At 39.9% G+C, this 103,537-nt stretch overlaps 1 protein-coding gene across 5 annotated transcripts; it reads right to left on the reverse strand.

The window, feature by feature from the left end:
* Window positions 1–27,349: 27,349 nt before the first annotated feature.
* On the reverse strand, window positions 27,350–82,082 carry gabrg2 (gamma-aminobutyric acid type A receptor subunit gamma2). 5 transcript variants are annotated; one of them, XM_071520564.1, is made up of 10 exons: window positions 81,967–82,082; window positions 72,641–72,780; window positions 66,394–66,461; window positions 62,317–62,537; window positions 60,539–60,621; window positions 57,424–57,561; window positions 35,776–35,928; window positions 32,301–32,506; window positions 30,326–30,349; window positions 27,350–27,628 (listed from the first exon to the last, which is right to left on the reverse strand). In XM_071520564.1, exons 1-10 carry the CDS (start codon window positions 82,080–82,082, stop codon window positions 27,350–27,352), a joined length of 1,428 nt encoding a protein of 475 aa, XP_071376665.1. The 5 variants fall into 5 exon arrangements, with proteins under 5 accessions (XP_071376665.1, XP_071376664.1, XP_071376666.1 ...); XM_071520563.1 differs by having other exon boundaries at window positions 27,350–27,631; XM_071520565.1 differs by lacking the exons at window positions 30,326–30,349; window positions 81,967–82,082 and adding an exon at window positions 28,180–28,202 and having other exon boundaries at window positions 27,350–27,631; window positions 32,348–32,598; window positions 35,745–35,928; window positions 72,641–72,773.
* Between the last annotated feature and the right edge of the window lie 21,455 nt (window positions 82,083–103,537).

Here is a 103,537-nt window from a genome sequence, read left to right on the forward strand (position 1 = left end):
AGCCAATTATAGAAAAGCATGCTAAATTGAGTGAAATGTTTTCTTATGACTGTCTAAATGTGCATGTATGCTTGGTAACCAAGGTAGCATGCTTTATAATTGTTTGCTCAACTCATATTGTGTGTCTAGCTACCCACATAGGATGTTCAACCAAAAGTGTCCAGATAGAAAAGTAGATTATGATATTATACATCACCAATGAAAAATGTGGGATGAGGGGGTAAAGGCCTGGCCAGATATACGGGTTAGCTCTGCTGCACAAGAGCTAAGGAGCGGCCTGTGAACAGTTTGTGTGCACAGCAAAACAATCTACACAATAGTGACCTATGCAAAAACTAGTGAAATTACAGTGGATTCAATAGGTGTGGATTCATTACCTGTACACGATTTCCATCTTCCAGAAACCAGTGGACAGACAGAGAGGGATTCCCCTCCCGTGACTCTGGCCTGGAACCAACAAGGGGCGAGCTAAAGAAAAACATAGGGATCCATAAAATACAATATACAATGTTCTTGCAATAACTTGGTTACAATTGACTGGAGTGCCAAACAGCGGCAGGCGGCCACAGCCACAGCGTTGATGTCCTGCAACACAACGGATTATACAATGAAATTACACATTTACCTCGAGCCATGTTTTACAATTCACACTAACAATAAGGCCTATACCTCGGGCTACAACACCTTAGGGACAGTACCACTCCACAATTACCTCTGACAGTGTAATATTTACCGTGAACTCGCCACTTGGTACACTATACATGGTGCACCGCAGGCACAATGGCCTGCACATCTAGGCTGACCTGCCCCAACATATGCTGCTGCAACCTGACCACCTGATAACAACAAACATGTTATTATCATGGAACAAGACAATGCAATTTGAAAGTAGGTGTTTTGATGACAACATACTGCAAGTTTAGCAACAGATTTCAATACCAGATGCTGTTCAGAGTAAAAAAAAAAGTACAAAAAGTAATGTATTGAAGTTTCTAACCTTTAAAAAAAAGTATATTAAAAGGCAATGGATTATTGTATTTTCTCAGATTACATTTGTGATAGCACCACATGGCCTTCTGTTTCACCAGGACAACTGTTGACTTCGGCTAATTATCATGCCTCTCCCAAATGCCTTTGCCTCTGGCAACAATACAGGCAGTAATATGATTCACCCAGCTACCTAGCAGCAGCTGTAGCAAAGGTGCTTTAAGAGCCAGTGCAGCAACAACAATCTAAGAGGTGTATTGGTATTCAGATACGAGTCATCGCCTGCCTTCTGGATGCACCGACTGCTGATCCCAAAGGGGTGGCTGTGAACGCTGGAGGCAAATGCACCTTCACATATCCAGCCTTAGCTGCCGCCAAAGGCATGAAACCATGATATGACAGGCTTGGTGCCTTTCTAGGGGATTCTGAGAAAAGCTATATTGAGAGCGTAGGGGCTGCAATATTGCTGTTTGTGATTACTTGCGTCTTGCGGAAACCCACAGAGAGTTGGATGAAATTGAACCCGACAAGAAGACAGTATGTGACAAGAAAATGAATAAGATTTAAGAGGTTGGCAGTCATGTATGATACCTATTCTACAGTCTTGTTTCAGCAGTGAGCTTTCAGGTTACTTTAAATTATACATCACTTTCCATTGGCTAGGCACCAAGCATTTAGGGAACGCTGGGGATGAAATAACCTGCAATTAGTCATGGTCAATCGATGAGAGATGAGAAAGACATTTCACTGCTTTACCGTAAATATGAAGCCGACATTTTTGAAATACGGCTTGATAGAAGGCACTTGTTTATTTCTGAGACTTCATTGCTGGCATAGGGGTTAAGCACCTACTGCTTTGGTTCCATAGCAGCAACAAAACACTGTCCAATCAATTACAGACAGCCATATTAATATTCAGTGCAGGGAGAGACACATTCACTTATAAACAAACTAATGGCGCCACTGATGTTGTTTGTTTTTCCACAGAAGAGAGAAAAACATTTTTCAGTAACCTCCCTTCATCACAGTGTTAAGTGAATGCATATATGGAAAAAGTTTGCAGAGTGTAACAGAGAGAGAAAGAGTGAGAGAGAGAGAGAGAGAGAGAGAGCTACTGTAGGGATAAAAGGATGCAGTAGTCTTTAATCACCTCCTGACTTTTCTTAACATCAATCACACTCCCTCCATTGGGAGTATCAGCTGAGATTTGTCTTAAGAAATAAAATAGTCCCCCTCCCTCTTTACTGTCCTCCTCCTCAACTTCAGGGATGAATCGGCCAAATAGAGAGGAGTAAAGTGGAGCTTGACAGCCATCTGGACATCGATCAATGATGGAACAACACGCTAGGATAGAAAGGCGCTTAGTGGAATTATATGGCAGCATCTCAAAACCAAATGATTCTTTATTCCAATTCGCAAATGTGGCACTGCTTTGCTGCAACATGTCTCCTGCAGTGTTGTTTATTTGCTGTGGTAACAACATCTCTCATCTCATCTCATCTCATCTCATGTCATCTCATGTTTAAACAGGGTTTGGACTTATAGGTCTTGGTGGCCAACTGAGTATCACCTATTGTTTTTTGAGTTAAGAGCTATCAAAAACCAAACAAACAAACAAACAAAAATGATTAATCATAGTGCATGTATATAAAACCAATAGTAGCCTAGTTATACGTGGAATAATTAAAGTATCTTGAACAATAGAACCAGTGAAGAAGACCCTGGTTCTATATGGTTCTTCCAATAGCAGTTCAAGAGACTCACGATTCTACTGATTCTGTCCCTTTAAATTCATTATTATTTTCTGTATTCCTATTAAGTACAATTTGCCACCCACAGCTGGACCCTTGAAGGAACCATGTTGTTTAGAGTGTGTTGCTTTTTTAAAAAAAACAAAAAAAACAAAAACAAAAAAAAGCCCTGCAAAGAAGTGGTCAAGGACGAAAGAAATTCTGCATGTTCCTTGTAGATTTTTTCCGTATTTGTAAGAGATGCATGTTGTTATTTTTTTTTTATAGACTATATTGTTGAGTGACCCAGCTTTACACACCAAGTGCATAAAAGCTATCCAGCTACTGATACAAGGCTAAATGGTCAAACTCTCCCAAAAGTCACACGTAAAAGAGAGACAATATTCTTTTTTCTGGACAGAGGCCGTTTCAGTAGAGGGCCAAAGGACAGCTTTGTAAAGGCGACCTTGCAGACTGAATGAAACGTTAACACACTCTAAAAAAAATCTATCCCTCTCAGACTCCCCAAGAGAGGTTAAGTAGATGCGACAAAAGAGGAGCACAATGCAGGTAAGATTAAAATGTGCTCTGTGCTCCTGCTGTCTGTCAGCCTGCACCTGAGGGGCCAGAGCCCACCATTACCACAAAGGCTCACTGGGGAAAAGAGAGAGTGAGAGAGAGAGAGAGATAGAGAGAGAGGAAGAAGGGAGAGTAGTGCTGTAACATTTCAATGAGCTTTACATCATAGAGCAGAGAAGTCACATGGTTTCCCTTGCTCTGGGGTAACCAGTAAGCTTAGTTATCATCAATTTTTTTCTGGAACAACTGTATTGCATATGCGGTATAACTTTAATGTGAAATTGTTGAGGCTTTTATGACTGTGAAAGAAGCAGAGGTGGAAAGTAACTAAGCGCATTTACTCAAGTACTGTAGAGTTTTGAGGTTCTGGCACTTTACTTGAGTATTTCCATTTTGTGAGGCAGTTACTGCAAAGTAGTTATTTTGCAGAACATGCAAAACATATGATAAGCTCATAAAATATGATGCATTGTTAGAGTTTAAACTCCCAAACAGTATATAGAGAAGTTTGAGCTACAACATTAAAATACTTACAGGTTAATGCATCAATAATTAACATTCTGACCATTCTTCGGAATTAGTACTTTTACTTTTGATACTTAAGTGCATGTTACTGCTAATACTTCTATACTTTTACTAAAGTACAATTTTGAATGCAGGACTTTTACTTTTAATGGAGTATTTTTCCATTATGATATTGCAACTTTTACTTAAGTAAAGGATTTGAGTACTTTTTCCACCACTGGAAATAAGTAACTTAAAGTGTAGCAGTGACTGTGAAATGTGTGGAAAAAGCACAGAATTTTGACCTCTAATCAATGAAAAATGTGTAAAGTTTAGGGAAGTGTGCTTGTTGACTGGAAGGTCAGTGTTTTGAATCCCTGCCCTTGCTAGGGAAATTCTTGGCAGGGGAAATGAATGAGTAAGGCTCCACCATTCCTCAATTACTATAAAGGTGTCCTTGAGCAAGGCATTTAACACCCAGTGCCCCTGTGGAGCCGCTCATTGGCCAACAGTAAAGGATTGTGGTTGCAGCTCCCAGGAGTGAATGTGCAATAACTCTATGAATGTGAAGCAGGGTGTTGCTGAAAAAGAGAATGCGTGCTCAGCACTGAGCAAGCCTTCCTTGCATAAATAAAAGTTTAGCTCAAGAATTACACAGTGTTTGGCATCCTAGCCTGCACTTTTTTGTACTGTTAGATCAACAACATAGTACTGGGGCTTCAAAACATCACTTAGTATTGATCAGTAGTTATTCCATGTGTTTATAGATTCCATTCTTATTGTGAGCCTTGTAAGTAAGTGTGCTGACTTTAATGTAATATTTTCTTGTACTGAGTGAACAAGGCTGTCACTGGAAGCTGTAGCGAAGACTGTAGTGATTTGTCAAATACAAAACATATGAATCTTCCTTTGCTTCTTTTTTTTTTTTTTTAAATACAATCCAGGGCAAGTATTCATAAAGAAGCCCAATTCAGATGTTAAAAGGATGATGTACTAACCCACAGATGATTACAGCAGAGGACATCAGGCTATGCCATTACAAATATATAGGACCACCAGACAGGCAGCACCATTCATTGACCACGCAGACGGTGGGCAGGACAAGGGACTCCACTGGCCAATAAGAAGCATGTTCTCCCCTTCTTTCTACCCGTGGCGTGCTATTAAAAACAAAAATACCTCCATTTTGTTTCCGAGATCAATTTAATTTTCTGTTTTTCTGCAAATAATTAAACTGAGAAGTTCACAGCTCAACCTTCTGGCTTGAAACAGCCCGCCCAGCAGTTTCGAAACCGAACTGCACCCAAGTCAGTATATGCTTTCTCCTCGTCCACAGCAACTCGCCTGCTCCCACTGCTGCCTTGGACATAGCCTTTACTGCCTGCTTTAAGCTCCGCCCACAAATTCCTAACTCACTCAGTAGTGTTAACGCTGACTTTGCTACAAACCCTCGGCATCCAACCTCCATGCTCCCAATGTAGCATCCCAACCCCCGCTGCTACAATTCCGCTGCCAACTCGCAATACATAAATGTTTTCCTTCCATATGCCTCAAACTGCATCCTGCCATGGCACCATAAACTTAGTAATATACACAATCCTCTGTGCCTCTGACCACAAGGCCTTAAGGTAGTGCTCACTATTGCTCACTATGGGATTATCTCTGCCCACTCTTAGCTGGCCTATAATTTACCTACCCAAAAATGCTTCACTCCAAAGCAATACGAATATGTGGACCTGGAAGAATGTGAAGCAGGGCATTGCTGGAAAAAGAACAAGCATGCTCAATCGAATTTCTCTGGATAAATAAACGTTTTAAAAGAGATAGAAGGTAGAAAAGGTAGAAGTAAGAGGTATTGTTTTATACAAAAATATCTATCTGTACAAGCTATATTTACTTTCTTCGGTGAATTCAGCAGAGTTTTGTTAATTATATCTCCCATTTACTTTTGTTGTCAGTGAGTTGTGCTTTGTTTGTATTGCAGTCTCTCTTATATAATGCTGGCTGGAATATTCATTTCAGTTGTTTTAAGCAATGCAAATCTGAGTTGAAGTTTAAAGCTTGTTGCTTGTGCATGACAACACACGCTTTAACAGCTGGCTCATTCAATTTTCATCAAACTTTTTTTGGTTTAGTTGTCTCTTCTTTAAGTCTTGAATTTTCATTCTCGCTTTCAGAATATATTTCTTTTTAGCACTGACATTTTGTTATGTGTCTAGGGTGATTGTAGAGTGAAACTGTCAACAATTAAAAAAAATATGATGAACAGACATGGGGGAAAGGTTTGTATTGTAGAGAGCTTTTTGTCTGACCTGATCAACAAAGTTATAATAAAGTTAATTCAGCTGCATCATCAAACACAGAACATCTGTACCAGACTAGACCAGAGTATGCAGAGCAAACAGCTGTTCAGAAAAAAGTTCAAAGTTCAAAAACACACCCATTCCTCATGCTTCTGTGGGTTTTTCAGTCTGTGCACTCCATTTCACATCAGAAACAAACAGCATACGGACAAACTGCGGTGCACTAATGTAATTCAATTAAACTGAATCATGCTTGTGTCATAGCTGACTGTTTTTAGAAGCTGTTGTATAATGCTTTATGTGTTACGCTGTCTGAATATCCTGTAATTTGATTTAATGGTTGACATTTCCATCTGTCGGGGACATGACAGACTTAGGTTTAAAGCTTCCTCAGGTGCAAAGCGGCTCATGTCTTCCTGTGAATCGCACCATACGTGTAAATTCAGCCGTTTTAATCTGTCATCATCATTTCATCTTTCCATTTTTTTTTTCTCCCCAGGTCTTCAAAGCGTTCAAGAGAAGGTCATGGTCTTTGAGACTGTGGGCACTCAGGACAGAACCAGGGAAGAAATAAAAAAAAAATCAAGAAACAAATCAAAGCAAATCTGATTAAACTCACATTAACATCTAGAGGAATCTCATCAATCAATGCTGCCTTCCTGAACATATTCCTAAAGGCCATTCGACGCCCAAGGACTGTGTGGATTTATTTTTAGGTTGAGAGTAAATAATTAAATAAAAAACTCCCTAAACCCTTGACCTTTTGTCAATGCCAGTGATTTATCCTTTGACTTGACACAGACAGTAATGTGAATTTGAAATGACCGTGTTCATCCCAAGATCCTCCGTGACATTTATATTTATAAATGATTATAGCGGACAGTTGAAGGCATCTTTCACTCATCACTATGACAATGGCTTGAAGATAATGTTATCTGAGTGAGGGGGGAATCGTTGTTGACCTTGTTGTTGTTGTTGTCTCATCGCTCATATTTTTTCATATATTTCCTTTTCCCAAAAATGTGTAACAAAGTTCAGACAGGATGCAGCACACACAAAGAGGCACAAATGAGTGCATATAACTTGTTCAAACACACACACACACACACACACACACACACACACACACACACACACACACACACACAGACACTTACACAACAAAACAGGCCTAGTAGGGAACAGCCCATCCAACTGTTATGTAAGCAGCCCGTTTTCCAGATGCCTTCCCCCTCATCTGCCTTTGTCAGGCCAAATTGCAGGACAGAAAATTCCTGGAAGACGCTAGACTATATTTAAAACTCACATGCATGATACTTCTGGGCATGCATCACTGCTTTGTCTAGTGTGTGTGTGTGTGTGTGTGTGTGTGTGAGAGAGAGAGAGAGAGAGTGTGTGTATGTGTGAGCTTTATCCATGCTTTTGCTATCTTGTGTGAATCAAATCTCCTCACAAGAATAGACAAGCTGAGCATGTCACTCATGTGGGTTGCTCTCTGGACCTCATGGAAAAACATAAATGACTGTGTGTGCAGGTGTGTGTGTGTGTGTGTGAGTGTGTGTGTGTGTGTGTATCTGTGCATATGTTATCTATATTGTTTCTATCTAGCTGAACAAGCGGTATGAGGGCCATTCTCTGGACCTTGTTAGGAAAACGGTGAATGTTCATATGTGCACTTACGTGTGTGTGTGGGTTTGATCTTGTGTATATGCTTCTGTATGTATGCATCCATGTGTGTAGGCTATGCATGCCAGCAGTGTGCGTGCAGACAGCTCCTTGTCTATCCAGTCTCTCTTCTCCTCCCCAGGGAACGGCTGCGTCTGGTGAACCCTGCTGCACCCTGGGGACGCTGGATATGCTGCTTGCCTCGTGGCTCCCCGGGTCTCTTCTCATTCCAGGAAGGGCAGGGTGCAGACTGTGACATGCACTATGGGAGACCGCATCACGGTTTGGCTAGTAAGAACAGTGAGGAGATGAAGAAGCTGAGTTAAAGAGACGTGAAAACAGCAGAGGTGGAAAGTAACTAAGTACATTTACTCAAGTACTGTACTGTACTATTTCCATTTTGTAAGACTTTATACTTTTACTCCACTACATTTCAGAGGGAAGTATTGTACTTTTTACTCCACTACATTTATCTGATGGCTGTTGTTAGTTACTTTGCAGAATAAGGTTTTACATGCAAACAAGAAGATCATAAATATGTTGCATTGTTGGAGTTTAAACTACCCAATTTATCACCATGAAAGGGTGTAAGTACATTTTACTGCTAATACTTCAATACTTTTACTTAAGTACAATGTTTTTAATGCAGAACTTTTACTTTTAATTAGTAAGTATTTTTCCAGTAGGGTATTGCTACTTTTACTTAAGTAAAGGATTTGAGTACTTTTTCCACCACTGGAAAACAGACAAAAAATAGCACAGGAGAGAGAAAGGTGACATACCGGACATATAACCCTAAAAATAATCTTTTTCCTAGGTCCTGAAAATGGTGCTTCTAAGTGAACACCTGTCCAGGTTTTCTATTTTTGTGGGAACATTTGGATCCCATAAGACAGTAAAAACATTTATCACACACACACATCCAAGTCAGAACTGATACCCCAGGGAGGGTACACCTACTAAAATGTGCTGTTATGTCTTTTTGAGCCATTGCATGCCTAATTTAACAAATCAACTGAAATGTTTTATGGGGATGAGGTGAAGATGGGTTGAGGGCAGACACTTCACAACCTCTCTAACATGCCTCACCCTTTACTTTTTAATGCCTGAATAAGGCTTCAGTGTCCATATGTGTGGCTATGAATTTGAATGGTAAAAACATGTGTTCACGTTCTAAACAGCACAATATTTCAAAATGCAATCCATGAAATTAAACTTATAAAACATATAATATGAAAAATGAAACTTGACTGTGTTATGCTTTGGTTCAGTTTCAGTGCTTGATTGGCACATATAGCTGTAAATGGCTAATAACAGACACACACAACCTCTTCCACCCCCGCTCCCATCCCTCTTCCACACATCCCACCATCAACAATGCTGTCCATACTGTGAAAAAAAAATCTGACATACTTCAGAATATGCTAAGAGATATGTATCAAAATGTATAAAAAAATGCCCAAAAATGGATTTGACCAGATAGACATTTATTTCCACTAGAAATACATTCTGACTATGCGCTAAGTATATCCAAAATATATTTTGGCCGCTCAAAATACATTTTGATTGAATGTAAATGTACAGACACATTTTTGGCCAATTTTTGTGTATCTTGAAGTATATTTCTAAATATATTCCAAAGTGTATATATATATATATATGTGAAAATGCATTTTTTTGCAATATGATTGCGCCTGTGTCTCTTCTGTGTTCTCCTGTGGGAGTGACTCAGCTGTGAGCCGGGGTGAGTCACTGGGACCTGGGGGAGTGGACAGCCAGTGGAGGAGACATCCAAGCAAGGCACGCAACCATGGGCCCTCAGCCTGGGGGGGGGGGGGGGGGGGGGGGGGGGGGGGTGAGCTTCAGCTTTCTCTACTAGACGGTATGATGTTGGAGCGCTGACGCCCCAGGGAGTCGGGGCAGGGGGGCGGTCACGTGGCGGAGAGAGGTAGTGTCAAGGGCAACGTGGTCCAGAAGTGTGCTTCAGCTCCCGTCTAGAACACACAAATATAGACATGAATGCGCATACACACAAACACACATCCAAGCACACACATGCAGACACACACACTGCGCAGACTGCAGGGACAATGATTTGAACAATAGATTCATATGGTTCATATGAATATTCTGTATGTGTAAATTATATACATTACAACAGCACAAACAATTCCAATTCCATGTCACACCATGAAGATGGTTTCCAAATGTAGGGGACCTAATTTATGCGTCTTAGCTCTTGCTCTAAAGTGACAGGGATTGAAATTGTTGAAGAGGCTATGCCTGGCCAATGCCACTCCGTGAAGACCAAAGGCACTGATTGTCAATTAGTTCAACACAAGGACTAGCTTACGGCTACAGCTGTACTCATTGGTTTGTGTTTTGGGGTAGCAAACAATGCTAACAAGCAGTTTCCAAAATAACTTTTGTGTCAAAACTCTCTTTTCCCCCCAATCATGTGACAAATGCCTGATGAAGTGAAACCGTAAACAGACCCAAATTTGAAATGTCACGGCATAACTTCAAGGAAATACCTGACAGCCTCTTGTCTCTGTGCGACCATCGCCTGAACCGAGCCTCGACCTGACAGATCAACCCATCTACTCAGTTGATAGATTAGGAAAGGCAGCTGCCGAAGGTAAGAGAAGCGCTAGAGGTTGTGTGTGTGTGTGTGTGTGTGTGTGTGTGTGCGCGTGTGTTTGTGTGTTCATACTTGCAGTGTGTGTGGTGGGGCATAAACAGTTCTCTAAAGTCTCTCTGTCACACCATGTTTCATTCTCCCAAACACCTTCTATGCCAGTGTGCTATGTATGCTCATAGGTTGAGTTTGCATTTGTGTGTTTCTGTGTGCATCTGTTTATGTCTCTGAATTTGCATAGGGCGTGTGTGTGCATGTATGTGCTCTTGTGTTTGTGTGTGTGTGTGTGTGTGTGTGTGTGTGTCACTCTGACTCATTCTACACTAGGTCCCACAGACATGAGCCACCGGTGTTTAGGACAACAGTGGCTAAAAAAAACAAAGCTTACGTCAAGATGGCTAAAAAAGCCATTCGATGAAATGCAAGCTCTGAGGCTAGATTCTGTATCATGTCTCTGATTATTCTGCTCTCAATAAAAAAAAACACACACACACACACACACACACACACCACAAACTTACAAGTTACCAGCTACCACTGCTGTGATTTGAAAAGACAGATGAAAAATGTAAAGGTTTTGAGGAGCTGTCAAGTATTACCAGAACTTTCTAATGCGAATCTCCCCTACTTTATGTTCCTCTCAGCTATCCTACAATTGCAATAAAGCAAAACACCATACTAATGGGAGTTATCTGCCCAAATTTCCTTAAATTAAGCATTAACAACATTAAACATTAAACTATCATTTTAGGGATGTTCAAGTGTGCTCAAGGTGTTATTTTTTCACATTGAATTATGTTGGAGCAGGATGGTATCATCTGCATATATACAGTACGTGGGCTTGGTTGCCTTGCTCAATGGTGCTTCCGATATTGAACACTTTCATTATGAGGAATCAAACTGCAACCCTTCGCCTAAATGAGGCGTCTTTTGTCACTATGATAATAATAATAGCAATGATTACATTCCATTTAACCTCCAGAGTTTTGTGGATGAAAAATGTTTATGGATGCTTAACGATGTCTTCTCCCTCTCTTTACAGCACATATTAGAGACCATGCAGAAGGTAAATGGACACTTAGTTTTGACATTACTGCCTCATGATGTACATTTTTGATTTCCTGTATTGTTTTGATGGAAACAAGCACAGAAGAGCACAATTACAAAATGGATCTTAATGGGTTTACATTCAAAGCTCTGGACTGTACACAGTACGCTTATGTTTACTAACCCGGGCGGTCTGTGATTGCTTTTTACCAAAGAATGAGAGAAGCAAAAGATGTAATGTTGGTGAGTCCAGCTTTCTCTGGACAGAGCACTCGCTTATAGCTGTTTAGACAGTTTGGATTGTGAGCAAAGTTTCGATTCGTCACATCTTGTGGGCAGAAACATTTTTCCCACCAGTAACCATACCAGACACCAGAGTTTCATTTGGGAAAAAAGGGCAAATATAGCACAGTGTGTCAGTTAAGGGGATGGGACACTCTTCCCTGTTTCAGCCCCATTTTGTGATTTAGACTGATAAGACAGGTGTATTTTTATATAAAAATGTTGCCTGTGCCTAGTGTTCACAGCACCAGATTTATATAAACCCACTAATCTAGAGCCAATTTTGGAGGGCTAATATGAATAGGGTCACTATCTTCCTCATTATATCCCCCAGGCCGTGATCCCCTGACCTAAAACTTAAGAGGTCAAAGAACTCCTTTGTGTCTTATTCCATTTCCCTGCTTAACCGGCTCTTGAGGCGATAAAATGTTGCTCTTTTGCATTTTTGCATTGGACTGTTTTATGAATGATAAATTATCTTATTTTAGGGATTCTGATTCTTATATGTGGTTTTTTTTGTGTTTGGTTTTCATCCACAGTGGTTGTTCCATGTTGTTTTTACCTTTGTGTTTACCTGACTGCATAACCAATTCCCTTTGGGACAATAAAGATATTGAACTTGAACTTGAACTAACAATACTCTCTTATCACCACTCCTGTGTGTGTGTGTGTGTGTGTGTGTGTGTGTGTGTGTGTGGTAGGATATATAAACAGCTCTCTAATGTCTCTCTGTCACAGCATGTTTGATTCTCTTTCTGGCCCAGTACAAGGTGATGCGGCTGCGTTGTGGGGGGAAAATGTGTATAACATTGTGTCACTCCTGTCTGCACGCTCCATCAATCCTGTCAAAGCTCATTGCCACAGTTCATCTCGAAACCAAACTGTGAAACAGGCCTGGTAATGGTATTGGCTTGACTTATCAGGCTTTGATTATCTGTGATAGTCACTCTACGCTGAGCGAGAAATGATGTGCGGGGCCCGGGCCTCAGGCTTCTCTCAGTCTTATTTCATTACTCATAAATATCAATGAGACATGAATAGTAGTAAGACAACAAAACAGGATGCTGCGGCACGGGAAACCAAGTAAAAGTGTGGGTGCCACCTGCCACCTTATTAAGAGTGTAGATGAAATGAAATTACAGAACAGGATGCTGCCCCACTGGGAGGTAGGTGATAGTGTGAGAGCTACAAGGAAGGTGTACAGTAGATGAATTGATATCACAGAGAAGTTATGAAAGTCAAACTGTCTTTTCTCAAAGCTGTTTTTCTTTATAGGAATTTAAAGTGGTTTCTAAATAAGAACTGTCTCTAAACTTTTCTGGGCTGTTTTAATCAACATCAGGCAGACGATACTCTTATCTGTGGAGTAACCCAAAGCGATGGAGTGTTCTAATTTCATAGATTTAGTCACAGTGAAGAAGTCAGTCAGTCTGAGAGATTAGAGATTAAAACATCTTTACACCTGCAGCTTTCTCTCCCTGCGGGGCCAGCATACTAATAAGGAGCGGAGTAGATGCACGGGGGTCCATGAAGCTCTGAGGGGTAAGAAAGGGTTAGGAAATGGGGATTATTCACTGCAAAGCAAGTTGGATGACTTTCACAAAGTTTCAAAGTATGTTGCTAATAATCGGAAGTGGCAGAAGTGATTACTGGCAGGATATTTATTTCTCACAATATCACTCATGTCACTTTATCACTTATTTTACTCTATTACTCCTTTATTACTGCAGTAAAATTATCCTGAGCCTTTATGATGTATCTAATGATACATGATTCTAATGATAGACGTTAGTAATCAGGTTGAGTTTGTTTTGGTTGTTATGCAATCATTATAATCACCTGCAAGTAACATATCACTTTTCCAAAACAATATCTTTTTTTTATTATTTTAAAAACTTGAAGTGCTGATGAACTCAGCAGGTGGCGCCCTTCCACCCAGATCCCTCTCATGTCAAATTAAGTGCTAACTAAAATGCTAGCTCACTGTTGTGTGAATATGAGTTGATAGTCTGCTAACCGGCATCTGCCAGTCAGCTGTCGTTATCGCTATAATATATATACGCATGAACAAAACACTGTGAAATCCTGTTTAAAGTTGGTCACAGCCTGGCACCGGTCACCCATGATTTATATATTGTAATTAAAAATTGTGCATGTTTGGCATGCAAATGCAGAAAAAAGTGAGGTGAAAAGTCTCTTTCCCCTGCCTCTCGCTCCCCAGTGGCGACCTGAAGACAGCTACAGCTGAGGCTTTCTTGGCAGAGCCAAACCTTGACAGATCTTATTTTGTCTGTGAAATGGTATCTTAATGGTATCTTAAGTATCTTAACAACTTTGCCTCCATCACATATGGAGCACTATGTAATGCTCTAGCCCATTATATATATGTATATTATGCATGTATATATTTTGGTTAAGGTAAGATAAGATAAGATGGAACTTTAATGATCTCTGTGGGTAAACTGTCTTGCTGCTGCAGCAATAGGATACAGCAAAGAAAAATAGAATATAAACAGAAAAAATAGAATATAAACAAGAATGTAGCAAATGGATGTAACATGAACATATGCAACCAACAATTCCAACACTACAACATGTTGGGAAGAGAGTATGAATGAAAACTATGGGAAAAAGTATGAATCACATTATTATTAAGTTTACAGCATTATTAGAATGAATTAAGAAAATTAATTCAGAATATGTGTTATATGAAAATAGACCAAAAATATGAACTATATGCAGTATGAAATAGGTGAAAACATAATAAAAATGACAATGTATATGCAATATAAATTCACATATGTAATAGGTATATACAGGAATTTCCAGCAAATATACATGATGTGCAAAATGTTTGTCGTGTTCATATCAACAAGTTTGCAGAGGCCATATACTGTATATGCAGAGAACTTGTCTAGGGTGTTGACGTGTGTTGTATAAAGCTATACACCCTATCAATATTTTCACTTTACAGATGTAGATAATACATGTACACAATGTAATGATTTGGATATGTGCATTGCCTGCTGTCCCCTTATGAAAAACTTTGAATTGAGGTACCATATGTACAAGAAAATTACAATTTTCAAAGTGCGTGTGCATTATTGTCTGATCTCAATATCACCATGGAGGTAGCATATTGGAAAATGTGTCATATGTGTCGAAGAGGAAAAAGTAATCTTGGGTTGCTTGTATATACATTGCAGGCACCTTGCTCCAGCACCGTCCTATTGGGCGGTGGGAAACTAAAATCTTTCCTTGGATGTGCTGTGTTGCACCTTTGGTGGATGAGGTGGAGGCTGAAGGTACAAACTGTGGAGGGTGTGGGAGTTGTTGTTCAGGATGGAGTTCAGTTTAGTCCTCATCCTCCCCTCTGCTGCTGCCTCCAGGATGTCCCGGCTCCCCAGCACACCACTCCAAAGACACTCAACATGTTGGCAGAGCATGGCCTCCTCCTCCTGTTGGCAGCAGAAACAGATTCATGTGGTAAAATTCAGCATGGCTAAACAATAATAATAACATCGTAATAGTGTTAATGAAATAGATCTTTAGATACGGTTCACCCACTGGTTCGGACCTTGCCAGTGTGCCGCCATAGGCAATATAGAAAAATGCCGCCACTTACCTGTGATAATTGGGCTTATATTAATGATAAGATTGATAATATTGATGCTGACGTGATACCATTTTAAAACTGGTTGGTTTAACGAGATGGAATTAACACATGCACATTTTCATTTGCACATTTTATAGGAATTTAATATCCATAATAAAACAGACAACAGTAAATAAGCGGCTACTGTGTGTGTGTATGTGTGTGTGTGTGTGTGTGTGTGTCAGTTCTATTCTGCATTAAATCTACATAAAATTTGGTTGTTTAGCCTATGCACTGGTGTGTGTCCTGAGCGCTCCAGTCAGATCATTGTGAGTGATTGGGGGGCTGCCACTCCTGTCTTCAATGCTGATGAAAGGTCTGACAATATGTTTGATGTTCAAAGTGGAATAGTATGATTTTTGCTTGTAATAATGGACTGGGGCCTGAATAATCAACAGAATGCAGAACAATGAGGCTTACTTATCCAAGTAGTTTAACTCATCATTCAGGGCTGTTGTTAGCAAAACCGGCGCTGTGCAGTTGGCCACTGGAGTCCCTGGGTTCAAAGGGACAGCAGGTAACTGCCAACCTCTGCTGTAGCAATACCATAATGGAAAAATAGTTCATTAAAACTAAAGGTTATTCATTCAAAACTTTTTAAATTAAAGTATAGAAGTATTAGCAGTAAAATGTACTGAAGTATCAAAAGTAAAAGTACTGATTCTGAAGAACGGTCCCTTTCAGAGTGTTAAATTATTGATGCATTAACCTGTAAGAAGTTTTTTAATGTTGTCGGTCTAACTGCTCCATATACTGTTTGGGAGTTTAAACTCTAACAATGCAACATATTTTATGAGCTTATTGTATGTTTCGCATGTAAAACCTTATTCTACAGCCATCAGATAAATGTAGTGGAGTAAAAAGTATTTATTTCCCTCTGAAATGTAGTAGGGTTAGTAAAAGAGTAAAAGTATAAAGTCTCACAAAAGTACAGTACTTCAGTAAACTAACTCTGCCTAATGGCCGGCTGCAGTCACCCTAGATCTAAAAATGTGGGGTTGGATGGGAGTTTGAAAGCACTAGATGACTGTCTAGCCTGCTAACATGTTTTTTTTCCCCTGATTTGACCTGTTTGGCCCAGCCTCTCTGTGCATCTATTAAACAAGTCTAAAAAGCTTGCAATAAGCAGATGTAGGCACTCTGCTAAGCCTGTCAAATTGGCCAAGAGACAACTGGTTGCATTTGACAGGGCTAAGTGCTGGTGGAATAACGGCCCATATTTATCCTCTTGGCTCTAGGTGACCAACTGTAGATGACCTTGTATTTCAGCTGGTGGATGTTTTCAACAAGCACCTAAAGCGTAAACATTCAACTTCAAAATAAGACACATGCAGATGTCATTAGCATCAGAGAGAAAGTATGACTTGTCCTCCTATATCAACTTTGCTTGTTGAGAAAAAATAGAAAATACAAAATAAAATGCACAAAGAAAGTAAAGCCAAATTACTCTTATCTTTGCTTGCTGATGCTTATGGAGAGCCACAAAATCTGTGCTCTGTAATGGATGTGATTTAAAATGTAGCTAAGTACACTTCAGTTGCAATGTACTTCAGTAAAATTAAAATTACTGACTTTAAAAAATACTCAAACGAGTACAAATACAATACATAAATAAAGCTACTCAATTACAGTAATGGGAGTAAATGTAATCAGCTACTTCCACTCTTGACAAAACCATATTTTAAAGGTTTTGTCCATTTTAGTAATGGCTATCTTATGTTCTCCATTTGAAACATACCATTCTCTATATTGGTGTAAGAGGGCAGAGGTCAGCCTGCAATGTTTCGGTCCAATTTAAATCCTAAAAACAGACAAAAATCAACAAGTTAAATAATCAAATAAATAAACCATGCAGTATTACATGTGATACCAATATTTTTAGTAATTAATTAATCATCATTATTCTAATAAATCAAGTTGTTTTTAATAATACTGTTTCCTAATGGTACATAATATGTGTAATACATTATTGAAACAGTATTATTAAGTCAACAGGGAAATCAGACATGAATAAAAACCACCTTTCCCAAGCTTCAGCAAGGTCAGATGAAAAGCAAGTAGTAGCTTTACTGAAGGACAGCAGGGAGCACAGAGTTTACCGCTACAAGCGTCAAGGGTCATTGAACTTTTGTTGCCCATAGAGTGCAGCGCTTCCTGGTAAATGTACCTTGTCTAGAGACCAAGACATCATGCAAGGCTCTCATACTGCTTAGGCTCTTGCTATGGAAAAGAAGAGGATATGAAGAAGTTGTCATTGTGTGGGTCAGATTTGTGCAATACGAAAAAAAAACAAAAAAACAGACGCTTGAGGTAATTCTTACTCTCCAATGCACTAGGTGTGTTGTGCACTTTTGACAAAACAACTGTACTTTTGCAATAGAGTTGTAGCTCCTGTACATTTCAGGTAATTTCAGTGGCATTTCCAAAGGTGTAAGTGCATCCAATCTGCATCAAGTGATTTTGTTTTTCTTTAACCTGAGTCACCAGAGGATCAGTTAGCAGCTAAAAATAAAAGGCTTTTAAAACCTGAGGACACCACAGGGTTTCTCTTTGAACTGTGTGAACAGTGTTTTTTTGGGGGGTTTTTTTGCATATGAAAAATGTAAATGCAGAGGAAAAAAATGAAAGGGCTGAACATGTAAAAGAGAATCCTGTAATGATATCTAGCACATAGAAGGTATTTTACACTTCCAAAGATGCTGTATACAGATCAGAGAACACTCGTTTACTCTTATCATCCCAAGACAAGTCCCAGAGGAAGTCAGAGGAAATCTATCACCACTGAACACATGTAATAAACACAGCGATATACATCAATGCATGATACAATCTTTGGGATCTCTAATCATCATAAGAGTCCCATCCGAATATGAGCTGGATGGGGGAGACTGTGGGCCAGTGCAGCTACAAGAGTAAAGCTTGGTGGCAAATTAAAAAGCACGAATGTCAGTGATCTCTACAGGCATTAAAGTCTCTGCTAATTACTGAAGTTGAGAAATCAAATGTCTTCTCAATTGTCTTTCACCTCCCATCAAGCCCCCTATTTGTCCTCTTTGGCCTTTTTGAAGCTGGATATATTAAACTTCATTATGAGATATGGGACTTTACAGTGGGACAAGGATCTAACAGCTGGGTGTGTGTGTGTTCCTGTGTGTTCCTGTGTGTGTGTGTGTGTGTGTGTGTGTGTGTGTGTGTGTGTGTGTGTGTGTGCTTAATCTTCATCTATTCAATGAGAAGCTTTCACATATGGTAAACAAAAAAATGGTTTCATTAGTTTCAAAAATGACAGACATTGATGCCTGTGTGTGCTTTTGTGTGCGTGTGTATGTGTGTATGCGTGTGTGTAGACGTGCACACTCGGTAGTCCCAGTGCATTTTGGTCTCTGTTCATCATCTGCCTGTGGCGATTGTGGATCGCCGTATCTTGACAGTAAGCCTTGGTAATTAATCCCTGTTTATACAGAGTGACTTGGCTAAAGGAAGAGGTTATGCAACCATCCCTCTGTTGCCCTACTCACACTGTTACTGAGCCCAAGCAGATTACGTTTGAGCTGTTAATGAGGGGTGTGGGAAACCAAGCAGAAACACGCACGTAGAGACAAAAAACATGACACAGACACCGGCAGGAACACACACTGTCTATCAGAAACATTCACGTGCAGCTTGAAAATAGCTGCAAACACACAGACAGCATGGCGGTCACTCCTACAAGTCCTAAGACATAAGTGCCAGCGCGAGGGGCGGAGTCTAAATTAGTGTGAAAGGTCAGATTATTTTACTGCTGACATTTTAAAACGCGCATCATAGATTGAATAGTTCAAAAGTCGTTAAATGTCACCGCTAATGAAGGCTGCAGCATATTGATGTGACAAGGTGATATCTCCAGTATCATGATAGTTTTTCAAATTACCCACACATGGTTGGTTTTGAAAGAGGTCCCTTTCATGGGCATTATTCAAATGAAATGGTATATTAATTGATAAACAGGAAAGAATCAATGGACATGTCTGTTTGATGACTTTTTATGGATTTACGGTTTAATGGGGCTTACATTTATCCAAGATGAATGCAGAGCGCTTTCATCTACAGCAAGGCCATATCACAATGATAGACAGTTTGTGAACTGGCCATAGCATAAACTACATTTGTCCCTTTTCCTTGAACTCCCCTCTTCATTTTCAATATGTCTCTTCAATATTCCAATCATCCCTGTTTTGTTGTATGTCTGACATGCTTTTGCAATCTCTTTTACCACAGAGCCAATGCACTGTAGGTTAATGAAGCAGTACCCTTACTTGCCAAGCATGTTGTCATACATTACTTGCTAAGCTTTGCATTAGCTTTATAATAATACATAATCTGTGAGAAAAAAAAAAGTGTTCGAGAGTGATTCTTTAACTACATGTGAACTTTCACATAATCCAGTGGTGATGGTGCTCAGACGGATCACAGTGCAAAAGTTCAAAGTTTGTCCCTTTTCAACCTCCAACAAAGTCCAACCCAAGTTTTACTTTTGTAAAATAGGAAAATCCTCTGTGCAAGTTATTTATTTATGTGATAACTGTTTGAGAGTATGATCACACAATTGCTATCACCTGGAGTAGGAGGCACCATAGGGATCTCAAGATGGGATTTTATGTCCTATAGGGGCTTGAACCCTATATATTTATTTATAGAATGAAGCTGAGGAGCGCTGCTTTGCTTACCAAGTTTCAAAGAAGATGCTCGTTGGTGTCAAGGTTTAAATATAAGTAGACAGAGAAGGGAATGCAGCACATTAAGCTGCATTCCCTTCTCTGTCTACCTATATATTTATTACTGACTATGTATGCAATCATATAACCCTGATAATAATTTAAGTAATAATTTCAAAATAAACACTAATATCATAGTATAGTAAAACTGTTTTAAATGTACTAACAAAAGACAAACAAACAAAAATTCCATTCATTCCAAAATCCTATACATTATATCAATTTTGGAAAAAAAAAAGTCACCTCATGTTTGCGGCTCACATCTGACCATCTAGTAGATAACTAATTTGTAAGAAAATATCTTTGGCTTGCTGATACCATTATAAACAATCCATCACTAATATTAGTTTCATGTTAACAGTCATTTTGTAAGAATAAGTGTCGATTATGTTCACAGGTTGGATATCTAATTTTTGGAACGAATCTCTGTGGCTTCAGTCATAAATCACCTCACATGTTGAAGAACAGAGCGACGGGAGCGCAGGGGGTGAACTCCTCAAAAGTGAGCCATGTGCAGCCTGCATTATTCATGCAGGACTCCTTGTACTCCCAGCTCCGCACTCGCTGAAGAGCTTGCACCTCAGCTGATGAAAGGGCTAGCTATGACGGCACGCTGCTGTGGTACACTGCAGACGGTTGTGTAATGATCAGAGGGATTCACTGGCTGTCCTCAGCAGCTGCCACCCTGCCCATTGGAGGGAGAGGTGCCAGAGCCGGGGTCCGTCAGCCAAGCAAATACACTTTCCTGGAATGCAGAAAGCCAGAACACTAGACCGGACTAGACCAGACCGTGCTATTCCCGCTATTACTGACCCACCAAACAAAAATACTGTTCCGGCAAAGAGTTACATCATGTTTAAAACTAATGTCCTGAGCTGGAACTCCCAAAAGCATGTTAGCACTAAAACCATCTGTCCAGTTGCTTGTTCTAGAAGTCAGACACTGTTATTCTACAAGTAGGCCTCTTTTACTGCAAACAAATCTTCATTTTAACAAGTCATTTAGTCTATTATTGAGTCCTAAAATCATAATTTTCTTAAAATAAATTAAATAAATCTGCCAACGGGGTTAGATAATTTCACTTGTTTCCAATACAAATCAACTTGTTTCAAGAACTTTGTAGAATCCAATGCCATTTTTTTTTTTATAGTAGTGCAGTGATCTGCCTTATTCTGACTTATTCTGACAAGATATTGACACTCATTTCTAGAAAATTCCTGAAACAAGTGAAAATGCATTGGAAACAAGTGGAGTTATTTCACCTCACTGGCAGAATTTTTCTCTTGGTTTAAGAAAAATTAGATCTGAAGGCTGAATATGAGACTAAATTACTTGTTAAGATGGATTTGCAGGGTTGTCCAATCAGTATCATCATTAAAGCTGCAATATACAACTGTTTTCATATTAAAATATATTAATATTTTAATGAAAAAAGTTGTATATTGCAGCTTTAATGTGTCTGTGTCTGTCTGTGGCCCTGTGTGCACATGCTCAAAACCGTTTGCCTGAAATTAGCTTTTCAAAGATGTCGGGGCGTGTCCCATTTGCTGTGGGCGTGTGTCATTGGGCGTGGTCAGCGGGTGAGGCTACCAGCCACAGCACAAGGAAGCCACAGCTACAACAACAATGGTGGAGAACAGAAAGAAAAAAACGAACACCAAAGGTAAATGTGTGGCAGACAAGACAGGCTCAGCATCGGTGGTGGCTTTATAAACACCAGTTACCTCAGCCTCAGGTTACATGCTGTTTCAAGATAGACAGCTCATCAAGATGAGTGATGAGTGTTGGGGTGTGACTTTGACCAACTGAGGGGGAAGATGGCAGGACTAGCAAATACACTTTGCTTCCTCAAGAAGAAATGCATACTGTAGCTTTAAACCTCTCACCATAAAGCTTTTATGCAGCGTTTGCAGACTAAGCTATTAAAAAGTTACTGGGTTCTTGTATATCAATCGTAATTTGTAAGACGTGTGGCCTATGATAAAATTGATTATGACTCCATGGCAGTTCATCCAGTGACAATAAAACTGGATAAATATGTTTATCGTAGCCTGGCCAGCCCATCATTCATTGAAGTCACTTTCAATTTGATGAATGGGTGCTGCAAATGCTAAAAATGGATATCAATACATTTGACAAATCTAATGTCATTACAATTTGTATAACTGCTCTTTGGCTATGAATAAGTTGAAATATGTAGTTTGGTTGTAGTTTGTACAGTTAGTGTGGGTGTAGACATGTATAACTCTCTAGCTGTTGTGACTGTGAATCTTGTTATCTGTGTCAACACCTCTATTTGGAGCATATACATGAAATTAACAGCTAAGCTGAGCAAATTTATCATAGCAGCACTCTTTAATATAGCCGACCACAGTGTTGCTAATCAGGGATGTAGTGGAGGATAAACCCACCAAAACTCAGTTTACACAGTTTTTTTTTATTCACAGCATAATGTTTACCCACCTAAGCTGACGTAAATCTTTCTGACACAAATTCTTAGTATGCATCATACTAAATAATATCAAACTGTTGTAAGTTTAATGAACATAGGGCCTTTTAATGAAAAAAAACAACCAATGTTTATAAATGTTTTGTTTATATTGGTGGTTATTTGTCTTTTGTGGATCACGGACTGAAGGTCAGAGTTTTGTTTTTTTATTTACCACATCACTGCTGCTAATACAATGATTGGGCCTACAAAACTATAACGTCTATACTCTTGATGTTTGGATTTCTATCAGAGTGACAGTTACTGACAGTTACTAGTTGCTGCTCACAGCTGTATAAAGTCTGACTTATGCAGTTCATTCAATGGTGGTGACCATTATCATACCAAAACAGGCCCTTTGTTGGCCCTATGGGTTAGTTCTGGGGATTTCAAGGCTGAATCCTCCACATTTTCCACATCAGCTGGAACATTTGTCATGACATTTGGAGCCTGATGTTTCTCAGGTGGGTTTGCATAGCCTCAATGTTAAATTCTGCCAATCACAAAAATGTCCTATGAGGGTGGATCCATATGAAATGAAAACTGTTATCGATGGATGTCTCTGTTTTTATGATGCTTGCCGTCATACAGCGCTTCACCTTTGGCAGGATTTTTTCCCCCATTATCTCAGAAGTTTTAGGTTTACTGTGTGTGGTTTCTACTCAAATAAGCTGAACAAGATGTGACACTGGACATATTGGACCAAAACACCAAGGTAAAGTTGTACTAATCCTGCACCCCCGATTTCTTTTTGTCTCTTATAGTTCAAAGCTTTTTGTCCTTGTAAGTAATAATTGTATACATAATCATTCCATAACATGGCAGAAAAACATTGAAATACAAAAAATCAATACACACTGATAAATGCAACCATTTTATTGTAAAATTCCACAGCTGTGTGCAATTCCCTTATGAAAAGGACTTTTTTTCCAGTACATATATAGTATATTATGCAGACCCTAACAGAATTCATCAGTGCCCCCTTTATACAATACTCAAGAAATATACATAGATGGCAAACGACTAACATATCTATGGGAATCAGATGAAATTTCTTTTGTTTTTGGATACCAGTTACCCGGCTCTGCAATTACAGTGTGGTATATTATTTTGTTTTTCTGCAGTTTGACAAAATACATAACAATAGAAAATATCTACATGTGCTCTTCACATATAGGTCTCATTTATGGGTCCCAAAAATAAATAAAACCACTTTCTCGAAAATAAGTACAGTGCAATAAATGTCCATGTCAATGCAGGCAAATGACTGAGGCCGGATGAAATAATGCTTCAATTAGTCCCGACTCCTTGAAATATCCATCCATTGTGCACACATTAGTGATTATCAACACTGTTCGGTTTAACACCTTCCAGAATCAATATCTTTATGTTTGCAGTTACAGTAGACTGTTTGAAAAGATACAAAACGGTAATAATACAAGCTTTTATCATCATGGAAAAAAAAAAAAAATACCATAATGTAAGCTTGTTTTTTGCACCACTCTTAAAAGACAAGACATGCTAGACTCTCAGTACTATGGGTTTGTAAATAATGTCAGATACAGTCTGACTGCGCTCCAAACAATACAAAATCAGAAAAGTCTTCTAATTCACCCTGATGCATTTTATTTTTAGCGGTCTGGTCTATATTTGAAGAGACATAAGGACAGATTGTATATGCTTGAATAAACATAATACTTGTCCTCATGCTTTTGGTTCTATACTGTATGAAATTTGAATAAAAAAATAGCATGTCAAATGCACCCGCAAATTGGTATCTCAAAAGGAAACATCAGTGGCAAAAGTCTGCTGTACAGCATTTTCTCCAAGAAAAGAAATGTTCCTTTTTTTCCCCACAAAGTAGGCCTGCAGTGTAAGTGGAATCACAAATGATATTACTGTATATTTTGATATTCTTCATCGCATGTGTGGCAGAGTTTGGCACTTGATGACATTTTTTTTCACCTTCTATGCTTCTTTAAACTACTAAACACTGATGATGACCAATCTACATTTCTATTGACACACCTATTTCCTTCAAGATGTGAGAGATACAGTATGTGCACACTTAAGACGAGTTAAGATTACTAAGTGGCAGCTTCGCAACACAAGAGGACCACCATTAAATACAAAAGGGAAAGAAGAACTCCAGGACATATAAGCTACTCTGGTAAATGCAGATGTTGTTATTGTTATAACTGCTGCGTTTATTGATGATGGCAAATATCAAGATTAAACCCATGAAGATGAACTGTATGGCAGCGGAAAAAGTGGAAATAAAAATGTCATTGATACTTGCTGAGACAACCAAATGTTTTCTTTTTTTTTTTGGTGGCTTGGGCTTTTTTTTTTTTTCTGAAAGCATTTAAGTCTACAATTTAGGAGCTGCACGACAGGTAATGTTGCAACTTACTTATTCAACAGATATAGTTTGACAGGCCTTTGTGAGACTAGTGTACGTCGATCACAACATAGAAAACACAAGATAAATAAGCTCAAGCTCCATTACTACATCGAACAAAAATGTGTCTTTGATATAAATGACAGTATTCTGTGTTTCTTTTCAGGGGCGATATGAACATAAAATACAATTTCTGTCAGTAAAATGAATGAATAAATAAATAAATATCTTAAATGAATAAATAAATAAATACCCCCCCTCCCTCCCACGATATCCTACATAGTCAGTCCAGCATAATACAATAAATCTAATATATGATGATATACTGTGACAATGCTGAAATTACAAAATATATACCCATTTACAAAAATCCCAAGGGCTCGACAAGTGTTTCCTTCCCTTTATAATTTACATACATAAAACACTGTGATTTACACCTATTCATTTTGAGATTATAAATCATACTGAAGCACTGTCTCTGTTTGTTGCATACTGGTGTCTATCAAAATTGAGCTGTAAGGGTTATATTTCATGTGTATATCATACACAACATTCACAATTCTTATGCTCTAGCTGTGTTCTGCTCTCTTCATACAACGATACTGCATTAAAAGCAAACCTAAATTAAAAAATAAAAAAGAAATGAAAAGAAAAGAAAAACTAAAGTTAAATAATGAAAATAACTGAACTTCTGCCCAGCCCATTCAATCGATTTCCAAAGTCAGATCATTCACATTTTCACTGCGTTTTTCTTCAAAGAGACAGAAAGAGAGAGATACATCGATAGTAAGGCTTACGCATCTGTTCTGGCCACAAGCAGATGCTTTTTTTACTTGAGTGGCTCTCAAGTTTATTAATATTTCAGCAGTAAGTCGTTTTTTTTTTCTCACCTTAAAAAAAATGACACAGATAGAACGAGCCCCGCTCCACTGCAGGGATTTCAAAGTGTCTCACGTCTGTGTTGCCGTTTGCATTAGAAGCGTATAAGTTTGTATTCCTCTACTCGATGACAAATACCAACCTCTGGCAATGCAGCTGCGGTTATCACACTCTGCAGATGTATAATAAAGGGCAACCCAATTATTATTTTTTTATTTTTATGAGAAAATCAAACTTGTTTCCGTACTGTTTCTCCTGTAAAAGCTTGCAATACCAAGATGCAGCAGCAGTGTCTCATTATGTAAATGATTGCTTTTAACAGCAAATGGAGCAGGGATGAGAGGTCAGTGCAGTCTATACTGTAAGCTTATAGCTGATAGGAGAATGATAAAACAGCTGTCTGGCCTGAAAGTCTGGGCTGATCTTCCTACCTGTAGGGAAAGATGATTCTCAACTTAAAAAGATAAAAGCTGGGCACATTTTTATGATTTCATTTTCCAATTTTCCTAGAAAAAAAGTATAATTAAATCCTGAATGATAATCAACAGTGCTCTTTTTTTTAGTTTCCATAGCCAACAATAGAAGACCATAAAACATGTTGATTTTTGGCCTGAAAGGTGCATGCAATAAATGTAAACCACTATGTAATAGTAAAATATATACAGTGTCTGTACAGTCGACCATTGATCATAAATAGCATAATCTAGCTCTCTGACCACACATGAAAAATGCAATGTTTAGTTGTGCTAACCCTGTTAGCTGAATAAAACCTATCAAAGTGAATCTCAAAACCATACTCACTGTTTAACATAGCTCTATTAAAGTGCTTCAGATTTTGCTTATTTAGTAAGGTATGTTCGATGAATTTAAACAATATAACAATAAATAACACTGTATGAGATGAGGTCATTCAGAGTTTTTTGATAGGTGTCTGATTAGAATATCATTTTTAGCGTCCCTGCCTCCCCAGAAAGAGGAAAAAAAGCACATTATTTTTGGACCTTCGTTGGGTTAGATTGGTGTTAGGTCAGTGTACAAAGCAATCAGTGAAGATCCCATTGAGAAGAAATTAACAGGAAATTTCAAGGGAAAAAGCCTCATGTGAAAAGAGGGAATCTGCTAAAATCTACTCATGCAAATAACTGAAGTGAGATTCCTGCTAACCCCCTAGCACAATCAATGTTTTCACTACACGTCTTCAAACCCCTTCATGCCAGTTAGTTATGATGCTACAACTTTTGCAATGCCTGCATAAGAAGATAACTAATACTGGAAAGAGAGAAAATAAAGAAATAATCACCATTCGATAAAAGGGCTAATTGGAATGAAAACATTGGGCATTTCAGTGGGTCCCCCTCATTCAAAATGTCCCTTGCTGGAGCAGAGTATGTATAGAATGTAATGAACTGTATGATAAGGCTGGCTACACAACCGGACCTAGAGATAGAGATAGGATACCCAGTAGACCAGGTTGAAGAGACCGAACGCAGTGGGGAAGAAGATGCGTGCGTACGAGTCTATCTTGGCGATGCGGATGTGCAACCGGCCGTGCCGCCAGGCTCCGGAGCGGCAGTCTTCGAAACAACAGAAGAAGCTGGTGCAGTCCTTCCCGTCCAGACACTCGTAGCCGTACTCCTCATCCCTCTCCTGCATGTGCGTGGCGTTGTTCATCTGGATGGCCGTGGCTGAGCGCGGGCGGATGTCTACCGTGGGTGTCTGCTTTTAACAGGACAAAATGACACACACCGTTAGCCACCGCAGCCCCGAGGCGTTATCTATCTTCAAGAACCCACTGACATAACAGGGGACCTAATTTAAGCCGCAATTTTTCTCTCGCTCTGTTTTTCTGTTGTTAGTCTGCAAAATGTAATTTGCACCTTCAACGTGACAATGGACCCCTTTAAAGGGAAATGTCAAGGAAATACAAATAGGCCCATAACTAGCACCTGTGGTTGTAATTAGCGGGACTTATAGCTGACAATGGGTCAGTCCCCATGGAACTCATGATGCAAATTACACCTTTGGGTAAAGCCGGGGGTATAGCTGGCTTCTGAGGCAATGCTGAGATTTTTTTTTTTGTACAATAGTCTTTTTTAGCTTTATTTAGGAGACATATGATGCTAGTGCTGGGCAATTCCATTCCATTTTTAATTCTGATGCTACTGCTGCCGCTGCACAACATTTAAAAATGCTGTGAGAAAAAAAAAACGTGGGTCATTTGTTCTAAGCACAGTCTTTTTTTATGACCAGTGACTCAACAAAATGACATAATTTGGGTTCTGTATGGATGCTTGTAAGAGTTTTGCTGAAATAAATTCACGACATGTTGTAACTGGCTTATGATGCATCGGGGATCTAAGCTTAGAGATAAGGAGCATTCTGTTGGCAGACGTACAGCACACAGCTCAGTATTCCTCCAGCCCACTCTTCCTGTCACTAAACGGGTTAAAATAAACTTCCTTTTCAAGCTCCGCTCGCCGCTGGAGGGCACATGCCTTTCATTTGTGAAGGCTCCTAAAATAGGACAGTGACATCAGCAAGTCTTTGGCTCTGTCACTCTAAAGGGAGACAATTAGTATTCAAATAGGGCGTTTTCATCAGCTTTTATCTGAAAATGCCATGCCACCTTTGCACAAATTGGAATTCTAGCTCTTTGGCAGATTAAATGCTTCCCGCCTTTGGCAGAAGTGAAAGTTTCCCTGACCTTGCAGATAAACTAGGGTGTCAACCTCAACATTTAGAAATACACGGTGAGTCTAGCATACTTCAAAGGTCAACCTCTAAGAATTTTACATCACGGCTTTCATTTCGAAGAAGTGCCACAAGCCGTCACGTAAGAGGTTCTTGACGTCCTGTCTTTGTGCTATACGAGTGCCAAGAACTAACTTGGAAATTACTGTAATAACACTGTAAATGGGATTTACAAGGTGTATTTATGCTCGGCGTTGTAAGAATATGAGAACACACTTATTTCTATTCATCAGATGTATTTTTTTACTTCCCACAACCCTCTGACAACACTAGGCTGTAAACGGACTGTTCTTTCTGTGATTTCCATTTCTTTAATATATTTACATGGGCATGCTTGCTTAAAAAAATGAGGTCATTGCTGTTTTAGTTTGAACATAACATTATTTGTTGGAAGCATGCATCCTCAAACAAGCTTGAAACACTTAATTGAACAGTACAGCACTTCATCCCCTGCAGCTTAACATTTGCCCAGCACTAGTGCACAAGGGTGTTTGTCGTCCCTTTGAAAACGATACATAACCATGAACACAAAAAACATATGGGTTAGTTTCAACATTTTTTTTTGTTCTTATTAATTGACAGTCTGTTAAGTTAATGAGGGGATTAGCAAAGCAGGTTATGTGACTCGGTTCTCAAAGGGGATTGGTTGCACTGGAGGAAGCGCGGTGGAAGCTCAAGCAGAAGGAGCGTAAAGAGCATCCTGCCGCATGGCCTGGTCAAGCCGGGCCGTGCCGAGCCGGTGTTAGCAAAAAAAAACAACAACACAGTGGCATTGGTAACTTTAACTGGCTGAAAGTAGACAACCTCTCTGAGGAGACAACAGGCGGAAACACGCAGGATCCTTAGTGGATCCCTTAAATATCTGGATTGAGTTGAATGTTTTGTGGTGTTTCCGTTCAATAGTTTAGGCTCGTAATAACGTTATATCTCAAAATCTAGCACATCCAACCTCCATAATATTCATGTGGAACTGTATTTGAAAAGCAGATTATCTTGTCTTAACTTGTGTGTCAGGTTAAATTTAGCTCTTTGCTGGCTCCAGCCCACCCTGCATGCTTTCTGGGTGTTTAAAGATTACCGTGTGTTAATCTGCTGAGCGGACCCACGGACTCTAATTAGACTTAACACAGTGCAGGGGTTGTCTATTTCAGTCTGTTAAGGCTCTGCTGACTCTGTGGGAAGCGTCAGGTTTAGAAGCCCAACAAACACACAGGTATAGATTTACTGGCAGGAGAAGGGAGAAGAAGAAGAAGAGGAAGCTGTTGCAGCGGCTGCTAGTTCACTGTGGTTACGACAACAGCAGAGAGTGAGACAGGACAGAGGGAGCCAGAGAGAATCCATACTGGGCCTGGGCTAATACATTCTTCTGGACATGGGATGTGTGGGATGCTTATTTACAATTTAAAAAACTGCATAAGTACGTCTGGCTGGCTGCCTCCGCACTGTGCACTGCAGAGAGCCCCTTTTTAATGTTATTTCAGATTCCTACTTAGCAGCTGAGGAAGGGGGTACAGTAAGAATACAGGAAGATAGAGAGAGAATACAGAGAGGCGTATCTGCTCTATAACAGACGAAAAGCAGTGAGGTGCTGGGGGCTCAGAGAGCCAAAATGCAGCAGACACATGCAGTCAGTAGAGGGTAACTCAGACACAGGCAATATACCTTTGAGGAAAAGAGCCGGAGGAGCTTTTGTCCAGACATGAAACAAAGAATATGTGGAATTGAAAGAGAGTAACACAAAACATAGAATACATGTAAAAAAAAAAAAAAAGACAAAGAAAGAAAGAAACACACACGCAGAATGTCAAAAATAACAACAGGTAATATACTGTCTAACTCAAAATGGAAAGAGAAGAAATATACTGTAGAGAGACAAACATGTTACAAACAGACAGGGGGAGATGCATGGTAGGATATACTGTATCTCACATGCTGCTTAAACCAGAATCACCTTGGAAAATCTATTGCTCACAAAGTTACAAAGATTAGTTATGTCCTCAATACACATTTCAAATAGTCCCTGTGATTTTTTTAGAAAGTGGCTACTTTACATCAGTAGGAAATGGTGACATTCATTTTAGTTATGGCATGATTGTTGCTAAAAAACACATGATTTATCTCACTGAATCATCTGAAAAAGAGTTCATTATGTTTTTACATTAAGTGAAAGCAGTGATAAGTTAGCATTTGCCTTATGTAATACATGTCCTGGAAAGAAAAACACATTTTAAGAATCTCATTTATCAAGCATTACAACCTTATCAGCTCCAGCATGCATAAATTAACAGGCTGATTATATTATCATTTGTTGCGTTCATGCATGATACGGAACTCAAACAGCTTGTAGAAAATCAAAGGAACTTCTGAACTTTTTTTCATTTCCTCGATTTCCTATTATTTTCATATTTTTAACTATTCATGAAGATCAAAAGGATTTCAGTCAAAGGCCCCCTTTCCCTGCTTACTTCCCCCTTCCTGCGTCTTGGCAGGCCATGCAGAGAACCTAGAAAAGCCCCTCTGAGATGGCAAACTGGCATTACACCTTCCACTTCATTATTCATTCATTCATCCGAGACAGTTACTTTAGACCCTGCAGCAAAACCTTAGTTACAGAGGCTGAAACTAGAGCGCCCCACTTACCCCTAAGTTCCAGTTGAATAGTTCAGCTCCAAAATGCTATATATCTATATTTATAGAGAGATGTTTAACATTCAATATCTCTAAAGTATAGCAAATGTAGTCCATAAAAAGGTCATTATTTTGTCATCAAAGGATTTATGTTACACAATCCTTTAAAAAGTACCATAACATGTTTTTATTTAGCACTATATGTGTAAGACAATAAGTGACTTTTTTCGAATGGTATATTTTGACTAATTTTCAAACCAAACTCTTCAAATCTGGAACCACAGGCTGGCTCTAGCTAATTAGGATAAAAATGTTCCTGTTCTAGTCTTGCTGTGCAGGGTAAACTGTTCATGCATTTGGAGAGAGAGATCATGGAGCTTCAGCCTCGCTCTAACCATGATGGTGTGTGGGATTTGACGCTCCTATAAGACCAACTCTCCTGTCATGTGACACAGGTCTAAATTACAACTGTGACAGATGTGTGTCGGATTAAGGACAGGTTCGAGCCGACTGCCTCGCCCATTGAGTAATATGAGGTGGTGGCCTCTGGGAAGATGCTCCCTTAGGGATGCTGAGCACTGTAGTATAGCTTTCCCTAGGGCTTATCCCTATACTGTAATACAGTGTGTGTGTGTGTGTGTGTGTGTGTGTGGGGGGGGGGGGGGGGGGGGGGAGAGAGAGAGAGAGAGAGAGAGAGAGATGGGGGGAGGGGCAGTGTGGGGATAAATTCAAGTGTTTAAATCCGTGACCCTTCACCCAAATACGGTAAAGCATATTGCTCATTCTAATATAGGGCATTGAAGTTCATCAAGCAGTTTTCAGATGCATTATTTTAATATTCTACCCCATAACATTCTAACTGTCACAGAATTAAAGAAAAATTATCATGTTATTTGTTGCTACATTGTCAAAGTGAACACCCTCCCTTCGCCAAAAAACTGAAACCTTGAGTAATATAAAAAAACAAAACAAAACAGAACTTTTCAGTTAGTTTTAGTAGGACGCTCACCGGGTTTTTCTTCTTCTTGTCCTTTTTGGCACTCGGCTTCCTGTTGCTGACAAAGTAGTGCAGCGTGCCGTACTCTATCAGCGCAGCGAAGACAAAGATGAAGCAGACAGAGACAAACAGGTCCATGGCAGTCACATAGGAGACTTTTGGAAGAGATTTCCTGGCGATGGTACTCAGCGTGGTCATGGTCAGCACAGTGGTGATGCCTGGGAACAGGAGTAGAAACAACAGAAAGTTGTTTGTGTTATAGCAACAAAAAGGAAGGATGTTTATGTTTATGAAAATATAAGCCTTTGCACTATGTCTTAAAGATGAGCTTATGCAGCATGTGTCATTGCTTTCATTTTTATGTTCCACATTCTCTGGCATCTAAATGCTCTATTTTTGGTTATTTTAATGTTCAAGACACTATAATATCTACAGTATGTCACACTGTCTTCATGATCTGATGTTTCCTCTTCAAGGAAATTTTGAATACACAGACGCAGCAGAGGTCAAGTGCCTACTTAATGCGTGCTTAAATTCTGGAGAAAGTTGCAAATGATGATGCAGGTCATTTGCACAGCTTTATTCAGATAGTCTTCTGTTATAAACGATCATATGCTCCCAAAAATGAGTTCAGACTACTTTAGGAAGTTGAAAAAGGAGCAACTTGAAATTCATTCAAGTCCAGATGGACGTTTTCAATAATTTTCACAGATCATGCACCATTTTTCTTTCCTGTGCTAATACATTTTTCAACTTAGGAGCACATGTACTCCTGCTACTATATTTTTTCAACTTAGGAGCACATGCACCGCTTGGAATAAAATATCACTGGAGAGCCATGGATCTTTAAATCAAATAGAGGATGAAATCTGCATAAGTGAGGCCCCAGATGATGTAAAACGTGACAGATTCGTTTTTGGGGAAGTTGTTGGGGAGACTTTAACTTTGTATAATAATGTGATAATTTATTGATTCAAATAGAGATATATCAGATACAGAGGAGCGCCCCTGGAGCTGGTAGGGTTTCAGTGTCTTGCTCAAGGACACTTCAGCAGGGTGGATGCTTGCCATGAACCTGGCACCCCTGCTGCCCAAATAGAGCAGAAGCCATCAAAGCCTTGAATGCACATTCATGAATGCATCTCTCAGTTCTTTTCTTTTAAAGAGTTGTCTTTAAGAAAAACAAGGAACCCACAAGGTCTCTTTCGCATAAAAAATGTATTCCCTCACAAAACTGTCACAATGGAAACTTTAAAGATTGCTTAAAAATAAATAAAAATGATACACATGGATGGATTATTTTAAGCAACATTTATAAATAAGCTGCTTTTCCGATTATTTTCCAATCTCTTCAAACTACAGTTTAGTTTAGAAATATTAAGGTGTCAGGTTGCGGATATTAATGTTAGTTTACAAGTACACAGCTGATCTTTTATGCAGATTATCCATAAAAGGGCCAGACTCACAGAAACTAAGGGAAATCAAACGATTAAATAATAATGATGGCTGATCGCTACTCGAAGACGGACCAATGGAACGCTTCACGGATTAGCGAAGAGACGACAGGATTATGAAACGTGGAGAAACAGGCTGTTTAATTGCAAACTCTTAGTTGTTAGCTGTCTGGCATATTAGCGTTTTGACCATAAGGGAGGAGTGACCAACTGTTTTACTGTCCCCTTGATCCACATACTTTCCTGGTTTTTACGGTTTAGCCGCAATCGACTGACATACTACAATCTCCATATCCACCATCTGGTCATTTCTCCCTCCCTCTCTTTCTCTCTCTCTCTCTCTCTCTCTCTCTCTCTCTCTCTCTCTCTCTCTCACCCTCGTTTTCTCACTCCGTCTCACATGATGATGTGGATGGAGGCGGGGTGATGGCACATGACGAGGAAATGCGTTGATAAGCACACTGATACGACAGATTAGCACTACCATCAGCAGCATCACAACCCCCAAACACCAACAAACAGACCACTGCTCATCAAGCAAGCAACCAACCAGACAGCCATCCTTCCATCAAATAGAGCGCGAGGGGACTTATCTTGTTAGCCGATATATACGGGGCGATTTATGTCCAAGTTTAATGTGGAATGAGAGACATCATTGTGCTTCAAGATTAACGTTGCGGCATTGTGAGTGATTTTGATATTTTGCTGGATGGGTATTGAAGGATTAAGAATTATGTCATCAGCATTAATCCCCTCCCTAGCCAACTGGCTGCGTGTTCCTCCCCCGTTATCTTTCAAAGAGGAAATTAAGATATTTGACTCTCGGTACAAATTTAGCAGGCAATTAATAGCGTTATTATTTCGACTGAAAATCACGTCCGGAGCTGCAGGAACACAAGATGGTTTCACCTCCAAATGAAGAAAACAAAACAACTTATTTATAGAGGGATTAATAACTGACACAGCAATGATGGCGGTAAATGTTGAATAAGGCTTCCTGCCTGTAAACCTCCTTGGTTTACATTCAGTGATGCTCGCTAATGATCGCATCATGAGGACATCAGGTCAGGGTTTAAAGCCTTGAGGGCCGAGGGGAAGCTGACTCAGGAATATGTAACTGCATCACGAGTGAACGCTGCATCTTCTGAGGATGTCCTCGGGATGCCAAGGGCGAGTTCAAAAGCTGACAGATTTCCTCAAAATCCTCACATTTGCCCTCTTTTTTTAATTCCTTGTCCTTTTTTGCATTCAGTGAAGTGGCCACCTGCATTATTATTGCGCTGAGGCTGCATCTCTGCATCTTCCCTGCTGTATTGCATAATTAATGCCTCATTAAGGCATGCATAAAAACATATGTGCCAGGATAGGCTCTTCTAATCAAGATGGACTAGATTCCTTAGCAGCTGCCCTGTCTCTGAGGAGAAAAGAGGGGAGGGGAAAGGAAGGGAGAGGAGAGGAGAGGAAAGGATGAAAGGAGACGATGAAATTGAGTGTTTTTCAATATGAGGTGGTTTCTGACCACCACAGGTTTCCTGATGTGTTTCACAGTGGGGAGTAATTAAGGACCGGGCGGCTAATGAACCTCCCTGGTATGATTACAGCATGTGTGTTTGGGCTAGGTGGACCTACTATGAAAATGAGTGAAATGAATTAAAGCAAAGGGTTTCCCTTAATTTCTCTTAACAATAATAATAATAATAATAATAATTAACCATTTATTCTGTGTTTGTTTATTGTGGCATTTAACAGACCAAAATAGATTTTAATTACGTCACATTACGTCACATTTAGTAATTACATTTGGGGAAAAAAAAGAAATAATAATAATTATAATAATGATAATTCATGTCATGTCACTTTGACTTTTTACCATTTTGGATTGGATTTGAATTTGACTGCAACTGTATTACCTGATAATCGCTTGGAGTGACTGAATGTGAGAAACCACATAGAAGCCGGCCTTTACTACAACTGGTCAAAACTCTTCTAGCAGAAAGGAGGCCACGATGAAATCATGTATCTATTCTTTTTACCTAAGGATGTCCTGGCAGGTACAGCATCCTTGTTGATCCAGAAGGAGACCCAGGACAGGACAACAATCAGGGTGCAGGGGATGTAGGTCTGGATGGTGAAGTAGCCCATTCTCCTGCTCAGGTCAAAGAAGACGGTCAGCACCACATAGTCTCCTGGATAGAGATAAAGCAGAGGAGAACAGAGGGGAAGAGAAAGGGCATTATATAAAGTATGGTCTGGAGATGTAGGTTTATATGAGGGATCAAAATCACTTTAACAGACAAGTGCAATAAATGCTAAAGAATATATCTGGGTCACTTTGGTGCAGTGACAGTGTAGAGGTTCACTGTTCATACAATATCACACATCATACATATCACAATTTATTTAATATTATTCAGGTTAGAGAAGGCTGTCAGCATAAAAAAAGTTCAGTCTAGTCAAATGCGTCCTCATTCATAATGATACATTTCAGGAAAAATGGGAGGGAGGACATCTGTAAACCACGTGCACTGCAAAATCCAAAAGGTCTTGCGGTTAATGAGTGAATACAAATGGAAAACCAAAAGGAGCAGTTCACAGGGCTGGTTCCAGGCTTGATTGGACACACACACACACACACCAGCATCCAGCTGATGATGAGCTGTCCCTCGGCCGGCCCTCTGACCCCAGCAGATGTTAGGTGTTAGGAGGTTGAGGTTAGCCGAGCCCAGATAGACCTAACCCTGAGAATCTGGATCAGCTGGCCCGTCTGTTTAAAATGCAAGCCAAGCACACGCACACACACACACACACACACACCCGCACACATACACACCTTCAGCAAGGAGACTAAAATGTACAAACACACACACGCACAGCCAGATACAAACCTTACTGTACATACAACAGACAGACATAACAAACCCACACACACACTCACACACTCACACACACACACACACACACACACCGGTGGCCTGGCTGTCCCCTTGACAATGCTGTGATGTTTGCCAATAGTTCCTGTCTTCCCTAGCTGTCTACCTATTTGCCTCTGTCTGTTTCTCTGGGTTTAATGACAGTTCAGTACTGGCCTCCAGCTCAGTGTGGGTTGTCTACTAATTGATTCACATCAAACTGTTAGTGGTGTCGGAAACCTCTGCTGGCCTCTTGCTATGGCTTTGCGCTTGTAGCCTGCAGGGCACACAGCTACTCTCTCAGCCTTGTATCTGTGTGTGTGTGTGTTTGTGAGCACGTGCATTGAGGAGGCCTTTGCAGCTGGGAAAAGAACAGCTGGGTTTCGTTAATAAAGCACTAAGTAATTTGGCAACCTGGTAATTTACCTCACGAGAAAGGGCGCACAACACATGCTGCATGTAGTTGATTGAAAAACACCAAACATCTGTATATTTGTTTGTGGATGAGATGATGAGATGATGATGATGAGAGAGAGAGAGAGAGAGAGAGAGAGAGAGAGAGAGAGAGATATTGAGAAAGTATGTGTGTGTGTGTGTGTGTATTTTGTGTCTGCGACTCTGTGTGTGTGTGTGTGTGTGTGTGTGTGTGTATTTCGTGTCTGCGAACATGTGTTTGAGCGCATCCCTCGTAGTGTTCGGACAGAGACCAAGCCTTTGTGACTCATCCCAGCATGCACCTGTGTTCACCCAGCCATTGATAGCATCATTAAATAAACCAAGTGCAATAACCTCAGCGGCAACAACCATAACTGTTCATATCTCCACGTGTGTTTTCTGCTGACGCGGGCAGGTGCGCGGCATATTGCGGTGCGCTGCCTCAATTTGTAGGAGTACGAGAGACACATGAAGGCTGCACTCAGGGGTCCCGCAGCCCACTATTTTGTTTTTATTAACATTACATTAGCAGGGGCCTGAAAGTTCCCCAGCCAAAGACCCATGGCAGCTGAGAAACTGCCAGTTAATACACTTATTTCAGCTTGGTCAGCAGCATAAAAGCCTCAGCTTCCTCCTTCACATTTCCTCACACTCTTAATGATAATGGGTTTTCCACCACCGGGGGCCGGGTCATCGGCTGGTGTAAGACACTCCCGCCGTACGCCTCTGTTAGTTTGTTTGCCAGTTTCATTATAGGCTACAGCGCTTGCCAGGTAGACACTTTGAGGAGGTGTTATCGACCAGCGCTCTCCATTCTGCCAGACTGATGCATCTGTATCAGCTAGCTTGCCATTACGGCTCTGTAGCAATGCATCAGTTTGTAAATGACTTCCTGATTCCACTCAAAACAAAATGGTTTCCAGTTTCCTCACTTGCTTAAGTGTGTTTTGCCTGGGATTCCCTGGTATTGCTTTACAGGGAGGAAACAGTTTAGCACTCCACAAGTAAGCAATCCAAACACAATCAATGGGCTGGGTGAGCGTATTAGATTACACAGTTATGCTTTGTGTGCAGTGGATACTTAGAGCGGGTCGCACATTATTGATTTTAGTATGCATTTTAAATATTGATCTGTATTAAGTGGTGAAAATAGTGTTATGTGAAATTGATTCTTATTGCTGTAAACACACAAATTCAAATTTCAGTTAAACAATTTGAAATTTTGTGCAGTTTACACAACATAGTAAGGTATATAGTTATATGTATATCTGTGTGTTAGAATAATTAATGTATTGTATTCATGTAATGCTCTTTTCCAAATCTGTCCTCTTCTCTTAAATTAATTCCTGTCTCACTCTTCCATTGTTTTGTTTTTTTTGTTTTTTTTTATTAATTTAGTATTCTGCTGCTTGTATTCTGCTTTTATTTTCACTCTCAAAGCATTTTGTAAACTTTGTTTTTAAAGGTGCTATTATTATTGTTATGTATTTTATGTATGCATGTGTCTGTATGTATTCTTATGTATGGCTGCATCCATGTAGGTGTGTTCATGCCTGTTGTAACTGCCTTTGTTAATGCAGGTAGATGTGAAAAGATGTTGTGCACATGTGTATGCCCGCCTGCCTGTGTGTGTGGGAATGAAAGGTCCCTGTGTTATTTCTCACAAGACTGCAGCCGGGACATCAAAGGGTCCTGTGCCTCGGTGCCTCGGTGCCTCAGCGCCTGCCTCTCTCCTAATGAGAGCCAGACGCTGTCCTCACAGTAACCTGAACCAGCACCGTCCATCTGTCAGAGCCAACAGATGAGGGAGTGTTCACACTATTGTTCGCACTACACCTTCAGAAGGTCTGCGGGAAGCTCTGGGTTGTTTTTTCGGACTGTTCCCACTTTATCTTCTGTAGTTCAACTCAAGGATGTGAACAAATCGTCACACATGATCAGAGTGGGATGTGAAACTTTTGATCCACTTGCCACTGTGTCTGCTAGATTTCTAAAATCAACCAGCTGCTCATTTTGTTTACCAGACAGTTTCTATAATCAGCGTTAAAAGTATAAATATGATAATGAAATTGTGTCAAATTCTGGACACCTTACACGATTCCAAATACACACTCTCTAATGTAAAGATTTTGGATCTTTTGGTGACATTTTTTTGACGAGTTCCCTACCAAAAGGCAAGTGATGCAAATTCATATTTGAGAAGCTAAATATCAAATTTCATACATATCTATAGATATTTAGACATATAAAGACAATCAGCTATGAACTTGACACGAATAAGAAACGCAGACCCTTACATTACATTTTGGGCAACAATGTCTTCATGTAGAGGATCCATAGTTACCATGAATTAATGTGTATGTGAAGAATATTAAAAAAAAAATTCCAATGGGTAAATATCAAACTGGACAAGCCTTTTGCATCTCAAAACTATGTGCGCTATAATCATCTATTTACAGGGACAGGAAGAAAAAAATAATTACAAGGTAAAAGTGATATTCAACTTTAAAAAGACAAATAGAGCATGATTGATTTATGGGAAACTAAAATGAAAACAGTACAGGATGAATTATATTTGTTATTGATTGCAAACGTTTGGTTGTTCGCTGTCCGGAAGTGAATACAGTTATGTAACATGGTTCGAAAAAACCAGCCAGTCAGTCGTACTTTCGGCCTTGCTCATCATGTCACCACTTCTCATTGAAATATCTCTTTTCCTCTGCTCCTTTGCTTGCTGCAACACACCTCCTCTCTTATTATCTGTGTCTGCTGGCCTCTGAACTCCAACAATATGTGCCACATTCTGCTTCCAGTTTGACAGTCTTCTCTAGCCTCAGGGTGGACGAGATAAACTGACTTAGTGGGTGGTGAGGCTTCCCTGTTTAATGTGTTCCTTGGTAATGAGCTTTCATATCAAAACGATTTGTTTTGAAACTACATTGCTAAGGACGGTGCCCAGGAGTGGTCATGGGGAGAAAAAAAGGCATATTGGATGTATAGGTGTATAAGTGTATAAGTGTTACTGTGGGAGCTAAGGTTCTGCTAATGGGTGATTTTTCTTCCCCACAGTGCCTGGTTCACCAAACAAAATTACCCGCATTTGGCGTGTGGCGGGTGTTAATTTCCCACCCTACATATGATGTTGCAGCACTTCACACGTATCCAGCGCTTGGCTATCTTCCATAATCTCCAGCTCGACTCTACCTCTTTATCTTTGTGTGCTATTATTGGATTTGATTTAAAGATGCTTGTGTGTGTGCTTTATCCTTTGAAAAATCTTTAGTACTCATAATAAATCCAATGCCATATGGTCTTTGGAGTAGAGAAGGTGATGTCATGTTCTGAATCTGTGAATCTGTGTGTGTGTGTGTGTGTGTGTGTGTGTGTGTGTGTGTGTGTGAGTTTGTGTGTGTGTGTGTGTGTGTAGGTGGCGTGTGGGAGTGTTCACGTGTGAGGAATAGGTGATGCTGACATACAGTACCAGTCTAAACATAGATAAATTCAACATAATACAATGCAAAGCCTTTTGATTATTTTGGGTCTATGCAATCACCGACAGGTATTAAAGTCCAAATGACCATAAATGATAAACTTTCATGCTGAAAATGAGGTTAATCAGTCTTTCAGTCCACTCAAAAACTGAAATTAGTCAAATTGACCCATAACATAATAACATAATAAAACACAATGTTTTACCGTGCACTATTTCCTCATAATGAATCATTCTCATACATTCATTTGCCTCTCTGTTGTCTAGATTAAAAATGCCCGAATCCTATTATCTTATTGCTTTGATTTCATTGCATTCAGCTTAATTTGAGCCCCTCTATTTGTCACACAGGAATGAAAAACGCTGATGACAGCTGTGTGAAAAATCAACCAGACAAGACAACAGCTCAAAACTATGGTTTGTATTACTGTAAGATATTATTTGGAGTATTTTTATTAGGATCACACATTTTCCTTGTGAAAGCGATTTACTACAAGCACCTAGCTGATGTAATCTACGGAATGCAATAATAACTTGGCGGGGATGATCATTCATCAGGAAACAGTGTTGCTTTGTTGTTAAAAGCCACAGAGACAACACACTCAACAGAATTACACACACAGCAGAGAGGAAAAGCCTATCTTTCTTGCCGTATTAGCTTTCTACCCCACTGGCAGTAAGATTTTTTACTGTATTTTGTAAATAAATAATGGAGTGTTGAACTGTTATACTGAATATAGGAATTGCTATAATGTTCCATATTTGACAGGAGAATATTGACCTCACCAGGAATGTTGATGGTGGTGTGACCGCACATTATTGCAGAATAGCCATAGGGGAGTTCATGGGAATGAAACATGGTAATTCAGGATTGCTGACCAGAAGAAAAACTGTCACATGAGAATATCATTCTGCTGGCAGCCAGGCTGTAAATTGGTGTGGATGCGGACGGGCAGGGAGAGACCTGAGGCACATGTTGGCCATCCAGTGACGGGAGACAAGCCAGACACATCGCAGAGCCGCTGACAGGCTGTCTTACTGAGCTCCTCTCCTGTCGAGGGTCATCTATATCAGAGGTGACAGTAGAAGCTATTGTGTGCAATGTGTGTGTGTGCATAAGCATGTGTGTGTATAAGTGGGTTTGAGAAAGACAGGGGCTTTGCTAATGACCAGGGTTATGCCATGGCTAGTTTCCAGGGTCAACAATACTTACAAGAGCAGAGAATGTTAACTCACCATTTTCGGTGACATGACTAGGGGCTATGTGAGTAACTAGTTACCATGGCATAACATTTGCTTCCCCAGGCTACTGCAGCTATTCCTACCCCGACAGTGGGTGGCAATATGATGTCACGGCTAGAAACGCAGCGTTGTCATCGTGAGTAACTGCAGCGACACAGCAGCATGATTAAACACCAGACAGGAAGTCTGCAGAGTTTGATTGCTTTGTTGTAAACATTGTGTTTACTTTGAGCAGAGGCAGATGATTATCCCTCTCTCAGACACACTAATAGCCTTCAAATTACTGAGAGAAAGGCTGAATTGTATAGGATTTATGACACCCAGTAAGAAGAAGCCATAACTGTTTTCCTTAGGATCATTTGAAGAGTTTATTTCCAAAAGAATACATTAAAAATGAAGCTGTCTACAATGTAAAGAATCCAGTAAAAGTGCTATCCTTTTATCAAGCGCTGACACTAGTTGCCCACTATCCTCTAAAAAGTACCACAACTTGTTTTGATTTTGGTGCAATATGTATTTTGATTGATAAATCATTCCGACTGATTGCACAAACGTCTTTTTTGCCTTAACTATTGTTCCTTACTTGCTCCAAATCCTATTTTTTGACAAATCTCCTAGACAACCCAAACTGCATCCATGAATGTATTTCCATCACTTCAAACAACCAAAAAAAACAAGCCTCTACGTTCAGAAACATAAGCCTGCCTGCCTCTCTCTCTCTCTCTCTCTCTCTCTCTCACTCTCGGTTTTATACATGTTCCAGGTTACCTTGTCTAAAAATGGCTTCATTATTTCTTATTCACACACTGAGGAGAGATGCGATTCACACTCATTGCATAACCACCAAGTTCTAAAATTCAACCCTCACCCTCCCTTCTCCCCATGTTTAATACATCATCTTTTTTCGCTCCTATTTTCTGTCCTACCCATTTGAACTGGCTTTGGCAGGGGGGCGGGGTGGCAGACTTATCCTCACAGAACAATCGCAGCACTGATGAGTAAACTCACTAATCCCAGATGTGCTCCCGTAAAAAAGAAAAAGAAAAAGAAAAAGCTGCAATTCAAAAAGACAAGATCTAATTGGTGAAAAGTAAAGCAAAGAGAGCAGAAGACAGAATCTGGTGGTTTGGTAATGAAAGAAAACAACAGCTCCACACATATTCAAAAGGCTTTCCAGAGGCCTCTAAAACAGAAGGTAGTTATCTTCTATGTGCATATGTTAAAATAAATGCTGGAAAAGGATGGAAATACGGATAGATGGACAGATGAGTAGATATATTAATATTAATATATTCTGAAAGCAGTGAACATTAACTATTGAATATAGAGTTAAGTGGAACATTACAGAAGCTGTCCAAAGTGCTGAAATAATCCTGACCATATTTGCTGTTGTTTAAAGCAATAATCTGAAAAGTTTTCATATAAATAAATGTCAGTTTTGCTGCTCTCTATCACTGATTGATATAACACAGTAGTGATTCAATCCATTCTACTCAAACTTTTCCACAGAATATCCAAAGAAAAAGACATCGCAGTCCTGGACACACTGTTTGATTGACAGGTGATCAAGTGTCACTAAAATAAAAACAAAACAAAAACAAAAACAAAACAAACTTATTTTAGGTTGAGTCAGACAGATAGATAGAATAAAATATACCTAGAAGAACCAGTAAACACTGCATTCTAACTTATATATTGCCCAAGGAAAGTTTGGTATATTTTAATGAACATTCTCGCCTGCGGTTGTTCCACCCCCTAAAGTGTGGTGTCACAAAAATGAACAGCTCCCGAGAAAAGGAACCAGAAAAGATGGTGCCTATGACAGTCTTCAGGATGATTTTCTGGGTATAACGGCACAATTTATTCTAACGATAACACACCTGTAATATAAAGCTCACTTGGATGTAACAGCTCAGGCGAACATCGGATGAACCCACAAAATCAGTCTCCAATTCAGTCTCAATTGAGTAATTCCATGCTTTATGTTGGTATGACATTATAGATTAGAGTCTTAGTTCTCTGGATTTGAGCTTTAACATAAAATTGTTCATGTTCACAAATAATTGCTGAAGTACTACAACTATAACATTGATATAGGCCTATGAATCTTGAGTAATGCTTTCTTTTCAGTACCTTATTAATCAAGAAGCTTTGCCGTAAAAACGGCTGCACAAAAACATCAAATACACACTTATGGAAACTGGGCCCTGAGTGAATTTTTTTCAATGATGTATACTGTACATGTGCAAGTGCTCCGTGTGCTTAAGTTCATACATGATCCCAGGTATCCAGCATGAATATTAACAATGCGTCATCTCATAAAGATTCATGGAGAGTTTAATCTCGGGTAACACATTTTGTTTGGAGGCAAGCTACTGTAATCCTCTTAGTAAACAACGTCCAGGCTGAGATGACTTGGAATCTAATGTTTACTACAGCCTATATGTTACCTGTAATAGGCCCCAGATACAGGATAACATGTATTATCTGTGTGATGTATAATAATGTACAATATGCACAGATAATACATGTTGTGCTGCATTCAAGGGTTAAGGTAATATCATACTTATCAGATTATATTATACATAAATGTAAACCCTGCTAAATTCTACTACTGTAAACACTGAGAAACATGAAACATAAGCCACCCTCCTTAAAAAAAAAAAAAAAAATATATATATATATATATATCAAGTGGTTCTCTAAAATTCAAATAATCTCGAGTGAAATTGTGGTTCACGGAAAACCACAAACTGCTCATTCTATTTATTATACTTCCAGTTTTATCCCCTATCGCCGTGTACAAATCATCCAGACACAAAATGTACCACGACTGCTGTCTCCTTATTTTGAGTGCTATTAGCTTTGAGACCCTGGGTTGCGGATGGAATAGTAGGCCAATTAGCAGAGTGAAGAGAGTACCAAGGACTCTGGTGTGTAATTTTATACCAATTTATTGAGCAGCGAGGGCCGGGCCTGGGCAGTACTGCTCCACAGAGTAGCATTAACTTTGAACTGACTTCCGCCTCTACAACAAGTCAGTCTCAACACGGTAGCAAGAGGAGAGACAATTAGGTGTAGCTCAAATGTGTGTGTGTGTGTAGTGTGTGTAGCTGTAGTAATAGCTGTTTCACATCACATGTCTTCAAATCGCTCATTCTACACATCCCTGAAAAAACACAGGGAGACTTCAGCAACATCTTCTCCCCAAGAGAAACATAGTACTTTGCTAGGCAGACAGTACTCCTCGCTCCCTCATGCCACTTTACAATAAGAGTTCACTATTCAAACACATACTGTGTGCTTCCTAACAGGTATTATACTTACACACTGGCCATCCAGGTACTTGCACAGTGCAGCTACCTTACAAGCTTTCAGTACAAAGCTAAATATAACAGTCTACTGACACCTGAGGCAGCCAAATTTTCTAAAGGTCAACGTCTACCATCATGCAGGGCTGACAAAAAGCACAGAATATGTTTACAATTGGTACACCAATAATCTTAAAACATCTGGGTATCCCCCCAATAAGCAGGGGAAAAGAGAGTATCCCTGCATGTTTAGTTATTTTTTTTGTTTGTTTGCTTGTTTTTTGCCACTAAGCCCACTTCTCCTTGTATATCTACAGGGAAATACAGCCTTGGTAGCAAATTATATTGTGCAGCTGGGGAAAGGTTGTCTACTTCATAAAGTATACATTATCCCCTTTCTTATAAGACATGGGACATGCATCAGAAAAAATAAATAGCAGTAGTAGTAGTAGTAGTAGTAATAGTAGTAGTAGCAGTAGCAGCAGATGTAATAATAGTAGTAGTAGTGGTAATGACAATAGTAGTTTTAAATTTTATTGAACATTTATTTATCTAGGTTTGTCCTGTGAGTTCAAGGAAGCCTGACTGAGACAAACAGTGCATTTAATTGCCGAGCACAACATACAGTGCAAACATTTCATCATGAATTACAGTGCATGTACCATATGTGTGTGACTGCCTCCCCACTCGCACCTCCAGGCTTCTGTGGTCCCTAATTCTCCCCCAGACACAATCTAACCCCGACCCCGTCAACTGCAGCCTGACCTCCCCCTGTTAGATAATGTTATGGTGGAAGGACGCTGCAGTGTGACGGCTGCACCAGCAGCAGCCACGAGGGACACAAGCCTCCAAAAAGGCAGCTATGACAGCCTTGGCCTGTTTTTGCATTGGCCGAGCATCCTCTCCTCTCTTCTCTCATCCTCTTCTCTCCTCCGAACACGCCAACCCCCCCCCCCCCCTCCCCCGCCTGCCTCCCATCTTTGCCTACCAGCATCCCAACCCACAGCAGGCACTAGCAACCCTCACACTCAGAAATGTCCACTCGCTTTCTCTCTCTTTCTCACTCTCGCAAATGAGATGATTTTCATTTTGCGCTCAATGTATTCCAGTGTCCTAGTTTATGCCTCTGACGCTCGTTGCGTTGCAACTATGCCTGTCCTGCGGTGAAGGTTTGTAGTCACTGAAGGGGATGGGGGGGAAAAAAAAAATCACGAGGAGTGTCAGTTATATTAATGAAGGTAAAGGGGGGTAGGACTTTTAAGCTGCAGGAGTAGAGGAATGGGAAGCCTTGGACACTGCAAGGATTAGTCTATTCCCCGACCTTCAGTCATTGTACTCTATATTCCCATGTGCCTGATTGGTTGTCTTGTCCTTTTTCTCCAAAGAAGAACATCCATACAGAAACAGAGAGGACTGACAACTTAACAGAACAGCCCAAAAAACAGGGAAAAAACAAAAAAATAAATACATTCTATTTCCCCCCCTTAAACTCCCCTGTTTTTTTCTCTATTGTGCACCACAGGAGCTCTTTAATATGCAGGTGGTGGTTGATGAGGAGGAAAACAAGAGCCTTATTTTCCCAAAGCAATCTCTTTTCCTATGGCCTATCACCATTCCCAGTTTTCAGGTGTTAATTACTGGCTTATTAGACTGTCAACCGAGAGAGAAAGAGAGAGAGAAAGAGAGAGACAGAGAGAGGGAGGGAGGGAGTGTGACAAACTAGGACACAGGAATACACCGGGCACAAAATAAAAGAGTGAGGAGAGAGAGAGAGAGAGAGAGAGAGAGAGAGAGAGAACATTTATGAGCATGGGAGCATGAGAGCAATAAAGAGAGAGCGAGAGAAACAGAAAGCAGGAAGAGAGAGAGAGAGCCGACATTTGTGACGGTGAATATTGTGCATGGGGCGGGTTGGGATGCGTGTGGAGGGATGGCAGAGGGGATGGGGAGGGGAGGGGAGGGGAGGGGTGTAAATTGGTATTTAACTTCACAAAAGGAGGATTCTGGCTGAGTCAGAGCATTTTTCCTCCCACTCCTGCCCATCACAACTATCACCCAGCAGCAAGAGTGAGGGAGGGAGGGAGAGAGGGAGGGAGGGAGAGATTAGAGAGAGCTACTATTATAGCAGCAGAGTTGCACCACGGCTAATGGATTGTTTCACTGCTTCTTAACCTTTTTCTTCTTCAGCAAAGATGGAGTTATACATGCTGTGACGGATAAAAAAGCTGCAACATATTATTACTATGATTAAATTACTGTTTTCATTTGCAGCATAAAGTCATGGATAGTCTCCTGAACACACCAGTATTTTTGTTTGTTTGTGTTTGTACAGTTTGAAGGGAGACATTTGTGAAGACAATTTAGCAGCTTAATGCAGGTTAAGCTTATGTTTAGGGTTTTGTCCTTTTTGTGTCCTTTGTTTTCTTTAATTATTTCATTTGATTTCATTTATTTATTTTTTTGTTTTGTTATGTCCTGGTTTGTTTTCTTTTTTTTCTGTATACAGTATGTTGTCTCTCTTGATCGCTTTATAAGAGAAACAAAACACATTTTGGGAACAGGAAAGATGAAATGAAGAACTAATGTTACCACAAGCTATGTACTTATTCTTTAAAGATTCCAATAAAAGAACTGAACACCAAAAAAACCCAAAAAAAACCCCAACTTAAAGTAGACTATAGCTTCTTGTTCATACTATTACAGCCTGTATATGATTGGCTGCTGATGTGTAAAATTAAAGGAAATCAAAGGAATATAATTGTTGAAAAAGACAGTGTGTCTTTTTCAACAAATATTCTCTTTAATCAACTTACTGTTTTGAAACATTAAGATTGGTAGCAGTTTCACCTCAATGTGAATTTAGTGTGGGAATGATGCAAAGCCAGCCCTGCTGTATACTAAATATACAGTGTGCTAAAACATTAGCATGCACCATAGAGAAGTATAGAGATACTGGACACAAGGTGAAACAGACCCCAAACAACAATAAGTTGATGGTTGAGCTTTTTTAAAAAGGTCTGTGCATTCTGTCTATCCAGATCTCATGTATTTCAGTTTTGTATCACTGTGAATTGTTTTGAGAATCCAGAGAATCCTGTGGGACTAATCGAGACAAACTATAAACTGTAAAAAGCGAATAATTTCACACATGCTTGCGTATGCTTGCATTTTCACGGGTGTTTCATTTGATCAGGGATGTATTGCCTCAGTAACAATAAAAAACCTATTGACATTTTGGGTTTATTGCTTTTTGTCTCTCTCCAACTTTTCTTGATTAAAGCAGGCAGCCGGTGACAAGCCTCCTTGTCTCACCGGCATCATTTTCTCTAAGAATTCGATAACACTTTCCCCTTAATTTGCTTTGGATTTCTGCTATTGAACCCATGTGTGTCGTACCCATTACCGCAATGCCACTGGGGGATTTCACAAATCTCCCGACACAGAGACAATATTGCCACATGCCTGTCTTGTCTCTCTTCAAGTGGATTTCCTCAAAGGAATAGCTTTTCCATTTGGCATTACGACGATAACACAACACTGCCTTGATGGAACCCGAGTCCTGGATTCATCAAGCCCAACAAACATATATCAGAAAGAAAGAAAGAAAGAAAGAAAGAAAGAACCACTGTCTATTCACTGACTGATGATTGCGTTACAAAAATGTACATTCCAAGGGCAAAATCGTGTCAGTGCTCAGTGTCCTGATGTGCTGCTTCTTGATCTTGGGTTGGTTTGTTGCAGTTGTGGTTGAGTTTCTCTAGTTGTATGTGAGGGTCTGTGTGTGTGTGTGTGTGTGTGTGTGTATGTGTGTGGTGTGTGTGGTGTGTGTGTGTACATGAAAGTTAAAGGGATGGTCAAGCCAGTTAAAAATGTTAATTTTAATTTTCTTATTTAATATCATATCATATCAATAAACAAGACTAAACAAGACTAGTATCACTCTTGCATACTATGTTCATCATCCACCAAGATTTGAGTGTTCCTAACATTCAATCACTATAATGAAACGGGGCTTTGGAATTGGGTGTTGCATTTTCTATAGTGATACAACTCAAGAGAGCTGCCTGGGCGTTTCCTCTGCACTTTGGTCGAGCGAGCTTCACTCTAGACTGGAGAGAGAGAGCGGCGTGTTGAGGTCGTGTTCTGATTGGATTTCCCCACTCTTATGTGTGAAAGTAGTTTTTTTTTTTACACCCAGCAATGACTAAAAATAAAATTTTAATGAAAAATTTGGCTATCCCTTTAAATGACGGTCTAGGTCCCCATATGCAGCACTGAGATGCCATAGAGAAGAGAACAACGATGCACTCTACTATGCTATAAGGGGAATCCTCTAGTATGCAAGAGAGTGACTGCGTACGTGTGTGTGTGTTTGTATGTAGGTGCGCATGTGTGTGTATGTCGCCCCCTCGCTCTCTCCCTTGCCTGGCCACTTCCTTTCACCCACAATGCCTCCAGATTCGCCCCATCAAAGAATCATCTGCAAACTGTGGAGCTCCATAATCGGGAAAGGGCCACTGATGTGTCCCGAGGCTTTCTCGACTCAAACTGAATCACACAGGCCGGCGCACACAGACAACAGGGGCGCACGCCACAGCTTCTAGAAGGTCACTCCAAGAATAGCTTTCAATACAAAAAAACAGACAGAAGGGTGCACACTGAAATGTGCATGCGAGCAAATGGACGTATACAAACGTTCATGCATTCATGCATGCACACAGGCGGGCACTGAAGCACTCTTAGACACTTCTAAACACACACATGCATGCATGCACCATGCGTGCACACAGGCTCACAGCAGAGCACGCTTAAATAAATAAAGACACACACATGCACACGCTCGCACACACACACACACACACACACATGCTCAGCTGAAAGGATAGCAAATTAACCATCCGATGTTCTGCTTAAACCATTCCATGATTCACTGCAGAGAGAAGGGGGGAGAGTGGCAGATCAAGACAGAAAGACAGCAAATGGCATTGATTCCCTTTACGCTTGGGAGGAACGCCTCTTGCCCTTCTAAATGATGCTTTTTCAACTCATTTATTCAGTTAATGTGCTTGGAAGACTGGCAATGCCAGCAGAGATCCCTGGAATAGTATTTGACGGTTAATGTAAATACACTCCACTGGCTACATTTGCCAAGGTATAAATAGATGTGGACAAAAACAGTAATTACCCATTTCTTTATAAAACAAACCACCCATTGACCTTGCTTCTCCTGTCACACTATCTCTCCCTTTACCTCCTCTCTGTTTATCATATACTTGCATTTATAATGTATTTCTGCATCTTAAATTCTTTCATCTGTATCTCTTTTTGCTTGACCCATCTGTTAGTGTAGCTTCCCAGCAGAATAGGCAATAATTGTAATTTCCTGCATAACTCTATATTTTGTGCTGGACTTCTATTTGTATTTAAACCTGGCGATTAAATTTTGTTTGTTTACTGTCCGATTAGCAACTTGAGAGGCGAGAGTCGAACATTTCTCCACACAATACACAAACATTGATACTTTTTGTAGGTGTTTTAGGTCCAGACGACATTACGGCTAATCTCTATAAACAGATATCTGTATATGAGACGTCGCCTCTCAACTCCAACTCCATTCTCGTGTCTCAAGTTGTTAATCGGACTGTAAACAATGACCGGCGCACGGAAGAGGAAGTCTTGGCCTGGATGTCCGCTGGCTACACCGGAAACCCCAAAATATTGGCTGTTGCCCCCAGAGTCTAATTGTCGTCAGACCGATAGACGATGGGTTCTGAGATTGCTACTTCTATAACTCCTCCTACTTCATTCCCTTCCCATGTCGCTTTTCTGTCTACCATTTGTCTGCTGCTCCTCTTTCTCCCTCTCTCTTTTCTCTCTTCTTCTCTCTCTCTCTCTCTCTCTCTCTCTCTCTCTCTCTCTCTCTCTTCCTGTCTGCACTGTGATGTTTCTGATCCTTCCTGATCTGCAGGCTGGCAGATGGGTTTGAGCACAGCTCCCTGCACCCAGCTTAACCTGGTCACTGAAGGGTTAACTTTGCAATAAAGTTAGCCGAGTACCTAGTGCCTCAAATGCCATGTCTTACAGCCAAATCCTCTGTATCTCTTTCATCTTCTCTCTCTCCATCTCTCTCTCTCTCTCTATCTCTCTCCGGTCTGTCCACCAGTGTCCTTCCAAGGCTCCTTACTTGTCATAAGCAGCAGGGAGCCAGAGGGAGACGGGTGTGTGTGTGTGTGTGTGTGTGCAGGTGCGCCTGTCTTTTTGTGTGTTTGTGTGTGTCTGAGCCTTTGTGTGTTTTTCTGGGACCGTATATATTTGTTTTCCCAGGTCTGTGTGCTGTCCGAGTGTGTGCATGTGCGTGCAAATGTGTGTGTGTGTGTGTGTGTGTGTGTGTGTGTGTGTGTGTGCGTGTGTGTGTGCCTGTGTGTCTGAGTCTGTGTGTGCTTGTAAATGCAGGTATAGGCTCCCAGGCACTACGGGCGGCTCTGATGTGAACTGACATGTTGAGAGACCAAGCCTTTGGACACTGGCTGAGGCAGAGAGAAGGAAAACCAAATAAAAACAGACATAGCCTGCGTAAAAAACCTAAAATACAACTGCAGCAGAGCAGCAGATGGCACATCACCCCCCCGACCCCCTTTCATTTCAATATCTCTCAATCTTTCTTTTATCATGCATCACTATTCATCATCCCTTTTTATTAAAAAAGAAAAAAAAAAACTCTCAGAGAATACAAGTGCAGAATACATGAATGCATGAGAGTGGTGCCGTGACAAGTTGAGCCTGGGAGAGACTGGCTTGTCTCATGGAATGAGAGGGAATCTCTTCCTCTGGCTATTCACCACAGTCGTCACTGACTGCATCAGGCCAATGCACCTGCCTGCCTGTCTGCCTGCCTTACCGTTTCCATTTGTCCCTCTGTTTCCTTACCTGACCCACTCCAGCGCAGTTTAAAGTAATAGTCTGTGACATTTTCATATATATTATGTCCGTTTTGCTACTCTCTATTGTCGATTGATATAATACAACAGTGATTCAACCTATATCCGGTTCATGAAAGCTTTTACGTTTGTTGTTCTACACACCCGGTGTCTGGAGCGTCTTTCCAGGATTCCTTTCCACATTTCTGGTAGCAGCAACAGCAGTTTGTTGAGAATAAATAGAAGAACTAAGTAGTTAGCATGAGCAGAAACTTCAGAAACCCAAACTTCATCAACAGAATGTCCAATTAATAAAATTAAAAAAACCTCACAGTACTGGATGCACTGTTTGATTGCCCAGTGATCTCTGGGAATTATGCAGTGCAAAAACCCCATAGCAACAATCAAACCAAATCATGAAAACCAATCATGTCCCCATTATTAAAAAAAAAAATGAGGATCTCGCAGATTAGCACTTTAGAGAGTTAATTAAACATACTAATAAAAGAGTACTGGAGCTCCTTTATATTAACTTTTGACTGTAATGGCTGCTCTATTCTAAAATGAAAAGTCATGTATGCTGTACTCACTGAGCAAACACTGTGAACACATCCAACTAAAATAGAACTCGATAAGTAAATTTAAAAGATTGTAATTAATCTTTTGGCTTGCCCCCCCCCCCCTCAACAAGAAGGTCAAAGCTTAGGATCGGCTACAGAGCAGCGTCCCTGGAACTGGCAGCGAGTCAGTGTCTCGCTCAAGGACAATTCAGCAGGGCAGATGCTCGCCGACATGAGGGCTCGACCCCGGGTTTTCCGGTTGAAGGACGGTCTCCCTGTTCACTACCCCGGCCTGCTGGCCTGAGAGCACAGACAGTCCGCCACTAGCAGAAACCTTTCAGTCGAGATTACTAAAATTACTAACAAGTAGCAAGTTTGTGTGTATGACAGAGTGTAAATTATGGCCATAATTTATACTCTTTCATACACACAAACTTAATGGTGATGTAGATGGTGTGTGCATGCCTTCACACACCATAATTCACACACACACACACACACACACTCTCACACACTTTTCCACACACTCTCACAGACACGCATACACACCCACACTTTGTAGTTTAGTTAAGGTATAGTGTGGAATATCTATAAATATTTAACTATTGTTATTGTAACACTGTATGTTCTGTGTACTCTTTTTTCCTCTTTTTTGTTCTCCATCGAGGACCACAAGGAAGCAAGTGTTTAAGTACAGTTTCACGTGTTATCATCTGGGATGTACTATTGTCTGTGCTTTTATACCCAATAAAGTCAGTCAATCAATTTAGTGTTAGTTTCAAAAGTCAGTGGTCACAAAAGTGAAAATGACACATCCTAATCGCTAGGATGATTATTAGAATAATCTTTTTTTCCCCAAGAATTAAAATGCACAACAACCGCTGATTGACAATGACACAGCATATTAACAAAACACCTACATCCTCAGCTCACCTTTCCGGAGCATTACCTACCACCATTAGATATAGTTAACATGACTAGACGTTCATGAGGCTGCCCCCTCCCCCCTCCCCCCTTCCGTCTAATTATCATTGAGACAGATGTTGTGTTCATGAATCTTGAAGCAGGGCAGATAGCCAAACTGACGGTAAGATAACACAAGAGGTCTCCTAGCCGCAGTCAAGGTTCTCTAGTCTGACAAGAGAGCAGATGGTTGTTTATGTAAATAACAGACCAAAAAGACAAGAGAGGGTCTGAGAATGTTAGAAATCAGCTCATCCTCCCACACGCTTTGCCTTCCATGCTTTCACTTTAAAAGCTCATGTTTTGATCAAAACAGAAAAAATGAGGAGTGTGCAGTCTTTTTGTAAAGGCATGCTTTGGTCATACGACTGCCTTTCTCTCCCCTCTCTGTGTTTGTGTGTATGGGTATGGGTGTGTGTGTGTGTGTGTGTGTGTGTTTGTGTGTGTGTGTGTGTGTGTGTGTTAGCAAACAGCTGAGCATCACGCTGCCGTGACACTCTCTTGAACTGTGGTGAATTACAGTACCTCTGTTGTGCTTAGTGATTTCAGTTAGTATTACCATGGGGAGATGTGGCTAGCTCGTGTATGTGTGTGTGTATTTGTGTGTGCATGTGTGTTTCTGTGTGTATGTGTGTGTGTGTGTGTGTGAACATAAAGACTAAACAGCTGTCGAAGCAGCCGTGCATGGCGGAGAGATAGAGCTTTGGTTTTTTAGCTGCCATTGAAAACAAACCGAGCATTTTGCTCTGTCAGGAATCTGATTCAAGCAGGAAAAAAAAAAAACAACACTGACAAAATGGCTAATTGTGGCCCAACATGGAAAAAAACAAGCACTGTGAGAGATAGTCTCTTCACACAGAGCTTTAAATTCTATATCACATAATCCTAAAAATATTTTGTAATGGATAATTTCTTTTAATAAGTGACTTTGTTTGAATTACTAAAAGTACATTGACATCAAACTTTTGCAGATATAAAATGGGTCTCCTGTAAATGCCAACTGAGCCTGGGTTCATGGCATTTCAATGTTGTTTTCCACCATTGTACAGCAGTGGATTACCTAACAGAGATAATAGCTATATTACACTGTCAGCAAACACTCCAAATACAATAACACCTCCAGGTTAACTCTTTATTCTAACAGATCATTGTTCAGTACATATAGTTCCACCACCGCCAACTACTGACATAAAATATCCACCTCTAAAGTGGCTCTCACACACGCACACACTCACACACACACACACAAACATACAGACACCCACCCACTGGAGCTTGAGTGACACTCTGCAGTTGTTTAATTTTCTTGTTTTGGGGCCAATCAGATTCCATCCATCGCTTCTGTCCATCTAAGTCAACTTCAAGTAAAGAGATGGTTTCCAAAACACCATAAATCCATTTTTGAAAAACAGCAACAACAGCAACAAAACGTCTTATGTGAAGTATTTAAAATATAGAGGATCCAGTCTGCAAAAGTGTAATCAATTTGTCATGCAAGGACTTAAATTTCCTGGTATATTTAAAAAAGTACCAAGATCTGTTTACATTTTATGCAATCAATCAAGAAAGTGTAGGTGTTACTTGTCAAATGATGGATATCTCATTTCCTAGCCAAACTTGGTATTTTTCTTACAGATAGCATTGGTTTATGCTTTTGGCTTTTATGTTTGTATAGACAAAGTTGATGAAGCATACATTTCTATCAGAATTGTATCTATTTTGACAGAAAGAAAATACAAACTGGCTGATTTTTTTTTGGGACCAGACAGGTACATCACAGAATTGTCAAAGTCAATTTAGCCAATATAATTGAAGAAGCAATCTTCAAGTTTGTTTAGGGAAGAGGGAGATGGTGAGAACTTGGATTAGACTGTCATATAGTTGCCTTGTTGTATGATTTAACTTCAAAGAATAACAACAAAAAGCAGAAAGTGGAAAGCGTCATGTACAGTGTTTGGTTAGTTGTAGGTTCAGCAGATGAGTTGAGACTGTAAATGAGTTATGAATGTAAGGAGAGATGAGAGATTAGCTATAGACATCAACGTTTCTAATTCTAACAAGCCAAATAACAGCCACACTCCATGCACTTTCTGTCTGTTTTGTGATAGATGAACATGGCCAGTCGACCCTAAACCTGCATAAACTATAATGTGTTTAAATGTAAAAAAAAAAAGTAATACTAAAGACATAATAGCACAGTTCCTTCTCGCTCTTTTAGAGAGGATTACAGTCCAAAACAACAGTTGACAACAGGGTATATATTTTTTTTCATTCACTACTTATCTATTTAATAATATGTGTTTGCGCTGTTTCTCACAAGACATCCAAGGCTCTTATTGTGAAAGCGAAGAAGTCTACAGTTTACTAAATAACTAGACATACTGACCTGCAGATGATAGCAAGAATAATGACCCCACTACCACATGTCTGATACAATTACCTCTATATTGTATAGCCTCCCAGCCTATGTCCTAAATGGATGGAGTATAGCCAAGAAAGATCCATTCCCCTTGATCAATACTCACTTAAGGGAATAGCCTAAATAAATTGAATATCTCGTAAAAAAATAAAAAATAAACACAATTTACAATCACTGTCACTGGAAGCTAAAAAGGAGAAGATTGCACCATTTATGATGGTGATAATAGGCATACATATGATGGCCTTTTTCTTTTAATCATTTCTCATTCAGCAGCATGCCAGCACATGTTTCTGAGTGATTAAACAGTAGGATTTATGAGGAAGTCTTTGATTCTACAGACATTATTTTAGCTTTTCAGTCAATTCCTCAGGCAGATGCCGTTTATCTAATGAGATAGATTTAATTTTTGCCAAAGGTAACATTCTCCGGCAGGCTCTTTGATTCACACCACAGACAAGCCCCAGATTGCATAAAGACTCCATACATTTACATATGATTGTATTGCACAACAATACATACCAACCTCATATGAATATAAACATAAACAAACAAGCATATGCATGCAACACACACTTTTAGCCATTCTCTAAGACATGAACACTGTCTACAGAAAGCAGCTGTTCTCCCTCAAGCAAAGCCATATTCCTGCATTATTTTCTAATGGAATACAGCCAATACACAATACAAAATTCTGTATGAATAATGTTCATATTCCCTCTGCTCTCTCTGTTATTTAATGGGCACCACATCCTCTAAATTCATGCACTCTCGTTAGAGCACACCACAAAGGACAATTGTCTAGAGGATGGCAGATTAATGTAAAGTAGAGTTGGAAAAAAATGAAATGGTTTTGCAACCTGAAATGTATCAATATTTGTCAATATTTCAAAAACAGAAATGATTATTACCTGAACAACTATTTTGTAAGTAAAGATCTCACAGTGTCTCATAACGTGAATAGCTAAGCTATAATGTACTGTACTGTAACACCAGCAATCACTCTGTAAGAGTGGGTGTCTCTTTTTTTTCCAAACTGTGAATATCTGCAACTCTTCAAATAGAGTTGGGTAGAAAAAGCAGACATATACAATAGAATAGGATGGAAATGGAACAGAAAATGGAAATAGTTGCAAATCATTTTTACTGCATCATTTTAATCATTTTAATGCATTTTTACTAGTTAGAGTGGCCTTCAGATTGGCAGGGTTTACCATATTGATAGTATGTATATGCCATGTAATAAAAATATACTAAACTGACTTTCAAATATTTTATTGTCCTGTGATTTTTGGTGGAAAAGAGCGAGTGTGTCCAGTCGGCTTTCTTTATATAAATAGTAAAAAATCTGTAAACAAAAAATACAAATAAAAAAGCGCAACAATGACATTACAAAATATTTGCAAATACTATTTTGAGTGGATGGAGTTCTTACCTGAGACGGTCCTGACGATCTCAGAAGTGTTCCTCAGGCCGACGAAGGAGAACTGGTAGAGCCTCCAGGAGCGAATGTCCCCAACCTCCACTGAGCTCCTCTTCCACTTGTACACTATCTCCTCCCTGGGGTAGCCGTCTGGATGGATAGAGAGGGGAGTTAGCAAGACTTAGAGCTAAGTAGATACTAACAGTGGAGAAGAGGAGAGGAGAGGAGAGGAGAGGGGAGAAGAAGAGAAGAGGAGAGGAGAGGAGAGGAGAGGAGAGAAGAGAAGAGGAGAGGAGAAGAGAGGAGATGAGAGGAAGAGAGAAGAGAGGAAAAGAGAAGGGAAGAGGAGAGGAGAGGAGAGGAGAGGAGAGGAGAGAGGAGGTAGGATGTGATGTAAAGAATGACACAGTGTTCATTTTTCATATGCTCTTTAATTTGTATTGTCTGTCCTATTATCCCATTCAACACAGATGGGCAGTATTAACACTGCATGTTTCTGCATTATTTACTTGTATTTTGTGATCTGTATTCAACATTCATGAAACAATCTAATACGTAATGCATTTTGTATCAAGATACTCTTGAGATTTGTATTTGTAACACTGAAATACCTTCTGGCAAAGATGAAAATTTTAATGAAGAAAAATGTAATTACAAAGTCTATTTCTGCCATGTAAAGGTTACTTGAGTGGCTGAGTGCTGTGATATTACATTGATCAGAACAAGAGAAAATCAACTGACTGATCCCACTGGTACGTTTCAGTCTTCCAGAGGGACCGGTGCATGAAGATCAGGTTAGTTAACCAAAGACACTGGAAGGACAGATGGCACAGAGTGCTGTCTTCCAGGGAAACCTGCTCTGCAGCCAGTATCATCACATTCACTTTGGTGGAAGACCCATGTCCTATGTGAATAAAGACTATCTGCATGGCAATAATTAAGTTGGAATAAAACCATTCCTGAGATAAATTTATTCAAATGTCTTCTGCAGTCCAAAAATAAGATAAAAACTCCGGTTTTATTTGGTTTGATTCATCATTGCTGATAATATGCCCTTACCCTTAGATGTGCCTTCTGCTTTACGATATGACACAATAAGACATAATACAATTTGATGCAACACGATAGAATATGAAACAATACCGTTCAACTTTATTTGTCTCCTGTGACAATTCATTTCAGAGCAATCTAATGATGAACACTGCCGTGCTCACAAATGTCAAACAAAGCAGGTTCCACATCAAACTATAGTGTAGGTTGCAAGTTTCATTAAAGTATAATTATACTGCAGACTCCAGCAAGCCATGTTGACAACATATCTTGCCCATCTGTGGAGAAAAAGCTACTTTTCTGACACATTGATGATTTAAAAGCAAATGTAACAAAATTGCTCCATGACTGGCTGTAAGTTGGATTTGAATCATTTGATTACCTCATGAGTATTCCAGTAAAAACCGCAACGGGAATGTCTCTGTTCAGGTCTGCTTCACTGAGAGGGGCAAAGGTATTATCATAATCAAATCTGATTTTCTATTATTGAACTTCTCTTTGGTTGTCAGATTAAAAGAATAGATGGCAAAAACAAATGAGCAAACAAAAAATCACTGTGCATGAATTCCTGTGGTACACAATTAATCTTCTCTCCAACTCTCTGATAGCAAATGAAATGAATGCGCTGGATAAATTAAATCACAAAATTTTGACTATATGTTAATGATCTCCAGCTAAGTCTCTTTAGATTTCAGTCTAGTGGGCAGGACCCCAAAGGGATGAACTGTGTGCAGGATGGGCGGGAGGGGTCGAACATTCCTCAGTGCAAAATGGGCTTTATAATTAAAGTGCTCTCAGACGTCCAGTAATGCCGGACCTCAGAGGAACATGGGATGGAAGGCTCTGCCCATTTCCCACATTACAGCCAGCCAGCCAGCCAGCCAGCCAGTCTGCCCCTCCACTGGCAATGCATCCAGGGTATATTATTGATTCAGCGTCCTTTTGGGAAGTTAGAAGAACAATGATCTTGGAGATGAATATCAAACTTAGACTTTGCTGAACTAATTGTATCCAATTCTGAATTGCTGCTGCTGCAATCAAGAAATAAAAATGAGTATACATTTTTGCAGAACCTGACATGATATACCGTATTGTTTGGGAAATATATGGTCAAATATGGGCTATCGATGAAGAGAAGTCAACTATAAATTATTCTTTTCACTGCTGATTGAATGCACTGATCTAATTCTGGGGAGAGTTAAAACTGGAGAGAGTTAAAACCGCTGCATGAGAGGTTGCATTAGAAAATGTACCATGCTTCATGGCTGTAACAGGCACACTTTGTGGCACGTGCTGAGAAAATATGCCGCGTGATGAATCGCTGCTCACTGCTCTGCCTGCTGCTTCTCTGAGATGGAGCCCATGAACATCAACCGATTTTCGGAGTGCTGAAAACATCCACGGCTTTCATCAAATTTAAATGCATGCTTCTGTTCCGTTTTTAGGCCTACAACCCCCCCGTTCCTCTTTCTTGTTGCTCTGCAGCTATTTAGGAAGCATTCTCTCTGGAGAATATCCCATGGTGCATCTCTCTGTAGCTCCATAACAGACTCATTAGCATAACTTACCCCCATCCGCTCCTCACATGGAGGGTTGGCTCAGTCGGACTCGTGTCACCCATTGAAACGTCTTCAGAACAATATTGATAAAATGTCGGCAAATCAATCACTCCTTTGGTTATTGAACCATTTCAGTTACATAATCCTCAATATGTCTGCCGGGCAATGTTAGATCTAATATGGAGTCCACTTACAGAATGCCAGTATGTTCTATGAATAAATTAATGAACAAAATATATGTGCTGACGTTTATCATATTGTAATTATAACGTAATACATTTAGCTTTTTTGAAATCCAAAGAATTCCTTAACTTGGCCTAGAATACACAGTCATATTTTGCGCATAGTGCTTATAATGATGTCTTCATTGGGCTCATATGGTGCTTGTTCATAGCCACAGTGGGTGTCAGTGCCAAGGAAGGTGTGTGCGTGTTTGTGTGTGTGTGTATGTGATAGATGAGATAGAGCAAGAGAAGGAGGGGTGAGACAGCGGGGTTTCAGCATATGGCCAAACTTACAGCTTGAAAACTCCAGGGGACAGGAGTGCTCATCCATTGGGAAGTTGTTCAGTTTAAGCTGGCACTCCGCATCGATGGTCAACCTGCAGAGACACATTGTTTGCATCCACTGTATCAACTGCTATTATACAAAAAATATAAATCTATAATAAGCAAAACCTCAACAATAGAGAGTACATTTATTATACAATACAAAATATTATGTAACTCATGTCGCCTGAGATGCAGTTTTAGCATAAAATAAAGAGTTTACTTTTACTTTTCTATGAGTTTATGTTCTTTACATTCTTAGTTTACCAACTAAGAATACAACCCCTAACCTTATCAGTATTAACACCAGGCATTAATTAAAATTTCACACAACAGAATTTCTGTTTTCCGCAACAACACAGCAGTCTTCTCTTCACACTTCAGGGAGTTTTGAAGGCAAAGTCATTAAACTTCCCCCTAATGAGAGTATGACCTTAAATGACTTTACCCATCCATGCACTCACTATTGTCATGTATCATTTTCCTCCGAATCAGAGCGGCCGTGCTAATTAGCCACTGGTTAAATTCTGAGTTCCTTAACGAATTAATGAAGTAGAGGGGTACTGTTCTGGGCAGGAGAACATCCATCACGGCTTGATTGAGTCGAGCAGAGTTCACTTTCTCTCCCATTATCATTGATGATACATTGTGGTGTCAGTGTAACATCCTACTGTATTTATGATGGCATACTAAACATGATAAACAGCACAATTAATATTTTACTCCTGTCTACCCTACTGCATTACACACCTTCTCTCTGGGTGTTAAATTGGGGTGGGGTCTAATGGATAATCTAATGTTTTCCATGGGTTTTACACTCACAAAATCAGAATATGGTCAGTTTGTTAGGTGGAAAGCTGACTTAACTAACCAAACATCTTACTTCTGGGGCAGTGAATGCGGGTGGATCCTCTAGTACTACCAGCCAATCAGAGCAGTGGCTCTGTCTGGCTGCTATAAACGGCCCCAAAAACACCCCAGCTCTTGAGGAGGGAGAGGAGCACAACAGAGTATACTAATAAAAATATTTATACATTATTTTCTTTACTGTAAGACTTAATCTCCCTGTAAGAGTCAAACCAAGACAACCTGGAGACACCAAATTTGGATAATGTTGTTCTAGTGTTCAGTTGTCGGAAAATAGAGAACTGCCAGTCTGACTCTGTCACACAGACAAATCTCTGCCTGGTAATTAATGTCAAATTTAACAGGCTCAAATTTGAAATTGCCCACAGCCTGTTCAAAGTAATCAGTGAGATGAATCATTTATGTAGAGTAACTTGATGGGTATTTCAGATTATTCTACAGCAGATTAGCAGGCACCTCAATGGCACCTAATGGCAATCCCAATACATAAAATAATGTTGTTTTGGTCGTTTGAGAATACTGAAATTCATTTTGTATACTATAGATTTTGAATTAATCTTAGTCATTGTGATGGCTGTCATGCCAACATCTGAAAGATAGACCAAAATATCCCCAAATTTTGGTTTGGTTTGCTATAATTGTAACTATGGGCACTATCCTTTATCCTCAGGTTAAGGCATACTGGCATGAAGATAGGATGCAAAACAGCTGAGAACGGCTTGAACTTTTCAGTGTGATGAGATGGCACTGATAGATTTGCATAATCCTGCCACCCAATTAAACAATCACACTGTGGGCTGCAGAATATTATACCACAGATGGTGTAATATTCTTCAACAGAAACTGGCATTATCTTGTCTTAGGCCTTCCTGACGTTTCACCTGAGAGTGTAGAGTATTCGCCCGTCGTTCCAGATCCGGAGCATGCGATTGGGCGTGGTGATCCAGTGGGCGTCGGCTTTCTTGGAGTTTCGGAAAAAGGTGTCCGGGATCCAGATCTTCCCGACCATGTTGCTGTTGAGACGCAGGACCTTCATTGTGCTGTTGAACTTTAACCTTCTGTCGTACCAGGTCTGGGCGAAGAATATGTCGATGGTGTACTCCTGATGGCAGATAAAACATACAGTTTTGTGGGAATTGTTATGTAAAACTATACAGGTCCGAAGCACTTCTGGGTAAATGCTGAAGCTTATATAACGATGCTAGATAAAAGTGTCTGCTTATCAGAATATAAAAGCTGGCACACAGTATTATTTGTGCCCAGTGTTGTCAGCGATGTATAAATTGTTATTGTGAGATGCAAAGAGATCAAATCAAAACACAGGCTGCATGAGCTGAATTCAAATTCTGAATTGACCACTACACACTCTTCATAAGTGCTTTTTCTTTTCTGTTTAAAGTCCCCATGAAATGAACTCCCATTGCTTTTACTTCCTTGAAAACAGAGTATCTTTCATGGTGACCTCATGCTGCGCCAGCAGGCGTAAATATAAATTTCTAACCAATAAAACCATCAGATTTTTTAACAATAAAACTGCCTTTCTCTCCCTGACTCATATTCCATTGGTTTAGACTTTTGCATGATCCTTCACTGCATTATCTCTCATCATCCTGTAATCTTGGGGTCATGGGGTCTTCAAAGACATCAACCTGTGAATTAACCTAAACCAGTCTGTTAGTTTTTTGGTGAATTACAAGCGCCACAGTCCCTTAAAAACAAATAAACAACAATCTCCAAAAGCACTCATCTGGTTTTCCGAAGGCTACTTAACTACTACAATGGAACCGTAATGCCGGAACACATTTGCAGGTACTTTTCTCCTCAGACAAGATGGCCGTCTATTCAGGCCAGGAGATCCTTTTGTCCCTGCTAAAGAGCCCCGTTGAACAAGACCATCTTGACGCCCTCAACCTGAAAATTAAATGTTCAACGGGGCAATTAATAGTTCCTCTTGTTTGGCTGAAGTATTATCTAACCCCATAACCCGCTGCCTTGGCAGTGCTTTCTCCTGACAAAACCTTCTGTCTCCCATTCAGTCCCCATGAGAGCCGTGTAGGAAACTACGGACGAAGGATGGAAACAGTCACGGACAGAGAGAGGGAGAGCTGGGAGCAAGAGAGACATGTGGTCTAATGTGGGAGGGAAAGGAGAGGGAGAGGGTTGGTAGTGAGTGAGCGATAAAGCTAGAGAGAGAGAGAGAGGGAGAGAGAGAGCTATCAGTCTTTCTTATTTATTTTGTTATATTTATGGAATGGTTGAGCCCCGAGGTTCAAAGTGAAGTACAGGGAGGGAAAAAAATCTGGGGATTTGTGTGCGAGAGGGCATGGAGGCATTAACTTCCTGACAAAGCTTAGCCCAACAATAAAGCCCAAATCCATGCCAAATAGTCCTAAACGAGATTTGAAGAACAACATTTTCACCCAGTAACATTCCTGTCCTTTCAGCAGGCTTTTTTTTTTTTTTTTTTTTTTTACACTCTTTTTTTTCATTAAGGACAGTTAGACAGTTCAAATCCAATGATGACGAGGGATTCAAAGCCTTAGGATCTTCATCTGGGCCACGCTGAGTGGGATAACCATCTTTTTTTTTTCTTTAACTTTTATTTATCCAAGCTCTTTCCCAGCATCACCCTGCTTCAAATTCATACACTGACACCGATTTACAGCTAAGGGCTGCCCAGTACAACCATAGTCTTCTATTGTTGGCCACAAAGCAACAATTTATGATATATTATTCCTCTGTGAGTCTTTGCTTCTTGAAACCTCATGCCCTTGTCATCTCTCTCTCTCTCTCTCTCTCTCTCTCTCTCCCTCTCTCGCTCTCTCTCAGTCTGTTTGTCTCTGTCCATTCCCTTCCCCCTCACTAACGCTCACACAAGTTGTAACATTGCCATATTTGATAGATTCCTAATGCATAATTAAGAATTCAAAATCGTGTTCATGCTTAGATGCACACCCCCGCACCATCAGTCTATTCCAATATAATCCTCTCCTCCTCAGAAAATCTACCATCCTCGCCACATTTGTCATGTGATTTAGTGTGAACGCACTGGACCAACTACGCTGATTACATCTGAATGCGAACCAATCAATCACCCTTTCATGTGAGCGACACACACGACACACACACGCACTCACTAGTGCGCACACACACACACACACACACTTTCTAACTGGTCACAGCAGTGCTTCTTTCCTGACTCCACTACGGCCGTAGTTATTGAGAGAGTGGGTGTTTTTAGCTAAGACTAACTCAAATGGCACCCTGCCACCATGTAGAGCAAACTGTTCTGCTGAATTACAATGAAATTGGGCTCCCAGCAGGGTTGTGAGGTAGAAAACAACAGCACACAACACTACACTGATGTGGTGACGGCAAGGATTTTTTCTGTCTGTCTCTCTCTCCTTCTTTCTCGCTCGCTAAGCTCGATCCTTGCCGCCGCCACCCCGTATCCTGCCCTATTTTTACCATCGCTGCAGCTTAACTTCTATACTCTACTCTGTACTCTATTCTACAAATAGCATAGGGTTCATCTGTGTTTCTGTGCATTCACTACGCCTTTAAAACCACAGCACGCATGGGAGTCAAAGACACGTGGAACAGGGTTTACTTGTTTGCCCTTGAGATGGAGAAGGGGCTTAATCGGTGGTGGATGAGTTGAGACCCCCCCCCGCCCCCCCCCCATCATATGTGAAGTGCTTTGAGTACCTAGAAAAGCGCTATATAAATGTAATCAATTATTATTATTATTATTATTAACTATCTTTCAGATTTTACTTTTTCCAGTTTGATATTGGTAATACTTCATATTGTTCATCATGTGTTGTTATTACTGGTGTTTAATTACTTTACAGACAAAGACAACTTTTTTTTTTTTTTATGTCAAAAGTAAACAAAAACATTAACATTTATCACCACTAATGCTAACATCAGCTGGTTCTCCAGTAAGACATGATATATTATTTTGACATTTTGACAACTAACTACTGATTGTCTACTGTACTTAAAATTTGACAAATTCAAAGCTTCAGTCATTCACTCATTTAAAGAAAATAAATAAATAAATATAAAATGCCTCAACATAATGGAGCCACCAGTTTAAATGCAACAACTCTACAATGCTTACTTGTCAGTAGGAGTAAATACTACAAGGTTATTTTATCATTCTAACATGGCAACACTGGAATAATAAACAAACCGTGAATTCACATATTACATCAAAGGAAATTTTATAGAAAACAACAGTGTGTCAGTTGATGTGTGGTAATCAATTTAGTGGAACCAGCACACAATTCTTAATGTGTCACTCTAACTATAACACCAGAAGGAAAGGATCAAAAGCCTAAAAAAAAAATCCTCTCCTGATACCACATCCAGAGAAAATCATAGTTTGGTACGTTTATTTAAACAAACCACAAAGAGCTTTTTCAGGTGATGCCTCAGACTGTATCTGATTGCAGTCTTGGCAAGTAAAAAGCGAGAACATCTCAAGTCCTGCTAATGCATGCAGCCATTTGCAAATATATTGCTCCGAGGTCTGACCTAGCCAGTATATTGTGTAACGCAACTATTGCCCAGTAACTGTTAATCAGCATTACTAATGCAAGAGGGGGAGGGAGGTTGCTCTAAGCAGGGTATGACTCAGCGATCACATGCACTAAATGGACCACCTTTACCCACTGTGCTGCAAAGGCCAGCGCAGTTGTAAGCCGCTGATTGACACCTGTACTGCAATGCTACACTACAAGGGCAGTAGGGCAGCATAGTGATTAGGGAGACCGGCCAATCCGCCGTGACAGCAAGCATCCGCCTGCTGAGGTGTCCATGAGCAACACACTGAAATCCCACCAAGAGGCAAAAGGCAAGAAAATAGACAACTTTCTCCTTCAGTGATACATAGAGCAACATAACACAATAACATTAATAATACATGAACATCATATTGTAGTATTACTCACCATGTTGATAGCATTTACTGGACCAATACTGTTGACAAACATGTCTGTGTGGATCACTGTTGGTTTGACTGCAAAGAAGAACAGGGAAATCAATTTTAGAGATGAGCGATATGCATTTATACATTTTATTTTTTATAGTGGTGCCTATATCAAATATTAGTCACCATCATAAACATCACTATTAACAATGAAGAAGAGGAAGAAGAAGAGGAAGAAGAAGGAGAAGAAGAAGAAGAAGAAGAAGAAGAAGAAGAAGAAGAAGAAGAAGAAGAAGAAGAAGAAGAATTAGAAGAAGAATTAGAAGAAAAATTAGAAGAATTAGAAGAAGAAGAAGAAGAAGAAGAAAAAGAAAGACATGCATGATGTTTTTTAAGTATCATGTATAACAAAAGGCCCTTGAGCTGCCTAATGTCCCGCCATAATCACTGTGATATATTACACATAACGAATTATGCTAATGAGGTAATTATTTAAGCAAATTAATGCATTTATTAGCAAATAATTCTATGTCAGCATACGTGTCTCCATATAGAACATGGGCGGTATCAGTATGAACTCTGGATCTTAAAGCATTAAGGGGTTATAGAAGTTTCAATAAAATCTGTTTTTCCTCATTATTATGCAAAATAATGCAGCATGGTGGGTGCTCCAAAATCTAATCAGATCATCTAAGTTTCTATCATGTGTTGTTCTGAAGTTATTTTGCTCAAGAATGTGTCGACAAACAGACGCCACCATGACAACATAATGTCCCACATACTAGAAGAAGAAGAAGAAGAATCCTAACGAAAACAACAGGGTCCCAGCACCTGCAGTGCTTGGACCCCTAATAATAATAATCATAAAAACACTGTGACAGCAGCCTTGGTGATTAACTGGTTCAAGAAATCTTGTAGTGTGTGTCAACCCTAAGAGGAAAAATGACTGGGGAAGGGGTTGTGACTTTGCACTTTAAGTTAATGACATTCAACTCACTCCACTCAACCATATAATTTACCTTAATCAGATTATCCCACTTTACATTTACCGCACTGTATTGAATTTTCAGGGCTTCGTCTGGTCTAAGATACATCACACAGTGCCAGTGAAATAGAAAATCAGGTTCCATTTTCCCCTCGTCTGTGTGGAGAAGACATCAGAGCCTCGTCCTAAACAAGCTTCCTGCCAGTGTCAGAGAACCGCACACTTTCTCTGTATTTATGGCCAAACTCCAGACCCATTTGCCAGAATGCCTTTGTGCCCTCTGTAACATCCCATTCATCCCTTTCCCTTCCTTTCTTTCCCTGCTTAAGGTCTTTGAGCTCCTCTTGATAGTCTATCATTTACTCTCTTTTCCAGACTGCCCTGCTGTTGGCCCAGTGCTCACACACAGGCGCACGCACTTTGTTGCCAAAAGTGCCTCATAAATATATCGACTTGACTTAAGGAAAGATGAATTTTTTTTAGCCCAAATGGAGACAAGAGTAAAAGAGGGCAATAATAAATAAATGCCAAAAGACAAAAAGAGAATATAACATTTGAGCAGCAGACTCTTGGGAAAATAGTCTTAAATCTCAGTTTTTAATCTAGAAATGATTAAAATTTATTGAGTAAGTGACTCTTCAAGAACTCAAACTCGTTGAATATCAAAGTGCAGGCAAACTAGTGCACACAGTGTGGAGAAACAGTGAAGTCGTGTTGTTGTGTGTGTATCTATGTCAATGCAGTCAAAAGTTTAGATATGCACATTTTTCTTTATTTTTACTATTTTCCACATTTTAGAATAATAGTAAAGACATCAAAACTAAGCAATAACACAAATTGAATTATGCAGTGACCAAAAAAGTGTTAAACAAATCAAAGCTATCTTATATTTTAGATTATTTAAAGTAGCCGCCCTTTGCCTTGATGAAAGCTTTGAAAATAAATTCATACATAGGCATCAACTTCGCTATTTATATTTGTCTAAGAAGCAAATTTCAAGCATTTAAGCATAAGCATTTAGATCAAAATAGCTTTAAGGTAATGAAAAATATAGTCCATTCAGTCAAGTGTGTCCAAACTTTTGACTGGTAGTGTATATGCGTGTCTGTTTGCATGTGTGTCTTTGTATATGTGTGTGAGTGAGTCTCTGTATATTAATATCATCCATATCTGTGTGTGACAACTCGCTATGTCTACTCCATACACTGGTTTAGTGCTATGGAGCGAGATGGCAGGGTGGATGTCAGACAAAGTATGGCTGAGGAAAGTGGACAGCTTGGTGTCAAAGGGACATCCATGCTCTGTCACTTCCTCTGGGTCGGCCTGGATCAACTTCTACACGTCGCCATCTAATGTGTATGTTTATGGATGACTGGACAGTATGTCTGAGAGGAGGGAGGGGTTAAGACTCAACCAGCTTGATAGCTTGATGTGTGGGAGCTATGTGGATGCTGGGCCGAGGTATAGAGAGAATGAGATAGAGAGAGTGTGAGAGAGAGAGAGAGAGAGAGAGAGATGTGGGTGTCAGGGTATAGAGAGAGAAAATACAGTAAGAGAGAGAGGGGGAGAGACTGAAAAATAGAAAGAGACTGAAAGATACAGAGTGAGTGAGAGAGAGAGAGAGAGAGAGAGAGAGAGAGAGAGAGAGCGAGAGAAGGGGGTTTACATCAATTTTCCATGTCATTCGGGGACACACATGAATGCACATACAAATGTACATTGCCCACATACACACATGCACACACACATGCACCTATGACAGAAACACACAAACAAGAATGATACTCAAAATGGCTTACACTCGATACTCACACAATAAAGTTCTCACAATAAAAAGTGGGGCTTTTTTGCCAGATATCAGCGAGTGGCTATGAATACTTATGCACATTTACCGCATTGGCATCAGTAACTCCTGTAGGCTGGACTTCAAAATATGATACAGGAAATGCGTGACTGTGGACTGCATTATCAGCAAAATCACTTTTAGAGTCACTGGCATGGCATCACCAATAAAAATAATATATAAATAAAAACAGATTTTAGTTTTCATATTTCATATGGCCAACTGCAAAGTTGATGTCTTTAATAAATGCACTTAAAGGTGCCAAGTAAACATGGTGACAAGATGCCAGCGAACATGGTGTGACTGTGCTGAAATTTCCTATGGGGCTTATTACTTTTTAGGACACAATTATGCATGCCGCAACTCCCATTATGGGCATACTGGGATACTGAATCTGACCAAATGAATCACCATATATTACCTCATTGTGGAGCTGTTCATTCCAATTGACTATACAGTAATGTTATGTAGCTACATGTCCATTTCTGCCCATGTTTGTGAATGCTATGAAATAATTTCTTTACTGCAAGACAATGACCTTGAAGTATACTGTATGACATGTTTCTTATCATAAATCAAAAGAAGGATTATTCAAAATTTCTCTCTCTCACTCTCTCTCTCTCTCTCTCTCTCCATCCCTCTCTCCCTATCTCTCTCTCTCTCTCTCTCTCTCGTTTGCTCCATCTTTATACATAGACTGCAGGGGCATTAAAATTGAATGAGCCTCACAATGGACTTCAAAGGAGAAAACTGTGGCACAATCCGCAATGAATCCAAATCCCCAGTATTCCAGCGCTCCGAGGAGGAGGAGGAGAACAACTTCGCCTTTGCCTTGGCGTGGTTGTTTGGTTGGTTGGTTGGTTGGTTGGTTGGTTGGTAGCGCCGACGACAGTACAGCCAGCTAATTATAACCACTCTGTAGCTGTGTAACTTGGCAGCTGCTGGAAGACACTGAGAGAGCAAGATCATAGCACGTTTGAAGATGATGGTTAAGACGGTGGCAGTCGGCAGCCGAGCTATGCGGTGGCTCTCAGGGTTGAAGCTGCACTTCAAACCAGATCTGAGCTGCTGTTCATTTTATAGTACAAGCCCACTTCTAAAGTCTGAAGTATAAGATGCAGTCCTTTTACAGTCCTATATAGTGCATAATTTGCCACTGAAATTTGCCACGCTATACGCAGCATTGTATATGGAAATAAATGACGTTATATATATCCGTTACACTCAGCTGCTTTTATGTTGTGCTGTCATTTCAGTCAATTCATAAGTCATGCTTAAAGCTGCATTAGACAATTTTGCATGACGGTGGCTCCAAACGGCTGGAGGTAACTGTTTGAAAACGTATAACTTCAGAAATCATGTAACTTGATGTCAGTAAACTGCACACAGTACGCTCATGTGCAGCATGCTCATTCCTCTGTCATCACTTTATACCAACGGATACCAAAGGGAGGAGAGAGGCAAAGTATCCAAAGTTGGTGAGTCCAGCTGTCTCTGGATGGAGCGCTCGCTCTCTTGTTGCTGTTTAGGAGACCAGTTTGTATTTCGCTTTTAAGTTTTGATTCGTTACTTCCTGTGGGCGGAGAAGTGAACATACCCGACATCAGAATTTAATTTGGGCAAATCTGAATGATTAGTGAGGATGGGACGCTCTTCTCTGTTGCAGCCCCATTTTGTGATTTAGACTAAGACAGGTGCATTTTCACATAAAAATCTTGCCGAGTGCAGCGTTAATACAGTGCTAGCCTGTGTAGAAATCCCCCAACCCTGCATGTACATCCATCCTGCATGAGTACTACAGGACAGACAATTCCTCTTCGGGGGGGAACAACGACGCAGCACTAAATGCAGCAAGCATGTAAAGAGTGTCGACTGATGAGTACGTCTCTATCAATCCTGCAGTTTGTGTATGACAGATCTTGACGTAAACAGTTTTCCCAGGAACACTGACCCATGAATCAAGCATTCAAGGGTATCGAATTTCTCCCTTTTCTCCTCTTGTGCTTGACAAGCTTGAGGATATATGCACTTCTGCAGACATGGAGCCCTGGCCAGCTGCCTGTCAAAGTGAAGGGAGAAAGCTACTCCTCTACTCCTCATACTGACAAGGCTAAAAGGACCATGATGGACAACTAGCCTGACCACACTCCACACACACAGCACATGTGCATACACACATGCATACACACAAATATAAACATAGGTATACATATGCAGATGGGCGTGCCCGTCCATATACAAACAAACACAAACACACGATTACAGTATATGCATGGACACAGGCACTTGAAGCTGTGTACATAAAATCTTTACTGTGTTCAATTTCTACAACCTGAATGGATACACATGGGCCATCTGGCTACTTGTGGGCTACAGCTGACTTGCTCGTGTTGCTACCATTCTTATTTAATGCCATTATCAAGTTATTAGTTATTAACGGATGTTGGCCGCTTGGATAATCCTGCCATTAGCTCCAGCAAATTTTGGCCGGCTCCCTCTCCTTTCACTCTGTACTGTGTTTTACCTCTTCCAAAATCCCCCTGCAGTAACAACAACAACAACAACAACAACAACTATGAAGCTAACCATCAAGCTAGCAGCAGAATGCTAGCAAGTTTGGTTAAAAACTAGTGCTAATGTTATGCTAGTTCCACAACAATATTTCCCCCTGGGATTATTTTGGGTGTGGCACCCTCAGTGTGGCGAATGGTCTCGCTAAGCGAGACTACAAAGTTATTAATCCTTACCATTTTACAGTCTGTTGGCAGCAGTGACAGGCAAATATGGGTGACAAGACTAATATCATGACTAGCTAAAATAATGCTGTAGTAATGCTTTTCATTTTTTTCACCATAATTGAAGGATTACATGTTCCTCTATGGGTTGAGAACATTCTCCAACCTCTTGGATTCATTCAAACCCTTTCAAAACCTATTGGATAATATCAAAAATGCTTTGTCATCAGGCTGGAAACAAGGATGTTGTCCTCGGTTCCTTAAAACTGATATGAGGAGATATGAGGTTTTCATCTGACAGCGATTATGCTTAAAAAGCAGATATAAATTAATAAAAAGATAGATACAAATTGGTTCCCTCATGGTTCCCTCATGATCTAAAAAGCCTGGTCTGGTCTGGGTGGGAATCTGCACATGGGGGATGAGTGTCTTTTTTCTTTTTTTTTTGTGTTTTTTTGTGTGCTGTGTTAAAGTCTTAAAGACAGAATTTGTCCTGATGTCTGTGAAGTATTCCAACTAATCTGCTCAGTCTGATTCTGAGCTTTAAATTGTGATGTTGCTGATACTGCAATGACAACATGCTTGTGTGTGTGTGTGTGTGTGTGTGTGTGTATGTGTGTGTGTTTGTGAATTTGGGTAGATGTGTGGGCATAGTTCTTTATGATTCTGTGACTAAATGGATCATCTGCGAAAAATGAACGCCTACCTCCAATGTCGGGTCTGAGTTTGTTGTCGTAGCCATCTAGTAGGCTGTTTAGGATGTGCGTGACGTCACTCTCGTACACTTTAGGAGTCAGCACCCACGTCTTATTAGACACCTCATCATCGTCATCGGTCTGGAAGGAGCTGCGGGGAGGAGAGAGAGAAAAAGACACATGCTATCAATCTCTGTTAAAAGGAGAGCAAGCAGTTCCCTCCCCTTAGTGCTTTGCTTCCTTTATAGAGAAATATTAGGCAGCGAGGGAGACAGAATCTTAAACATTTTAACCACTACATCATTGCTGGACAGTGGACACAACAAAATAAACTTAATTTTCAACTATTTTTTTTTGTTTTTGTTGTCCACATAAATGACCAACTTAACATGGACGAATGCAAATGTGAATTACAGAGAAGAGTGAAATACAGTGATGTACTACACACTGAAAATGTATTAACTTGAGTAGATTAAAATGTGAATCAACTAAGCCACAAATCCACTGTAAGAGTACTAGCCATTCCATGCAGAACATGCATTTAGGCCAGCATTTATTTTTTTGTTGAACAAAACCCAATGGCCAGTCTAGTATTTACACACTATGCACTCTTTCAGTACATAAAACATTAAAGTCTAAGGTCTACTGTCTGTCGTACTGTACTGTATGTCCTGCAATGTCCCTTTCTACTGAGGTCCTGTTGTCTGTGGTCCATGTGGGCCAGTACATTCTTGTCACTATGTGAGTTGTCGATGTTTTGCTGCAGTAATGCTATAGTGATTTATTTGCAAAGTATGCTATACTTTGCAAATAAAGTGATTCTCATTTTGTTTCAGATTCAGATTCTTATTAACGATTCTAGACTTACATATTTAAGCCCATTTAGGCCCCAGTCTTCTGGTGAGAAACCCACTAGTTATTCAAGATGGATCACACTACACATTTCGACCCCATTCTTGACTGTTTTCTGCCTGTTGTTTGAAGTCAAAAGGAGATGAAAGGACTAAACTCAAATGCTTCTGATCTTTGTATTGCCTGCATACAGATGACATCTGGATTTTTTCATAATCCTGTGGTTCTCAGTCTTTCTGATGCCATATACTGTAGCACACTTACACGAAATGCTTGATTTACAAAGCACAATGGCCTGAAAATGGCACAAGCCCAGTATGCACATCCAAGCGGATATAAAATATATAGAGCTGCTGGCCACTGAGAAATTACATTAACTTTGAGGGGGAGTGTGGTCGGTTGTTGATTTCATTAGTTTTCAAGGACACAATCCAATATTGTAGTGTTGCATAGATTTTTTTTTTTGGCTGAGAAAAAAAATCATCTGAACTTACTCAGCTGTATACTAGTGTATGTTGCGAGTTGAGAGTCACTGTCATCATTCAACAATACACCAAAAAAAAAAAAAAAAGACACAAGGACAATGATAATGAAAATGAAGACAAAGTAATGCAGTCTGTTTAGTGCAGGAAATTGGAATGCGGACAAAATGAATAAGGGGGTAGTTTGTGTTTTCCATTCCTGCTTGATTGGTTTTGTTGTTGTTGTTATTGATAGTGTTTCATCACACCTGCACAAATTTGGCATTTTTTAATTTACAGTGTTTTATATCACTTCACTTCTCTGTTTCATCACTGTTAAAACTAAATAAATTAAACTGAACATCCAAACATCCATTAGTAGTTTGTGTGTAACGGAGGCAGAACGGAAAAGGAAAAGAAAAGAGAAAAAGGAAGATTGGATTGGATCTTTCATTAAACAATGTGATTATTCTTCCCCTAATTGTGGCTCTTGGTACATTGCTGTATCACAGAATCAAATACAAATGGGGAATGTCTAACAAGACCAAACCTGGGTCAAGTAGCATTTGAAAAATCTTTCCACGTTGTTTATTTTAACCTACTTAGAATCCCAGATGGGTTGGGTTTGCTGCATCAGCACAATACAGGGAGTGTCAGGTAAGCTGTTCACACTAAAGTGTACTAAATTGACTTTCAAATACTTTCCTCTGATTCTGCTAACTTTCTGGAATCCATTGTATCGTCGTGTGTGAGAAAACACCACCCACTCGGCACTCAAAAAAAAAAAGTTTAAACAAATGCTAAGAATGAAATCTACAAATACAGCCTGACCCGGGGTTTGAATGAGACAACAACCACCTTCACCTACAACAGCGATGACAACAGCAACAGCATGGAAAAAAACAACTACAGCTCTTTCAATTCTCAAGTCAGCGACTCTCATGAAAATAGTGAATAATTTCAAAGATGGTAAAGTTGAGGAACTCGACGGCTGAATTGTTTGTTGTTTTTTAAATAGGGTTTTTAGGGCCCTCGAGCATCTGTGAGTGCAGGAGTAGACAAGCCAATTTTCCTGAGCTGACTCCCTCACCTCAGTAAGTGTCTGAAACTGAAAGCATAATGACGTCTCAAGAGCCCACCAACACCACCGCCGCCACGCCATAGCAGTGAATGTTTTTTTCCTTTCGCTCCCACTTAGACAAGAATGATCTCGGTAAATTACATGCCTCTGAATGCAGTTGCTGTCTGTATTGTTTTTTTTTTTGTTACGATGGGACTTTGGGCTTTGGGAGCTGAGCAGAAGATGGAGGTATAGTACATTCTTCAGTGGTGGTGGTGCATTAGAGGCGATTGATATGCTGACGGCGACATGCTGCCATGAAGTGGGGGCTATGTGAGGAGAATGCTGCCCGCCATAAATGCTACGGGAAGGTTTTCTACTGCCAGTGGGCAGGGCTTAGATGTGTGTGAGCGTGTGAGAGAAAGAGAGAGAGAGAGAGAGAGAGAGAGAGAGAGAGAGAGAGAGGGACAGAAAAAAGGGATGATGATGAAGTGTGTGTGCATGTGAGTGAGAAAGAGACAGAGGGAGAAAGGGAAAGAGCAAAACCAGAGGGCTAGAGACAGAAAATGAAAGCTAGAGAGAGAGAGATGATGATGATGATGATGATGAAGATGATGATGATGGGGGCATGGGGTTTGAAGAATTTCCATTGTGTCTAAATCTCAAGCAATCACAGTTCTGGATCACTTGTGCAACTCCAGTAACCATGGAATCAGATCAGAGAGATGGGCAAGAGTACAAAAGAGCAACCTTGAACAAGTTGTGAGCTTTCAGCAGGGCTTTACAGCAGCGAGAGGAAAAAGAAGACTGCCAAGCTTCTGAATGAAATAAAAAAGAATCAGAAATGGAGTGGCAAAAAAAAAAAGAAAAGAGTGTTTCCATGGTGAAAACAAAAAGACAGAAGCCCTAATAGCTTTCTCATGCTCTTAGGCTGGGTGCAGGGCATCATGTTTGGACCAGCAGTCTTCCTTAGACTGCATTAAGTGCCATTAAGTGCTATATATCCCCTCCCTAACACTGGTGCCTAACACATTAAATCTTCATCATATTACTTAGGTGGACCATTTTAGATGTGATGCTGTGAAAAAATATCTTGAAAACACCTCTCTCTGAATTTCTGTTCTATTCAACAGGAAAGGTCAGAAAGAGGGAGAAGAGAGAGGCAAAGAGACAGAGAGATAGATAGATAGATAGATAGATAGATAGATAGATAGATAGATGGATAGATAGATACATACGTACATACATACTGATAATAGATAGACAGATAGACAGACATGTGGGTGGTTGGGTGGATGGATGAATAGATAGATAGATGAAAAGAGGACTGTAAGAACCCAAAAAACCTCTGGCATTTTTCAGGTGCTGCTGCAATTTTATGATCTATATTCATCTCTCGGAGTATCTCTCTGTATATGGAAATGCTCCAGAGATGAGCAGATCAAAGGAAGAGCCATGTGTTCTCCACTGCAGACAGATCTGAGGTTTCGCCTGCTAATTCGGTACCTGAAGGTCCACAGAGAGGCCTGCGCTATGTGTTTGTGCAAGTGCATGTGTGAGTGTGTGTGTGTACATGCCTCTGTGTATGTACGTGTGCGTGCATTTGGACGCGTGTGCATGTGATGGTGGAGAGCACTGGAGTAAAGTGTTGTGTTCACAGCTACCTCCATTGAGGTTTCATATACTGTACCCTTCACATTTAATGCCATCATCAAGAGAGCCTTTATCACTCTCATCTCCTCCATATGCAGCAGTCAAAAGGACATGAGTATCATAACCAATTCAGGGCGATAAAATGTGAAAACCAAGTCTGTATTATTTAAAACTCTCCAGTTAAAAACTCATTTCAGGTTTGATCACCCCGCTAAATCATAAGGTAGCTCTCTGTACACATTTGCAGAGAATTGCCCCATCCTCTGCAGTTTTATGCATTCACAAGGAAGTCTGAGGAGGGCAATGATAGCAATATCAGTTATGGAAACCACTATTTGCCTACCATCAGCATCCCCATCAAGTTCCCTTGAGCTATCATCTCCACATGTTTATAATTGTGGCTAATGAAGAAACACAATCTAATGAACCCTTCTGCTTATTACCCAATATGAAATAGGCCCTGTGCCTACATGGCAACCACACAACAACACACCTCTCTCAGCACTGTGCCAAGGAGTCGCTACAACCCATGTGAGCCCTCCTTTCACAAGCAATGTTCTTAATGAAAGCAAATAACACAATACAATGGCGCTCCTTGTACCAGCTCATCAGTTTTCACCAATAAGATTCACCAATTTGAGTTGCCTCCCTGTTCCTTGTTCATTTGTCATTGAGGGAAATAGAGTAGTTTGGCTGTCATTTTGTCTTCGGACATGCAGATCTATTAGTAACAAATCACCTGATCTACGGTGGCCTGTTAGGCTCTATTTAACCTCTGGTGGTAGAGACAGACAGGCTATTTACAGACTGCACTCAGTCCAAACAAGATCGCATAGATTGGAAACATTAGGCTAATCTGGACCGGCAAAACCATCTTGTTCCTGCCAATGGGTAAGTAAGATAAGATGAGAAATTAGGCCAATTTGAAAAGGTGACTGTATAAAGTGAAGTTTAAATTCTTTGGGGCTTCATATTGACGGGGATATGGCACTGAGCATATATCCAAGACAGGTGAATTATGAGAAGAGTCACAATCTAATTCAACACTAAACCTCCATGATTTGTAATAATCCCTTCCTTGCATGAGAAAGCAGGTACTTCATATTGCAGGTGAGGGGTAGAAACACATCGCTGGGGGACTAGTTTTGAATTCTAAAACTTACATCTTACCATCAATTCACTATGTACCTGTGCCCTTTAAAAAGAAATTCACACACTGTTTTGGATAAAGGATTGCCTCAAGACCTAAATTTATCCAGAAAGGATAAAGATAGGACTATTAACTGCAGGGCTGAGACAGCAGCAGTGGCCATAGTGAGAGACCTCACAGCTATACCATGGAAATGAAGGTGCAACTTTATGATGACATGTGCCAATCCACCTGACCCAGGATTACTGTAATACTCACTAGGAGGTGCGCTACTTACTGATAACCCAAACCCTCCCAACAGTATCCAAAAAATCTGGCTCTAACTCTAACCTTAATACCCTCTGGGCAATGAATATGACAGACTCTCAATCACAAGTGAGAGGTAGCTATGAGCTTTAACTGTCTCCCTCTGTCCTGCCCAACTGTCTTCTACAAGGCAAAAACAATACTGACATCTGCATGGCATTAATGCCATTTTAAGGATTCTGAGACACAGAAAAAAACAAATTAATCGGATACTCATTAAGGGATACATGACAGCTTGACAGATTGTCAAAGATATGCCAACAACGCAGGCCTAGTCCTTTCCAGATGGTGACAAGAGGCAGATATGACGACTTGGAAGAGTCACATTGAGCAATGTACTGTAGGTTTCCCGTTTGAGATTATGGAATAGTAAAGGAATTACACTCTCCAGTTATTTATAGACCAAATCAATTACAAACATTTTCTGTAGTTGACCTTTAAATGAGAATTAATGTAGATAACTGGAATGCAACAAGTGCTGGGGCGGGATGTGGATGGGAAGCACTGTGGCATAAAATCTGTTCCGTTGTGAAATTTGGCCCATCTTTGTGAAAGTCATATACCTATGCAGCTACAGCAGCTGACAACTTGGCTGCAAAAACTGTGCTGAATTGTTGGACCCTAATTGTAAGCACAAATATATTTATTCAGGCTTATTAGTGGTGGTTGTTAATGCAAAATGTGTGTTCTGTTTTGTGTATAATTTTGTACAAAACGATGTATGATGGCCATGGGTTATGACTGCTAGCATGTCTACTTTTAGCCACCTGATTATCTCTCTGGATAAAGTCTAACCCACCTGTCCCATGTGTGCCAGCTGCCAAAGAGAAGGGAAACTGTTGCCTGTAAATTTTAATTGAACTCAGTGTCTTGGAATTGTGTGAAATTGTGATAATTGCAGGTGATTTCTAGGCATATACATGTATGCTGTTACCATCTAGCAGACACCTGTATGTTTAGCAAGAGGAAAGTATTTGTCAGACTGTTGTGACACATTTCTCTTCAAAATGACACACACAGGTTGAGCATTACTGCTACATGTTTAACATCCAGTTGTATTAAATCATAGGTAAATGCTAGACAAGGTATAGAGTCCACACTCTGTACACAAAATCAACTTAGCAGATAAATGTGCTACCAGATTATCCCATATGGACCAGAGGAGACTCCTCTGGTGTTCATATTTTGTAAAAGAGCAAGATCAGATGATCTGCAAAATAAATCGCAGATATCAAAGAAATAATGGCTTGTTCAAAGTTGTGAAACCATGCAAAGTTTTCAGAAAATTTCCCTTATAGCTTTGAGAGGATTTTTTACAACTTTTCAATAGAGTTCTATGGTATCCATTCATTGAGAACAGCTGCTGAATATATTATCATTCTTATCATTACATGAAATGATAAGAATATGAGATTTCACAGGCAGCAGAGGGAAAATGTATTCTAAAATGAATGTTCAACATTTTTAAACAATAGTCACTTGACATTTAAACATAGGCATAAGAAGATCCCAAAATATGAGTTAATGTCTTTCACATAATCACATGGTTTGAAAATTTAGCACCGAGCCAATGGCAAACCTAGCTGTAGCTACCTTTCTAATAAAAACATATTTTTAGATGCTTAATGATCATGTTTGAACTTGCAATAAGGGCTAGCTGATAGTAAACATATTCAGGATTATTTTTCCAATGGAAAGTGAAATCTGTTCCAGGGCATTAAGTTCAGAAAATCTAAAATAAATCATTAAACTGCCATAAACAAGGTATGCCAACCTATACCTGGTTTGGTGTGTCACAAATTGCAGTTACAAAATACATGTACACCTGCCAGCCACAATAACTGTTCAGGTTAATGATGCATGTGAAAATGGTTGACAGCTTGTGTAGAGATACAGCAAACTTCACCTGGCAGACCTTGAGTCCTACCAGAGCTCCCTCACTGTGACATCACTTCCTGCTGCTGTGGTCTTCACATCATCCTTGGCTTACAAACTCTCCTTGTGGGTATTGGGCCTTGATCTGAAGCTTAAGTATTGACTGACGGAGACTTAATGCCAAAAAGTTGTTCATCTTCCACAAAAGCCCTGAGTTGCTAGGTTACGTCAGTCTGAGGGTGTCGAGCCAGAACTGGGTCCTCTAATACCTTTGATCTCAGTAACTAATTGTGTGCTGGAAGGCTGAAGCTAATGTGGTATCAAACATTACTAACAATAATAATAATAATTGTAAGTAATTGTAAATGACAAAGTTGCATAGATCACACTGAAAGCATACCAGTGGCCTTTATGAATATTGTCTTATGTAAGAGGTATGTTTACTGTGTAATAGCTGTCATTAAATTATTACACAACAAATAGGCCCACTCCACTATCTGTTTGAACAAAAGAAAATTATATGTCAGTCACTGGGCATAACTAGCTGTTATGTAAGCTTAGAGCCATGCTATTACCTTTACAGAGGTGTTTACATGAAGATCTCATGTGGCACACATCGCCATATTATGATTAATTAGGATGCACCCACATTTCACCTTGCCTTGATCAATCTGAGCTGCAATTTAGGTTCATTCATTAGGTTTAATTCACTCATGCACAAGTTATAAAGCACATAAACTGGCCATATGTCTGTATTCTGGATGTAATTCAATGAGACAAGGTGTGTGTGTGTGTGTGCAAGGGTTGTGTGAACACATGTGTGCATACAATTAGAAATGCAGAGGGTCTAGATTACAATCTAGGCTGAGCAGGGAGCCCTGAGGTTGCCTTCAGCACGACGGTGATTGAATGCAGACTGATTTATCAGCCTCCATTTTTCACCCTCCAGCAGCACAAGACGGAAGCGATGCGAGGAGCCCAACCATCCGCTTCCTCTTAACTATTCGTATTATCTTGGTGCAAGGGGAATCATGTCTTGACGAGCACAACTGAGCAGTTTCTTCCAACAAATTCAAATCTGCACTGAAGTAAAAAACTGAAACGACGGCCCTTTTGCCTGGAATGTGAAAGCACACAGGCTCAGAATCAGTCCATATGTGTCATCCTTGTCCTTATTGTGCCTTTACAGTTGTATTCTCTGTGTGATTGTCTGCCATTTTGAAATATGTTCTTTTTTTTTTATTTCAAATACATGGATGAGAATGCACTGTCAGTCACACGATGGTTGTTTATATTACAAACGGTTGCTTTGCATATTTCGTTACGCCAAATACAACACTTGTATTCAGAATGAGGCTTTGACTCTTAGAATAGACTTGATCCTTGAAGACAGCTTAGCACTCACTGCATGTAGCCTTAGCTTCTCTCATAGCCTACCGCTACAATGGATATGCTATTTCTAACGCCGCACAAATTGCGATAGATACTAGACAACTAGCTCGTCTCTTTACAGAAATGTTTATATGCAAAAAATAATGTGTGTAAGATCAAATCATCTGTAAAAATGTCCACAGCCCAATACGGTGGCCAGCCTGTAGCTGTTGGTCGCTTTTGCTTTCAGTAAAATAAATATATCACACAAAAGCCGCCTCATATGCAATTCATGTGGCAATGTGACTCACTAAATGAGTCAATATCACCCATTCAGCCGGTCGAACCACCGTTAAATGTGCGATATGCAAACTGCATGCCTTGATTCTCTACCTCAACTACAGACTCCCTTTCCCAGCCACCTTATCCGCCAGAATCCCACTAAAAGCAAGGCTGGGTATTAGATGAAGGAGGCTCAAATATCCTAAGACAATTCCACTAAATATCTACCCTTTAGTACTGATAGAATAAGAAATATGCACACTAGCACAGCCGACACAGTAGCATGGTTTCGAGGGTAAATATCACTCCTGAATATCTCCATCTTACCTTGTAGGAAGATTAACGAATATAAACACCCAGAGAAACAGCTTCAGAGGAAGGGAAGGCTTCGCCATTGCTGTCGAGCATTTGGAGGCTAAATTCGGTGAAGCCATCATCACCATCTTCGTTTCCTCTTTATTGCAGATGGACGTGTCCGTCTATTTACTGTGTTTCCTCCCTATGATACATTACGCACATAGCAGGAGCGGGTCTGAAAATCTAGACCCGAGGCGGACGTGCGGTGCAGCGAAAACAGCCAAAACAAAAATCGATGCAAGTCGAAAGCTAGATTTCTTATGACTCGTTTTTGTGTGTCTATTACCGAATCGACAGCCTGGTAGGCCCTAAAAAAAACTGTCACAGACACTGAAGCCCCGTAATAGGCTACTCTAATATCCAGCAGCTGAGAAAACCATTGGAGCCTCGGTCTGAATGCAGATTAACACTGGGGTCAGAGAGAGGAACTGATGCACGTTGCTGCAGCACGGATCAACACATGCGTGGTTTCATCAAGCGGAAGCATAGCTGGGGAGAATAGGGAAAAAGTCTTAGCTTGATGCTATACCAAAAAACAAGGAAAACACTAATTATGGTCTTATTTATTGATAGGCGCATAGTATAGGTGTATATTATGCGATGGAGTTAAATATAAAAAAATATATATAATAATTTGATATGATACCTAAGATAACACAGCACCTGAAAATACAGGTAATACTAGCTGGTGTGGCTGGTGTGAAAATGTCACCATCATAACCTATTGGCAATCCCAAAAAATAATAATGTCTTTATTTAAATATATATATATGTGTGTGAGATAGCGCTACCACTAAGGTAGGGGTTTCCAAAATGGGGTCCAGAGGACATCCAGGGGTCCTTCAGAGGATTCCATGTGGCCCCAAGCAAAATGAAGAACAGCTTTAATTTCACTATTATTTAATGAGAGACTGTATGAGAATGACTGTTTTGATCACAGGTTTCACTGCCTCCCTCCCCGCCCACAGTGCAGACAGTTATGCAACTATCTGCTAAAATCATAACTAATTACAAAACTATTCTCAGATGGGAGGTCCTTGGTCTGATGCGGATCTGTTTGGGAGTCCATATGCATGAGCTTCAGGCCCGAGTCCAGCTACACTTTCAGCACTACGGACAGCTCCATTACACTGAGCCGCATTAGAAAACACAATCAGCACCAAGGACAGCTCCTGTCAGTTTGCTGCTGCTTTAATCAGAGAAAACTCTCTCTCACGGCCAATTTGCTGTGACGGAAATAAGTGCTCTCATCCCCAAAATGGAACCCAGGAATCTGATTAGATTACCTCACTAACCCCTTTGTACATTAATTGATTGTTTGACTGAATGAGGTTAAATAGGAATGCAGCCTATGCCAGAGGATATATTTATATTTAGGCAGCATACACAAATCCGTCAGTATTGTATAGGGCTGTATAGATGATGTATGTGGCTTTGCAAGTCTTTCGACATGTTTTGAAACCAATCCAGGGAGAGCATCCTGAGCTACGCTTTGTCCTTTGTAAGGTGCTCTGGTACCCATTTCAGTATCCTTACATAAGTATGCTAATGCTCCTGCTTTGGTAGGCTGTAACTTTTTTTTTTCCCAAGGACTCCTTGAAGAAATATATGAGGGAAAAAAATACGTGTTCATAATCTAAAATATAAAATGATAGCCCGGCCTGCACTATCTCATAAATTCATCTGATAGTGTTGTCACACTGTGCAGTCTCACTCTCTCTCTCTCTCTCTCTCTCTCTCTCTCTCTCTCTCTCCCCCTCTCTCTCTCTCTCTCTCTCTAACACACACACAAGTCTCATTTAATGTTACCTTCGGGGGAGCAACAAAATAAAGTTAAATAAATAAATAAAACAGTGACGCATACGTTAAGGTTGTCTGTGTGATGCTAGTGGAGTTAGCAAAGCAGGTCATTTGTCTTTAGCAGCATCTTTCTGTACAGTTTGCGTTTTGACTGATGATGATGTCACATCTGAGTATGCTGAAGATATCTTTCATTTGAGTTGGATTTGTCTTATTGTTTTATCTTTGTTGGGAGGTCAAAGGGCAATTCAAACTTCCTATTTAGCTAAGCACAGTGGTCTATAAACTTGTTGTAAAGCAGAGAACTACACTACCAGTCAAACATTTTGGACACACCTGATTGTTTTTCATTATCTTAAAGCCATTTTGATCTAAAGGCTTATGCTTAAATGCTTGAAATTAGTTTTTTAGACAAATATAAAGCCTTTGCCTTTCCATCAAGGCAAAGGGCGGCTACTTTAAAGAATCTAAAATATAAGATAGTTTTGATTTGTTTAACACTTTTTTTGGTCATTGCATCATTCCATTTGTGTTATTTCACAGTTTTGATGTATTTACTATTATTCTAAAATGTGAAAAATGGTGAAAATAAATAAAAATGCGTGTGTCCAAACTTTTGACTGGTAGTGTATAGCAGGCATACTGTGGATAACATTTTCCCCCTAAAACACTCTCTTTTCTCCTCCCCAATGAGCATATTTTTTTAATATTTTGTACCCATCCAGTAAAAGCAAAGTTGCCCAGTAACACACCAACCAAAAAAAAAAAGCTGAATCAAAAAACAGCAAGCACCAAGCGGAATGACAGGTGCAGTCAAAACAAGCAGGTGCTTGCAAAGTCGCCATCTTGTCATGGTGCATTAGCCCAAATTCCCCTCTGAGCATTTATTCCACAGGCATACAGACAATAAACATGCTGCACTAGCCCTTTAAAGGTCCCATGAGGGTGCAGCCATGGTAAACTGTTGCAGTATTTGCTCTTATTTTTTGTGGCCTTATAAACTCATTCACTCAGAACGATAACTATCCATTTTCTTGTGCCCTTTTTTGCACATTAGCTATACCGAAGCTATTTACTTTTACTATTTTGTGTTTGTGGCAATCAAATTTGATTGCCACTGTTGCCGCTTAAGTGTGACATGCATGGAAGATGAGGTGTGCCTGATTTGAAACACCATCATGTTGTTATTTGTGGCAAGTGAGGCTCCAAGTGATTTAATCATCTTAAGAGAATTGAGAGATGCTTCATCAGCAATGCGGCACTCCTCAAAGCAGAGTAAACCCACAACATCCTCAGAGTGAAGTACAGAGAGGAAGCCTTGTTTAATATTTAATGTATACTTTTATAAACGGTTTGGGATGTAACTCCTCAGCCCGTGCCTGCCTCAAAACTTCTTTTAAATATCAGTTTCAAAAACAATGTAGAAAGAAATGTAGGTCATGTTTTGCCCCTCTTTTTATCTCTAATGATGAGGAATAAATTTAGACTGATCACAGCATCACGCTCACAACAAAACACAACTCTTCTCAATGTTTATATAACCGAGCAGCTTTAGCTTCATCACTGACCTGGATAATCAGTGGAAGTTGGTTTGGTTTAAGATCCAAAATGTGTCAGAGGCCAGCAGTATGTTTTGCATTACCATTCTTATAAGGACTGTCAACATTTAAATCATTGTTAGGGCCAACACAATCGGAAACCCAGGGATTTACATGTTTAACTATGAAAGTAAAAACAATATCATTGTTAGCTAAGTTGTACAGCAGTGTAATCCTCCACCTTTACATCACTAATATTCTATTAAAATATCTACAGCAATAGTAATGGGATTTTGGCCTTCACTCCTCATACGGACCATGTAAATCCCACATGGTCCATTGGTAAGGTCTCTGTCACACACACACACACACACACACAGTCCCCAGGGCCAGATGTATCTCTCTGCACCTATAGCCATGTCATTGTTGCTGACCAGGTCAGGACATAAAGGTCAGCGACAGAGATGCTGGTTAGTGGCACAAGGTATTGATCTGGTTTGGATGGATATTAGCTCTTACCTTGGTAATTTAATTAAATGCTGATATACCCACTGACCACTGAATTATCACGGTTAATTAACCAAACTGGACATACCACTGTGCCCTATATCAGTAATTACACTGGAACTCACTAGTCACCAGAAGATTGATAAACTGGTACATTTTTACTTACAATACCATTATTAGTAAAGATATTTACCACATTTTACCAAATATCCAGCAATGCCTATAGTCTAAGATGACAAACATGCATTCTTCTTAAAGTTCCCAGAAACAGATCAATCACTGTTTTTGGTGAAAAGGCATTTGATTATTTTGCACCCTGGTCCTGGAACAATCTCCAGTCAAAACTCTAGCTTGATCATTTTATTCTCCTAAATCAGTTCAAACAAGTTATCCACAGTCTTATGCAAGATGTTGTGATGTGCAATGTGTTTCTAATGTAAATTGTGATTTTTTTCATTGCACATATTTTACTATTTTTGTATTTTCTACTGAACTGTATGTTTTATTGTGTAACCACAGCTGATTTTGAATCTCAGTGATACTTCCTGGTGAAATAAAGGCTAAATATGGATAAATCTTGTGATATGGTATGTGATATGAGTCTTGTTTAGTTGTTAATGAGACGTGTGAATGAGGGGATCTAGCGATGGAAGAGTGGAATGGTGTGTTATCTGCTGTGCAAAAACGTCACAACATGTGACTGAATGTTTATTTCTTATCTACATAGAGGAATATGGCCTATAGTTGGGGGACACGAGGCAGCCAGTCAAATTAACATTAGGGAAGATCTCTCGCCCTCATTCATGCTTCTCTCTCCGTTTCTCTACCTTATTCTGTCTCTCTCTCTCTCTGTCTCTCGCTCTCTCTCTCTCTCTCTCTCACACACACACACACGCACAGAGAGAGAGAGGTGGAGAGAGAGAGAGATGTCAAGTTGGATGCAATTGGTTCAATAGTCACAGCAGGAGGTTGAGCCAAACTGGCGCATCTCCATAGCATGGGTGCACCTGGGCTCTCACGCATTGACCTGCCTCCAGAAATCTGTCTGTCTGTATGTGTTTATAAAATGGAGAAAATAAAATCCAGGTGGTATAATGTAGATTTGCTTTACTGAGAGAGATTTACTATTCTTATAGGTCAGTGGGCTCATGGCTGACACATGTGATCATTATTATACAGATATTTTGGACCAAGTTGATCCAAATATAGAGAGTATAAAAGCCCTCTTAGCCCAAGGGTGATTTTTCATGTGAAAATACTGCAGAATAACAACAAACCAAAAAAAAAAACATAGACATGAAATGTAGCATTTTGTGCGATGAAAATCAAATCTGAGCATCTGAAAACCTCACTACAGTAACATTAATTAGGGATTGTGAACAAAAATGTTATGTACATTGTTTTGAATAATATCAATATCCATAGCTCAGAGTATAGTGTCATGGTGACTTGTATGTGATTGATTCTATTGGTTTATATCACAATACCTAACACATGCATGTAGTGTATTCATCACTGTAATCAGACATATTGGATACACCGTGGCCAGTGACAGCGCTGGCATGTGAAGGCTTGGCTAGTGACATGTCTTATGCTTTTTTAATAACTGGTAGTATTGTTTTAATCTGTCATGGCATCAGTTCTCTCTGCTGGCTACGATGATATGTTGTGTCATCCTTAGATAAGGGCTGCGGGAGGCATTAGCTTTCTACAATGGCATCATTGAACACACAGATGCTCGTTTACACTGTCATTCCAGTTTTACAACCCACATGTGCTGTTGCAGCCGCACTCGGCTAGCGCTAGACTGTGTGTGATCAGAGTGATCTACTGTAAGCACTACTGCATATGAGGAAAAGTCAGTACGGTATTCAAACTGAAAAAAAATAAATAAATAACTATGCGAAAGACTTACATAAGAATACTTTGAACTTGAAACTGGTTCATGGCAGATGTCATCATAATTCTCTTGCAGTGACAGACTCGGGAATACAGAGCACTTAAACAGGAATGGGCAAACCCAGCATAAGGCCGCCGCTACTGTATATTAAGACATAGGAAATGTGAAAACATAAAACATAGCCCTCCCTACCAAGTGCCTTCTTGTGGACTTGAACATGAGAAAGCACTCTGTGGTCTGAAATGACTAAAATTTTTAAGCAATGCCTGAAATGCTACTAAACTGGATACCAGCCCCATCGCTAAATTCTCCTCAGACCAACTGGCTCCAGCATTTCAGTGTCCTTGGCAGTTATATAACACCTTCTTTTTTTAAAAATCAGTTAGAGATTATACCTGTACCCAAAAATGTGTCATGCTGCGTCATTTGTTGCTCTCCAGTTTGTTTTCCTATTTGCTGATAATGGTTTCTCTCATGCTTTACATTTCATCTTTACTGTAATAAATGACGAAGAAAGTCCATATGCTGGGTAAGAAAACTGACATAAAATAAGGCTTCTCTGCTGCGCCGATTTCAAATAATTCACGAACCAAAAAAAGGGAAATCCGCACGCTCAAAAGATATCTTGATTGATTCATTTTACATGTTTCAAATAAAAAAATATACAGCTTGGCAAACTGTCGATTTCCCTTTTTTTGGTTGTTACATTTCATCTTTACAAGGAACAGAATCTGATTACAGAAACAACCTCTGGGATTCACACTCACACCTGGGAGCGACCTTGCTCAGGGACACTAACTGTAATTCCTGAGTGACAGGAAAGTGTTTTTCATTCACTTTCCCCTTCCCATATTTCCCCAGCTGAATTGGGGATTAGAACCAGCAACTATAGTCTAACCATTAGACTGCTACTGCAAGCTGCTGCCACTCCGTATGGCCCTTGAACATCAAGACAAGCTTAAAATAAGGAACATTTCCCTATTTATTTTATTATCGCTGCACCTTCACTGTTATTTGTTTCTCACAAATTTGTGTTAAAGCTCGGGGGCTTGGGGCGTTACAACTTTATGCAACCATATAATCAATTTTCTGGATGGTACCACAGGGACGGGCTTGATACGAGACACAAACAACACCCCCTCCCTGTGGACAGGCAGCTGTGGAAGGTGCGAACTGGTTCAGATTCCTGGGCGTTCAGATCTGTCAACCTGAAGGGGGCACAAACCACCAAATCAATCATGTGTAAGGCATGATGGCTCCACTAAATGGGCTTTTACCCCCAGGCTGTTTGCATTTAACCTGGCAAGCTATCTGGATTTTGTTTGGACTGTGGGTGGACCTGTTTTGGAACGGACAATCCCATTAACTTTGGAGACTGGTCTTCAAGGGGAGCGCTTCTGTTGAGTTGAGTGAGCAGAATTCAAAATTAATAATGGCAGGTGTGATGAATGGTCGATATTTTTGCTCTTCTTTTAATGCACTCCAAATGTTTTGGCTGCATCTAGCCAGCTACTAGCATGGGGAAATCTATCATGTGGGTAACATGAGTGTCTAGGAGCCAGTCTGGGCAGGTTGCTGTAATAAATAATGTCCAGTCAACTTCTTGGAGACCAGGGGCTGTTTTGTAGCCGTCATCATATGTTTAATATGACCTGGAACCTTGGCCTCTTTTCTTTCATCTAAGCTTACTTACATTTTTGTGAGGCTGTCAATGCCTTCACCCAGTCATTTCTAGGTAAACAATATGAAGTCTTCTTTCCAAGCTGATTTAACCTCCAGGAATGTACGGTTGCCATGCATCAACATATTAGAGTTTTAGGGACCTAAAAGTCCATGACTTTACAGATTTTTATATATATATATTTAAAAATGTTCAATACATTCTCACAGGAAATTCCAGGTATTATAACCACAACACTTCAAATGACTCGTATCCAGCCCTGTCCTGCCCAGAAGAATGTGAAGAAGATCTGTATCCATGTGTGTATGTATGTTATTTCGCCAATCTGCATTTTTTTCATGTGTTAATATTAATGTGTGTATAGACAAAAGTTCTTGAATGGTAAGACGAGTTGATGGAAAAATTAGGAAACTTTCTGATCCCTACAAACAAAATATAGGTTATTTTGCTGCAATGTGTATAACCGTTTGCAGTAAAATAATGCCTTCCATTGAAATTAACATAAATAAATCTACCATGAGGTTATGTAACCACAGGCAGTGCTAAGATTGGATTTAAGATGCTACCTTTTTTGCTCTTCTTTCAATGCACTCTATTTCAATTTGAGAAATGAGCTTGAAATCACAGTGGCATTGGAAACACCAACATGGTGAGCTGTGCAGTCCATCAAACAGGGTTGGCCTCAAAACCACTTGTTGTCACTATTTTGTTAAGTAAAAATATCAGTAATAAAACCATATTTTTGAGGAACCCTCTTCTAGTTTGAAAATGCAACAAAATGAAGCAGAACTCAAGGTGATACTACTCCACAAGAGTTAAATGAAAGTTCAAAAAAGCTCACTACGTATCAGTTCAGTTCAGTTCAGTCACTTTATTATCCCAGATGGGAAACTTGACTTGCAGTCAGGGGCACAAGATAAAAAACAACACAAGTACAAAAAACAAAAACAAGAAGTACAAAAATGTTTCCTGTACATACAATATACAGAACACAGTACTACAACAAGACAATCTCTAGAATGCTAAATTACACGTGTAGATTAAGCAGAGTTATTGCACAGGTAACAAAGGAGTTTTTACTCCTATTGCATCTGAACCGGGGTACTCTAAATCTACGGCCTTGCGGAGAACCTGCTGGTCAAAGATGGCTGTCAGGGGGGTCTGTGGGACACCTATCACCTTACCAGCCACCTTCACAGTATAGCTCAGGTGGTTTTTGTCCCTGATGTTCAGGTTACCATACCAAGCAATCATAGAGAAAGTAAGAACAGATTCAATGAATGACTTGTAAAACAAGGACATCATTTTCCTATCTACATTAAAAGCATTTAACTTCCTAAGGAAGTACAAACGTTGCTGTCCCTTCTTACAGACCGCATCAGAATTTGCATCAAATTTCAGGTCATTGTCAATGACAGTTCCAAGATATTTATAATGTTCTACAAATTCAATGCCAATTCCTTTGATGAAGGTCTGCGATGGTGGGTGGGATGATTTCCTTCTAAAATCAATGACCATATCCTTGGTCTTTGTGGTATTTAATTGGAGGAAGGCCTCGTCACACCATTTGACAAACTCATCTACCACCGGCCCATGCTCAGATTCGTGTTTACAGAGCAAGCTGATGATAACTGTATCATCAGCGAATTTCAGGATGTGCCTGTCCCCATGCTGGCTTCTACAGTCATTGGTGTAAAGAATGTACAGCAAGGGGGACAGGACACAGCCAGTGGAAGAGGAGCGCCATTCTGACAGAAAGCCATTCACTCTCACCCTCTGAGACCTACATGTTAAAGAATCTACAATCCAGCCCACAAAATTTACATCAAGATTAAAATAAATAAGCAATTTCCTAGCTAAAACATGTGGTTGGATAGTATTAAACGCAGATGAGAAATCCAAAAATAAGTCTGGCATGTGTGCCAGGACCTTCTAGGTTTTTATACAGGCAGTTGAGTATTGTGATTGAGGCATCCTCTACTCCCATCCCAGCCCTATATGCAAACTGCATGGGGTCCAGAGCCTCCCCCACCACCATATGTATAAAGTAACAGTTCAATCCAGGGTTTAATATTATTTGAAAATACTCCCTTGTGTTTTCTTGGGACTACCAAATAGGTGGGTTTTACAGCGTTGGAGAAGATAATGAGTGTCATATAGCATATATATTTACTAGTTCATTTAACAGGGACAAATGCAATAAACATATTTTCATATATAAATTACAAAATGGATTCCATGCATGCGGGTACAGGAACATTAAGATTAGAAATAGTACAGAAACATTAAAATACAATACAGGTAAGAACAAAGACTAAGATATACATAAAATACAATGACAACAACTAACATATTAAAATATGTGTGTGTGTTTGTGTGTAAGTGTGTTTGTTTGCGTACGTGTGTATGTATGTATGTGTGTGCGTCCGTGTGTGTACGTGTGCGTGTGTGTATGTGTATGTGTGTGTATGTCCATGCTAGTATCTGTGCATCTGAAATATGAATGTATTGTACAGTATATGAATGAGTGATATTGTGGTGGACTAATTAAAAGTTAATTTAGCGTACCACTCTTTGACTAACAACTTGTCTGAATTGCCCTGACGCAGTAAACCACACCCATCCACTGCACCGTGTGGGATAACCATAAGAATGACTTGCACATTTGATTCGACCTAAGCCTGCGACAGTTAGAGCTGCAGCTTGTGGTTTGTATGAGGCTTGCGAGTCGTCCTGCCTTGCGGTTTGTGAGTTGCTGGGGCCGCCTGCCAGCAACTAACCTCTCAACTGTGATTAGGGGAAATGTAGCTGGCTGATTTCATTGCCTCTTTTATATGGTATTTGGTCTGCTTGACGTTAAGCAGGTATAATCTCCTCTCCCAAAGGTAGATCACAGGGAGTTTCTCCTTTCAGCTCTGGTATTATATCCGAGGCTTTTATGTTCTCTTCAGGGTCACGACTTTTTCAAAGCCAAACCACAATTGAGCCCAAATTCACTGATGCAGATAGTACAGATTACATATGGGGAACAAATGCCAAAATGGAAGACTGTTGCAACTTGCAAGGAGAACACTGCCAAGTAAGTTAAAAGAGAGGGATATTGGAATATGCTGAGTGTTTTTCAGGATTTTTTTCCTGTTGAGCCCTGAGGAATTTGTCTGCTTTTTTCTCAAGCCTCACTGTGAGGAAAACAAGCTTCAATGTGAGAAAGCTGACACACGCAAATGCTTTTACACAGAAACAAACACACACACACACACACACACACACACAGACGCACACACACAGAGGGTGTGGATGCCAAAATATTCCGCTGCTTTAGGATGTACACACAGTACGATCCATTTTTCTATCAAAAGTAAATCTCCCTATCATTCCACAACAGTTGCGATCAAGATTAGCATAGCAGAACGCTGATGCCCTACCATCCCCTTATATCACAGGCTTGTGTTTCTTCGGGCAAGCTTATGAACAATAGACATGCGCAGCAATGGTAAAACTAAACATGGTTCTACTTGGAAGCTTCAAATGAAGAACGTTTGATTGTTATACACTTGGTCACGATCTTGATTTTTAGTGTAATTCAACAAATTGATGCCTTTTTTTATTCTATTTGCCCTAAGGCAAATAGAAAATGTAATTACTTTCCCAAATTTCCCAAACATTAATCGCTCAAACCAATCACTAGATCAAACAAAGCAGTTTTAATATAAGTTTCAATATAATCAAGAAATGTTTGACAAAAAAAATGATACTTAATAACACTAATAATACAGAAATACCTTGTTATTGTTACATTAGCAGCAGGTCATTGCCTGTTATGCAAAATAATCCATGATAAAGATAGATACTGTATATCACTGTTGATTTTATAGAGATAACAGTTCAGTTAATTCCCCTTGCAACGCAATCACATCTAATTAAAAAAAAAAAAACTCACTTTGGTGGGACATTTTCACTTTTTCCCACGGCGCAGCCTAGGGCATCACGAGGCAGATTCAGGTCAGTCAGTCAGTCAGGTAACACTTAGTGAGATGATGCGCTTCGTCAGATGGCCTCTAGAGGGTGTTTTTGACTGTGAGATGCAGTGTTTCCCATACAGGGGCACAAAATCAAAAGTTGGTCAGTGTATAGAAATGGATCTAAATCGATCTCTAATGCGCCTGATGTTGCATCACATCCTGTCTGTAATTTGGAGATGTACAGACAGCAGACCAGCAGCACTGAACTCAATCCACTGAGTCTCCCGGTGTGAAAACAAAAGTGAAACTTAACATTCCACAGTTAGTAACAGGGATTTGCAGATAGTAACTCGTCTTCGCTGCCATACAGACTTAAACGGTAGGTGCCTTAGGTATTTAAGTAACGTTAGTGAAATTAGGTAATTTAGCCGTGTCGCAGTGCTTCAGTGCAGAGAATTGAACACGCGCCGTGGGTTTGTACAGGATCTGTGCTTGTTTGTCTTCATACTTTATCTCTACAGGAGTTGATGAATCAACCAATAATATAAGACGCTCCGGGGACCTGTAATCACCACCACTATGTATCTTTTACTTTGAAAGCTTAATCTTAAAATCTTCAAACAAACATTCATGCAAATGCAACATAATGTTTTTTCATTGTCCAGGGACAGACTCAAGTTTTTCTTTTCATTATTGGATTGAGTTAGAGAAAAACACCTGAATGCCAGTAGTGAGAGTGAAGCCCCAGGACAGTTAACGTCTGACTGTTTCCAAACTTTGTTTAAATTTTATTTTATTTTTGTATTTGTGCATATTTGAAGTATTTGAAGATCAATTTAGTATACTTTACATGACTTTGTTTATTTATTTTTTTTCTATTTTATTTTATTTTAGTATGTGTGCATATTTGAAGTATCTGAAGGTCAATTTAGTATACTTTACATGACTGACAACTGACAATCTGAATTAGCCTGATCTTGAAAAGCCCAACCCATCTGCTAATCCAAGTAGATTAAGGTTAGATTTAACAAGGTTAAAACACTGCTATCTGATCCAGGTCTACATGTCTGCCCCATATAGGTCTTTTCCTGTTGCTATAGGACTAAAAGTCACTGTGCAAGAAAGTGCTTCTGTCCATTTTCTCACAGAGAAAGGTGCCAAATATGGTATTTTTACTTCAGAGTTATAGTGAATTATTTAGGTTTTTGAGTCGTTTCTCCTGTAGCCTCCTCTAACCTCTTTGCCCCCCTTGGAAGAGATAGGATAGGATGGTATTAAAGCATAGATGACCCTCCCTGCAATGTTTTCATTCAAGGAAAGTATCATTTTTTGTGTCTTTCTGGGAAAACTTCTGCGTCACCATCACCTTTCATTCTATCATTGAAAATTCTTCAAAACAGTTTTCAAGTTCTCTTGAGTTCTCCAGAGTTTGAGAGTCTGTATTACCTTGTCAGTCCTTTTTTGGCGGGTGATTGAAATCGCTATGAGGACACATATTCTTTTTGATCACAGATGACAGAATAAGGCCCCTTTCTAGCCTGATGCTTGTGTCAGAGAGAGGATAGATTGCCAGCTCCCGTTGCCACTAAATGGGCAGTTGAATCCCCAGGGGGACACTTTGCCATCGCATAGACCATCAGCTATAAACTCTTGTCTCTGCGTTTTAATGGCATCCAAAGCACCACACCAGAGGAGGAGGCATTTAGGCCATTTACTCCGGCAGTACCCCTCTACCTTCAATATCACTTCAGACGCTGAGCACGTCACCTAAGTCATTAAGACAACAGCAGGGGAATTGATTCTCAAGGCAAGAATATTATTTATGTCTCATTTTGATAATAATAAAAGGCTTTCTTAATTCTGGCCAAAGGCTCTGACTCACACCACTGCAGATGGGAGAGTGGATCACTGTTATATCTTTGATTATTCTGAAGCAATATGGTGTTGATAATTGAAATATCCACATATGGCCAGATTCACTGGATTGAAGCACTAGGAATTTATGGCTGATGTGGACAATATGATAGATTTTAATTCCAAAATAAGACATCCACTATTGGGAAATTGTAACAGCTACCCTGTAATAAAATTTACGATTAAACATTATTAAGTAATTATGATGAATAGATGGGGAAAGATACCTGGGACTTTCACTGAAAACATTAAACATAACTATCTTAGTATTCTCACAGGGTAGAACAACAGATCAGGTCCACTTTATCATCACATTCAACATAGAGAGGAAAAACTACTGTAATTCAGCACATCGGTTTTATTTTTATGAATACAGAACTCACATAGCCCACTTCACCTAATCAGTGCAGTACATCTTCACACACCTCAGTGGTTTCCAATGCCTTTGATTTAAATTCATTGCGTAGGAGAGGGCTTTATCCAAAGCCCAGCACTCCTTTCTGCATTTCCATCAGGATGCTTACATAACAACTTGTTCAACCCAAGGCCATAGCACTCTGTCCCATTGCGCAGAGCAGGCACGTCGGTTACTCACGACAACAATTGTTAATTTGCCCAGCCTTGTTGTGCTCATGGAGGGTGTCTAGCATTTTGTCTCTGTCTATGAGGATACTAACAGCTGGGGCTGATAGATTCAGAGGGTTCAGGGACATTAACGCTCTGGGAACACCGTGAGAGCCTTGAAAATATAGTTGTCGGGCTTCTATCACAAATTACACAACAGAGATATTGTTTAACCAAATTCTGTGCCAGTTCTATCTTATTGGTACAAATTGCGCCATCACAAACTAATAATGCAAAATCCAGCCAAACAATATGGAAAATCTTATATTTGTATTAAGATAAGATAAGATAAGATAAGATAAGATAAGATAAGATAAAATATACTTTTATTGCAATTTATGTGTTACTGTATCACTTAATAAAAAAACATTAGTTCCATACACATAGCATCCTTCACATCATATATACAATTGTGCATACATGCAGGGTTGATGCAGCACACTGAGTGGACAAAATATTAGGAACTTCTTCCTAATCTTGAGTTGTATATTTGTGTATGAAAAAGGTAACTTAGGTAATCTAACAAACAAATTAACTAACTAACAAATTTTACTCTTCTTTCAGGATAATATAACTTGTTTCAGGACATTTACTTGGTAAAAGTGAAATTGTCTTGGAGAAAGTTTTTTGTTTCAAGACTTTCAGCATTGTTTTATGATGATATCTTGAAAGAAGTCATTTTGGCACGTATCAAGGGAAATGTATTGAAACCATCAAGATTATCTGCCAGTGCAGTGAAATAATTTGACAAAAAATATCACAAAATCAGCTTGATAGGTCTGGAAACAAGTTAAAATCACTGGACAGCTTGTGAGTTTTTGCAGTTTTGAACCCTATTATCTTGATAATAAATACTGACTAGGGGCGCCCTGGTGGCTCACCGAGTAGGGCGCGTACCGTTTGGCTCAGGCCTTCCTGCAGTGACCTGGGTTCGAATCCGACCCGTGGTCCTTTGCTGCATGTCCTCCCCTCGCTCTCTCTCCCATACCTTCCTGTCTCTCCCTCACTATATCTCTCAAATAAAGCATAAAAAAATGCCAAAAATAAATAAATACTGACTGTTTGGCCTCAGTGTCTTTATGCTGCTGCATGTGTTCTCCCAGCTAGCGCGTCTCTAGCTGCCTGTATTTGTGTATGCTGATTTGAGATTGGGCTGTAAACCTGGCTAAGTGTGCACTACCTGTAGGCCGTCTGCCTGCCTCTGTGTGTCTTTTATCCCTCTCGACTGAGCAGTGGGAAGCCTGTGAAAGGTTAGCCCTTTCTGCTCCTGCGCTCAGCAGCCTTCAAAGGCCCCGGCAATAGCTCCTATGCCAGCCCAGCTTGCTGTATGTGGTTGGACCACAGAGATTATAGCCATGTGTTGTATGTCTGTATGAGATTGGACCCCTGGGCTCCTCACACACAAATACCACCAGCAGAGTGAACAGAGGTAAAGTGCACTGCTGGGGTGACGATGGGAGACACGCCAAGGACAAGACTGTGACTTTTCAGATCTGAGGAACAGAGAATTTCCCTGTAGCCGGAGTCACACCTGAAAAATGAAGGGGAGAGTGAGAGAGAGGCAGAGTCAGAGGCTAATAGGGAGAGCAGGGAGGAGTGGAGGTATGCAGGGACTGAGAATAAACAAAAGCAGTTGCAGATAGATTCCCCCTGACAATAAGAGATCACATCACAAGCTGCTGTAGCTTTCATACTGTGACTCCTCCGACATATCACAAAGTTTACTGAGAGTGCTTTGTTTTGTGGGGGAGGGATGTGTCTCTGGATCGGTGGGAGTGTCTTTATGCCTGTTGCCTAACCCAAGGCCATCCGTTCTCACCTGGGAAACTCAGACAGGCTTAGTGTCTAATTTAGGGAGAGAGGAAAAAAAGTGCCTGCGGCTGAAAGTGATGCATTTGGTGAATAGTTAGTGTTCAGGACTCCGCTTTGGGAGTGTGCTTGAGTGCAGCATAATACCCATGGTTATGTTTTACTTTTGCAGGCATGTGGTGATCAGGAGCCGTATTCACAAAGTCCTCTAAGAGTTTCTTCCAAGCTGTGAGAGTAAATTCGGCGAATACTGAGTGTTTCAAAAGTCTGCATGAGACTAATTCACAAAATATTCAAGCAGTATAACTGGTCCCTAACCTAACAAAGGGAACAAATTACACTAAAGTCATTTTTACACACATGGCAGACAATCCATATTAGTCTAACACCTTACTAAGAATATTTCAAAATTATGCTTTTACTCATTATTAGTGTTTCCTCCTAATTCTAAAAGTTTGTCTGAGAGTAATTGTCAAAACATTTGAGCAGTAAATGCACTGCCAATCTGAACAAAGCAGATAAATGACAAAAAGGCTTTTATTAGACAGGACTGCACTCCTGTGTAACTCAATGGACAGAGGAGTTAATTTCCCACAGAGGCTACTAAAAATGTATGCACTCACAGCACTTTAATACACTTTGGATAAAAGCATCCACAAAATGCCATGCATCATATAGAACTGCAGATACACAGCTCCTAAAACTGCCACAGTTCTAATTACTCTAGTGCTTCTGGAATATAGTGCAAAATTGTGCAACTTGTGGAAAAATTTTACCTTTTAATATCAATCAATCTATATCGTTAATATCAATTTCAACCAAGGAAACTCTAAAACTGGAAGAAAAATCCACATGGAAACTGAAATCTTGTTTTATTCTAATGATCTTGGACAGATCAATTAATATTTATGAACATGAGCAAGCACAGCCCACAGCTAGACTCCATCCAGACAACCAAGACTTTGTGATCCAGACACAATTTCTGCAACTGCTCTGCTGTCAAAGAACAGGGGACCGACTCTGCAGTCTGACTTTGTAGAATAATGGTTAGGGGCTTTTACACCCAAATGGGCTTTATTTCATAGAAGTGCTAAGAGCTGTGAACCAAAAGATCTGCCCATATCCCCAGAAAATATAGCCTTGAGCACTGTCACAGTATTCACAAAGTTGGCCTCTCATTCACTGCAAATGGAACAGCTTCAGAAAGTGTCACTTGATGACATGAAAGATTAGTCTTGACTCTCTTGTGTGGCTTCAAGAGACTTTTTCAAGTTCGCAGACCTAGTTTGAGCTGGCCAAGGTCATAGAGAAGTATTTTTCACTTAAACAACTTTTCATTCAGTTTGGGAAATAAGGATGCACTGATGTCACAGCATTTGAAGTTAGTGATTTTACAGTTTATTGTTGAGTTTTTCTTTATTTTGGCTACCATAACTAGGTCAACTCCACCTCTTAAGAATAATAAATCCTTGCTTAAAGTCTGGTGTGAGCTAGTTTAGTCCTAAAGTGTTTGTGCTCAGCTAAAACTGACTCTGTAGACTGCAGTTGAGTTCAGTTGTGCACCTGTGGGAATATCAGCTTGAGGAAATCCCTTGATAGAGATTTTTAGTGCTATTAGAAGATACTGAAGGGACAAGACAAAATACTCTGTAAACAGTAGCTGTCTTTTATTTTATTTTCCTTCTATTGAGGAGTATTATAGGTCTTTGCCAGTGTTGTTCAATATCAGTGAGATTTGTTTTAGTAAATTTTAGTAAAGTCATGCAATAGATAGATAGAGAGAGAGAGAGAGAGAGAGAGAGAGAGAGAGAGAGAGAGAGAGAGAGAGAGAGAGAGCGCTTCAGTTGTATACTATTTTCCAAGAAAAGTCTTGTAAGAAAAGTCTTATCACGGCAATAAATTTGACTGAATTTAAAGAGACAGCATATGAATCCATTCCTGTTGATGTTCTACATTGGAAGTAGATGAGATTCAGTGTCCATTTTTATTTTAAAGATTTTCAATTATGCAATGCTCCCTTTTGATAGGCGCCATGTAAAGGTCAATTTGGGCTTCACACATTGAAGGTTTGAGTAATTCATTTGCCGTGGCACAGTCATTTTTCTTACTTGTGGCAGAACGAATGAGGAGTAATGTGGTCTGCCTGCAGTGCATAGTAACTTCTGATTTGTGTGCTATTGAGTTATATATGAGTTTATAAAATATGCATTAAGCCCAATTTACAAAACCTTTGTTGAGTTGGGATTGTGTTCTTGCTATAAGAAGATGCAGATTCTTTGTGGAATTTTTCTTTCTTCAGTTCGTCCATCCATCTCTCTCTGTCTGTCTGTTAGACTAGCTTGGTCCACATCTCTTATGCTAGAAACTGTTAAGAGAAATTGTTATGTGTTCTGAAACCCAAAATATGAGGTCAACTGAGCCGAAGGAGTCTAAATTATCCCATTTATGGATTTACTGACCACACAGAAGGTCCTGGAACATGTCTTCTAAATGTTGGACTGATAACTTGACCAAAAAAAAAAATTCCTATAATTAATAACTTTCATTTAAAATTGAGTTTATACTGTCATATACCATATATACCAAGAGAGCTACCGTATATCATCATCTTCCCAATGTATTTAAGAATAAGACCCTGCTGTAGTATTAACATTTTGCCCTTTACATGAACCATGAATCTGAAAGGAGATCCAAGCTCTGCTCTTCAAACACTGAAATTCAGAAAACATATAATTGGGTTTAATTTCAATGGGGCTGCAAAAAATGACTGTCATGTCGACCCTGAGAAAGCTACTTCACTCCCATTGTCTCTAATGGAGCTACTCAGTAGAACAATGGGGTTGTACTGGGCAGCCGCAGAGTGTGTAATTGTATTAGAGAAACAGGGGGATGACTGAAAAATCACAGGCATTGCCTGCATAAAGAAAGGTAATCATCATCATCATCATCATCTCTGCATTGTTACATTTATTCTCTCCTCTCATAGTGTTCATTGCATCATCATCATCATCATCATCATCATTTTATAATTGATCCACTCTTCAATCCAAGCCTTTTACCTCAGTCGTCTCCCATCTTGGACGGACGGTGCAGGGCGAGTGAGCGAGCGCTAGCGGGAATGGAGATAGGATGTAGTTTTTTGTTTTTTTTAATGTGAGAACAATTACCTGCACCTATGATTCAATTTGGAGCAGAAAGGTAGCCGCCTCCTGTGGAGCATAATAGATTTAGGTGAGTAACTTCTTAATGCCTTTTCTGGAGAGCGTTCAAATTGGATTTTTTTTCACCTTACACCTCCTTCCCTCCCTCCTTCCTTCCCCTGCCTCTATCATTCCCTCTATCATCGCCTCCCTCCTTGTGTCCTTCTCTCCCTTTCTCCACCCCTGCTTCCCTCACTGCTTCACTCTGCCGCTCTGCTCTCACAGTGTGCAGTAGGGTTGGATATGGACCTCGGCAGGCTGGACGGGTGCAGGACGGCGTGGAAGTGTCAGTGGAGAGGCAGAGAGAAGGGCATGTGAGATAGCGGTGGTCTTGCTTTGCCCTGTCAGTGGTTTATCTGATGCCCTGCCAATCACAAGGTAACCTACCATGGACCCATAGAGGAGCCCGACCCCCCTGGGGCGCTCAGAGGCTGATATTTACTGAGATACAGCACATACCACAGACTAGAATAGAGTAGAATAGAATAGAATAGAATAGAATAGAATAGAATAGAATATATATTTTTTTTTTCATGTAACCTTGTTGACTGTGTCCCTATTGAAGATTGGGGGCCATCATCCCAGGTCTTTACTACCAAAGCTGGAGTGTTTTCTGCAACATTTTCTCATTTAATAATACTAATACTACTACTAACAATAATAATTTTATTTTTATAGTTCTTTTCTTAATAAATTTACAGTGCTGAACACCAATAGATTAAAATTATATAAAATAAATTAAAAAAAAGAAATGGCATAAAAAGACTCTAGTCTAAACAATAGAGAAGGAGAATAACACAATTCGGAAAAAGCAAGTTTAAAAATGTTTGTATATCGTACAAAAAGTTTTGTGTCTTTGATTTGTACTATGCCTACACATGGCCAGCCGGATAACCCATCGCTGCACTAAAACAACGTTAAGTTCCGTTAAGTTTAGGGTTACATTTAGGCAACAAACATTTTGCTTAAGATTAGGTAATTGACAGTTTGGTTAAGGTTAAGGTAAGGCTTTGGCCATGGTTAAATAAGAAAAACCTCTGAAATAAAAAAAAAGCCCCCAATTTCCTCTTCCCACATCTCTTGCCACACTGTCATTGTAAATAAGTAAATTTGTCCTTTAACTGATTTGCCTGGTGAAATAGAGGTTAAAATAGATATATTGATCTTACCATTACCTTTTTCCCAGGGTGCAGCCGAAGGCATCGGGTCAGGTCAAATTCAGGTCAGGCAGTCAGTCATACATCTGTCTCACATCTGGCTTCGTTAGATGTGAGATGGCCTCTAGAGGGCGTCTTTGACTAAGAGTTGGCCTCTCGTCTATGGGCTAAATGCCACATTCAGTCCCACACACTGATAAATGCCACATTCAGTCCCACACAGTGAGCACCACTCTCCGCCAATTTACCCGCCGATTTACAGACATCCACATCTTCTGTTGTCCTGCAAACCTTAACGGTAGGTAACGTTATTGTGGTATTGAAGAGACGTTAGTGGGATAGGTATGGACAAACTTTCCACTGTTAAATTACAGACATCCACGTCTTCTGCTGCCCTACAAACTTTAACGGCAGGTAACATGATTACCTGTGGTATTTAAGTTACGTTAGCCGTGGCGACCATCAACTGTCAAGTCAATTCATAATAAGAGCTGTCTGTTGTCCAGACAGGACTGATGATGCATCCATCAGATTTCCATCGGTTTTGACCATAGACTCTAAAAAAAGAGGTTTTGACGGACAAAAAGTTCAACCCAGTTGAACTTTTTCTGGACGGATGGATTCGTCACCATCTGTTGGCCAATCAGAGGCATTGCTACATTTGTTCTGGAAAAAATAGTGGTGATCACAGACACAACAGTACAACCAAAATAAAGATAAAACAGAGAAAGCCTGCTATAACATTGGGATGACTGTAGGTTTTCCAGGTCAGTTTCTTATTTAATTTATACTGTGTAGTCTGTTTCTTCTTTTTTCTATTAACTAGCACCGTTACGAGCAAAGCTAGGCTACTGCATTTCTGCCTCTCCCACCATGTTGACGTTCCAAAACAGCCCAATGGATAGAAATCCATCAATAATTCTGTTCGACGGATCATTCAACCCACGTGCCATGGGCCTGTACAGGATCTGTACTGTTTTTTTTTTTCAAAACACTATATGAAAGCAAAGAAACAAGCAAGAGAGATTCAGAGATTAATTAACCTTCTAAGATCATTAACTGAATCTGTCACTCACTTCCTAACAAGGTTTATCAGCACTACGACACATGAAAAGATGTGTGGATACACACACGTTGGTTGCCCAGCATATGCCTGTGACACAGTTTGCCTCATTTATTTAATTGTATTTCACATGAAGGGAACGCTGCTTCTCAAAACGAATCCAGCAACTTATGAAAAATTCAAATGAAAGAATTTTATGAGTTTGGCTCTGAGACATAATTTGGAACAGCAGAGGCAGCAGAGGGCTTGAGGCTGGTGCAGAGAGAGAGAGAGAAAGAGAGAGAGAGAGAGAGAAAGAGAGAGATATGTCAGTGGTCAGCTACGCTTTGGAATACAACAATGATTTATTCAGTGCTAAAAAAAATCAAGTTCTCTCACGGTGGCCA

This window comes from Centroberyx affinis, unplaced genomic scaffold (genome assembly GCF_046629955.1).
Source record: "Centroberyx affinis isolate AG114_WGS23_722 - 3 ecotype Tasmania unplaced genomic scaffold, CSIRO-AGI_Caff_v1 ptg000809l_1, whole genome shotgun sequence".
Classification (NCBI taxonomy): Eukaryota; Metazoa; Chordata; class Actinopteri; order Beryciformes; family Berycidae; genus Centroberyx; species Centroberyx affinis.

Bases quoted from the DNA above. Each gene is read 5' to 3' on its own strand.
- gabrg2 (XM_071520563.1), bottom strand. From the start codon at position 82,082: ATGGTGATGATGGCTTCACCGAATTTAGCCTCCAAATGCTCGACAGCA. The intron at 66,462-72,640 runs GTAGGCGTTCAT...TCTTCTTTGCAG, and splicing joins ACTCAGACCCGACATTGGAG to TCAAACCAACAGTGATCCAC. The intron at 32,507-35,775 runs GTAAAAAGAATA...TCCTGTTCCCAG, and splicing joins ACCTGCCAGGACATCCTTAG to GCATCACCACTGTGCTGACC.